This window comes from Meleagris gallopavo, chromosome 1 (assembly GCF_905368555.1).
Source record: "Meleagris gallopavo chromosome 1, MGAL_WU_HG_1.1, whole genome shotgun sequence".
Classification (NCBI taxonomy): domain Eukaryota; kingdom Metazoa; phylum Chordata; class Aves; order Galliformes; family Phasianidae; genus Meleagris; species Meleagris gallopavo.
The window spans coordinates 107509958-107621579 of NC_139404.1; the positions used below are offsets into that span (position 1 = coordinate 107509958).

Consider the following 111622-nt stretch of genomic DNA (forward strand, 5'->3'; position numbering starts at 1 on the left):
TTTTTTTTTTTTCGTTTCAGTTTATATCTTGTGGGATTCTTATTTTTTTTTTGCTGATATTTCAATTAGAATTTTATTTTTTGGCTTGTCTTTTTGTTTTGTATTCTTTTAATTTTCCTTTTCTATTGTTTTTTTTTGCTCTGGTTTTCCATCAGATCTTATATATTTCTTTCTTTTATTCCCTTTCTTATTTCTTCAAATTTTGTCTGGATGTGTCTCTTGACAGCCTGATCTATTTGTTTGTTACCCTGCACGTTTTAGGGTGTTATAAACTAGATGATCATTATGTTTTTTTTTCAACCTAGTGTAATCTATTATTTATTTATTTTTTAATTTGATTGTGAAATTATTGCTAATTTTTCCTTTTTTTTTTAATTTGAATTTTCTCATTCTGAGAAATCTGCATAAATATTTTTGTGCTTTTCTTGTTTATATTTTTTTCTTTTTTTTCTTTCTATTTTCCTATTTTTTTTAGTGTTTACCCGTTTTTACCCTCTGTAATTCATATACATTACTTTAATTTATGTTCTTTATTTTTTCATGTAAATATAAAGAATGAAATAATAGTGTTTTTTTCCTTCACAAATTTATAATCAAGAATGCTTGTGTTTTTATGATTTTCATCTTTTGAGAGAAGTAATAATCTTCCTTTTTAAAACAAAGGGTTTCATGCTACCCTTTTTTATTGTTGTATTGCTGTCATGGGATTCAATAGGAGATTGCCACATGCATGGTAAGGTAGAACTTGGAATTTCACGTTTACAAAAACATTGCAGAGATTTAATTTTTTTTTTTCCTTAGGTAATGATTTTTGCATTAGTATTTTATTCTTTTCAACACACCTATAGCAACAACATGTCTTACAGGGACTTGTTTTTCTTTTTTAGCTCCGATTACTCTCTCCATACAGCTGGAGAATGTGACCAGTAGAACAATACAGTTCAGCTGGAAACCTCAAGGTGGCAGGAGAGACAGTCCTTATCGTGTACGTCTCTGGGATGGATCTAGAGAAATGGAGAATAGAAACTTAAATGAAACTAGTACTGCATTTGAAGGTCTGGTCTCTGATCATGAATACCAAATATCTGTGGATGTTTTAACTTGCTTTAAGAATGTCAGTACGTCGATGACCGTTCGGACAGGTATTTCCTTTGAAATCTTTCCATTTTTTCATTAGCACACTAACATACACATGGCCTGACAGTGAAGGCTGTTCCATTGGGCACTATCCTTGACGTGAATAAACTGAAATGTACAGGAAAACTGAGGCCAAAACTCCAGACTAAAAGCTAACCTTTATATTTTTCATGCAACTAAGGTCCAAAGCCTCCCCTTACCATTCTGCCAAATTCAAGATTTTGCTGAACTAGAACCAATGTTCAACATGCCCATCTCTAACAGCTCCACACTCTTCTGTTCCCAAGCCTGCCCCACTCTTCACATGCAACCTGTGCTCTCTTTTGAGTTCCCAGTTACATGGCAGACAGCAGATTTAAAGCCATAATCTTCCTGTAACCACACAGGCTACGCTAAGGAAATCCTGGAGTCCTGCAGCTCCAACTTTTCCCTTTGCAAATCCCAGCTTCTTCTTCAGCAAGCAGCTGCCCTATGCTTACAAACGATGGCAGTAAAATCTACCAGTGTAGTTATCTGAACTATTGAAATACCTGGAGTCTTCCTCTGTCTTCCCATTGCATAGAATGACTTGTAATTTTTGGAGTAACTGTGTCTGGTACATGCAGCAACATATTGGAAGGAGCAGTCAATGCAGTGGAGGTAAAGGGCAGGTCTCTTCGTGGTGTTCAAGTTGCTTTGATGTGAGGCACATAGCCCAGTGATATTCTTTCTCATGTAACACCTTGTCCTCTTCTCTTAATGACACATTCAAATAAAAGGTGAGGGATACACAGGTCAGTGAGTGGCACAAAGTACTTACGCATTATGCTATGGCCATTTGGGGTGCAGGGAGTTAACCTGTCTACATTCACCTCTGGTTTACTCTTGCCCTTAGAGGATTTTAGCTGAAGAGCTATTTTTAAACAGTAACTTTGCTTTTGCTGGTTATTCTGTGTTTTACATCTCCACAGCTGCTAAAGTCTTCAATGGAATGACTAGGATTACCAGTGAAGACTTCGTACCTGAACACCTGAACAAATCAAGTACAGAATTTAAGAAATTTGAAGCTAAGTTCACTGAGGAGGTATTTTGCTTAGGAATTCTAACCCAAGATTCATTTTCTCTTGCACTCTTTTTAATGTCAATAAGCATGAGGATACAGGTATGAATAATCTTTAGTGTGGTTATGAAAAAACATATGATGGTTATAAACAAAGCAATACTTACTGAGACCTTAACTCTCATTTATGTTGTGGTCCTCTGAAGCCATCATTTAAAAGTAATTCTACCTGGCTGATACATGTACTCCCCTTCTATAATAGATGCTTCAGAATGAATTAGAGCAGCTTATTGCTATAACAATTCTTGGTGTTAAAGGAGAAAAAAGATAATAACTTAAACTTTTTACTTTGCAGATTAAAAGACATCTGCCACCAATGATCCTGAAATTAATAGAGGAAGGAAAAATGCGTATTGTAATTAATAGCCTCAGGAATGGCAGTGTGATTGTATTCTTCAACATTGTGTTGGATGAAGGAGAAAATTTAACAAAGACAGAGGTTTCAGATGCTTTTACAGAGGCCCTTAACATGAGTACAGTACTGAAAGCTGATCTTAAAAAGACTGTTATAGAAGGTATGAATTCATCAATTTATAGTGTACCTTTCACTGATGGTAGAATTCAGTGAAATGGGATTTAAGTGGCACAAAGCAATTGCAAATAGTATTCTCTTCATTTTTTTTTTCAGTGCTCATTTAAAATATTCTTCTTTTTCCATTTTGTTTAATCACACTGCAGCAAGGAATAGTTGTCAGCCAGGATTAAATGACTGCACACAAAATGCTACCTGCACTGCTGAAGGAGCAACTTATTCCTGTCAATGCAATGAAGGATTCACAGATAACAGTCCCCAAGTTCCAGGGAGAGTTTGCCAACTAAAGCAGAATCCACCTTCACGTAAATGTTTTATTTCTTTAAACTGTTTTTTGTCTGTCAGCTTTAAAAATTTGCATACAGCCTCCAAATTTCTATATTACAGAACAGATAACTACAGTCTCTCCAGAAAGTGGTATGGGTAGATCTACAGGAACCACAACTAGTTCTGTTTTTGCTACCACGTTTACATCAGGATCTTGCAGTAAGTAAACATTTAATATTGAACACTAGAATAATTTTTTTTTTCTTCTGAGATTAGTTATTAAAATCAGTTACAGTAGTTTCGTTCATCAGTCATATTGGCTATGAAGTAAAATTTCAAGACACAGCTTCTTAAAGAATAGCCTGAGAGAACCATTGGAAGCTGATATAGAAATATCAGTCAAAGAAGTTTCTACATCTTGGTAAAGCCATCCTGGACACCCGTGGTGTTCATCGTGGACAAAAATGCCTATAAACCACTATGACAGACCATTTTTGTAATGTTATTATAAATCACAATTATTAAGTGGCTGCTTACTGCTCTGAACTTTGAGTGTCCTGCCAAATTTTTAGTAACCGATCCTCCTGATGATATCATATGTCAATATCAGTCAGATAGCAACCCAACTCAGTACACTCATCAATCAGAGCAGCTGCCTTGCCTGTGACGAGAGAGACTAGAAACAAGTGAAATTACACCCATTCATGTTTTTGAGTCACCAAATAATGTACATTTCTTGTATGAGGACTGCTCCAAAAGTAACACCTCCTATTTTACTATGCTGGCCCACAACATCAGAGGTGGATGTTGGTGATATGGCAGTGGAGGTTGAACTTTCCTGACAACATTCTGTTCCACTTCCATCTCACATCTGCCATGTGACAGATGGCAACAGAGGGGCAGTCTGACAAAATGACTGTTGGTTTATTTCACGCTATTTGGTTAAATATTAAATGTTTAGAATTGCATAAATGAACAGAATTCCTCTCAACTGCATGAATCATTTTTACTTTGCAGTGCCAGTGTTCATTAAAGTTGAGAATGTGACTGGGGAGGCAATACAACTTAGCTGGACCTCAGAGCATGGTAAGAGAGACAGTCTCTACACAGTCTTCCTCATGGATGGAATCCGAGAAATAAATAAAACAACTACAAATGAGACAACAGTAATATTTAAATATCTGCTTCCTGGTCACGTATACACAATATCTGTGGAAGTATTATCTTGTGCTGAGAATAGCAGGACTTCAGTGAGTGTCCGAACAGGTATTTCCTTGATCATACTGTCATTTATTTTTAATGGATATACTTTTAGAATGTCTTTTTGAAATGTGATTTGAATTTGATTTCAAATACTACTAATATTGTAAGTTTTCTTTATTTATCTGACTCATCTCCTTAGATGGGACTGCTTGGATTAAACAGGAGTTTGCAAAAGTAATTGCTTATTCTGTAAAATTTCTGATGAACCAGATAATTCTTTTTTCCCTTGAAAGTCATGATCGCTCTTAATTGCTTCAAAATAGAAGCTTGAAAGTGGACAACTAGGATTACAGACAATAATCCAGGCAAGGTTGTACCACTGTGGTTACAATATCATTAATATTCTCATCTCTGCTGGAAATGTATTGAGCAATGCATTAGATACACACGCTTTTTTCATAGCTGCATAACAGTTTTGATCAGCTTTGATCAAAGCTTTGGCAGTGGGCCACTTTCCAGTATCTGTAACCCCAGATTAGAGAAGATTTTTCTGTTATTAATCCTCAAATGCCCAAACTTCAGTGAATATTTTCCAGCTTTCAGGAAATGCCATCCTACTGCTCTTACTTTGGTCTTAGCTTCATCCAATTCTTTTTGTACAGTACCTCAGTACTCCCATCTGCTAATGACACTTGCTAACTTTATGACATTAGAAAATTTTGTGAGAAAACTCCTATATTTTCCAGCAGGATTTATATGGAAATGCCAATCAAGTTCTCAATGGTTCTCAAGAAACACCACAAGTTATACCCCTTCAGTGCAAGGTTTCATCTTTTGAAGCTACTTGTTTCCATCTTCCCATTAGCCTATTCCTTTATACACATTTTTTTTCCCTCTAAAATATTATTTAGCACTTTATTGGAAAAGATTGGAAGAGATCTTAATAAAGTTGTCAAAGGATTAGGTTATGTTAGCACAATTTACTTTTGATAAAATTATATTACACTTTATCATGTTTTCTCAGTGCCCAAGAAAATTCTCATTATTTCTTTTAGTATCCTTTGAAATATCTAATTTTTCTTTATGCAATTCTTACTTTCTTCCATCATTTCTTGCCCGCTCTATATAACTCTCTTTGTTGCAACTGTCTTTTCCATTCTCTAGTGGATTGTATGACTACTTTCAAAACCCTTTTAGGACTATTATTCTAGTAGTTAAATGTGGAGTTCCCTTTTATGCACTTCCCCTACATACCTATCACCTGCCTCTTTTTTGATACACTGAGTTGTCATTATCCACAGTTCTACATTCTCAGCAGTAATCACCCGTGCATAAAGGCGATTCTCTAGATTTTGTTATTTATTTTGCAGATACTGTTTCCTGTTTCAACAGAACTGATTTTTGCCTATCACAGAATCATGGTTGTCCAGGCTTAAAATATATTATATGCTCAAGTAAGTTTTATATAATTTTATTCTTTATTTGTTCATGACTGTAGAGTATCATTTCACAATATAGTATCTTTCATGAGTATTTTGTCATCTGCTTTCTTATGCCAATTCACATAGCATCTGAAGTTCACATTTCTTTGGTAAGGAAGCAGACTTAATGCCAGCCTGAATCTCTTGTTTTCAGACAGGACTTTTATGTGTAAAGTGTACTTCTTTTAGCTTAGGGCTTATCCACCTACTCATGAGGATTGAAGCACACTCAGTGTTTTGCAGATACTAATATGCTGATCTTACTTCTGCTGAGATCAATGAGAAAATGACTGTTGAATGAGGGACTGGGATATGCCCTGAATAATATAGGAATGATTAACCATCACACCACCCACGGAAGCATTGTGATGGCAGGCAAATTTGAAGAGGAAGAGGAGACAACTCTGAAGGTTCAGAAGCCAGTAAACACTTGTGTGATAGACTTCTTTCTAGTTGATTAGTTCTTGTTTCTATCAATCAGTATTACATACTGATAACATGAGAAAACAAAGTCCATAAAGCAACTGTAAAGTGGTGACCCAGGATTCACCTACTGTTTTCTTTTTCTTTTTTTTTTCAGGCTACCAATCCTTTGCCTGCAAAGCTTTGTTAAAAAACCAGACATTTAACAATTCCCTTTATGACATTGATAGTGGACGCTACAAAGCAATGTCTGAAAGTATCAAAACAGAAGTAAGTTGCTGTAATCTTGTTTGTCACCACAAGTAAGCTGAGAAAAATTTTGAAATTAGCAATGCTGGTCACTTATATTCTTTGTTAAATCAAGATTTGTGATAGGAGAAAAAGATAATCCCTCCTCGATAAACTAGCATATGAATCACTTGCTCAGCAACAACTGTATTGGCCAAAGGAGACAAATCATGGCATCTGGCGAGGAGAGGTACATTGCTTACCTAGTCTTCAAATGTGCAGTATTTAGTGAAAGATGATATAAAATTCTTTTTTACAACACAAGGAACTTTCTATTTCCTTAATTTTCCTCCACTATACTAAACGTGCCTGTAGAGAAGGGGAAAAAAAAGTAGTTCAACACTAGGAAATATGGGACCTTTACCACTGGCAATGTTAGCCCAGATCACTGTGAATTTTCTTCAGAGTAGTGGCTGGTGGATTGGAGGAGGGAATGAGGAGACCGTATCAAGGAGAAACTGAAGAGAGAAAGTAAAAGTTTAGAGATGGTGATGACTCTAGTAAAGCTGACATTCAGAAGCAGCAGACTTAGTCATCTTTAAGGGAATGTTAAAAAAAAGGACTAGCCAATTTACACACCATCTGGGAATCCTGATATATGTGAATCCACTGGAAAGGTACCACAGTTCTAAGATTGGAATAGACTGCTTTTGTGTAACTAACAGAGAAAAATATTTTTAGTGTGATTTTTACTTTTTACTTAAGAATCCCTATGGATTTCATAAGCAGTAATTACTTTGGTCTCACAACACCAACTCAGAAGCGATTCTCTTATTAATTTTAGTGTCTCCAATTCATGGGTAGAGAATTGACTTCAGTCAATTTAACAGGCTTCTGCTAACCTGACCGAATGGCAGAAAAATCTCTTTGTTGCCTTTTAATAAACTTTCACTTATCCTGGCATATTGCACTTTTCTTATTATTTCTACACTTTTCTTTAAAATTTGATAAAACCAAAGAAATTGTACTATCATGACTGAACATGTTGTTAGTTTCAATATTGCCTGTTTTTTTTTAATACAATTTGAATATTGAACTATTTATTTTAAATTCCACGATGATCCCACACTGTAATTATAGTTCTGATTTTTTTTAACACTTTCATTTGCACAGTCTAGGTTTCCTTTCTAAAACTTTTCTCACAGTGGGCAAAAGAAAAACATAATCTTAATGTAGTTTGTAGTGATGTGTAGTCTGTGATGGGGATTATTCCAAGGAGAAGAATAGAGGTAGACTACTCTAGTTGGGTAGTAATTTAGAATAGGGCAAAATTTCTAGCAGCAAGTTCTGTCCTGGTACCATGTGCATGACAATCATGCTCAAAGTTGAGCTGTTTAGAAAAAAATACAACAAGGGCAACTAACAATAATTTTAGAAACCTTACGCATAGTTTTAAGTACCTTTTTTTTTTTTTTTTTTGCAGTTGGGTTTGTAGCATATGGGGAAGAACAACTAATTCCAATGAAATACTGATTAACTAAACAGATTACTGCTTTGAAAGTCAAAGTCTGATTTCATATTTTCAATGCAGACTGCATTCTGCTCCAGAATTATCCTTCCATAAGTATTTTACTGGTCTTGACAAAAAATGACTGTCATTATTCTGTTTGTTATTCCAAAGAGACAACACTGAAAGGAGGAGAAATTCGGAAAGTAAATATCCTGATGCAATAATTCCTGCTCTATCTCAGTTGACTGACACAATGAGACAAACATAAATTTCTGTTTCTACAGATTGTTTCAGAAATGCGCATCAAATTGAAAGATGATCATTTTGATATTATGGTGCTTGGATTCAGACCCGGGAGTGTGATTGTTGATTTTATTTCTGTACTGCAAAAACAAGAGCCTGTTGATGTGGATACTGTGCAGGAATACCTAAGCCAAATATTAAAGAGCGTGTTTGGTGATCAAACTGAAGTAACAGTGCAATGTAAGTGATGCTAAAAACATCTTTTCTGTAATGGTGTGGGGATCAGGGGATCAAATCTTCTTCTATGTAAAAAAGCAGATAAATTAACTTCTTTTCAAGAGATTTGCATATCTATTTAAAGAGAAAGCATATTCCAACTATCGTGTAGATTACAGATCTACTTAAAATAGCTTAGCCATTTCCATAAGAATGGATTATCTTTACACAGAAGAAGGGTTAGGTAGTGTGTAGCCATTTTTACATGCTCCACACAGATTCTGAAAGAGATGTGCCATTTGTGAAGAAGGGAATGAGAATCTGTATTTCTTCTGTAGTGGCACCTATAACACTCTTCCCTTGGTACAGATGTGCTGGAAGGCTTCTTGTCTAATGGACAACTCTCAAAAACCTTTGACACCTGCTTTCCTGGTTAGATTTAGTCTGTGGATTTAGTAACACAAAATGTTGCAGAGCTGCTGAGAGGCAGAGAGGGAAAGCAGAAATTGTGCAAAGGAATATTCATATAAAATATGGTATCTGTCGTGTTCACTCTATTGGTAAAGCACTTTTTGCATTGAGCTGCTGTGAGCTGAGGGGGTTTCATGCAATACAGATGCTCTCTCAGACTTAGTTAATGTTTTTTATAAAAGGCTGGCTAGCACTATCCTTTAGTCTGTGCCCTTTCACCAAGTGCATCTTTACTACAGAGATGAGATATGTTTACACGTTACAACCCTCTCACTGCCTTCATCTGGAGCAATCCATGGACTAGCAGTCTAGGTCTCAAATAATTCTATAAATTTGCTTGTGCAAGCATAAGGACTGAGGGTTAAATGATGTACATTTTACATTTTACACCAGTTTTTCACACCTTGGAGTAACCTTTTCTGAGGTGCAAACTGGAGTTATCGTCTCCCAGAGCTGTCCAAACATTTTCCACCAAACAAAATCTCAAATCTGTTGATGACAGGTGCCACCAAGAGATTTCAAGAACCTTCAGAAGGAGATGGGTCCATAAAATTTCCCACTTAAAAAAGCTCTACTTCAAACAAAAACATTTTTACATTATTCAGAGGTTTCAGAGCGGTCCAGAAATAAAATGCAGATGTCATTTTGGGCTCCAAGCTTTCCTACTCCTCCTTTTTTTAATAATTTTTAACTAATATCTCTAAAATGTGTTTTAAATTCCAGCTCTATCTACTGGACAACTTCTTCCATCAACTGAAAGAAGTTCTTCCTGGAAAGTGGCAGTGATTGTCCTTGGAGTTTTATTTGGAGTTGCATTAGTGCTATTTTTTCTGCTAGCATTGATTTATATTTGGAAGAAGAAAAGATCAGGTAAATACCTGGTTGAACCTACAGGACTCCTGGGAAATTTTGTCTACAAGCACTTGTAACGTAAGCCATCATTCTGACTTACATATTTTGGGTACAGGGAAAAATTAATATATTTGTTCTAAAATCCTTTTGTCTTTGTTAATCATTTATGTTAAACTATGATAACCCAACCTTCTCCTTCCCAGTGTCTTTTGCTGAGCTCATGAATTATTTTCTAATGAATTATCCTTTCAACATTACTCTTGGATGAGGAACTTTGGATTTTCCTCATAGGAACTGGGGAAGACTAAGGTACTGAGAAACTCCTGTTCATACTACTCACTATAAGCATTGTGATGACTCCTAGCCATTGGATTGACGATAAAGAGACAAAAATAGAACTGTTCGATACTCTTTTATGTTTAGATGACACAGCAAACTGACTGATCTTCGTACCTATAGCAGGACACTTGACCACAAATCTGAGCCCAGGTGATTCATCTGAAGTGAGATTTTTATCACCGTATGAAGATGCCTTTTTCTCTCCAGTGACTGTAAAATGGGCCCAGCGCAGTTCATGTTTTAACATATACAGCTTGATTTAGAGCCTGGAGGAAAGTGAGATAAATCTGGGCAGTATGGACTTGCCACAGATGTCTCTGGTGGAACAGGAAAATTATCTGAAGGCTTCTGAATTCAAGACTTGATTCCTTAACTCTTGGGCTATGAAGAAAAATATGCCTTCATGTGACAAATGGATAGCATGCTAGATAGAAATGTCATTTAATAGGAAATCAGTAATTGAATAGCTTGATTTTACTAGATGATGGGAGAAGGGATAAAAACTTCATCTGGACTGAAGTAATTTGTCATTTTAATTTATGCCTGTCAAAGAAAGCTGGGCAAGAGTGTGTCATATAATGCTGTTTTGCCTTGCTCCTGATAATCCCAAAGCAGAGTCTGCTGAAAACAGCCCAGTGGATCCCGTGGCTCTGCACAATACCCTGTGTTCCAGGGAAATGGAAAGAAACAGCCTTTATTTATTTTCACCACTCTTAGCTGCAGTCCCAATGAGGTTACTGTCTGCTTCTCCTGTGGTGTATTTTTTTCTTTGGAAAGTGCTGAACAAATAATAAAAGGCAGTATATTTCTGTACATATTTTCAGTAGGAGTTACTTATTTAATCTCAAAGCAGTTCTCCCTGTGTCTGTGTATTTTGTCTGTATGCCAATGCTCAGCACTGAAATACTGAAAGCACTGAATACCTTGTGATGTTCTGAGACCCTGGCTCCAGCCCTCTGAGCAGTTCATGTCCTTTGTCTTTGCTGATTGCGTTATGGTTAGTTAGTAAGGGTTAGAGTAGGGAAGTGTCCAGAATCGTAGCATGTTACAGGACATCAGCGCTGAAAAGAGCCTCTGTGTGCAGTCAGGTTTTATATATCCTTTCCTACAGCTCCTGGATGAATCTTGCCAAGGACCTGGGTAAGCAGAAAGGTTGAGCTGTCTAGGTGCTGGCCTCAACACGTATAGGCTGCTTTAGTTCAGATGTAATATCGTCCCAGTGGAAATCACAGCCAGCAATGGTCTCTGCCCTGGGCTTAGAGGCAGTGTTGGTGTGAGGCCAAGGGCCTGTGCTGGTTGCATGAGCACCTCGGTATGATTAATATTTATTAAAAATTATTTCTTGTATGTTTTAAATACAGCTGATTTTTGCTGTTATTTTTCCTTGAGTGGGAAAATAACATTTAACAATGCATTCTGTCAGTAAATATAAGTTCTCTGGTGAGCAGTGCTGAAAATACCAATGAGCTCTTTTGCTTATTTTAATACTTTTTCATTCTTTTTGAGAGGTCTACTTTGAACAGCAATATCTTATTGTTAATAAAGCTTTCTGATGTCCTTGCAAACAATGTTGAACTAAAGACCATGTACAGCAGGGTTGTACTATGGAATTCTGGGAATAGTCCTTGTAAAATGCCTTTGTTTCTGAAGAAATATGGTATTTTAAGTGTCTTTTTTCCCCAAAATTTTACAAATAAAATTTCTATTTTTACAGTTTTGTATTCTGAAGGCATCTGTTGTTTCTGCTGTGTAAAGTGGAGTCTCTTCAAGGTGCACAAGGGGAAGATGGCCCCCTCCATCAACAATAAGCTACCTTGGTCCAGTATATGATTTAAGAGCAGCGCAATTTGTTTGAACTAGATTAAACATGAAAAGTTAGATCTACTGCATCTAGCATTTTTTTCATATTCCAAAAATACCCTATACTACCATGCTGTGGCATCTAGACACTGAGAAATCCCTTCCTCAGGGTATTTCTTCCTCATTTTCAAGTGGCAGTCAGACTGGCTTGTGTACATTTTCTGCTCTGAAATGTGGGGCCAGAATGTGGGACAGAGATGGCTGAGGATAAGATATCCAAAGTTACCTAGATAGCTGGCTTTTGTTTATATCTCCAGGGTGAGACTCTTGTCTAACCTGATTTAAGATCTATCACACAGGAGGAGAGAAGAATGCTTTCAAACAGAGAAACTCTGCAGAAGGTTCTGGGCCATCTCATCTGTGGTACTAACAGCATTTCCAGTCAAAGGATGTTCTCTATAAAACAGTAAAAAATAGAGGTATGATATTGAAGTTCCTAAATATGGAAGGTAATAAACTAAGCAATAAATGAGACTTCTGTAGGACAGCATGACTCATGTGTTAGTCTGAAAGTAGAACACTGACCCAACACACACCAACCATATCTTAATGTTTCACACCTTTTTTGTGTCTGTGTGTGGAAATATAGGAAGTGTAGATAATGCATATTTTACTCAAGTGAACCTCTGCAAGGTATATCCTCTGAAGTTTTTAGAGCGGTATTCAAACAAGAGTATCACAGAAGGTTTACCACAAATGTTGAGATTTTACATTATTTTCCAACAATTACAAGGTCTGAACGTTTCTTTTTCTGACAGCATTTGCCTTCTGGCCTCTAAAAAGGCTCTTGACTTGATATTATTCTCATGAGTGCCAGCAGAATAAGAATCGAGAAATATTTCAGCCTGCTGTTTAAGATTTGCTATGTTGGCTTAGAAGACAAGGCCCACCTAACCCAGCATTCCAACTCCAACAGCTTGAAGATAAAAGACAAGCTACAAATTTTGTGAGCCTCATTCTATGTTGGGTGATATTAGCTTCCACTGTTCAAATTTTAGCTACCTTCTAAGTGCTAGTCACCTAATCTGCTATTTCCATTTCGTATGTTGTGATCAAAGCCAAGGCTTTAGGATTATGTCTAATCCTTATGACTGATGTTGTAATAAGAACTTGAAGAACTTGCTGACATTTCTTTTAAAATGTTAAAATGTGAAAATAATCTAGCAAAAGAAATATTCCAGTTGATAATCCAGATTCCCATTGCCTGTGTCCAGGCCTAGGACCCTCTGCAAAAGAAGGATGCGAAGCTATTGGAGTGGGTTCAGAGGAAGGCCATCAAGATGATCAGAGGGCTGGAGCACTCTTCCATGAAAATAGACTCAGGGAGTTGGGCTTGTTTAGCTTGGAGAAGAGAAGGATCCAGATACAAGCCTTCAAGATCTTGAAGGGAGCTTATAAGTAGGAGGATGTGATAGTGATATGAAAAAGGGAAATGGCTGTAAACTAAATAGGGGAGATTTAGATTAAATGTCAGGGGGAAATTCCTTCCCCAGAGGGCGTTGAGGCGCTGGCACAGCTGCCCAGAGAAGCTGTGGTGCTCCATCCCTGGAGGTGCTCAAGGCCAGGTTGGATGGGGCCCTGGGCAGCCTGAGCTGGTGGGGGACAGTCCTGCTCACAGCAGGAGTTGGGGTGGGTGGGCTGTGAGGTCCTTTCCAACCCAAACCATTCTGTGATTCTTACTCTGTAAGAATTTAGTAATCCCAGATCATCACATTCTGGAGACCCAAACTCATGATGTATCTGCTCAGCTACCACTGACTGGATCAAACTGGTGCATCTGCTTGCTGGAAAAATGATTTCTACTTCATAAACAGAGTCAAACAGTGCTGCTGCTAAACAGAGATTGTGCTTAAACATTTTTACTGTCTAAACATGTCTGTTTGTTGATTATTTCCAAGTGTTAATTGGTTCTTGAAGGACTCAGCTTTCAAATATTTAAGAAATAATAGGCTGTACTCAGTTTGTGGTTAGAAAGCTTGCAGTGAGAGGCTGGAATGTGGCCAGTTCACATCTAGTCAGCAGTCTCATGCCCCCAGCTAAAAGTTTGCCTTGAGCTGCTAAAGCTGTTGTTTGCTCTCTCCCATCTCTTTTCAGTCATTCTTGCTGTCTGTGGAGACATGAAATTATGCTAGAACATAAAGCAATAATAGATGCTTGAGCCCAGAGAAATGAAAGCTTTCACTGCTTGCTTGAAAATGTCCTTTTCTAAGCTCCTCAAAATCCTGCACTAGCATCAACATGAGTGCAGGTTAGATGGGACTCTAGAGTAGAGTCAGGATGCCTTTAGGAAGACTTGGTTCTTTCATGGGATCAGCATGTTGCCTTTGTAACCACTGAGGTCACTTAAGCAAAGTCCACTCCAGTTTTCTGTGATTCACTTATAGTTGTTCTAGTGAATGAGTGCAGGCATGTGATCCCATGGCACATGTGCACAGTCAAGCAAACAATTAAAAAAAAAAAAAAAAAAAGAATCTCTGGGGTTAATTTAAAAAAGAGAGGAAGAACCAACTTCAAAGCTACTTCAGTGGCAATTCTTCTAGCTTCATAAAGAAGGTTTTTGGTTGGTTCATTGGTTGCTTTTTGTTTGTTTGAGATTGGATGCACGTAACACTATCTCTGAGCTTCTAAATATCTTATTAATACATTGATTAGACACGAACAGAGAACTATTCATGAAAATACCAAATCAAGGTGCTGCACTGTGCAGCAGTACCCAGCAGATGGTGCTCCCTGTACCCATACCAGCTGCTCCACGAACCATTTGCACTAAAAACTTCAAAAATTCTTAAATTATTGGTTCAGTCTCAGCAGCAGGGCAGCCTGGAAGCTGACTCCCCTTTTAATGGCCTTTGTAATGCACTTTAGTCCTGTCTCAAAGCCACCCAAAGTGTTTTCTTTTCCAGCACGTGTTACTCATAGCAGGATTACAGTCACAGAAGCAAGGGATGAAAGTGTCTGTGCGAATCTCAGTGTGATCTTGCCTGTCTCCTTGAGTGCCCAAATACCAGTATAAAGCACGGCCCTGAAACCCACTAAATCGTTTAAATAAAAAGGTTTTGATTTGTTTCCTCCATTCACCCCTCTTTTCTTTTGTATGCTCTGCATTTGTTCAGAGTGGCACATTGGCAGCAGGTGAAGGAATTGCTTACAGCTTGAGTCAGGGAACTGATGCATTTGTTGGACTTAGACACTGCTGTTGCTGTGTTGTCACTGTGGTATGGTATTGACATAAGCTCCTAAACTTTAATTCGTCTCACTGCACCACCACGCATCCTGTTCTGCTGATTAAAAGGTTAATTGTACATCAAGTATGTTCAAAATGTTAATTTGTTTTCTATTTTTACATTCAGAAGCCGCATACAGTAGTATGGATTCTTAGTCTTTATTGATACTTCTTATGGAGATTTTTACTGAGTCAGCATCTAAAGTAAATCACTATAAAAAAGATATAATTTTATGAGCATGGCCAAATTATCTGAGTAAAAAATACCCTATAAATAAAAAATGTAATTAAATATTAGCTCTCAGCTAATTAAAAAGTCTGATATTCCAAGTGTCATTTTCCTTAGCTATTACTAAGGTCATTTCAGTTGTCTAATCATTTCTCTAGTCTGGGGAAATGGATGGCTGCAGAGTGTTAGCTATCAGAGGATTCACTTGGCACTGAGCATTGCATAGAAGAACCTGAATCATAGAATCACAGAATATCTCGAGTTAGAAGGGACCCATTAGGACATACAGTCCAACTGCTGGGTCCACATAGGACCATTCAAAAATCAGACGTTATGGCTGAGAGCATTAGCATTTTTCAAACACTAATTTAAGACTGACAGGCTTGGTGCTATGACTACTGCCCTGGGGAGACTGTTGCTTTGGTTTTCAAATCCTAATTAGTGTACAAGGAAAATATCCTTTTCCTTCTCTTCTGCTGCATGGTGCCTAAATCTGCGGGGTACAGCTCCTGCCACCTGGTAAGGCTGTCCCCGAGGATAGAGCTCTCCCTGTGAGACCACAGCTCTGTCTATTCCTGAAGATGCAGCTGTATTTGCTGCTCAATACTGTGACAGGTATTTGTAGTTAGGAGAGGAAAATGAGCATCCCTGAAACAGGATCCATCTGCCTTTGTTTTACATGTCTATTTTAGATGAGGTGAAGCCAACAAGAAATACTTCCATTTGTTGGGAAAAATTGTTGATCAGCCTGCAGATAGGAAGGCTCTGCAGAGGGATCTGGATAGACTGGGGCCAATTGTATGAGCTTCAGCATGTCCAAATGCCAGGTCTTGCACTTCAGTCACAACAATCCATTGCAACGCTACAGGCTTGGGGCAGAATAGCTGGAAAGCTTCACAGAGGGAAAGGACTTTGGGGTGTTGGTCAATGCTTGGCTGGACACGAGCCACCAGTGTGCACAGGTGGCCAAGAAAAGCAACAGCGTCCTGGCTTGTATCAGAAATAGCATAGCTAGCAAGAGCAATCATCCCCCTGTACTTAGATCTGGTGAGACCACACCTCGAGTGTTGTGTTCACTTTTGGGCCCCTCACTACAAGAAACACATTTAGGCCCTGGAGTATGTTTAGAGAAGGACAACAAAGCTGTTAAGGTTCTGGAGCACAAGTCTGATGGGGAGCGGCTGAGGGAACTTTGCTTGCTCAGTCTGGAGAAAAGGAAGCTCAGGGGAGACCTTATTGCTCTCTACAACCACTTGAAAGAAAATTGTGGCAAGGTGGGGGCTGGCCTCTTCTCTCCAGTAACAGCAATAGGATGAAAGGGAATGGACTCAAGTTACACCAGGGGAGATTCAAGTTCAGTATTAGGAAAAACATCTCAGAAAGAGTGGTGAGGCAGTGGCACAGACTGTCCAGGGAGGTGGTGGAGTCACCGTCCCTGGAAGTATTCAAGATCTGTGAAGATGAGGCACTGAGTGACATGGTTAGTGGACATGGTGGAGATGGGCTAATGGTAGGACTAGATGGCCTTAGTGGCCTTTTCCAACCTTAATGGTTGTATGATTACATGATTCTTAAGGGAACTTGGATCAACATGGTATCATGGATGTCTACGTTATGAGACAGCTGCAGGTCTTAGAAGAAAACCCCTCCCCAGCTTTCATGCCTTGGAAGAAGGTGCCATCCTTGTCCAACATGCCACCAGCACACTCCTATCACCTTGACCGTGAGGGGACATCCTGTCCCCAACATATCTGCATTGGAGAAGGTGCTCAGACACACCAGGGCATTACTGCACACACCCTCGTCTACATCACTGTGCGTCCCAGCCTGTGTAGCTTGCATGTAGAGCTGCAGCCAGCTCATGTGTATTATCAAAGAATGTGCAATCCAGGCCCTAAAGAAAGTATAAGCATGTGCAGATTATGCAGGAGACAGAGGACAAGAAGAAATAAAAGAATTAAAGCATGGAAAAGTTGAAAACTCTTTTACTGCTAAATTCAGGGCTTGTGAGTGAGTACTGCTAGAACTAAGGAAAACTGTTAAGGAGAACAATGACTGCTTCACTCCTTCATGAGAGATCATTGTCCATCGTTGCAAATTCATCACGCATACTGCATGGGGCTCTGAGAGCAGCGAAGAATCAGGGATGTGTTAATGCTCTGCAACTCTGATGGGACGCACCTGCTATAATTCTCACTGCCAGCAACCTGTCTGCTTCAGACAAGGAAGCGGCAGATTTCTCATCCAATAGACGATGAACCCTTCTGTCCCTTCTTTTGAATTTTTATGTGCATGGCTTGAGTTTGGCCTGATATTAATAATGAGTGGGGTCATACTGCTCTGTGAACAATTTCCTTAATTCAGCAAAAAGTGCTGAAAGTCTTATTCAGATCAGAGGAAGAATTTCCAGGCTATTTCATACTTGAATACTCCTTTCAACTTGAGTTGTTCATTCTCATGTTAATAAGTGCTACCTGTTTTGCTATAATAACTTGGCACTTGCTGTGCTGTCATTTTGCAACATGATGGTGCAAAAGTGTGTAAGTCGTATTTATATTTAACTTGCAGGAAAATAGGGACTAATCTGTCACTGCCAAAAAAAAGTCCTGCAAAGAAAGGGTAATCTGATTTTATTTCACTTGTGCTACATCAGAACTGATTGGTATCCAAAATATGAGAAAATAGGGTTTCTTTCTTCATCCTACAGCTTGTATTGCAATTGTCTCCTTCCCTTTTATTAAATGATGTTTCCATGGGTAGCTGGGAACAGTTTCCCTTTTCATTTGTACAATGCAGTATGTAATTATTTCATGATGACTTTAATTAGTCATTCTTTCACTAAGGTTACAAGCACAATATTTAGTGATTTCTTTTTTGTTTGACTCGATTTCTTGACAAGAGAGCTGGAGGAGTTGAGGGGCTTATAAGAGAATGGAATGGCTATTCAATTTTGGAACTACCTCTGACACAGACTCAACGTACAAAATTGCTTGTCATTTTTTCAGCCCAAAAGCTTTATGCTGGAAAACTGCCAGAGTCAAATGGCTCTGCAGGAACCTGCTTGTTATCCTTTCAGTCTGCTCAGCCTCTGGCCGGGGAGGCTGCTGGTGGTGGCTTTCAATCCACTGCACCAACTGGGCTGGCAGGAGCTGGGAAGCTAATACGTCCATCCAAGACCTGTTTGAGGGTTCCTCCTCCTCTTCACCTTCCTTTTACAACCAAAATCTGGTAAGTTGCTACAAACCTGTTGACATCTTCTCAATAAAATGACACTGAGACATTTCCATCTAAAGTGGGGTTACTTTGTTAAGTCCCTCCTGCATATCCTCTTCTACTCGGAAACATTATCTGAGCTAAGTTCAGTGGATTACTGGCATTAGTTTGGGATGTCCATATGAGTGATCTGTCTTCCCTCAATGATACAACCTGCTGCCACTGAGCATAGGTTAACCAGAGCAATATTCACGTGTGGTTGTGAGGAACTTCTCACCAAGAGTGCTCTGCAACTGGAAATTCCACACGTCCATGTGTGCACAGGTAACATAGAAAGTAGATCTGAATGGCTTAAAATAGAGAAGGAAAATAAAGGACTACTGGATAAAATCAGTAGTTCATGCACTATGCAGAGCAGACCTTGGTGGAAATACAAGCAGACCTTAACATGGGTGTGTCAGTAGTGAGCCACTGCCAGAGTTTTTAAAAGTAGCAGAGTGGTAACGCTTAAAAACACCGTATCTGATGCAAGGTAGCTGGTTGCTTACTATCTCTACTAGACTGGAAACCACCAGTTGCTGAGGGACCGCTGGTGCCAGTCTGTCTGTATACAAGTAAGACAACATAAGAAGAGTCTGAGACAGACTTGCTATGAACCTGAGATGCCTGATGAATGCAGAAAATAGTAATTTAATAAATATTTCTGTTTAGTGTTTAGAAGATAGCTGCATGGTGTGATTAAGCTGATGAATTCAAGGAAATACAAAGTACTAAGAAGTAAGAAGGTTCTTAAGATGGAGGTGGATGCTACATTGCACTTAATTTTATCAAACTTTTAAAACACTTGTCTGGATAGTTTCGATTCTTTTACATGACTATAAAAATATCAGAGAAACTTAATCAAGCTGAATTACACTTGGAATCCTGGGGAAATTCCATTATCCTTAATAGTGTTGCATCATAATTCAGAAAAGACTGGGCTGGATTGGGTTTGGGAGCATGAAACCAGCTTGAGATAAAGTAATAATGAACTGTGCTTTCAACGCCATCTGTCAAGAAGACTGCCCTTTTCTGAGCCTGTCCCAGCCAGATCATGTCTCCCTTCTTCATGAGCCCTGATACAGCACTGATTTATGAACATACATGCACACTCACATGTGATATAGCTACATTCTTGAGAGGTTTGAATTGGTATTCTGTGAGAACCTGTCCAATACTATACAGTAATACAAAATAAGCTAAGTAGTTTAGCAAAGTGGTAAACTAACACATCTCAAGGCAATCATCATAGGAGAAACTTCTAATGGGCATGTTTTGATTAAGATTCCACTGGTGATAGTGTTAGGCCTGAAGTGATTAAATATTTGCATCAGTGATTCAGAAGTAAATATATCTCCTCTGCTGATTAAGGTGTGTGACTTATGCAGAACGGTAAACAAAGAGACTAGAAATGTTGCATACAACAATCTTGACTTTTTGATAAGCTTGACCTATTTAAGTGAAATGTATTTAAGTAGCTAACTGCACAGACACACTTTTAGAAGCAAGGAAAGAAGGTCATGCCTACAGAATAGGATGCAGTATCCCAGCAGGAATGGACCCAGAAAAGGATTTGGCAATCAAAGGATAAGCAAGCCAGCATGAGCTCCCACAGTTATGCTGTTGTCAAAAAAGGTTAATGGTATCTTGGACTAACAGTGCATGAATGGGGCATAAGTAAGGTAATATTCTCTGGATATGGCACTGGTGGTACTGACACTGCAATACTGCATCCCATTTTGTCATCAACTGTTCCTAAAGTGAGGCTGAAAAGGCATGAAAAAATGCCACAAATGATAAAATAGCTGGTGAAATTGCCCTGTAGAAAGCCCTAAATAATTCAGTTTGTTTAGCTTATCAAATAGAAGATTGGGTACAGCTTGTTATGTTATGTCTAAGTATCTATGTTCTTGAGACCAGGGGATAGAAGAATACCAAACTGTAAAGGGCTTTTTAACCTCGTTACTTATACATATAAATAAATAGTCAGGAGCTGCGATAGACATGTAAATACTCTACAGATTGTTTTACAGCAAATGGCAAAACAGTGGTGTAAAGTGCAAAAGAGGATCTTCCCCTTCTTTGATTTCATACCTTAAAATCAAACCAGAACATTTGCTCAGAAGAGAGTTGAATATTGCTGTTTCCCATACAGGGTCACCACACATGACTGAAGGACACATGGTATATAAGGGATCAGACTAGCAGGTAGGCCACCTAGTTTGACATGTATCAATTTACCAGTTAATTGGGAAAGGCTCATCGTGAAGGCCTGTGGGCTGGCCAAGGAAGACAAGTACTACTGAACGTTGTGGCCATGAGGTTTGTGCTAGTGACAGATTATTTTTGGGTCTCCAAGTTCACTATCTGCAAGCTGCAGTTAGCTGTGTCAGGGACTCCAAGGAGCTCATTGATCCAAAGTGGCACTTTCTCATTCTGATAACCATGACAGGTAATGGCAGCTCTGCTCTCTTGGGAGGCTTCCTAGAGATCAAGCATCCCCTTCAGCGTACATCACACATATTTCTTGTTCTGAAATGTAATCTTAGACAAAAGCATTACCAAGTGCATGTAACAAGCAATACTCTTCTAATAAGCTTCCCTGCCTCTGCTATGCTCCTTTTTTCTACCATCCTGGTAGATGGATGATATAAGTTGCTGGATCTCTGTTCCCCTGTCAGACTCATGGGCTACTGGTAGTGAGTGGGATGAATTTCTCAATACATCACTGCTTTGGAGTGCTTTAGCAGCTTTTTTTTTTTAACCCCTGAGCTAAAGAAGGACATGGAACTTCTCTATGAGGCCGAGAGTCCAACAACCTGGTTTTGTTGCCTGGTAATCATACTTCAAAGATTTCAGTGCTGCAGTGCAATACTGGAGTGTTTTTCTAGCTGGCACCATAACTGTTCCATGTAAGATGGAGCAGGGAGCTTGAACCTGAGCTTCACGTCCTTCGTAGTGGAGCTGCATACTCTGGGGTAAAACTCCAGACTGCTTGAAGTTGTTTTACTTCACAGAGAAAGCAAAGGGGAGGATGGCATTCAGGTCCCTTCCCCAGTTAGTGTTCAGATACATTTTCACAGAACTGCAATGGGAAAGACACCAAATACTTTCCCTAGAGAATCCTTAAACTTTCCTTGACTTATTATAAGGACCTTGTCCCATCTCAACGGGCCTGTCCATGACTTTTCCTAAAACTGAGCAGAGGCAGAATTTGAAATTTGCTTTTCAGCAGCAGGATGAATGCTCAGTTGTTGGATAATTGGGTGTAGTGGGATTGGTGCTGTTTGTATCTTTCCATCAGCAAAAAATGAAGCAGCGTCATGGCTGAGAATTCCCTTTGGAAACAGATTTTAAAGGCTGAGTCCAAGTCCTCCAGGCACCAGTCTATCCCTGGCATTTTCTTTGGCCTAACTTTTCCTGCTGGCTTCTCTGTATTCCTTTCCCAGGTGGCTGATGCTCTCTTTAGGCATTGTATAGGGAGCTTAAGGTGGTAAAAAGAGTTTCAGAAGCCTGGTGCCACATCTAAATGTCAAGTTTCCCTGTGAATTGAGATTGAAGCCTCTTCTTCAGGCCACAGGAATATGTTCTTCTCTTGATTTGCTCACAGCAAGGTTGTTGAAGCTCCTCCCATTGGCTATCACTGTGAGCACTATCACCTGCTCCCCGGCACTCAGACCCTGAGGTTACGCTCTGTGCTGCCTGCCTGTTAGCGTGCAGTCTAGGAGATGTGATGCCCCCAAATCCAGCTGCTCTTAGCTGTGACTTCCAGTCATAGTGCCTGCATCTCTGGTTTGGTTTTGTAGTTTATGCCCACTCCCAGAGCATACTGATTGCTTGGGCAATTCCCCATCTTATTTCATTTCTCCTTTTGGGGGGCTGCCAGATGGGGCAACACTGTAGGTCTGTATGAAACAGCCTCTTTACTGGGGACCTTTTCCCTAGAGATACTCAGTCCCTATCTGCCTCCAGTGTGATGTGAAGATGACATTTTACTATTTCTCATCTCATTATAACTAATGGAAAGTAAATTTACTGTGAGTGTACTATGTTGGTATCAACTGAAAGCAGTGAGTTCATATAAATTATGCTCCATCTCAGAGAAAATAACTCTATTTGTTTGAGCAGGAAGAAGGATGATGTGCTTACTTTTTCTCTACTAACACGTCTTGGGATCAGCTGGCTATGGTAAGTGAGGGTTACTTAAATATAAAGTAATGGACAATCAACTTCTGCAGAATTGAGCTAATCCGGTGCACCTACTGCTAGTTTTTTCCACTTCACCTCTGTATGCTTGAGTTAAAAAACTCAGACAGATAATGCACTTGTATCAAAATGAGTGCTGTAAGCCCTACTATTTCCCATCAGTATAATAGACAGTAGCCATACAAATGAATTGCAACTAAAACTGGTAAGAAATAAATTGGTCCTTAGTTCTTGAATTTCTTGCCCTTGAATCTCTGGATGTTGGAGCACTCAGCTATAAAAACAGATATGATATCTCATGTAAAATAAACATGTGACACCTCTTGTGTCATTCCTGAAAATGTTAGTTGAAGACAAAAGCGGAATAAGAACACAGCTTAGATGGTATCCATCTCTGTAGCAGTGGCCATGGCTAACCCCAGCTAGGTGTCTTGAGTCCCTAGTTGATTGGGAATCCAAGATAGGTCTAGAAGCCTATCCATCCTATATCAAAGTAAATATTTAAGAAGACTGAATTTTCTTTTGTGGAGACCCATTTCTCTCCACTGGCTGAAAGGCACCGCATGACTAGGTTAGATAACAATTTTCCAGGCAGCTAAAATTAGAGATGAATCCCACCCATTAAACAGAGGGTAGCATGAAAGGAATGACTGATTATGTTCTTCAATATTAAATAGATCTCAAGGCAGATCTGTTTAAACTGACTGACTGCATTCTTCTCAAATAGCATTACGTGAATATTTCCAGTATAGAAAGGGAAGTATTAATGTCACGTACAAAAAGGTATCGGAAAAAATGAGAGGGTTTATGATGTTGTTCCACTAAAACAGGGTATGTAAACAGCAGAAAGGGAAAATAATAAAATCTGGTCTAATTCAGGGGTTTATTGTGTTTTGCTGAGATCTTTCTTCAAATTTCCAGCCCACTTCCAAAAAGTGCTGTAACTTTTTAGTTGGATACTGAGCTCAGAGCTTGTTAGAATTTCTTAGTAGCACAGGAAAACCTGAAATGTCACTGGTGTTTTATCTGACGTTATCATACAAAAGCCATGTATGTGTTGATATCTTCCAACTCCTATTACTTGGGTACTTAAATAGAAAATTATCTCTTTATTTCAAACAACTGTCTTCCAGTAAGCCTGCATCATCATCATCATCATCATCATCATCATCATTATCATCATTATTTGCTTTCCAGCTTCATGGCATCATGAAGACTCCCAGCTCTTAGCTGCCAGAAATGAAGGCTCTCAGCCTTACTTAGAATCAGATCATAAGGGCTTTTCTCAACCTCACCTTTTGGCTGTTCAAACCTACTGATGTTCTTTTCACCCTTACTGTATTAGATCTACAAGATAATTGGGGCAAAGCACAGGAAGTGAAAAAACATAATTCAGAAACCATCCAAAGCAATGGATATTTCGAAACAGCAAGGTGACAAACTGTCTGGGATGAACTGTTGTTACTGGGTTTTAATTTGGGTCAATAAATGCGTGTGAGCATTTTACATTGGGATAAGCTTCTTTCTGCTCACAGATCCTTTGGCTTTTTAGATAGATATAGGAAGAGTTCTGACAAGAAAACTCCAAATGCTTTTCTCTGGTAAATATTAAAACACTGAAAATGTTTTGAAAACTCTCTAAATCTTTTTTCCAAAATTCCTTGAACTCAGCCTAAACCACTTAAAATCAACAAGCTGCAAATAATTACAGCCAAGGTATATATATATACCTCATATATGTATAATATATATATATATATTTTTTTTTTTTTTAATGAAGACTCCATCTAGAATATTTTGTATTTTATACTTTCTTTTCCTCATCCACCTATTCCACTCTTCTGAATTAAACTTTTCCCACATTTTGTACCTTATCAACTACATCCATGCTGGCTGCTGTTTTCCCCCAGGCTGTACTGCTTCTCCATGTGAACTAGATCTTGTACAGAGACACCAGAGCTATCAATAAGACACCACAATTACTCCTGAGACCGTACTGTAAATCTGTCCCCTCCTACTGCTGACACGCTCCCACTTTGCCCTGCCCTTCCCAGCTCATTTCTTTTTGTGCTGTCCTTTTTCTTTCCCGTGGGCTGTATCAACCCACTGCCTGCAATGCTTACCCTGCTGTAAAGCCTGGAAGCTACTACTGTTTCCTCATCTATTTTAGGAGTGAGAGTTTTGTTCCTGCCTGCTTGTCCTCACCTTCATTTGTAGCTTCCTTTTTTTTTTTTTCTTTTTTTCTTTTTCTTTGTTTTTTTTTTTTTTTTTGCCCTGGATTTTTTTCAACGTGGTTTTCTCTCCTCTTATCTTTCTTCTCAGAGTTGCGTTCTTGATATTTTTGTCTGCAGGGACCAGGGGATCACCCTTAAAGCTAATGGAAGAGTTAATGAGGGAATGTAGGAATGCAGGAGACTGCTATTTTTAGCAGGCTTCTTATGTAATCTTTTTTTTTTCTCTGTGTGATATCAAAATAGATACCAAATAGAATTCAGTTTCTGTGAAACCTGTTTCTAGCTCTCAGTGTTTTACAGGAAGCTCTGGTAGGTACTGATACTGCAGCCACTGTGAAAAAATAAATCCCTGGGATGTGATCATGTACTCGTGCTCAGGCAGAATTCCCATGGACAGTAATATGAGTGATGGAGCCCTCCTTTGTCTTCATACTGTGCCCCATGTCAGGAGGGTTTGTGTCTCCGTGTCACTTTATCCCAAATAACATGACCTCCCTCTATGCTGGGCTGGTCCTGGCAGGCAGCAGCATTGGTACTCCCAAAGCAGACAAACTGTGCATACCTTTCTCTGCAGGACTGCTTTGTGAACAGCACTATTCAACCTTAGTGCCAAAAGCTGCTTACAGCCCGAGCTAAAACTTTTGTTTGTGCAGCAGATTTCGGTACTGTACATTTGTGCTGTGCTACAGTAGTTTTATCTTGCTTCTTCTCAAGAAGTTGAAAGGCAGGAGAACTAAGCATTGTGCTGTCTGTATCACATGGGCACTAAAATGAGGATATCTCATGCATTTTCTCTGTATCTCCTTTTACCCAGCAATCTGTGGGTATGTGACATCTTTAAATGCCTAACATACATAGCCGTATTTCACAGCCCTTCTCAGGTCTCGTGGGAGATATGTATAAAACATTTTTGAATCCAGTTCTCAGATCCCTGTTATGATTTATCTACCTTATGCTCTTTCTGATGGTACCTGAGGGAAGGGAGCACCAGGGCTTATGGAAAATGGGCCCAGAGGACATATAACTTCAGATGCACAAAGGAAGGCTCGTGGCTGGGCCAAGCTCTATGCCACTAGGTAGGGAGGCTAACTACTCTGACTTGAAATCTAGTCGTGGATCTGTATTCGTGTTGGAAGTGCCAGCACAACTCTAACAGCACACCATCCAGTGCATTTAATGGGCAAGGATGTGGTTTGGGCTCCTACTTAAATAGACTCATAGAATTGTTTGTGTTGGAAGGGTCCCTTAATGGCCATCTAGTTCAACTCCCCTGCAATGAATAGGAACAACTATAGCTAGATCAGACTGCACAGAGTTCTATCCAGCCTGACCTTGAGTGTCTCCAGGGATGGGGTATCCACCACCTCTTTGGGCAACCTGTGCCAGTGTCTCACCATCCTTATTGTAAAAAACTTCTTTATATCCAATCTAAATCTCCTCTTTAGTTTGAAACCATTTCTTGTACTATCACAGCAGACCCTGCTAAAGAGTCTTTCTCCTTCTTTCATACAGCCACCCTTTAGATACAAAAAGGCCACTCTCATGTCTCCCTGGAGCCTTCTCTTCTCCAGGCTGAACAGTCCCTGTCCTTGTAGGAAGGTGTTCCACCCCTTAGATCATTTTTGTGGCTTTCCTTTGGACACATTCCAATAGATCCACATCTCTCCTGTACTGAGGACTCCCCATCTGGACGCAGTACTCCAGCTGAAGTCTCGCCAGCACAGAGCAGAGGGGCAGCATCACCTGCCTCACCCTGCTGGCCACGCTTCTTTGAATGCAACCCAGAACACGGTCAGCTTTATGGGCTACAAGGGCACATTGTAGGCTCACGTCCAGCTTGCCATCCAGCAGGATCCCCACGCCCTGCCCAGAGCGGGGGCAAACCCCGTACCCCAAGGGAACTGGGTGGCTACGGACCGCACTCCTCAGCCCGCGGCGGGGCCGGGCGGGGCCAGCTGGGCGCGGCAGGAGGCCGCTCCCTCCTCCTCCTTCCCTCCCTCCGCCACCAATCCGGGCGACTCTCGAGGGCTCCGCGCGGCGCTGGCGGAGCGGTAGCTGCCGTTAGCAGGAGCAGCAGGGACAGCAGGAACAGCAGGAGCAGGCGGCCGGGCAGCGGGGCACATGGCATGCCTGATGGCGGCATTCTCCCTGGGCACCGCTCTGGTAAGGGGTGCCCTGCTTGCGTGCTTCCTCACGGGTCAGCGGGGAACGAGGGGGCGTGAGGTGCAGCGGGCGGAGGGCGGGGGGTGACCGTCGGCGCGGGGCGGCTGTGGGCTGGGGGTTGGTGGGGCAGCCCCTCGGCGGCGGCAGCAGCTGTAAGGACGGCGGAGTTTGACCGGCAGTTACCTCTGGGCTTGAGCTGCTGAAGGGGATTAGGGGCTTCTGCGGGCGTTCTCCGATGGTTCTCAAAACAGATTTGCGGGAGGACCGTAACCTCTCCGGGTCTTTGCATAATAGCATCGGCTTGGTGCGTAACGGCCTCGGTTTGATGAGAGAGGGAAGTTGTTTGCAGAGCGTTGGGGACCGTTTCGCTGCCGTGCCTGGTAAACACCAGCAAGCGGTTGAGCGCTGTACGGGAAGCTGAGGAATACAACGGCGTGAGCTCAGCTGCGATGTAAGGCTGTCTTTCAGTACAAATGCTATTTCTGTCTGTTCGAGACGGACAACGGTTTGATGTCTGCACACATCGCCGCGTCATTGGAGCAGCGAGCATCTTGTTTGTGTTTGTAGATGTACGGAAGTGTGCCTAAAGAATCACTGTGCAGGGCTGCGGCTCCATGAACTGGCAGAGCCCACCTGACGGTCAGCGGGATTCATTTGTCCCAGCCCTCTGGGGTAGTGTCCCCCAAAGAGGCTGGCATGTGTCCTAAGGGCTGGACAGGTTGTGTCATGGTCTGCTGTAAGCAGATGCTCCAATCCACCCAGAGACCAAAACGGTTTGCTCAGTATCCCAGGAATACAAGTCTCTGGCTTCCTACTCCCAGCAGGTTGAAGTTGTCTGGCAAGCATGTTTCTTTTTGGATCAAAATAAGCTGGAGGAGTCCTCACTGTCCCTTGAGTTCTCAAGGTGACCTGCTCATTGAGGGCTACTTTTTGGATATTGTCTCTGACACATGAAAGCATTCAGTAGGTTCTGTGAACCAAGCAGTCAGAGAGTTTCAAAGTTAAGCCTTGAAAACATTCAGGAAAGAATATTATTAACACACCATCTAATTATTTTTTAAAGGAAGAGGGAGGTCCCCTTGCTTTAATGACTCAAGTCTAAGATGTTTCACATTACGCTTGTTTTGTTCAAATTCTGTGCCATTACAGTCAACTCTTTAAGAAATCAGGAGTAAGTGTTACTGGATACCTAACCTCTTAGTCACTTGAGAGCATAATTAAAGTTGTTCACTTGAGAAAGTGTGGTGAGCAGATTGGATTTTTACATCTAGAACCAAGAAGAATTGGAAGACTGCGGTCTACTGGTTTTGTAGGACTGTGCTTTAGGGTTTTTCATCAGCATTCATAATAAGTGACTGATCTGGAAAGCACTGCTTTTACCATATAAATGGGGAGACCATTCTCCATAATAGAGAGGATGACAGTGGCACAGTGGAAATGTATCGACTTCTGAAGTGGCAGTGTGACTTAGTTGCTTTGGAGGGTGAATAGAAGTTGACAGTGGCATGACCTACAGCTCCTTGTTGAGAGTGTTCAAGACTGGCACCTTTGAAAGAAGCGTAGCATATCTGCTTTTTTCAGAGATATCTTTGGAATGATGTAGGCTGTTGGATAGGGGTGACAGGATGGAAAGCCTAGGCCATAAGCCAGCTATGGAATTACTTTCTGATACAGATCTGCATTAAAAACATTAGGTGTTTTAGTAGACAACTGCACAGATGTTACACGCGACATGATGTTACGTACTTATGATAAAGGACATCCTCTGAACTGTTCAAAATTCTGTTCAGCTGAAGAAGATTCCTGGTTGTTTTCCTTTAGGCTTTGGATGTACCCTGTTGATACTGATGCAAGGTGCTCATGTGGGTAAAAGGAATAGAAGAAGTTCAGATTTTGTGTGTGTAAACTAGAAAGAAGAGCAGGCTGCAGGCTGCTGGTATGCTCAGCAGAGGAGAGGAAGGAGCCTCAGTCCAAAGAATGCCAAGTGGAATTGCACTGAGTGCTACGCTGGGCAAAGAGGCAAGAGGCTGTGAGCTGAGAGCACTGACCTTGCAGTGTCAGCAGTGCTAGTACTGGAACAGGGTTTAGTATGTTTATGTAGCTGATAAGATTTCCATTAGGGATTGCTGTCAAATAAGGAAAGATTTTGGATGGAAATCTTTGTGCTTTCCTCTTGTAGTGCTGTTGCAGAGTCTCCAGAACTATTGCTGCATGAGCAGATAAGGCAGAAAACAGCACATTTCAAAATTTTCAGAAATATAACTTGTACAGTTTCACATTTACAGATGTGTGTTCTGATCTGAAGGGATAAGTCTTGGAGTTTTTGAGCGGCTATCTTTTGACATTTCTGCACAAAAAAACTTCCTTCATTCTTCAACTCTGTCCCAGTACAAACCCTGGGATTAGAGCAACTAGAACTCAATTCTTGGAAGGAATACAATGTGACTGTACTTAGAAATTGCATTCTTCTGCTGTATTATTCTGGTCCAAGATCTATTCACTTCTGAAGGTAGATACTGATGTGCTGTTTGTAGCTTTTGAGAGGAAACTAGTGCCAGAGGAACTGTCTTTTGTATGCAGGCTCTTTTATGCCTCTTCTATGAAGACACTGGTGGAACAAATAAAAGGTGGCTTTTTTGTTGTTGTTGTTGTTGTTTTGTTTTGTTTTGTTTTTCACCTTTCAGCATACTTTTCTGGATTATGTGGTTGGATTTTACTTTTAAATAATAATAATTCTTATGCAGAAGGTTTTGAAATGTGTTCCCGAACAAAAGCATGTGAACTTTGCTTTTTCTTCAACTTTCTCTCTAGAACGCCAGCAATTCTGCCTGTACTATGGTCGAGCCAAAGTCAGTGTGTGTTTCAGTGGATGAAGTGGTCTCAAATGGCACAGATAACCAAGACATTCGACTGATGAATGGACACTTGAAAAAAGTGGACAATACTCTGACAGAAGCTCACCGTTTCTCATACCTACCACGCAGACCAGCTGTAAACATTGAGTTTAAAGAACTGTCCTACTCTGTCCAAGAAGGGCCATGGTGGAGGAAGAAAGGTGAGGAAAAGTAATATTTTAGCAACTATGCAAATGTTATTGCCTATGTGGATAGTCGTTGTAGCTGAAATGAGTCTGTTGTGGGTTAGTGAAGCAAAGCAAGTAAGGGAAACATGTTTTCACACTGCTTTTTACTTGGGTTCTTAATATATCAAACTCCTAAGAGTATGGAGATAAATAGTTCCCTCTAAATAAAAAAAAAAAACAAAAACAAAAACAAAACAAAAAACACAAAAAACAAAACATAAAGAACAAAGACTAGAAAATGTATTATGGCTGAAGAGAACATAAAGAAGCTGCTGCAGGACTGATTGGAAGCCCAGGTGCAGCATTTGTCACAGCTCTGGAAGCAGACACCACTTTGTTTTGAGGAACATGGAGGCAACAGGGAACTTCTCTGTGCTTTGAGAAACAGGAAATTCTGCAGCTTATTTAACTGTTTGCTTCCCAGTTCTAAAGTATCTGAAGTATGTACTGTACTTCTATGCTGCCAGTCATCTGTTCTGTGATTTTGCCTGTTTATATGCTGTTAGAGCATGCGGTAGCTTAAAGACAGAGGTTGGGGGAGTGTTTTTTTTGTTTGTTTTTACTTCTACACTAAGGTTTTGTCAAATATTTTTAAGTACTCTTTAAGAACAGTAAGCATTTAAGAAGGCATTTGAAAGCAAGATGATTATTCTCTTAAAACATTGTGCTTGGAAATCAGTGCCATGGGCTGTAGGATTGTCAGCTCTTCCAAGACTCTGGCTTTTCTCAGGGATCTTTAAGTTTACAATTTCTTTTAACTGATGAAATTGCTGGCTGTTGCTAGGACTAACTCCTGAGCTTTAGCCAAGTACGGGGATGCTATTTTGCTAGTTGATTTGCCAGTCAATACATGGCACAGAGTTCTCAGCCTGCAACACAAGGCACATCAAAACAGTATGGACATTGGATGCATGTCAAGAAATTGAAGCATTACCACTTTCTTTTCACAATACAGTTTTCCTTATAGTTCTGAGACATTGCTTCCAGTGCTGAAATATTGATGGGAGTTGGGAGGGCATATTCAACTCTGGTCTTTATATACTTTTGGTCTCTTACAGTTTTGAAAGGTGGGTGTGAAGTATTTCTGTCCTTTTTCATCTGCTTTGCATTCATTCTTTTTATACTTTCATCTGCTTTGTTGTAGCCATGTGTTTTCAGGGCAGTTTTGTGTGTGTGTGTATAAGTGTGTGACTAGTCATCTTTCTGACAGGAAAACTAGGTCATGAAGTAAATTCCTCCAAGTGAAAAGAAGGAAGCCCAAAAGAAATTACTGAAATATTAAGGAAAGTTTTGTGTGCTAAGTGACATAATTGCTCTTCCTTAAGGAATTCTCTCTTAGTAATCTAAACTGGTACAGTTGTGTGCTTTAGTTATTTTTAAATGATAAGACCCTGCCAGTGTGGTGCTTGACTGAGCCATACTAGGTACCTGCACTTGCTTTGAATCTGCAAGTCCACTAGCTTAGAGGTTCCACTTGAAATTGTTTCACAAAGTACATTGCTGCTGACTGGAAATTTTGACATTATCACAACACCGAGGCTTTAAATGTAGAGAAATGTGTGATATGAAAAACACTGTGCTGTGGCCACGGAAGTGGTTCCATATCTGAATAGCCTAAGCATACAGTTAATCATTTGCTGAAGGAGGTGAAAACTTGTGGCTTTAATTTTTTTTTTTTTTCCAACATAAAAACTGTATGTTTGCACACATATTCTATAATTATGTAGTAAGGTTGCATGTAGTATTTGGCTTGGCAACAACTTTCATGTATTTAAAACTATTTTTCATCTTATTAGAATAAACTCAAATTTTGAAGTTCTTTTTCCCCCAAGAAATGAAACTATGCCAGATTATATTGCATAGGATTTAAAAACTTGAGGATTTTAACTGGACCTCTTTCTCTACTAGCCAAAAATGGTCAAGAAGTTCCAAACCAGAAACTGCTGTCCACGTTTGTTGACATATCTGAGGCTGACTTGGCTTGAACCAAACAGCACATCCCAATGAAATATCTTGCTGCTAAAAAGGACCAGTTGTGGCATTTGGCTGTAGGGCACGAATGACTGTTAGACAGGGATTCTCCAGCTTCTGGGTATCTATGAGCAGGAGTTCTTATTCTTTACTCCTCACTTGGCTTGCACCTTGTATGTCTTTCCTTGGATCACTAAGGTCAGCTGCTGAGTGGTTGTGAGAAATGCTGTCTGTCAGCAGGTCTTGGCACTCTTCTGCTGACCAGGGATCTAAAAGATCTGGGGGGAGTTTATTCAGCCAACCTGAATACAAGCCAAAGAGTACTTTCACTGCAAGTAAGGCAAATAACGTAATGAGCTACGTTTTGAAGGATGTGGCCAGGAGGTGGAGAGAATTTATCTTTCTCTAGTTAATATTAGTGAGAGCACAACAGGAACATTGCATCTGGTTTGCGCCCTCCAGTTCAACAGAGGTAGTGGGAGGTTGGGAAGGGTCTATCAGAGAAGTGAAAAATTGGCTGGGGACGTATGAAGAGAGACTGAGGAAGCTGCTCTTGTTTGGTTGAGTGAAGGGAAAGCTGGGGGATTATCTTGTGGTTTACAACTACTCAAAGGGCAGCTCTAAAGACACTGGAGCCAAATTCCTGTAGGTATTGCCAGCTGACATACTGCATTTTTGATAGCTTACAGTGGATGTTAGGAAATATGTTTTCTCCTGTAGAGAAATGCAGTTCTGGGACAATCCACTCAGATGGTATAGTGTCTCCATGGTGGGGGGTTTAGAAGATTGGGCTGGGCAGAGCCAAAGCTGGCATGATCTGGTGTTGGTGAGTATCATGCTTTGGGCAGAAGGCTAGGTTAGATCTCCAGAGGTCCCTTCCAAGCAACACTTCTATGATTCACTGAGTTACTAACCAGACTACGGAAACCTAGAAAGAAACTTTCTTCTTACTCCAGGAATTGACCCAGTGTATTGATTTTAGTAGAGAAGGTTTTCCAAAAGCAAAATAGAAGACTGAAAAAGGAATTGCCTAAGTATTCTTAAATGAAGTATTCTTAAATTCTCAAAATATTAGGTTCGGGAGATGGGTAATGTTTTACCCTCAGATGCTGGTGACTCTTTTAGATCTGCATTCAACTGGGATTCCCTGTGTGAAACGGATTTCTTGTTGTCAAGAAGTGAGATGTTTAAATTGACCAATACCATCTAGTCCAACTGTCCTCCTGCCGCCAATATTTCTCCACTAGGCAAAAGGTAAAAAGTCCAGTGTTGGAAATCCATCTGATTAAAAAAAACGAAGCAAACAAATCAACCAGAAAAACCAAACAACAGTAAGCTTGTATGTACAAGCTTAAAAAAAAAAAAAAAAAAGAAGAAAAAACAGAAGATGTATCTTAGTTCATACTGTTCTTTGGTGCTCTTCATAGCAGTAAGCGACAAGGGATGCCATTCTAAAAATGGCCTTTTAAACTAATGGTGTTTCTATTCTGAGATCAAGCTTGACAAAAAATCTGCTATTTCCACACTTTTTTTCCGAAACTGTGATGAATTAGTGAAAACCTTTCAGTAAGTGTTGGATCACAAAGGGAGAAGTATAGTTTGCTCTGAAAGACAATTTATGTTAATATGTTGGAGAGGAATTCAACTAAAAAGCAACAGTAAGGAAAAATGTACTCCCCTCAGCGAGAATGGTATTGTAAAGTACTGTTAAGGTTAGACTATAAATTAACAAAAGGAGGACTTGTGAATAATTCTGCCATTGTGTTCTGTACTTTGCTGTATCATTCAGAGAGTTAAACTAATGATTTGTAATATCATTTACTTTTCATTAAAAGCACAAAGAAGGTGAAGTTGCTTGTCAACAGTAAAAAAAAAAAAAAGCAACTAATTATGACATATTAGTCTTCAAATTAGAATTCTTCATTAATTTGTGTCTCGGCCTTAACATGCTCAATTTATCTACTAAATCTCATTTTCTCTTTAAAAACAAGAAAGTGCATTTTCATTCTCAGAATTATCTGATAAATGCATCTTGCTACAAAAAAAGCTTGTTCCACTTGCTTTAGTGAATTTTCATTAAACTCATAGTAAAGATTTGGTTGCCGCTAAGCCTGATTGATTCACGGTATAATTCTACTTGAAGTCAGTGGTGTTAACAGGAATGAATCTGGCAAGTGAGTGCTTGATCAAAGAAGCTGTATTTGCCCCATTCGGTTCAGTAAGACTTCTTATCAATATGGGACTTTGGAAAATGCTGCAAAGATAAAATTTTCAGAAGGTTTCACATAGCTTAGGAATTCCTCACATAGGAATTACTCAACCGGTAGGATGAATTTGTTTTGAATGAAAGAGACTGATAAATGACTTGATCCAGATCTTTTGAGGTTAAGGATCATAGCCTAACACTCTCTTCCAGAACCAGAAATGACTCACTCTTTGATTCCAGTCTTTGTTCTAGCATGTTGCTAAAGTCTCCTGCAGGTCAGCAAGATTCAAGATTTTCATAAGATACCTCCAGGACCGCTGGAGCAGATACTTTGTTTTATAAGTTTAAGATGAACTGGCAAAGCAAGAGAAAGGAAAATTCAGCACTCAAAGAAAGAATAGAACTGCTTAGTCCTAGAATGCCTTCTCTTTTAGGAAGAGGGAGCGAGCTGATTCAGAGGGGGAAAGCACTCTGAGATCACATGTGGGCTTCTTAAATGAGGAAATGCAATGTCACAGTGCTTCAGAGCAAACCATGCTCAAAATTTCACTGTCTTACCAGCTGTGACTGTGCCTCTTACCTTGGCTTCCGAACTACCTGCTTAAACTGTATTCCAGATTGAAAATGCAGCTTAGAATACAAACTACAGAAACATGTATTGAGGCGTAGGTTTTAAACGTAGGACTGCCTGAAAACTGTTTGCAAGAGGATTTTATGGAAGAGTCACTGCCTTAGCTTTCTACTGCTGTTGTTGTGAGCACCATAAAGTAATGTGAATAGGATGAGTGATTTCAGTGTAGAATTATGGATGGTCCCAAATAAATGTGGGGAAGGCACAATAAATAGCTTGCAGTCTTCTGTCTTGCTGTAATTTTTTCAGTGCTATATTGATTCTACATGCACACACAAAAAAAGACATTTATCCTTTTGTTTCTAGATGTTTTTGCCACAATGTAGGAATTTATCATTTCTACGTAATTTGAATGTGTCTGGGAAGAAAATAGTAATAAATTGGCTGTTAAAACTTCACAGGAACTTGGGAATTCATTTTTTTTTTTTTTTAGTACTTGTCAGTATTCATGGTTAATTAGGCAATGGTATAGTTGGAAATTTCTCCATTGTTATTTTGAGAAATGTAGTGACTCATTTGTACAGCCTCGGGATGGAGGTGCTGGTAGGGTTTGATCTCTAGTAACCTCTCAGGGAAGGGGTTCCAGCCAGTCAAGCTGCAATCTGGTCTACTTATGGAGTGGATTAGCAGCAACAGAAATTCATGCTCAGCAGAAAAAAACATCGTTCTGCTCTTCTGGGGTTGTTGCAATAGCTCAGAACACAGGAAAATGAGTAGCTTGAGAGGTCCTGTATTTTCTTAGAAGATTACGACTTCATAACTTTGAGATGGAGCACATGAAACATGCAGAGGAGGTTTGCCTGTGAGAGGAGGGAGGTGAAGGACGATGTTTATTCTGAATGGCTCCACAGCATCCAGTGGGGAAATATGGAATATTTGGCGGGTTGCTCGGCATTCGTGAAAGGCACTGAATGTGTCCACCATAGTCTGAGATGGTGTCATCAGAACAGCTGATACTGATATTTTAGCTGAGAGGTCTGTGCATTATGTTAATATTGATCTCTGAGTAAGATGGAAACGTGACCCACTGTCAGATCCTCAGCACAGATTGGCTTTTTCTGATTCTCTCTGGTGCTCTGCTATGAATTTGTTCTGCTACGTGTACTCTTGTGCGCTCAGGCTGACCTGTTTCTTTTTATTAAGCTAGATTTTCTTTTTTTGCTGCATCTTTGCAGCGACTTCATTTAAACGATCCCCCCTCTCGGAGATATCCAAGGACCCGAAAGATAAAGGGAAGAGGGGGGGGCGAGGGAAGGGGTGGGATTTGCCCTAAATTATTTGCTAATCCTTGCCAGAGGAGTCGGAAAAAGCCTGTCCTCATCCCCAGCAGGTGCACTGCAGTAGAGGTGCCGCATGCCCGGGCTGCCAGGCTCGCGGTTACTGGCGGTCAGTGCACGGCAGTAACCCCGGCTCTGATGCTCCAGCGCCAGGAGCGGGTCCTGGTTGGCTGTTCCATGTGCTGTTGCTAAGAGGAGAGGAAGAGATGAGCGGTAAAGAGCATACAAAAAAAAAAAAAAAAAAAAAAAAAAGAAGAAGAAAAACCAAAACCGACAAAAAAAAAAAAAAAAAACCGTTTGCAAGAGGGGGATTTTTTGTTTCTCGCCTTTCTCCAACAGATGGGTTGCATTGTTTTCTCTGGTTTTGCCTGTTTTGTCTGAGAGCGTGGTTTCATCTCAGGGAGCAGAATGTGTGCAAATTAGGATCCATATGTTAGAACAAATAAACAAGTTAAACTGGTTGAAATGAGCTATGATGCTAGTAAGAGCTCTTCAACAAAATGTTTTGTGGATTCTTTTTCAATTACTTAAAATATTAGTGAAATTAATGAAAACAAAACATGACTTCTAACAGGATTTCTAAATTCACTTTTCAGCCTCGATAAAATTGTGCAGTTTCTCTTATATCACTTAAGCTGTCTCAGCATGTTAAAAATACATTGACAAGTCATTGTTACTGGAATAATTCACTGCATTTTATTAATAGATTTATAATAATTCTTAGCAGCATCATCTTGCACGCCGTATGAAATAGGGGTTACTAGGGTCAAATCTTGGTCAGCCTATTTGTCTGATTGTTCTACTGCTTTCCAGACAAGAATGACATTCCTTCAGCAGTGGTTGCACTGAAGTATTAGGATTACTTATTTTCCTTCATACAAAGCCCATGGTTATTGCTGTAGGATTTCCTCCTATACATGTCTGAGCTTGATTCAGTGAGTCTTGATCACGGAGTTATTGTATGAGTAAAACAGTTTTTTTTTCTTTTTTTTTTTGTTCTGTTTTTCTTTTTTCATTTTTCCATGTTGTTTATTAAAACTAAACATTACTATGACCTCACTGTTTTTCACACTACCTAGTGTTTTACTGTGATACATTTTTTTAATTGCTGTTTTGAAAACCTGTGGCCAAGAAAGGAAGTTTTAGAGAGAGATTAGTTAAGACATTTCAGAGTTTATATGCAAGGAAAGTGGTGATGGCAGTGGTGATGGGCTGCTAGGAGTTTTAGCTGCAGTCTCCACTGTCTCCGTCTCACAGAGAGTGTGTGTTGGGGGCTAGCTGTAACTCACCCTGACAGTTCTCCACTGCAACCCTCTTTATATTTAGCAAGGTCTGATGAAGTGCTTTGCTGTCCCCTGCCCATATTCAGATCTCTTGCTCAAGGTATTGAGAAAGCATGCACCATCTGAAGACATGGCGTGTAGCTGCGCCGTGTTGATAATGTCATAGCAAACCATAGACTGGAATATGGATATAATTTTTTTGCACAGTGATGTTTCAAAGTAGAGTTTGGTCATAGTCTGAAGGTGTATCCAAACAAAGATTAGGTAAATACCGGTTTGCAGTTGAAGACTTTGGTCATTAGATGGTTGGTCAGGGTTCTTATGGCCTCAATAAGAGGGAAGATAAATTAAAAAAAAAAATAAAAATCACACCAACCAAGAACAGAAGCTAGTGCAAGCGTGAAAATGTTTTTGAGTCTGTTTTTACATCTGTGTTCACATGTTGTTTTGGAAAGTGCCCTTCTGTAAGCCCACAGCGTCTAAACTTACTTTCGTACTAAGACAGATCTTTTATTCTCAGAGGATTTAAGATCTCAGAGTTCAGCTCTGTATTCTCTAAGAAATTAATTCCCTCAAGCTTCCCTGTAGCATTCTTCTACATAAACTCACTGGCTTTGGGAAGATAGAGTTCAGGAAACATGATACTACTCAAAATGTGGCACTAGTCTGGATGGTCTTATGCCTCAAAACTTGTGTGGCTTTATACTCTCACTGCATGTAGGGACAGAAGTCTAACATTTTGGCAAAAAGATAGCTTGGGAATTTAAGTCAGTTTGCTGTTGCGCAAAGTCAGAGAAGGTGCAACTGATCCCATGTCCATTCTCTGACAGTAGGCAAAGGTAAGTATTTTGGGAAGAATGTGAAAATATTCCCTGGGTTCTTGCAACTGACAGCTCTTTGTGGATTTTTCTTTTATTCATGTGCACACAGAACCTAAGCAGACTTCTGTTCATGCTGTCACTGTGCTGCTTGCCTCCTTTTTAAGATCATTTAGGAGTAAGGTGAACTATCCATATCTCAGTACAGATTCCCTGAAACTCAGGGGTAGACTTTCTCCATTGATTGACTACTGACTCCTCTTGTTTCCTATTGCTTTATCTGCTTTTTCATTTATTTGAGAGCCATCCATGTACCTTTTTGTCACGTTCACTATTTAATAACTTTAATAAAAAACCTAGTTGAAACTTTCATGTGATATTTATATAGTATGACAAAATGGACTTTTTTTTTTTTTTTTTTTTTTTGAGGTATTACTTCCAAAAGACATCACATGCAGTCATGCAATTTTTGCATCAGAGACTTCTGCTTGAGTTTTGCCTTTTTATCTATCAGAAGCACTGGGACAGTAGCAAGCTGAGATGTTAGGTTCAGATTGCCTGCTTACTGTGCCAGCTAGGCTATGAACCTAGAAGCTGCCAGTTTCTGCTTAACTCCATCAGCATAGAGCACAGCAAAACTAGCAGCCCTTACTTAGATTGTACCGTGTGGAAAATTGAGTTCTCTTAGTAACATCGTCATCTTCTGGATAGCAAAGTGTGCCTTCACTAGGAAGCAGAAAGACTAGGGTTTCCAAATTCTTCCAAATGTAATTGTTTTTTTGCCAATTTTCAACGGTATGAAAAGAAGTTAAAGTTTAATAAAATATGTGTTGAAGAATTAGTGCTCCTTTTCAACCAATTCTTTAACATGTTCATCTCCAAAACAGTATTTTAATCTGATGGAAATGGATTGTGGAACTTAGATAGAAGGGCAAGAAATTTCAGTTGTTTTCAGTAACTGTTTGAATCTCAGTAGCTTCCTATAAGCAAGTGTTCATGTATATTGCATTTATTCCTCAACTTACTATTAGGAGGCCTACTGAAATATCCCACCAGTGGTAATAAAAAAATATAAGTAAATTGACAATTACTCCCTTGTGAACTGTATGCTTTGGTGCAGACATTTGAGATTATTTGACCTTTGGTTACTTCCTCTTTTTAGAAAATAATATTTTAGAATGAATATTTGATAAAGAATGTAAGAGAGAGACACTTGTGCTATGCTAGTATCTGTAGAATAAGGACAAAATAATTCCTCCTAGGAAGCGATATGGCTATAGACTTACACTGCATTGTGACTTTAGTCATGCTGTGGAAACTTTTTTAGCTGAGTTTCCTGATTGGACTTTCTTGTCACTGCTAGGCTTGTATTCTCATCTGCAGTTCGTTTAGGCTGTTGGTTTTGATGAGAGAAACAGATGCAATTTGAAGACTTAATTCTCTTTGGAAAGGATAGGGATGAAGTAGTCCAAATTGTTAACAGAAAGAAGTACGTGGAATTACGTAATAGTCAAACTGAGTTAACCACTTCTTTGCTCATCATTCCTTATGTACATGTTCCAAAGAAAAATAAAGGACAGAGACCTTGGCTTTACAAATGATTTACCATATGCCTCTCATCTAGCATCTACACCCTAAATCTTCTGTGTAAGAATCATATTTCTTCCTGCTTTGCAGGTTTAGAATAATAACAAATGCTGTTTATAGTTGCAATACATCTGCTACTGCAGCAGGGAGAAGATGGAGCATGCCGTGGTTAGGTTCTGAGGTAGATGAGAATGAGACCTTATCTCTGTCTTGCGCTGATCTTCAGAGAGTGAGTTTTCATACTGGTCAGGAAAAGAAAGGAAACAAAGAAGCTAGTTAATACCAAAAAACAAAACAAAACAAACAACAACAACAACAACAAACTTGAGGGTTTTATTACTCTCGTTAAGCAATAGAATTAAATTCTGCGCTTCTGCATCTCTTTTGTGCTTGAGGAAGTGCTCCAGTGGTTGAGGCTACACTAGCACAGGGTGGCTAGTATAATTTTTTTAATCATGATCCAGTTGTTATCTTGAGTGCTTCAGAAATTAAATGCTCAAATTGCACAGGCATAACAGGGCTAGAATTGGTAAATGAGTGCATTTAAAAGGATGGGGACTGAAGTTAAATGCTTTGTTCATAGAGTAAGAAAAGTTATTTTACCTGGATCAGAAAAACAGTAATTTCAGCCAACTTACTGAATATGACTGTCAAGGCCCAACTGCCTAAATACCATTTGAGACCCATAAAACCCTCTGTGGGTGTCCATCTGTGAGTGAGCTCTACTTCCTTTTCCATTCAGAGAGGTGAATGTTGTAGACCAGCAGGAGAGAAATCTGAGATCTTGAAAAATAAGGAAAAATGCAGAGGGATACATCTTTGCTCAGCACTCCATGATAAGTTACTCTTTGGATTTTGTTTTTGACCATGAATCTTGCAGAATTACTTGAAGGAGAATTTGCCCCAGAGGAAGAAATTAACAGTAAGTAAATGCTAAGCATACAGATGCTGGATCAGAGATTAGGAGAAGAGCTCACTGAGAGCAGCCCTGCAGAGAAGAACTTGGGAATCCTGATGGATGAAAAACTAGTCATTAGCCAGCAGTGTGCGCTTGCATCCCAGAAGGCCAACCTGGCCTGGGCTGGATCAAAAGAGGAGTGGCCAACAGGGAGAGAGAGGTGATTGTCCCCTTCTACTCTGCCCTTGTAAGGCCCCATCTGGAGTACTGTGCCCAAGCCTGGCATCCTCAGTACGAGAGGGATGCAGAACCTTTGGAACAGGCTCAGAAGCAAACCACAGATTGTCAGAGGGCTGGAGCCCCTCCCCTGTGAAGAAAACTTCAGGGAGCCAGGCTCGTTCATCTTGTAGATAGAAGGCTCCAGGGAGACCTCACAATGGCCTTCCAGTACTTGATGGAAGCTTACAAGGAGAGGGACCAACTTCTTATCTGATCTTATAGAGGCAGATGAAGGGGAAATGGCCTTCAACTAAAAGAGGATAGATTTAAGTTAGATGTTAGGAAGAAATTTTTTACTCAGAGGATGGTGAAGCACTGGAACAAATCATGTGGAGAGGTTGTGAACAATCCATTTCTGAAGGTATTCAAGGGCAGGTTGGATCGGCCCTGTACAGCCTGATAGTGATTGGCAACCCCACCCATGGCACAGGGATTGGAGCTTGATGATCTTTAAGGTACCCTCCAACCTAAGCCATTCTATAATTCTGTGATATGATTCTGTGACCTTACTGAAAACCAGGTGGGTCAGATTGATTTTTCGATCAGAAATGCAAGTTTCTTGTAAGAAATCTGCAAGAATTTTTCATTTTGATGATTGCAAAACAAGACTATTAGTCATATCCAAGTCTGGTGGAGCTTTGGAAATGAAGGGGATTTATTCTTCCTGCCCCAGTCCAATGGCTACATGGCAGCCTTGTTCCTGTATTTACAGATCCATGTAGTAAGGAGTCAGGACATGTATTCCATTGGGCACACAAACATGTCCATATATGCATTGCAAGCAGCCAGTCATATGGACCTGCACAAAGACAAAAGTGCCTCTGCTCCACCCACATACATGCAGGTGGCACATGCAAACATACCATACATAGATGGCTTGCTGCATTTCATCCGCACTAGCTGATCGGGATTGAAGTCTGCTTGTGGGTTACATACACACAGAGCAGATCTCCCGACTGGTTTTGGACACTGTTAGTGCAACAGCTGGTCCATACTCCTTTAGTTGTTACTGCCTGGACCTACAAGCCCTCAATTTTGCAACTTCTTGTTCCTATGGTTGGTAAGTAGAAGAGGTTTGTATGCCAATAAGCTCTTCTTGGTTTTTGGTAGGGTTCAGGCACACAGGCTCATAAGAGAGAGTGCATCCACACGGGGTAATTGGGAATGGGATTTAATAACGGTACAGGTTAGACTGCAGTGGTTAGGTGCAGAGCTCAATCAGACAAGCATGATGAGCAGCTGCATATTCACATGGATCTGGCCTCATAAATCCCTTTACCTACCCCATTTTTCCTGATCTTAGATCATCTCTGTGCTTGATCCCTTCCTTTCCCTGCCTTTGGTGATTGATTCCTCCCAAACATCCTGTGATAAATTTTGCTTACTCTCCTTTGTAATTCTCCCATAACCATCCCATAGATCATTTTGCACTAATCCACATTTCTCTTCCCTCTGCATGGCAGGGCAAGTCCTATTCCCCTCGAGGGAGAGTCCCCCCATTGGTGCATCATAGTAGGCCAGTGCTCCAGTCCTTTTCCTTCAAGAGTCTTAAAAGTGGTTGATACTGTTGGCTATTGGTATGGCTGCTGCACCTGTTGGTCATCCGAGTCTTGGATTTTTATGTTCAATGTGACAATTTTTAGATCTGCTTGGCTGATTTGACTTTGCTAAGTCTTTTATTGAAAAATAGATGATATTGTGTCTGGCCAGTAGCTTGTTTTAAGTCCATAGAAAATTAATTTGTGATTCAAATCATCATTGCGTTGTAACTCATGACTGCATGTTTTTACCCTCACATGTGAAAGTATCAGGAAAATTGTAACTGCAGACAGGGAATAGAGGTGCTGCCATTTTGTATTATAATACATCAGTTTCTGCTGTCTTTAAGGCTGAGTTATGGCTATGTTTGCAAGTTGCTTTACTAAAAATAGTCAGAGGACCTTGACAGATGTTCATGAATAACGCTATTTGATTTCTTGTCTGGAATTTGATAATGTAAACCTCCAGGAAAAATAGCCTGAAGTAGACACAAATCCATAGGCTCTGGGATTACTTTAAAACTGGGTGTTCATTGACAAGGATTGTGTCTTCTCTGATAATAGTAAGACACCTAGGGATACTACTACAAGATGAAACTCTGTAACGTGCATAATACCACTTATCAAGTTTACTCTTCATCATCTCAACCTCCTGAATCCTACATACTCTAAATACCCTGTATACAAAGTATAAAAACAAAGTAAGCTTCCTCCTATAAAGCATAACTGTGGTGTTTTAACACTGTTTGATTCTCATTGACAGGAGTCAAGCAGGGAAAATAAGCCTCTTCAAGCCAAGCTAGGAACAAAAAGTCACATACATCCTGCAATAAATAAACCTAACTTTGAAGCAAACCTAGGCATTGGCTTAGACACTTGTAATGTACAGCTTGAAAACTATATGGCCAAATTAATCTTGAAATCACAGCAACAGCATATTGGATAGACCTTAGAAGAATAGTTACGGATGGTGTGCCAGGAATGTTGTCTTACAGTGAAACATTTTGGACCAAATTCATCCCTGATATAAATTGACTGAAATTAATAAAGCTTGCTGAAGGAAGTGTATGACCTACTACTTAAAAGGGACTTTCACTTATTAATATGGTTCAATGCTAAAATTGCATTCTAAAAAAGGCAGAAGCTAATCCAGTTCATATTAAATGCCAGTGATGAATGTCAAGCAAGCTGGACTTTGGAGTACCAGCATAACAAAGCAAAGCCTATCTCTTTTCTGCACTCTCTGATCATCTTCCCTAGTTTTAATCTGAGAAAACTTGTCCTGACTTGTAGTCCAACTCTTGTCCAAACAACCAGCATTACAAATAAGACAGAGCAAGGCATGTTTCTATAGTAGAGGAAATGTGCCAGCAGACATCATATTGATATGTGTAAATGTGTGTATGTGTATACATACATATTGCCTCTGTTTATATATATGTGCACATAAGCCCATTCACTCAGGTATAAATATTTATGTATGAGATCTGGGTGTATGTCACTACTGCAAATATTTTGAAGGTAAAATCTTTTACTGAGGTATGTATTCCTCTTCCTTTGCAGTGACAAGGTGATGTAATTATGAAAATGCAGTAACAACCTGATTTTTTTGATGAAAAGCAAAATAATTTTAGTTGCTTAATAAAGATTCAAGTCTGGTGATGCTGGATTAACAGCATAATAAGGTAAAATAGCAGGAGAAATGACTGTAAAATGGTGAGTGAATGCCAGTAGTGTAAAGAATGGTATAAAGAAAAGACAGCGTTTTACTGATGCTTTTCAACAGGAGCTTATTGCATTACATAAGTTGAGTAATTTTCTCTTCTCAGTAATTTCTGTTGTAATCAGATTGCTTTAGCTTTATTTCTTCTTGTTTTCTTTAGAAGTTATAAGGAAGAATGGTTTGAAGCCCTCATGTATCAGTGGTGATTCAATTCATACCTGTTTAGACAACTTTTCCTGTCTTTTTACAGCGAATAATGTCATTATCTGTATTTCCCCTTTTATTAAACTGAGCATTAGTTCAACTCACTTTCCTCCTAGATGTAAGGCAGACTATGCTTATGTGTTAGATAAATGTGTACTTTTATTTGTTTGGATAGTGATTTGCTGTTGACAGAAAATGGGAAGGAGACTATGTTTTGAAGTACAGAAGGAAAGTGTAGGGTTCTATGCAAACTAATGGGAATGTGACTATTTAGTTTGCAAAAGGCACAGATAGAGTAGTGCAGAGAACAGGGACCTAGTAGGGATGTTTGAGAGGCTGATTTTCTTAGGGGCCAGAAATATCCTTTGGCTGCCCTAAGGCAAAATCCAGAGTTGATAGTGCCAGAGTGAGCAGCTGAGGTCTGTGAGAGGAGGGCGCTTTCCAGAAACAGCTCTATGCATGTGATGGGTGTCTGTGTTCCCTTGTGGCTATGTTGGCCTTCTTTGAGCACTTCTGATGTAAGGAAGGGAAGGGGCTAATGAAAATATTGTCTGGTTGTGGTCATAGTCTGTTGCTGTTCTTATCTTCTTTTCCTATCCACACTGGAACTAATATACTTATGGATTTGTGTGGAATGCTCAATTTATTTAAAGATTGGCTTTCCTTTCTCCTCTTTTCCAGGTCCCCTAATAATGCATATTTGTAGCTATTCTGTGCATGTGCTGATATTAAAACACATAAGGGGAGGTGATTCCAAATGCTTCCAGGGTGTTTACAATTGTATACAAGGAAAGAAGATTGAAGATGGAGTCAAGATTAACCTCTCCTTTTGTATTGCAGTATCATTATCTAATTAGATCAGAAGCAAAGCCCTGTGGCTTAGTCAGTATTAGAGCGTAGGCACCCATTTCAGGAGGAAGCCTTTGAGAAGAACAATCTTCAGCCGTCCACCTACACCATTTTTGCTGTGGATTTGCAAGATGGAAAAAGTGACAGATGCAAACCTCCCCAAAGGCAATTACATCTTCTCCTTATGCATTGCCTTTAAAGAGACTTCTTTCTCCCTGAATCTCTGACACTTGAACAGTCCTTGCAGGGGACCTTTCTCTTTGCTGTTCATAAGTTTTTGGTCCAGAGACAGAACAGCTCCATTAAAGTTCACTGGATCAGAGAATATAACCAGCTGGTTTTTAATAATACATGCTACTTTATGACAGGTAGAGATAGCCTTTGGCAGGAACCTGGAGTTATAATATAGGTAAGGTGTATGGAGACAGAAAGGAAGGGAGGAGAGAATTCTTGCCAGTTGCCAGAAAAGGTCCTGTGCCTGAACAAGGACTCTATCATCCAGTAGTTGTCATACCTTGCTGCAGAAAATGGCCAAGTGCCAGATAGTTCCATATAGAGAGAAACTCTAGCTGAGGATCTTGCTACGTGATTTATGGGTTGCATTCTTGGGGTTTATATGTATTGGAACTCATACCTGTGATTTTGGTTTTGGTTCACTTCTGAAATGATTCTGATTTCATGGATCAGCAAACATCCTTCTAGAAGAGCGAATCTTGTATAGTTTCCCCATGAATTCTTCAACTGTAACAGATGGTGGGATTTTTGTGGGCAATGCCAAACTGTAGGTTTGATTAAATATTTCACTTTTACCACCCTGTGGGAATTTAACCCTTTCGTGAGCTTCACTTTCTTGACCAGTAAGGGTCTTAAGGCAGTGCTTTGGATCCCTGCAGGATCCAAATGTATTCCATGCAAGATACATCCCATGTATCCTATAGATCCCATGCAGGAAAACATACTATAGCGAATCTTTTCATTGAACTGGGACAGTTTACCATGAGCAAACAAATAGAGAATGTGAAAGAGAAGAACAGAGTAAAACATACTCCATCCCTCCTGATCTTAATATTTTATGTCAGTATTTTATGTCAGTTCACTACAAACATGGAGTGTGTAGGGGCTACTGTAATAACTGCAACAGCTGTGAAAAACAGAAGAACTTGTGAAATTTTTACAAATGTATGAGTGGAAACTCATCTGTTGGGGCAAGTAGCAGAGCTTAAAAGTACATTGCTTTATTTTATTCAGGTCTTTGCTGGAAGCAGATTGGTGATTCAGTCTTAATACATACATACCAAAATTTAAGGAAGTAGTAACATTTTCAAAATGTTGTGATCTGATGGCAGAACACTATACTGCTCTTATGCCATTGCCCAGATTGTTAAAACACTTGTGAGCATCATGGAATCTCACCTGTTGTCAGAAAGACACAGAGCATTCACCACTTGCATGTAGAAATCAGAAGCATTTATCCAGCACTAAAATGAAGACCGAAAATATTACCCAGAAGAATTTGAATTTGTGTATCCCCATTTTGGCGCTGAGTGTATTACCTGTAAGAGGGAATGTCTGTAGCCAGGTAAACTGCAGCTTGTTCTATCACAATGTTTAATGAAGCGGCTCATCTCACAGTGAGATCTGGAATTATGCTCAGGTATATTGCTATTTTTAAAAACAGAAATTGCAGTTATACCTAAGAGACATTGGACCACATCTTCCCTTAGGCACATCACAGCAGCAGCAGACATACAACAGATTCATTTGAGTTAATGTAGGTTTCTACCATATATGAGTCTGTGTCCAAGTTAGATAACAGCCTTGGCTTGTTACAGACCACAGAGATGTCACTGACAATCAGTGGAGAGTAGGTTACTGTTCATTTCATCCTAAATGAACCTAAAAGCAACTCTTCCTACACACTTGCTACGAAGAACAGCTGTGATGAGTTGACCCCATTCAGCTGTTCAGCCCTTTGCAGCTCTTCTCTCATTACCCCACAGAGGCATGGGGAAGAAAACAGAAAAGGAGAAACTGAGAACTTATGGGCTAAGATAAGGACAGTTTAAAAAGCAAAGCAAAGCTGCACATGCAAGCAGAACAAAATAAGGAGTTTATTCACTGCTTCCAGTTGGCATGCAGATATGGATAGCATGGATAACTGACTGACAGAAGCATATTAAGCGTGGATAGAGAGTCATATAAAATCATACAATAAGAGAAGGAAGAAAGCTGAAGAAACAATTCGACTTTCATTTTCTGATAATGTATCTAACTGGCATTTTTCTGAAATGTTAGTCAGTTTAGTTGGTGGGCAGGAAAAATGAAAGCATGTCTTGACTTTGGAAAACAGGTATGTTTTAGAATGTGGTTTGCAGGAACATCTAATCAGACGGATGTGAGAAGACCAGCACTTTCTAACTAGTGATGCGTATAAGTCTTCAGGACATTAACATAGCTGATTTCTCTTGATGGACTTCCAATCTGTGGGTGAAACAACTGCTTTGGCTATGAAATTTTCCCTGTCTTGATAGACCAGTTGGATGATCCAACATTCAGCTTAAGTGTGTCTATAGCTTACCTCTTAACTTCTAATTAAACAAAAAAAAAAAGTTGAATAATCTCATTGTAGAGAAGGACAAAATGCATCAAAATTAGTTACAGGTGTTATGGGGAAGTACAGGTGTTATGAGCCAGTATGGAGATAAGTATAAATAAAACAACTATTAACGGAGAGGGTCTCCTGATAAGCCTATAAAGATAATCCATCAGGAATTTTTCAGTACCCTCTTTGTTTTGTAAACGGAGTAGAAATATATTGTTTATATTTGTATATGTTATATTCACTATATTTTTCTGATTTTCCGGTTAAGAGGAAGAGAGAAAATCCAATCTACCTGATGATCAGAACACTTGAAAATGGAAGAAATTCAAATTTGAGTTCCTGATCTGACTCAGGGGCTTAGACTTGATACACCTCATCTCAATGTGTCCTGCTGGCCTGTAGAATGACATGTTACTGGTTGGTTAAAAAAAAAACAACAACAAACAGCAACCAACTCAAGGCTGAGTTTTCTTTCTACCTCAGAATAAGAACAGCATGGAAATTCGAGGCAGAAATCATGCTTTTTTGAGACAAATTTTTGCTTTCTGGCTTATTTGACCAATCATTTTGTAGATAACTTAGAAAAACACAGTTTCCAAAATGCCAAATGGTTCTTGTGCCTCATTTTAGTGTGACCTGAAATTGTGAATTAATTAGCCTTTTTTTTTTTAAACTTCAAATAATTTTAGTGTGTACATTTGAATTAGGTCTTAGTAAGCAAAAGAAAAGTTAATCAATTTGATATTTACATTGCAGTCTAAGTGCATCTGTCAAGTGATTATTTCTGTTTTGTATGTTTGAAACACTAGAAGTTTTCCTCTTTGAAACTCTCATCTTTACATGGAACATAGGACTAATAAAATATTTAATTGCTAACGATATATGGTTAGCAGCAAGAGTCAGGCTTTGTCTGTGTTACTCTATTAGCTTCAGCTAATCCATAACATAAAATGTAGGTCAACTGGAGCTTTTTAAAACAGATGGAAGTTTAGGAGTTTATGGTAGCTCAATGGATGCCTGTCCCCACAAGGCTGCCAACTTCTTCAGTTCCAAATTGCAGAAAAAGCAGAAATCAGCCTCCTAAAAGCCGCTTATTCCAACTCATTTTCATTCCAGAAGCAATGATGCCATGTGCAGTTGGGTTCTCTTTGTAACACATTCAGCTCTGACATGCTATAGAAGACGATAATTAGTTCAGTGGTGTTTAGAGGATTTTATATTTAGTTTGCTGACAACGAAAAGTATTTTAATTTGGGCAACCTCATTAGGGTAAATATTCAAGAAGAGAGAGAAAAACACAATTCTTCTAAGTAAAATGCAAGAATTGGAGCTAATCCAGAGCTTATTTCTGCACGCACTTCAAGTTTCCCTTTATTTCAACATTCAGGATCATAGTTTAAATCTGTCATTAGGTTAGTGCTAGAATGAAGTAAATATATTATCCCATGTTTCTAGTTTGTGAAAATGTTGAGGAGAAATGGGCAGAATCAGCATGGCTGTTTCTAAAAAACCAGGGTCTCCCAAAATAATTGTTCCATCCTGCCATATGGCTGGCCATAAGGATATCCCACTGCCACAGCAGCTTCTTCAGCCTCAGCAGTTCTCAATGTGAAGAGAACAAGAACTCCTGTTATTGTTCACTGAGCTTCTCCAGTTTGAGGCCAACTTTGGATGTTACGATCTATGTCTCTGCTCCTGAGTGTATTACAATGAAAGTTTTAATACCCAAGTTTAAAGTTTTCTTTTAAAACACCTCTGATATTTACCCCTAAGTGTGTTCCAACGGGTACTTTTGGCTACAAGTGTTCTTAAGTCTCCATGTGGAACAGAGAATGGAAATGGTAGCAGTAGAAATGTGAAGAGATGGAATTCTTGCTATTTGCAGTACAGAACATTTTTACATGGTTGAGAGAAGGGGGAATAGTCAGAAGAATGTCAGGAGTTGTTCAGAAGTTTGGAGGGTCAAGGTGCTTGGTGGTTGGCTGTTCATTGGATAAAGTTCCTGAAATAAGCTGTCATCACTACCATACTTAGATAAGACCGCTGTGAAACACTGCTTTTTTTTCTGGAATTAAATGTAATATTTTGAATTATTGAAGCTGACTTGTGAACTACAGTTTCTTCTAAAAGGTCAAGCACCGTGACATCTTTTAAATTGCAGTAACCAGAACTGAAAATGTTTCTCAACATCCAGGAAATGTGTCTTCCAGTGGCTGTAATGGCTAAGGACAAAATGTTATCTTGTGAGCATAAGTCATCTGAGAATTCTGTTTTTAAAAACCACAGTTGCTTCTAGTAATCTAGGAAAAAGTTCTACTTTTTCCCATGTAGTTCATAGTAGTTATTTCCTCATATGCAATCTTAACCTAGAATATCTGATAAAGCTGTTTGTGATGAAGTATTACAACAAGCTTTTCCTTACACATTGAAGTTCTTCAGACTAGGTAGAAGACTTAGCCTGAAGGAAAGAGTGCTATGTAACTTCTGCTGTTTTTGTTGTAGCTGTAAAAACTCCAAGGATTTTCTCTCTAGCCCTTACGCAAAGATAGTTGGTAGGAGGGACCCAAAGTTTTTCTTTTCCTTCTTTTCCCTCTCTGCTTTCTTGCTTTGTACATGTGAGTGGGGAGAAGTTGGGAAAAAGAGAAAGAGCAGAAGCAAAGAATGTGGCTACTGTGTGAACATAAACATTAGAAATCCCAGTGTAGTCTTCTCTGAGAGAGGAAGGGTTTCTGTCTCCCCTTACAGGGTGATCCAGCAACATCTGCACTTTAAAATAAAGGCAGATGGGGCAGTTCTTAACAGCTGCTGGACTATTTTAGAATATCTCCTGCTTGAAGATTTCTTTTTAAGGGAAGGGATGTTGGAAAGAATTTTGGTTTTATCTGTTTGTAAGACTATGAATAATACTATTTGTACTTGAGGTATAAAGGTACTGCAATTATGAGGAAATTGCTTTTTGCCTGACTGGCATACATAAACAGCTTTCATCTCCAAATGTATGCATCAGGCTCGTGACTTCAGTTTGTCATTTGAGAGAATGTGTCAGCCTTTCATTTCAAATTGTGTTGGCTCTTCTTTTGTCAGGGAAGACCTTTATTGCGCATTTAAGTAACAGAAACAAAGGCAATTAATTAAAAAAAAAAGGTAGCAAAAAGCAATTATTGAACAAGGGTTGGGCTATGGATATTGCTTTGAAAATACATTTCCAGTAGTTGCAGAAGGACAAAGCTGTGCGTCATTCATACATGGTTGTTTCTTTTTTTTTTTTTTTTTTTTTGCCTCTTTCATGTTTCCTAAGGGTTGAAGATAAATTAGGGTAGCAATTTTCTGTACAGGCAAATCACAAGCTATGTCCTAGATCTCCAAATGCTTCAACATGTAAATATTGCTTCTGAAGCCATCAGGTCTCATTGCAAGTACACATTCGTTTGCGTTCGTGGTTGAAGGTTACTTTCGTTCATTGACCCATTTAATTGTCATTCCCTATCCTCAGTTGAAGTTAAATGGCTTCATGTGCACGCATATGAAAGACAAGCAGTTTTAAGTCTCTCAAGAAAAAACTTTCACCAGAGAAACAGACAAGACCCAAATCTTGCCATGGATGTATCTGAATAAAATGAATACCAGTACATCATTGAAATCATCTTCAGTTGAAAGCTGTATCTAATCTCTGTGTAGAGCAGGATAGAGGGAGCTTCTCTGAATACTCTGGGTATCTGCGGAGATTAACTGCACAGTATTCCTCCCTAAACCTCTGCTTGTTCTGGCCTCTCTTTGTCTTTGTGAGTGGACCAAAACAATGTTATCACACCCTTGGAATTACTGTGTTGGAAGAGAAATAAGGAAAGTCTTGTTTGTCTTATTCTGGTCATAGAAGTGGATGAATTGATGTTTGGTGAATACAACCAATGGCTCTCAACAACTGTTCCAGGGGGATTAATGCCACTGCATGTGAGGTATTTCTTTAACAAGTAAGATGTCAAACAGTTACAGAATTCAAAACATAGGCACCCACACAAACAGAATTTAAAAGCTGCTTTAGAAGTTTGTTGTCACACTTGTAGCTTTTGCATAAGCTCCCAAAGCTAAAATGCATTTTTTTTGCCTTCGAGATGTTCTAGTAAAGTGTGAACCAAGTGTTACCAGTACAGTGATGGGTTCTTGAGGTACTGTATCACTTGAAGCAAAAATTCATGGAGTCCAGTTACAAATGATGAAGTGAAAACACCATTCCTGTTTCATTTGTATGTCCTAAAGATGGGCAGAATGCTATCCTTGATGTATTCGAAACGCCTCTCATAAACATGGAGTGCCAGTCCAACTAAAAGTTTTTGCATATGTGATTTGTGTGCTTAATTACTTACGAGGGCAATGAGGGATCACATTCAAATTGACACTTTAGAAATATAGAAAAAATCTTGATACCTGTTTTGTTTGTGACTGATACTGAGATCAGTCATTATTGTGTTGATGAAAGATGAGATGTCACAGCATCTAGATATGAGGTGTCCAGTGTAAGAGCTCAGTGTTCTGACCTCTCACTGGAGTTCAGTGAAAGATGTTTTCTTACGATCCCTTCCCTGTACAGGAAAGCAAAACAAGTAGAATTAATTACCTACTAAGGGTGACTGCCTCTCTTCATTGGTAATGGATTCTAGACAATTAATTTAGCTTACATGTCAAATTTTTAGATATACAACATAAGGTAAAAGGAACTCTACATGTCCCTTCCAACTCTAGATATTCTATGGTTCTATGATAAGCATGGGTTAAGCTCTCTATTTGATTTGTGAGTGATCACTCATGTGATCATTAAGTGGGAAATGAGCTGTGAATCAAGAGTAATATGTTCCAGAAAGCCTGGTTGTCAGCTACATTAAGAAATGCAGTTTAGTCCACTGCAAAAAGATTTACTACACAGTGGGTTTTTTTCTTTCTTTTTTGGTAAAGTATGAAGGACGTAATATTTTTTATGTAGAATGGAACAGATTCCTCATTTTTGCATCAGAAAGGACTTTGAGACAAAAGCACTTGATCTGATTGCTTCAAGCACTCACTTAGCTTCTCTGCCCTCTCTGTCCTGACGTTTTGGTGCTTGGCATGCTGTTTTACAGATATTTACATAATGAAGGTCGTTTCTCTGAGGCGGGATATAAGGATGCATTACAATTGTAAATTCCATTAATTGTCATAAAGCAAGTCTCAAAGCTTAGACAATGGCAAATCCTATTGTTCTATGTTCCTGAGAGATGTGTGAATGAAATGTAAATATATGGATGTATAGATTCATAAGCCAAAGTACAAAAATGATTCATAAAAAGGTTTATTCACTTGTAATCCACAAATGATGCTTAAGGTCACGAACCACTGACCTGTGAATGTATAGCTAAGTTTCATTCGATAGACATATAAGATAAACATATTTATTATGTGTAGTGTGACTTTTTGCCTTAGGATTGATAGAGGTACAGTTTGGGCCAATATATATTTAGGAAAATTCAAATTAAAGCAGCTCTATATTTTTTGCTCTGTTTCTCAGCAAAGCTTTGTCTGTCCCTTGTGTTTTCTGGAAGTTAAAAGATACGTGGTTTTCTTTCCACATATTGGTGCCTGTAATTGACTGTGACTTAAACCCATTTGAGCTCAGTGGGGAGCTTGGGGAAGAAATACCTATTAAAATAATCCCCATTGAAAGGTTTTTCAAGTTCGAGCTATTAAAATAATATCAATTGACACAGATAGTAATTCTCATCTGAGAACATAAACATGAACAAACCCTTTCCTTACCACTGAGAAGAAAGCATTCTGTGTCTGTATTGTGAGCAAGGAATGTGATGCCCTGGCTGGTTAGAAATTAGAATTAGAAATATACAGAAAACATCTCTTTGAGGGTATGTCTGTTCATGAAAACACCTTGGCTTTAAACTATCTTTGATTTCTGTGAATAGCCCCATGCATCTTAATCTTATCATTGAGAAGTAATCTAATTGTCCTGTATTTCATCAAAGCAAACAAGCGGCTCAATTTGGAATGGAATTATTTGAATGGCCAAGCATGACTTGTGCATAGGGATTAGTTTCATTTGACTATAATTCAATTTTTGTTTCAAAATGAAGTCTCAAGATATGGATTGGATGGTGGCACAAACTGCCTGCAGTGTACCCAGCTGCTGCAAGGACTGTGTCACCTCCCTGCCCCATTTGCTGATGGTGCCTTCTTGTGAAGGCCTGTGCAGCTGAAAACACGCCCTCTTTGGTTTTGATTTCCAGGGTTCAGGTGACTCAGTCATTGTGTAGTCACTTGAAAGCCAGATCAGGGAAATATACCAAAGTGTCCTCTGGAAAGAGCAGAAAGACAACACCCCCCTTCTATTACAGCATCGTCTTCTGTTGCTGTATGCTACTTCTTTCAGAAGAATGCCCAATTAGCCCACAGCCAGAACCTGGGTCTGGTGTGAGAACAAGGGCTGAGGTAAAGAACGTGATTAATAGTTTGTGAAGGATTGGGCAAGAGGAGGTTTTGTTGGCATATTTACATCTAGGTGTATGGAAGAGATTTTTTTTTGCTAATGTAGAAATGATACAGCATTATGTCTTGTTGCTGATGCTGCACTGTATCTACAAATGTCTCTAATGTAAATCTGTGCTTGTCTCAACTTGCTTCATTGTAGAGTTTGTGCTAGCATTGCGAAGATGTTTGGGTTTTTTTGCTATGAATCTAAAGAGTCTGCAAATGAAATGTTTGCGAGGTATCATGAGGATGTTTTCCAGATCTTCCAGATAGACTTCTGCAAGCTTCTTCTTCCATGCATGTCACTAACTTGCCCTTTAAGATGATATGTGACCTATTTTGCCTGTTGCTTGTGTTATTCTACGGTAGATAATCCAGGGAGTGAGCTTTAGCTGTTGTTGTTTGTGTATAATAGGTCTCAGAGACAGCAGCAAAGTCATAGTTTTGCTAGGAGCATTTTTCCTAATAGCAGTATTGCCTACTGCTCTGTCAGAGGGAAAGATACGGATGTGGAGTCTGGATTTGGCTTTCTCTTATTCAATTCCTGTGTTGGAGAATCCTCTGGGCTTCAATGTAGTTTTTGTTTTTTTAATTTATGTACTATTATTTAAATTGAGGCAACAAGATGAGGATTAAACTTACGAATTTTAGAATAGGAAAGTGCAGTGGAGTTTCTCTAATCGTAGAACCATAGAATTGATTGAGTAGGAAGGGTACCTTAAAAGTCATCTAGTCCAGTTTCCCTGCAATGAACAGGTTCACCTACAGCTACATCAGGTTGCTCAGAGCCCTGTCTGGCCTGACCTTGAATGTCTCCAGGGATGGAGCATCCACTACCTTTCTGAGCAACCTGTGCCAGTGCCTCACCACCCTGATTGTAAAAAAAAGTCTTCCTTCTGTCCAATTTAAATCTCCCCTCTTAATGTGAAACCATATCTCCTTATTCTATCACAACAGGCCCTGCTAAGAAGTCTATCCCCTTCCTTCTTAGAGCTCCACTTAAGATTCTGAAAGGCCACTTTCAGGTCTTCCTGGAGCCTGTTCTTCACCAGGATGAACAGCCTTAGCTCTTTTGTCCTGTCCTTGTAGGTGAGGTATTCCATCCCTTGGTCCGTTTTTGTGGCCCTCCTCTGGACACGCTCCAACAGCTCCATGTCTCTCCTGTACTGAGGACTCCTCATCTGGACGCAGTACTCCAGCTGAGGTCTCACCAGCACAGAGCAGAGGGGCAGCATCACCTGCCTCACCCTGCTGGCCATGCTTCTTTGGATGCAGCCCAGGACATGGTTGGCCTTCTGGGCTGCAAGGGCACATTGCTGGCTCATGTTCAGCTTGCCATCCACCAGTATCTCCAAGTCCTTTTCAGCAGGGCTGTGCTCTATTATTTCATTCCCTAGCTTGTATTAATAGTAGGGGTTGCCATAACCCAGGTGCAAGACCTTGCACTTAGATTTGTTGAACCTCATGAGGTTCTCCTGGGCCTGCTGCTAGGTCTCTCTGAATGGCATCCCATCCACGTTGACTTCACCCCACAGCTTGTTGTCATCTGCAAACTTGCGGAGGTTGCACTTGATCCCACTGTTGATGTGATTGATGAAGATATTAAAGAGCAGTACTGACCCCTGGGCGACGTCACTAGATACTAATATGGTACTTGTCAGAAGTGTCTTCTGTATTTCCAGCTGGATATTTCTGAGCAGTAGAAATCACATCTCATCTGAAAAAAATTGCACAAGACATAGAAATGTAGTCTTTGTATAAATTATTCTGACAAAACAAGCTTATTTCCATCGTGTGGACTGAGCAGGCTATGGTGACTCTGGCTTTGACATTTAAGTGCCCAGTTCTTATTTTGTAGCTTTGTTTTCAGTAGTTTCTCATTTTGCAAAATTTGAGCTATTTGAATTGTAATTTTCAATGTTACTTATTTGCTGCAGTGAATTTTCTGTGAAACCTTTCAGCAATTTCAGTAGTAGTTGCTAGGGTATCAACAGCTATTTCCTACCTTCAGAAGTGCTTATGAAAGAGAACCAGTTCAGACAAATTTGGAAGGGCAAATCCAGCTCTAATTGTAGCAAGCAGGGAAAGCCTGCTGGGCCCACATGGGATCTGGGGCGAGCTCTGTATGCCTATTGATGGATACAAAATCAGGTCAAAATGCCTAGAAACTTCTAGGAGTGCGTGATATTTCTCCAAATACCAGATAACTATATTACTGGCAATGAAATGCAAATGAATGAAACTTCTGAATCAGAAACCTAGAGGCAATACTTACCTGAGGAAATTCGCTGTAAGGGTAGGAGTTCTGGTTAGAATCTTTCGGTGCTGATTCAAATACATACTTAAGCATGTGCTCCTATCCAAAATATGGGGAGGGAGTAGCTTTCCTCTTTTCGAGATGAATCATAATTTTTGGAAAATGATAAAACTAAATCTACCCAGAAACCCTTGTAGAATCTGCAAGGAAGCAGATAAAGCCATCCCCGTATGTCTCCTCAGTTGAATGAATAAGCAACATTTAGGTGAGTTAAGCAACAAGAGCTCCTCTATTATCTTAATCAAATAAAAAGGCCAGGCTGGACCAGTTAATTAAAGGAGGGGCTGCTATGGGCTTTGTGCTGCTCTTATACATACAGCAAGGGAAATCCACCTCTTGAATAAGGATCTGTTACAGCCAGTCATATGGTTCTTACTATGAGTGAGATCTAAAATCATAGAGCTTGGAGTTTGCTTTCCATGGGAAATCTTTACACAGACATAAATGAATTCCATGTTTCAGGAGATCCCAGGAATTTAATGAGGTGAAATTAAGACCAAAACATTTTGCATTACCTACATTTTCTCTTTCAGTTTTGATTTCTTGCTTTTCATGTCCTTTATTTAGAGGTTGGACTGAGAATGTTGCTAAGTGGTTGTTTTAGTTGGTGATGGTTTATTAATTTACTGTTGAGGAATTAGTATTTTAAGGAGTTCTTGAAAACTTGATATTTAGATTTTCACAGGCTTAAGACCCTAAACATATTTTGGTTTTGTCACAGTAACACTGGGAGGGGACGTTGGAAAACTGAAAAGATCCAAACAATTTTCCATTCACAATCCAAGTAATTTTAAAAGAAGTATCTGAAGGTCATAATACTTAACTCTTGATGTAAGTCCAGGCCAAGAGAAGATGGCCTCAGTGGTACTATTACGGAACGGCTGATAATGTGCATTAATTGTAGAGAGTTTTCTTTGAGATACAGCTCTCTGGTAATGAAACTCATTGTTGCACTCATCATGAGCTGGTGAGCTAAGGAAATGGAGCTGACCAAGTAAATTGAGATGAGGGTGGTCAGAAACTCCTAGTATACAACAGAGGGATATAAAGCAGTCCCTGTACTTTAAGAACACAATCTCCTCCAAATGTGTAATCTGTTTCTCGTGCAAGACATGTGGCCCAGTATAGAAGTTTTAGGTCAACTGATTCGGTTACAGATTAGCCTCAATGTTCTGAAAGAGAGGACTGTAGTTACTTATGGTCTTTAATTCCTGCTAAAGGATTATACTGGTTGATACGCTATTCCTACAATGTAAAATGTTTTTGTGGGTTTGCTAAATTAACCTTTGTCACAGAAAGGCTTCTTATGTGCTTCTAGTCAAAAGAAGTGATAGCTTTGAGTTTGTAGCAACTTAGATTGCCAGTGATTGAAATCTTCATCTAAAATTAATACAGTTTTCTTTCTCTTCCTGGATTATGTTCCCATACGGTTTTGCAGATGTGTTGTAGAGATGTGTCCCACTCTGATTTAAACACTGCATGCAAGGCACTTAACATAGAAATCTCCAATAGAGGGGCAGAAACAAGTGTTGAGAGGAGAAAAATAATGTAATTACAGGTAAACTAATTACCATTTGTGAAGTGATGTTTGGAAAAGTGACTTTAATAGATGTAATTTTAAAACTTCAAGTCATACGTTTTCAGAAAGACTTCAATTTTAGGTAATGGTGTGTATGTTGATAGATATTTTCAGATGATAAATGTGTGTTTTAGATAGTACCTCCTTTAATATTCATGACTGTACACATTCTTTCTGCTTTTCTTTATGTTTGTGAAATATTTACTGTCTTGATCTTGGCACACATGATGAGCTGACTGTTACAGACCTCTTACAAGAATGCTTTACACTGAAAATCTAGGTCAGAATAAAGCCATACAATTGAATTTTTTTGTAATAGAGTTAGCATGTGATTTTTCATTATTTTGAACTGCTTCAAAATAGTGGACAGAGTATAGAGAAAGATATAATGGGTACTTTACCCTGTGCACTAAGGATCTGTGGGATCCAGTGAAATAAATCCTATCCCAGTGAAAGTTAATAACAGACCAACTTGGCAGGCTTTTAACCAGTGTGAGAAAGAGTTTCCCAGCTGTTACAATTTGTGTTGGGTGTGTGCAGAATAAAGTCAGTGCTGTTAATGTCAAATGCTTGAATCCCTTATAAATTTAATAGGTTTGGGAGGTAAATGATTCTCATTGGACTTCAGGAATGTTATTGAAAACTTTGTATATCTAGATCCCATTTAGTACATACTGTCTTGTTTGAAAGATCTGATCTCTTCCTTGTGTTTTCCTTTCAAATTCTGATTTCCAAAAGATTGTGACATGCCTCGGTGATTCTATGATAGGCATGAGGAACAAGGTTGTTAGACCTTGTTGGGGTACTGTGGATTTCTTTCTTCTAAGCGGCTGTTCCTTTTGTTAGATTCTTTTTGTTTTTGTTATGGGACTTGCCCCCAAAAGACGCAGTGTGAATACACTGCTGTTTTCAAACCTGTGTTTTCATACCTGTTTCATACCTGTTCATACTGTTCTTTTCATACCTGTGTTATCTTGGTATCTTCCCAGGAAGTTGTTTCATTCAGGTCCAGAACAAGATTTTAGACTGAAAAATTACTGGCCTGATTGAAAAAAACAAGCAAACATTGTTTCAATACTTTTGATCAATTACATTTTCTAGAATATCTGCCATGAAAAAAGAAGGCTCAGGTATAGCTAGAGAGACTTTCTGTGGCTGCTGCTTTCCTCCTGCAGTGGGGAATTCTGAAAGTATCGGCTGTGTACTTGGGAGGTCTTCTGGCAACATAACATTCATGTTCTCTCATGGCATTCATGTTTGCTCACTGGTATTGAAAGGGTGTGAATTGAGACTAGAGAAAAGAAGAAAATTTAAAAAGAATGCTAATTGGGGACAAGAGAAAAACAAAAGTGGTGGAATTAGGAAGAAAGAGAAATCAGAAGAAGGCAATCAACCATTCATTTTTTAGAAGCTTGTGTACGAGATGATTGTTTACATCATTTCAGTGTTCCAGCTACAGCTTCGGCTAATGGTGATCACAGCACTGGGGTTGTTTACCTGTTGAATACAAATGCTGCCTGGGTATGCACTAATATGGCAAAATGGATTACAGAATCCCAATATTGTATGTAAAAAGATCTTCTGCCCTTCCATTTTTGTCTTTGTTTTATTATAAAAACATTTTCAACATAGAGTGGGATTGTTTTTTGACACCTTACTCGACATTTTTTTATTGTTAGAGTTTTAATGAAAAGCAGTGGTCATTTAAGTAAATCAAGCAAAAAAATAAAAGGGAAAATGGTTCTGAAAAGTTTAAATGCTGGTCAGGGCTCTCTCCACCCTTCTCAGCCAGTCATTATCCTATTCCTCCTCTAGAGATCACTAAAGGAAAAAGACCTCCTCTAAATCATAAGTGGAAAAGGTGAATTTGTGAGTCATTATTACAGATCATAATGAAAATCCAATTAACCAGTGATGTTTTGCAAGCAACAATCTCATTATTACTGCACAGTTTTTTAGATGTCAGCTAGCTAAATGTCATCTTCTTGTTTTGCTTGCCAGTAAATATAGTAAGCTTTATTCATACAGATTCCCTCTTTCAGTAAAATGCCTCTGCACAGCACTGAGAAATTGTGTACTAGAAATCTTGACTTCCCACACCAGAGTGCTGACATGTTAGACTGTAGTATGCCTTAAAATGTGCATCATGCAAGACAAAATGGATGTAACTAAGTCTGAATCTGGAATTCAGGGATTGTCTTTTACTGTACATCTGTTTATGCTGTGTTTCATGTCATACCTCTTTTGGTGGGGAAGGGACAAAATCATAGGGCTTTGCTTATGATGGACTGGCTGTTACCATCCAACTAGTTACTCTGATGAGAGAGCAGAATTTTGTCATTGAAGCTGTAGTGATTGGAGGACAACAATCTGCTCCAAGTCCGTGGAGTTACATTAACTGAGGAGTATTAAATCTGACAACTGAGCCATCAGAATCATAAAGTACTCTGAAAAGACACTTAGAAAATGGCAGCAAGTCTTAAAACTTTAAAAAATTCTAAATTTTTTCATGCATGAATCATACATACAGTGTGTGTGCTTATGAGTGGCTTTCCATTTGTGTAGTACAAGAGGTCTACCACTCTCAATTTGGCCTTCAGTAGTTATTGCAAAGTACTGATCTGCCTCTCAGTAAGGAACTGGTAATGTCTAATTGTCATCATTGTTTAGTGGAAATAAATTTATATTGCCCACTAGACATGATTTTGAAGGATTAAGTAAACTTTTCTTTTTTTCAGGCTATAAGACCCTTTTAAAAGGAATTTCAGGGAAGTTCAGCAGTGGAGAACTTGTTGCAATTATGGGCCCCTCAGGAGCTGGGAAGTCAACACTCATGAACATTCTGGCAGGATACAGGTCAGTAACATGAAAGCCCCAAGTAAAGTAAGGATCACCTAGCCTGATGATTCCTTGGAGTAAAAAACAGAAGAAATCTTACCCAGTGTTGATAGAAAATAAGTATTCCACATATTTTCTATTAGATTCTTACTGCTTATATTATTTTTTCTATTTATCCTGTTGTGGTCACGTTTGATTTATCTGTTAACAAGTTGGATCCAGAAATAGGAAACAATTTGAAGTCTAGAACACCAAAAAAATTCTCCCTCCAGCTTTGTAGAGAATCTGATTCAGTGTCTTATGTTTGTCATATTTTAAATTAAAATCTTACAAACGTCTGAAAAAAGAAGACTCTTTTTAATGAATACGTTCACAATGTTGATGTCTTCTAGACCAAACTGCAATGTGTGAAATGACTGTGGTTCATCATCCTGAATCTCCTATTGTACGGCTAAATACAGGTTTTCACTGTGTTGTTGTCAATAGTGCATAAGGAACAAGATAGAGAAACCTAACCAACAGCTGCATATTTTTTCAGACGTTAGTGTAAGACAGTATGCATTTCATATTGAATTAAAATCATCAGCAAAATTGCATGAAGCCTCTTATGAAAGAGAACATAGTTACAAAATAATTTCATTCCTATCTATTGTATCAGTTTTATTCCATACTGAACAATAATTACCTAGGACCGCCACGTAATGAAAACTGTGACGTAACAGGGGAAGGCAAGATTCATGCCTGGTTGTTTTGTTTATTCATTACAGAGAGACAGGAATGAAAGGAGAAATTCTCATCAACGGGCAGCCTCGTGACCTACGCTCCTTTCGCAAAGTCTCCTGCTACATCATGCAAGATGACATGCTCCTTCCTCATCTGACTGTCCAAGAAGCTATGATGGTGAACTTTGTTTTTAGCTGTAATTTATTTGAGTGGGAGAAAGTGAAAAATCTCTGTTTGTGTGTTGCAAGTATTCTTACTTCTAGCAATGCCACTTACTATTAGCTCTATTTGATCCTGCTCAATGAGAGTATATGGACTTTGATAATGACTTGAATTCTTCTTCTGCTTTATTGCTTTCATTTTGTGATAAGCATTATGATTTAGAAGAAAATCTAAGGCTGTACTAAATAGTCTTCCCAAAGAATGAAGCCTGCAATTCCATACAGAATTAGTCTTTATAGGAACCATTGTATTTCTTGGGCGCTGGGAAGCATTTGCTTTCCTTTTCTCTCCATCTTCCATGTTCTGACTGTAAAGTTTCTGTTTTGACTTTAAACATGGTCTCTCTGCCAGTTAACTCTTACTTGACTTTAATAAATGAATTGTATAAAATCTTTTTGAGTTCTTCAAAGGAAAACAGCAGAAGTGGAATAATCCTACGATTACAGGCAGCATTAATCTTCTTGCTGCTTATCATAGCATCAAGAGGTTTACTAATTGCCACATAGACTAATCGGTCTAGAAAGGCCTGTTGCTCAGCTTGAGAAACAGGGAGATTTTTCTCAGATTGTTATCAAAATAAGTCTAAGGTTGCTCATATTGTATATATCAGTATCAGTTCACAAATTTCAAGGTCAAAGAAATAATTGTAGTCTTGACTGTGCTTTATGTGGCTGATTTCCTGCAGAGACACTCCCCTGTGAGGAATTTTTCCTCTTTTGTTTGTGTGAATGCTGTAGTTAGAATCCCATAGGATCACTTTTGTAGAAATGGGCCCTGGTGATACTTTCTGTCTAAATTAATCACAGAATCAAAGAATGACAGAATTGTAGGGGTTGGAAGGGACCTCTAGAGATCATCGAGACCAACCCCCTGCCAAAGCAGGTTCCCTACACCAGGTCGCACAGGTAGGCATCCAGGCGAGACTTGAATATCTCCAGAGAAGGAGACTCCACAACCCCCCTGGGCAGCCTGTTCCAGTGCTCCGTCACCCTCACCGTGAAGAAGTTCTTACGCACATTCGTGCAAAACTTCCTATGCTGCAGCTTATGTCCGTTTCCCCTCGTCCTGTCTCCACGTACCACTGAATAATCAATCAAGGCTCTGACAAAAATAATTTCTTAACAGTTTAATTGCTTCTCATAAAGGCTAATCAGAAAGTTTTGTGCAGCTACCTCTTAGGACAGCTGTGACATCTTTCATAAGATTATTTATTTCTGTACTCCTTTGTTTACCTCCTGAAGAACAATCATTTTTTGGTTATCCTCATGATAAAGTTGAAGCACAGATAATCTGTGCTTTGAGCACTATCTGTGAAGTTAGCAGATATGCAAAAACATGATTCTTCGATATTTTTCTGATCTTCCTTTAACTTGCAAAACTGACTTTCTTTCTAATGTTATTTTTGTTAGATGCTGGAGTGTTTAAGTCAGATTACTCTCATGCACAGACATATGTGATACTTGTGATTTGAACATCATAGTTCAGCCTAAACTGAATGAAGCGGTCATTGAAATGGTACATTGGGATGTTTTGCCTGAGACATCCACTGTAATTGATGGTCAAACATCAGACCAGTTCATAACCAAATTCCTTTGTATTTTGTACCTCAGGTATCTGCTCATCTGAAACTTCAAGAAAAAGATGAAGGCAGAAAAGAAATGGTATGTGTACTCTCCATCAAACTGAGAATTTCTGGGGATGCCAAAGTTGTTTGTGAAGTGAGCACTCCTAAACTGATATTCTTAATCTAAAACTGAATTGCGTTGGACTTAAAATAATGGAATAAATCAGAACCTCAAAGTTGACAGGTATCACTATGAGTGAAGACATAGTACAGATTGCATAAAAGTTGCTTTCAGTATGCTTGATGCTGATAATGAGTAGATAATTGCAAAAACTCTATCAAAATGAATTCACAGGTTTTGTAGGATTCCTTTTGATGTTACTTAACATGTAGATTTTTTCATATGCATATCTGATGGTTCAGGCATTCTCATGACCTGGGGGTACTGGTAGATGTTTAGCTCAGCGTGAGCCAGCAGTGTGCCCAGGTGGCCAAGAAGGCCAATGGCATCCTGGCTTGTAACAGGAATGGTGCTGCCAGCAGGAGCAGGGAGGTGATCATCCTTCAGTACTCAGCCTTGGTGAGGCGGCACCTCAAGTGCTGTGTTCAGTTTTGTGAACCTCACTACAAGGAAGACATGGAGGCCCTGGAGTATGTCCAGAGAAGGGCAATGGAGCTGAGAGGTCTGGAGGAAAAGCCTTCTGGGGAGCAGCTGAGGGAACTGGGATTGTTCAGTCTGCAGAAGAGGAGGCTCAGGGAAGACTGTATTGCTCTCTACAACCACCTGAAAGGGGGCTATGGCGAGGAGAAAATCAGCCTCTTTTCCCACGTAACTAGCAATAGAACTAGAGGGAATGGCCTCAGGTTGCACCAGGGGAGATTCAGGTTGGGTGTTAGCAAATACTTCTCTGAGAGAGTGGTCAGGTGCTGGAACGGGCTGCCTGGGGAGGTGGTAGACTCACTGACCCTGGAGGTGTTCAAGAAATGTTTAGATTTTGTACTGAAGGTTATGGTTTACTGGGAAATATTGGTGGTAGGTGGATGGTTGGACTGATCAATCTTGGAGGTCTTTTTCAACATTGGTGATTCTGCGATTCTCTGCGATTCTGTGTGTGGTGACTTAAGTCAGTCATGTCTGGCTACAGTGAGCAAAAGCCTTTGTTCCCTTGAATGCTTCAAGGGAGTTGAAGTGTTCAACAAGAAAGCTGAAGCGTTCGTTTTTCCGAAGGTTAATGAAAACTTCAGGAGTTCTTGCAACTACTGCAGAAATTTCTGTACCCATGTTTGAAAGTTTTGATCATTGTAGCTGTGCTGGTGAGCAGAAAGGATGGGTTTTGAAATCATGTTGCTCCGATAGGCAAGATAGTGCAGTTGCAGTTAAGGTAGAGGCAAACGTATTTGAAGCTTTTTTAAGTGTCCAAGGTTTGGATAGGTAGGAAGCTAGGCTAAAACATGCATGTGTCTTTTTGAAAACACCAGGAATTAGTTGCACAGTTTACACTTGCACGTTTGGTGTGCTGTCTTGCTTCTGGCTGTTGCTGTCTGAGTGAGAGAAAAGCCATGGTATATTTTTGTCTGTGAAGACCTATAACCTACCTGAACCTGCACTGTGTGCTCCTCTCACTTATCTGACTATCACAGTTCCTCCTGATTATTTGGTCTTACAACAGCACTGTGTTTTTAAAGAAAATGTTTTGGAGGTGTTCGACTAGTCATAAGGGCTGCTGGCATGTTAGCTTATGAGGCAGCGTTCTCACCTGACTTTGGTTACCTCAGTTACACTTCGAAGAGCTGGAAATGTGCCCTGTCTCCCCATTTAGTCTGCACTTTAAAAATCTGAGCCTCTACATACCCAAGAATACTCAGTGCTCAGGTGTCTGTCTCTGCTTGAGTGGCATTACCAGAGCATGCTGAAGCATATGGGAGGAACACTTCTGTGCTGCACAGTGTGTTTCAAAACAGTACATACCTGGGGAAGATTACGCCTGCAGCTAAAAATAAAAGAAAAAATAATGGTGCTGTTGAAAATAGAGGTGGTTTGCATTGCTGAGAGACTCATTAAAAGTGAAACTGTAGCTCAGAGAGCATTTGGAAATGTTTTTACTGGCCCCAAGCTATGTTTCAGTCCAGTGTAAAACAACACCAAGCAAGGAGATGTTACATAATTGCTGTCTCTCATATACTGCCTTTTCAAGGTAAAAACCTCTGTTATTTGGGAGTTGGTGTGAGTGCTAATGGGGATCATGCGATAACATGGTCCCACTGCTAAAGTTAAAATCTACTTTCCAAGAAGACTGGCAGCTCCTTCTATCTGTGTATGTTACTCTGGATAAGTATTTCCTGTAAAATTCAAGTTCTAATCTTTCCATGGCTTTTCAGAGTTGGTTGGTTGGTTTATTTATTTTTTTTTTATTTTTCCCATAAATAGAAAAGGTCATGTTTTCATTCTAGTGTATTTTGTGCTCCCAAAATCGTACACTTAACAGGAGAATTTAGGAATAGTGCATGCTGCTGATAAAGCCATGTAACAGAACTCAGCTGAAACAAAAGTCTGCAGAACGAAGAAGACGATGAGCATGCACATTGGAAAGGTGTGGCCTGATGTTTCAGGAACATGAGATGCTTCCTACTCTTCCTCACATTCCAATTTGTTTTAGAGTCATAGAATGGCCTGGGTTGAAAAGGACCACAATGATCATCTAGTTTCACCCCCCCGCCATGGGCAAAGCTGCCAACCACTAGGCCAGACTGCCTAGAGCCACATCCAGCCTGGCCTTGAATGCTTTCAGGGATGGGACATCCATAACCTGCTTAGGCAACCTGTTCCAGTGTGTCACCACTCTCTGAGTGAAAAACTTCCTCCTAATATCTAACCTAAACCTCCCCTGTCTTGGTTTAAAACCATTCCCCCTTGTCCTATCAGTATCCACCCTCGTAAGCAGTCATACCCCCTCCCGTTTATACATTCCCTTCAAGTGCTAGAAGATCACAACGAGGTCTCCCCGGAGCCTTCTGTTCTCCAAGCTAAACAAGCCCAGTTCCCTCAACCTTTCTTATTCGGTTTATTCTTGCACATCGATTGAGACCTGAACTTGACTTTTTGGACTTACGTACTCCAGAGGAGTATCTTATTCTAGTAAAAGATGCCTCTGGCCTTAGCTAGCATGTGGATCCTAATATCCACCCTCAGAAGGAGAACAGGAAACTACTTCTGATCCATCTGGGGAAAAGTAAATCTTTTGCCTACAACATGAAAATGGTATCTTCAGAGATACAGAAGCAATTTCCATTGCTGCCTGCTATCCATATTTATTTCCTAATTAATTGGAACATTCTAAAGCTCTTCAATCTCAGAGAATCTGTGAAATTCAGAAAAAACTCCAGACAGGTAGGTGAATCAACATATTGGTTAGAATTGCTTTGGTTGACTCAAATATATTTTTCCTAATATGATAAATGCACGTTTTTAATTGGAAAAATGTATTTGTTCAGAAGCAACTGTTATTTCACTTGTACTTTGAAAGTCTTAATTTGTTTGCACTTTACTAAATTAGGCCAAGCAAGTTCTTCTGTAATTACGAACAGCAATTTGAGGAAAAGTCTGTGTTGTATGCATTTGCACAACTCTTGCTAAAAGGGTACTCATTTTAGTATTACTAGCCTGTGCTGGAATAAATCATTCATTTTGTAATTATAAATTGGTAAATGTTGGTCATAGTTAAATTGTATGAATTTATGCACTTGTGTTAACAAGATTACAGATGCTTGTTTAAAACAGTCAGGGACAAGTGAAAGATCTCCAGTGAAGTTTCTGATTTGTTTCTGAAGTTTCTGGTTGGTTTAGCACTTGTTGCCCATGTTCCATAGTACTTTCCCTAGAATTAAGGATAGAGGTAGTTGGGCTCTTCTCTGGTTGGTAGTTGTTTTATTGCAGTAGTATTGCTTGGGTTCAGACATTTTTATGTCTGTGTTTTTACTGATGCCAAAGCGTTGCTTCCCTTATATAGAGCTACAAGTCCAGATCTGCGATCACTGAAACAGAAAAAATCACAGCAGCTGGGATTGTTTTCCTTTGTTCTAAAGACCCTGGGACAAACTGCTCTTCCTGAGGCAGTGTCTTGAGGAACTTCCAAACATCTGAGAATACACGACAGCTCAGTTGGCTCTGAGAGAATGAAAACACTTAAAATCAGTGGCCACACTTTAAAGAGTAGACTTGAAAGAACAGATATGAGAACAGCTCAAGCCTCTTTAGAAACTAATCATTTATGTTATACAGTTCTCCATACACTTGCTAGCGTAGAAGTTCTTATAAAAGAAACTTGTTGGTTTTGCTGTGTAGTAAGTCTTCACATACTGCCAAGATCTTTTGATATATGCACCATATCCAAGGAACACTATGGAAGGTCTGGTTATCGCAAGAATGGCTTTCTACTGAGACAAATAATGCAGTACAGACAAGTAGAATTTTGGTCAAAACGCTCAGTGCTAGGTTAAGCCCCACTGAATCTGATAAATGTTTAATCTTTTCTACGTTATATGGAAATAGTCTTTGATATAGAGGTAGTAAAACAAAGTCGTATACTAGCTTATTTTCTCCATGAAAATTGGTGCTATATTAAAGAAGCTCTTCTTTTCTGCTAAGGTAGTTAAATAATTTGCATTGTTGTGTTTGCTGTAGGTAAAGGAAATATTGACAGCCCTTGGTTTGCTAACCTGTGCCAATACAAGGACTGGGAGTCTTTCTGGAGGCCAGAGAAAGCGTCTTGCCATTGCTTTGGAGCTGGTGAACAATCCTCCTGTTATGTTTTTTGATGAACCAACCAGGTACATCAAGGGCAAAAATAAAGGTTGCTCACGTGATAGCATAGTGCTGCAGAACAACTATGCACATCTAAGTTATTGGAAAAGGCTCATGTTGTATTGCATGCAAGTACTGAATAGTGTCTCAGTACTTTCATTTGAGTACTTAGTGCCTTGGCTTACTTCTGTAAACATGAGACCATGGGTCTATAGGTAATATTTAAAGAAGACATAAACTGAAATAGGAAAAGAGAGGATATTGTTTTCAGATTGTATCACCTGAGCTTTCTTCTTCAAGCAAAAATAGGTTGAATTTTGAAGATTAGCTTTTTATAACAAATGTAGCATATTTTGGATCGAATTCTGTGATCAATTTAGGAGGAAGCTGGGAGGGCCATGAATATGTATCTATTCATTAAAGTTAGGCTCATTTAAATCTGTAGTTCTGAAATGCAGAAATCCCTTAAGGCAGTTTAGAGAATACTCCTATTTTTCATTCTTGGGCATGCTTCCAACTGAATTAAAAGACTGATGGAGAAATACAAGCATAAGGTTGGCATATGATAAAATTAAACTGTTAAAGAGAAAATTTCTAGGAAGATAATAGCGAAATACCAAAGTATCAAATACATGTGCTAGTTCTGAGTGGTGCATATGGATCTATGAATAACAGACTTCTTTCCTCTCATTCAGTGGCTTGGATAGTGCATCATGTTTTCAAGTTGTCTCTCTGATGAAAGCTTTAGCCCAGGGTGGCCGGTCCATCATCTGCACAATTCATCAGCCCAGTGCTAAACTCTTTGAGTTGTTTGATCAGGTATAATTCTCACTTTTTTTACATGGTTTAGCAAGGCTATACTTTCTAAACTACATTCTCTAAGTAAAAACTCTATGGTTCCAAATCAAACACATAAATAAATTGGAGTAAAAAATACGTTTTATTATGTTTTTGGTTTTTTTCCTCTGCCTGTTTCCATTATTTAAGTGCAATATTTTTAAAGAATCTGGCTGGTATGTTTATAAAATTGTGATTATCACACTTAGGAATTGTATACCTTCACCTACTACTGTTCCTGGGCATGATGCTGTCAGTAAAGTAAATGAGAAGTAATTTTAAGCAGCTTTATTGCAGATGTCTGCGGTGTTACTATTCTTATCCTAGTTACACAGGTGTAAATTCAGAAGTATTTATTGATAATAATAATTGAAATGAAGTCAGCTGGAGATTTTTTCTCCAACCTAACAACAAGATGTGAACCATGTGCTTTTAGATTAGGTTTTAGATTTAAATTTACCTGAATCTTTTTAGGATATCTAAATTAGAGCCAAGAGAAAACTTATTACACCATAGGTGAACAAACTCTTGCAAGAAATTACCAGTCTGGCAAGGTGAAGGTTATTTAATGCCAGCAGCGCAGCAAAAAGTGAGGATAATCAAGCGTTTCCTGTTGCTGTGCTGTTCTGCTTCTTCCATTCCTACATTCACCAGCTTCGTCTCCCAACAAAAAATATCCATAATATATGGAAATTAGATGGCTTGGTTATGCAGTTTCTTATCTGATTTCAAATGTGTCTAAGGCTTGAATTAGTCTGTTTCTGAGTTAATGTGCCTTAAGTCCTGGAGGGAATGTTTGCAGAATTCACATCTCAAGCGTTTCATCTTCCATTAGTTGTTATTCCATACAAAGATAGTTCCAAATGGTGACAAATCTTCCCAAGTATTTCTCTCACTGGGCCTACAAGAGTATGTTGTGTTCATGGTTTGCTGTCATACAGTTAGGATGTTAAATATTATTATATGATTTCATGTTGTGATTCTCTTTTCTTTGCCTTGTGTTTCAGCTCTATGTTTTAAGTCAAGGTCAATGTATTTACCGGGGAAAAGTATTAAACCTTGTCCCTTACTTAAGAGATTTGGGTTTGAATTGTCCAACCTATCACAATCCTGCAGATTTTGGTAAGGAACGTTTGAATAATTTGTTTTGTATTTGGCGAGCATCTTCAGGATAAAAGGAATCATGGTGTGGTTTACACTTTTGAACGTGCATACATATGTTTCTGTGTACATATATATACCAGAATTGGAGTTAGAATCAATTGGATTATTTCTAAGCAATTTGAATGCCATCTGGTGGTCGAATTTAGTGACTGTTTCTCTCTGATAGAAGTACAGGTTAATGAAATAAAAGGTTATACATATCATTTTGTATTTCATAGTAATTTAATTTTAATGATTTTTCATTATCTGATATTCTAGTGTTTTGGATTTGCTTTTTTTTCTGTTTTGTTTGTTTATTTTTCATGAACAATACCATAGTATCGTATAGCTGATAGAATTGAGATTTTTCTTTTGTTCTTTCTTAATTCCAAAGATGAACTAAAGACCACAAAATAGACCTTTGTCACTTTTGATTACCAAGACTGTTTCATATTTACTACTTTTCATCTAAAATGGTTCATTTAACTATGAAGATCGAGTGAATTTTCTGAAGATGTATAGAAAAATACACTTAAATTCTGTATATATACACATGAATTTAGATTAGAGCCCTTTTAAAAACAAACTCCTACAACTATTAATTGCTACGGAATCAAGAGAATGTAGTAATAAGGCCTGTAACTAACCCATAGTATAAACCAGTAACTCGTCTTCTGATCTGTGTAGTTATGGAAGTAGCATCTGGTGAATATGGAGACCAGAACAGCCGACTGGTAAGGGCAGTACGGGAGAGGATATGTGACACAGACTACAAGAGAGAAGTTGGTGGTGAGAATGAATTGAATCCCTTTCTCTGGCACCGGCCCTCTGAAGAGGTATTTTATATATCACAAGTAATGGGTATGGCTTGAGGTTGGAGAGGGAGGAAGAGAATTTAAATCCTCAGTCAATTGAGGAGTTTTTGGGCACATTCAGCTGATGAGAATGGGGTTTTGTGAAAGAAAACTAAGCAAGACACTGCAAAGAAAGGAGTTTATTCTTTCATGTGTTTCCGCAGGATTCCTCCTCCACAGAAGGCTGCCACAGCTTCTCTGCCAGCTGCCTAACCCAATTTTGTATCCTCTTCAAAAGAACTTTTCTCACCATCATGAGGGATTCAGTAAGTCTGCTTTGATACTACCTTTGGAACCTAAAGGTTTATTGAGTTAATTGTAAGGCATTATAAATATGCTTTAAGGGTCTTGTCCACAGCCCATGCATGAAGATTGACAATGAACTTAAAAGTAAACACTCTTCTCTTTCAATATTACTATTAATTGTACCACCTTAATTGTGAACAGCAGTTTTCTTCAGTGGAATTCAAACACATTCGGGCTACAAACCTAAAGCTTAAATTTTCTCTGTGCTGGCAAGTTACTTATACAAATATTTATCCTATTAAAAAGTGATAATGATGGTGTATGCCACAAAATTATTGTCTCTTCAGAACATTCAAGATGGCAGAGATACAATTTCAATGTAATGTAAAATTAATGCTTATAGTCTTTCTTTTTGCTCCTGAAACATAAAATCAATAAATCAAAATTTGCTTATGTGAAAAGGAAATACTTGTTTCCATACACTTACAATGGAGTAAGTATCAAAATGAAACTCTTCATTTTTCACTTTTTTGTAAAAATCAATTCCTTCAAAGTTTCTAGGCCTGCAGTTTTCTCATAAGTTTATTAAATGTTTTGCAGAGATAGCTTGCATTAGCAAAATATAAAGGAACTTTTTTTTAAACTCAGAAAAGTCTTTCTTATCTTGAAGTAGCTGAATTGTTTGTGAATTTAAGAGATGGGAGTATTTACACTTGTGATCGATGCTCCTGCTTTGAAAGGTCCTCTAGATATGAGTGTCCCTCTACTAACAGGCTCAAGTTAAGGAGATGAGCTTCCTCATCTTTATGTAAAAACTTGTCCAAGGGACTCATCAGTGTTAAGTGTCCTTGGCCAAGTGGTTTTCTCAGTGACAAATTTGCAATCTGATAAATCTGAGGAAGATTTGTTTGCTGCTTTTTCTGTGTTTTGGAAGGTTTTCAGTGCTTCACATGAGAGAGGAGAAAAGACAGCATAGACACTAATGTACACATTAATTAGACATATCTGTCTTTAAGAAAGGGGAAAGCCATAAAATGTGTATATGAGATAGTTAGAAAACCAAAAGTGCTTGAGCCAGATGGAGCTCAGCATGAGTAAATTACTCTTGCAACAGAGTAAGCTGAGTTTCACTGAGCTCCAGATGCTGTGACTGTGCTGCTCTTGCTCCACACCTAGGGAAGTAGCTCTTTAGGACACAATAGTTTACAGTATAGACATGTACACAGAACTACAGGCTTGGAAGAAACCTACTGGGACTCTGTGAACAGGCCTCCACTGTCAGTGTTACTTCTTTTTTAGAAAAAGAAACACTATATTGACTGTTCTTTTGACTGTTTCTTTATTCATCCATGTATCTTGTAGGACTGCTGTCTTGCAGAGAAGACACAAAAGGCTTATTTATGCCTGATTAAGTTGATTTGGTCTATACAAAGCAAAAAACAACTCTTTTCTTCCTCCCTTGTCTTACCACTTTTATCTGCTCAGGGATGTCTATCTTATAGTGAGAGAGAAAGTCTCCTGATGCATGAGGGACAATTGCTCCACGACATTGTCTGACAGTAGGATTTCAGGTTGCAACATTTACAATTTCCGCTTTTGTTTATTGGAAGAGATTATCTGGACTAATAGCCCAGGGTCTGATTCACACTAGAAAGTTCACTAATGTAAGATTTCCTTAGCTTAGACCCAGTTTCCTAGTAGAAAGTGAACATTCTTTTATTTGTTCTTCTGGACATAATTATTATTTTTCTGCATGCTGTATATCTGATTTCAGTCATATTTCCATTGTTTTTGAACTCAGACTTTTTGATCAGAAATACTTCTGTTTCCTTGCTTACAGGTCCTAACACATTTGCGTATCACCTCTCACATTGGAATTGGTCTACTTATTGGCTTGCTCTACTTAGGCATTGGCAATGAAGCTAAGAAGGTTCTCAGCAATTCTGGCTTCCTCTTTTTTTCCATGTTGTTTCTTATGTTTGCTGCACTCATGCCAACTGTCCTTACATGTGAGTACCAGTCATACTCTTAAATTAAAGAAGGAGATTACAAGTTGGAAGGGCAGTGTATCTATTTCATGTACCATGACATTTGATTGTGCTTCCAATTCTAATATAGGCTTTAGGGTAAAGCTTGTTCTCACTAACTGCTGTGTAGAAGCTAACAGGGACAGACTTCTCTCCACAGTTCTGCAAGTAGTTTTCAACTTTCACAGTCTATTGTTACAATCCTGGATTGGAACTACTTCTTTTCCTAACGTGCATGTGTGTCTCTGCTTTGTTAAGATTTTTTTCTTAAATATTAGAGAAACTATGCTAATTTCTCTAGGACTACTAAGTTATGACTGCTGCATGAAATCAGTATAATCATGTGATATCTGAAACAAACTGTTCCGTACTTCTTCTGGGAGCACTGTTACTTCAGATTCACCTTTATACCAAAAGGAATAATCAGGTCCTTTAGGCTTTGAAATTCTTTTTATTTTAAAAAGCCTCTTAGAGGAGAGTTCAAGTCGTTTTGAGTAACCCAGTATGTATACTCAACTGGTAGCAATTCTCAGGGTTTACTTCTCACATTTCATTATAAATCTTGAAACTACTGCTGGTCTGTCAAAGGTGTTTGAGTTCCAGTCCCACTGTCGGACTACGGCAGTTAAGGATTATGTTGTTATTATGTTATGTTATTAGATTTGTTACTATGTGGAAGAATATTACACACTGACAACCTACCTAACTTTATTTGTATTTTCTGTAGTTCCTCTTGAGATGGGAGTGTTTCTTAGAGAGCACCTGAACTACTGGTACAGCCTGAAAGCCTACTATCTTGCCAAAACTATGGCTGATGTTCCTTTTCAGGTATATGTGCTACTCTTCAATGAAATAAGAACCATTTTAAATTCATGGCAAGTCCACTTGCTGAGAAGATCAGTAACAGTATTTTATCTGAGTGATGGAGAAACTTACCATGTGTGCCTTAGCCTCAGGTTCAGATAAAAAGCACCTTGATAATAGTGTGCCCACATCTGACCTAGTATTGTTTTAATTAAAAAATTACCATTTTTGATCTTATGTAAAGGGAAATTGAAACGGGATGTAAGTGTGCGGGATTTGTTGTGTAAAACACAAGTAGTATGATAGATATTACAGTTTGCGGCAGATTAATTCATTCTTCTCAGCTGAACACCATGCATGTCATGTAACATGCAAAGACTGAGAGCTATGGATTAACTAGGTCTCCCTGTGTTTTTATCTTATTCAGAGTAAAAGTGAACATTAGGCTTCAACAGACTAACTACAAGTATATCTCCTTGCAGATCATGTTTCCTGTAGCTTATTGCAGCATCGTGTACTGGATGACTTCACAGCCATCTGATGCACTCCGATTCGTCCTCTTTGCAGCCTTGGGAACCATGACATCCCTGGTGGCACAGTCACTGGGTCTTCTCATAGGAGCAGCCTCTACATCTCTCCAGGTACCGATGGCATTTGGTGATTTCACAAGAATCCTGATATCTCCTAGAACTGACTGCTTATTGTGAATGTTGTTGTGTCCCCAAGGCATTTGTTAAAAGAAGACAGGCAAAAAGTTCTCTTTGCCTGATATAGCTACTTGATGTTTCTTGCTACCAGATCTGAATGGGCTATGCCTGCTTGAGAAGATTGTCTTTTGGTATTTATCCCTGGCTGAGGAGGACTGATGCATATACAGAATGGAGGCTGGCCATGGAGATCAGCAGCTCAGGATGGGGTTCTTCCACACACATGCAAGAAGACTGCAGGGGGGAGGATAGAAAAAAGATTGACCAGACATTAAACTTGTGCAGAAGGAGGGCAGGAAGCAGCTGTTGGCGTGACTGCCAGGCTGGAAGCTAGCCACTTAACTCTATTTTGCTTCCTGGCAGGGAGATTGATGAAGCAATAATTCGCAACAGAAATATTCTGTGGTGCCTGTTTCAACATGTTACATTGATACTAATATGCACTGATAGTGTGAAGTTTTCTGAAGTGGAAATCTTGGTTTACTCTGTACCGTCCTGTGGAAATGAGCAAAACCCTTTTCTACCTCTGTTCTTCTGCTTTCACCAGAGATACCTGTACGACCCTTTGCCCTAGAGGAGATGTAGAGAGGAGAGGCTGGAGATGGGCCAATATCTGTCTTCCTCAACAAAGCCATTCAATTGGAGATTATTTTTACCACCTTCATCAAATTTTAGAACCAGTTGAAACTGCTCTGCGTGTGGGATTAATGAGAAGGGAGGGCTGTGTGCTTGCTGATCTGTCAAACCAGCAGTGAGGAAGAGGGGTCACTTACACTGAGTATCAAAGGAATCCTAGTGTACATCTTGCTCTGTAAATTTCGTGGTGGGTTCAAGTTCTTCAAAGGATGGATCCTGAAACAGCAATGTAGTCAAGTAGGAACAAGTTTTAGGAAGATGAGAAGACCCATTTTCCTCTACTGTTAACTTGCCTCTAAGGAACGTTGTCCAAAAAATTCAGTAATTGGCATTTGAAACTGTAACTATTTAGTGAAGTAGCATGACTTGAATGGTAGAACTCTCCACTGCCTAAGAAAGTAGAATTTCACTGTCTGTTTGGTTTGGCACGAAAGCCAGGATTTTTGTAAGAGAAGTGCTATTTAACAATCTGGTTTCCTAACTTGAAGTCTGGACATCAGATGAAAGAACAAGTTAATTTTTATTTTTTTCTTTGTCTGACAAGAATCTGCCTATTCCTTCTCTTCCCAGGTAGCCACTTTTGTGGGTCCAGTTACTGCCATTCCAGTGCTTCTGTTTTCTGGGTTTTTTGTCAGCTTTGATACCATCCCAACATACCTCCAGTGGATGTCCTACATTTCCTATGTCAGGTACTGCTAGGGAGTCCATTTATTTCCCATTTTAGAAAAGCTGCTTATTTACCTTTGCATGATCGTTTGGTTGTTTTGGACACCAAGAAGTCTATATTCAAAATACATTCTTTTTAAATATAGACATATATGTAATGTAAATGAATGCCACATTACCTCACTTCATTTTATTTTGTGTTTACTGTGAAATAAACAGGAATATTTGGTATGGATCCTTGGCCACAAGTCTGTGTAAGTACTTGTGACAGTACTCTGGATTGCACAGCAACCAAATCTCCTTGGACTTTGTGATATAAAGGCAGTATACCTAAAATTGTTGAGAAATTGTTGTCAGCTCCACATTTCAGAAGAAAATTATTCATAAATCACTGCTGTATTCTAGGGAGCCTTGTTGGACAAAGCATTGTTTTTCTTTAAATTTTGCAGTAGCAAAGAGGCATAGGATTTTTGTCATCACTAATCTGAATTCTTTGCTCAAGAGTTTATAGGCATAGGCATGTTGCATCCTATGTATGTCAGTCACACTCTGCTTGAGACAGTTATCTTACAGTCTGATTGTCATCAGGAAACCTCTGGAGTCTTGCACAGCAGACTAGTCTGGACTGGATGCCTAAATATTTATGGTTAAAATTAAATGGTGAATTCCCGTGATGATTATGAAAAGGTTTTCTTTGAAATCAGATGAAATGATTAGGAAGTAGATGTTGCAGAAGGAGCTAAAGTGCATCTTAATAAGAAGTCTTTTGACTGTCATTTTGTATATGGCTTGCGTACGTGTAGGCCCCTTTAGTAGGAGGAAATAAGTTTCTAGGTGGTACCCACTTTGCTCACTCCCTTCTCCCCACCCTGCCCATACTGCAGTATTACTAAGAAAACTCAAACTGAATATCCTTTCATTTGTCTAATGACGTCTTACACAAAGACCCATCATTGATAAAGAGACTGCACCCCCTGAATTAGTTAAACTAGAATTCAAGATGAGGCCTTAAGTCATCATCCATCCTGCATATGGTTTCCTGGAGCTGAAGGTAGCTATCATATGCATGGGAACTGTGATAACTTATCTGCTCATAGAGTAAGATCTTAAGTGAGCCTGGCTTCAGGGGAGACATGGGAACTGTGCAATATTAGTTAGCAAAACTGTGGTACGTGGAAAGAAAGAGAAGAAACGTTCTAGATTTATAATAGTTTTAATATATTTCTGACTTCAGACCATAGTTGTATCCCCACTGCTTAGTTTAAAAATGGAATTAATTATATCACTCTTAAAAGGGGAGTCTGAATATGAGCTGAACTTTACCTGCTTTGTATTTTAATATTCTTCTTTTTGAGAAGTCGCATGTAAAATACCAGTGGCATGTCATTTGCTTTACTGTAATAAGGATAGAATTTACCTCGGGACATACATCAGAACAGTAACGAACTCCTCAGTGTTTCCAGCCAAGCTCTTATAGAGAGTATATTTCAATGGGAGCACTTCTAAACAGATCATGAACATTTTATGTTATGATCCACTCTTCTTCTTTCCAGATACGGGTTTGAAGGAGTTATTCTCTCCATCTACGGACTGGATCGAGAAGATCTGCATTGTGACAAAGATGATACTTGCCATTTTCAAAAATCAGAGGCCATTCTGAGAGAACTGGATGTAGAAAATGCCAAACTTTACCTGGACTTCATTGTTCTTGGAATTTTCTTCTTCTCTCTGCGTCTAATTGCCTATTTTGTTCTCAGATACAAAATCCGAGCAGAGAGGTAGAGGAAAAACAACCAAAATAATGCAGTAGGAAGATCTTCAGACATACAGTAGAGGGCAGTTGACATTGTCTCACTGTGGCAGGCCCGTCTCCAGTGCCCAGCTAGATGCTGTTATGACCTAGCCCATAGCGAACCACACTGGGATAGAAGACATATAGTGTTACGTCAATCAGTCCAGTTGGGTTGGGTCATGTTTTCATTACACTTTCTAGCTTTAACCAGGAAGAAGAAATAGAAGGGAATTTTACAACACGGAATTTCAATACTGAGACAGTGTAACTGTAATAATAATAAAAAAAAAAAACTGGTTGCAGGAAATTTCTTTCTGAAAACCAATTATGCGATAAGGTAATTCAAGTCCTGGTAGCCAGAATAGTATAATGTCATCTGTAGGTGACAAGATAATGAAATGCAAAATGAGAAATGCAAAGAAAATAGGATTATCTCATCTTTTTAAATTCGAGAGTTTCATCTTTGTAGTTTTCTATTTATTATTTTGCAGTTATTTTCCATGGCATTACCCCTACTGGCCAAAAGTCTGTAACTGTAATAATAAGGAAAAGACATCTTTTTGATATGAGCACTTTTTAAAAACAGAAAAAGTCAAAAATGATTCAAGTCATTTATTTTTGTTTCTGTTTAAATGTAGAAACCTGGTGCTTTACTTGTCGAGCTGGTCTCATACTGAAAATTGTCATGATAGGAGGACAGAGCAGATTCTGAGTCTGCGCTAAGTCTGTGATCCATATTTGGAAGCAGCAATAGATAGCACAGACATGTTCAAGCTACTGCTGAATGATTGAAAATACATTCTTTTGCAGTGTCTTTTAAATCCTAAAGATTTGTTATCTTGAAAATACTGATACTGCTCCTTATCTGTTTGATCTACCTCCTGTGAATGAAAAGATCAAAGCGCTCCAAGGCTCATTTTTTCTTAAATTATGAAAGCAGAATCTATCCCTAATGTCTAAGAAATCGTCTGGTGGAGTCCAAGACCTATATATAGTTCAGAGCTTGGAATATTGTGTTAAACCTCTTGTGACTGCTTTGTATGTTAGTGTTTGAAATACCTGTTAAAAATGACTTGTAAGAATCTCCTCAGATTATGCAAAGGGCCTTGTAACACTGCAGGCCAAGCAGTTTTGTTTGCATCCAAAAGTCTACATAAGTGAAATGAAAATTAACAGCAAATTGATCTAAACACCAATGAAACTATTGCAAGAGGCATGCATTTGTTTATATATCTCATCTTTGTAAACTTGTTAGGGAATTCGGACTCTAATTTGTTATGAATTTTGTTACTGATTTTCATGGGTATAGATTGGCAACCCAAAATGAGTTCCATAGCATGGAACTCATGCCCATGTTGGACACCTGGTGAAATTCTTTGTGAATTCCAGTACCTTCTGCAGTTACTGTCCATTTACCTAATTGTCATAGATACCTGAGCCAGAACTACACATTCTACAAATGCATTATTCCTAGCAGAGTGCTGAAGTCTTGTAGAATGGAAGCAGCTCAGTGTCAGCAAACCACTCAGGAGCTCAGTAATTCATAATGGTAGAGTAGATGTAGACCTTGTTCATCTGCTCATTATCAATTACAGTTCACAGGCTATGTTTGAGGACTCCACAGCTACATCTTTACTAGCTAACTAAATAATGCCAGAATCTGATCTCTGGCCTTTAGGCCAGTTTGCACAATCTGCTATCTTGTTAATCCTCAAACAGCTGGGTCTGCTAGGAACAATCTCTGCCCTATGCTAACTTCAGATGCTTTCTGAAAAAGCTTGGGTTGTGCTGGGCTACAGCTCTGCCATTCATTTTTCAGTGAAGACAGTTTGTTAGTTTTCCTTACCCATGACCAGACTATCTTTAATTTACTGGTGCACACACAGACTGTGTATACTGTGTATAAAATCAGCATACTTGAGTTAAGCCAGTGTTCCAGAAGACTGAAGTTTTTTCACGCATTTTAGGAATGGTAGCTGAACATTCCCTGGAAGTAAGATTGGCCTGTGAAAGCAACATTAATCTTTGCTTTAGAAGAAAAAAAATCCTTGTACAATCTGCATGGTTTTTTTGCTGTTTTTTTTTCTTTTCTTAAAATATCCCTGTAGCTAGTAGAGCTTTTGTACAGTTCCACAGCATTTCCAGGCATGCTAACAAGAAGGTATGTGTCTACCTGGCTGTTAGCTATGAGAAATTAAGAACTTTGGCTGCACTAAATAATACTCTGGACTGTAAACAGTTATTAAACAAGTCACAAGCTGAAATTCCTTGGAACAACCTGCTTTGATTATCTTAAGACTCTAAGAATATTCGTAAGTATTTCAGGCAGTTACTGTTTGCAAACATAAAAAAACAGGGTTTGCCAGATGACTGTTTTGTTGCACACTGATGGTCTTGCTGTGGGCTAGCTGAGTATGAATGAATGACATCCACATCATTAAATCAGTTCAGGGTTTAAGTTTTGTGTTTACCAACACCATTTATCAAACAGCACACTGAAGATCACCTGCAGTTTACCAAATGAAATAACCTTGCTGATAAAACTAATATTTCTACACTTAGATGAGGGCAATGCTGTCTTCTCCTGTCTAACTTAATTTAGTAATATGGGCACCTTGGACACTGTCTTGTCTGTGTGTGCTTGTTCCTCTGTTGGTAGATTTTATTTTAGCTCTGTAGTCTGCAGTATATCCTTCTGTACTGCAATGATATATTGTATGATGGTAGCCAAAAATCTGATCCTCTGAGGGTGTTCCTAAGAAAATAGACGCTCCAGAATATTTCTGTCACTCCTTTTATTAGCTGTGCTTTTTCCCAGCCATCTGCTGGCAGAATTTAGCTGAAAGTTACTATTCTGAGGAACACTTTCAAGCTGTAGTATCCCAATAAAGAAATAAATGAATTCTCTTGAAGCCAGCTCTACCCCCAGATGAGATAATCACTCTTTCCTGCCTTGGTGCTAAAATTAACTAATGACATCCCTTGATGTTACTGTGGGACAGAAGTATTTGAAGTGCATCCCAATTGTATGTTCTTAAGCTGCAAAGTCTTTTAACACAGATTCTGCTTGGCCTTTCTATTGTTTTGCAGAAGTAAGCTCTAACAGGCTAGGATAAAATGCATTCCTGTGTTAGTGAACTGAGCAAGCACTTTGCCAACCTCTGGAGGCTTTATGCTGAAAAAAAGATGAGGCCAGCAAGAAACTAAACACTTCAAAAAGTTTATTTTTATAACTATGTACAAGTAGCCATAAACACATTGAAATCAATGCTATTATTACCATTCAAACCTGTTGCAATCCATTTAAAAATTGCACAAGGCACAAAGGTTTTTAAATAGTCTCTTGTAGACTAGACCTGATTGCTGTTGTGATTACTAGAAGTCCTTAGTGTTCTGTTGGCTTCCTTATTTCATTTTTATTTATTTATTTGTTATTTTGGTTATTATGTGCATCAGTTAAGACTTTATGCTTCAAATTTTTTTCTTTTTTCTTTTTCCTTTTTTTTTTTTCTGAAACATGCATATAGTCTGGAAGTTTTTTCTTTTATTTACAATGAAATAAATGATTTGGAAAATGGTTTCTACTCACATAAGAAATTGAGAAAATGTCATCTTTATGGGTCAAAGGGAGTAATGGAAAATATCTGGTGCTGAATTCCTGTGCGATTATTAACATTCGGAACCCCAAAAATCTCTTTTCTTATTGAAGGAGCATATAGGCACATCAAAGAGAGAGATGATTATGTAAGTGTGTAATAATGAATACTTGAGTCTGAAAACAGAATGTATCAGATGACAGCCATTTCAGTCTACTCTTTTGTGCCAGTATCTGTGTTGACAAAAAAAATTGGTTATGTTAAGCATTTATTTTTAAAACAAAGTGTGGTAGTGCACCCTGATGCACCACTGCAATGATTCTCGCAGAAGGACATCTTATCTGTGCGATGTACTCAGCCTTAGATGGATGCATTCTGTTCTAATGGGTTACTCCAAAGCTTTTTTCAAAAAAGTAATTATCTATGTTAATAACTCCTCACATCTCTATTGTTTCATGAATCAAAGGACCGACTGATGTCTCTAAAATAAAGTCCAGGCTTGAGTGCTTTGCTGGTTGAGGGCTGTATTGCATGGGAAAACTGAGATGTTGGCTGTGTGAACGCACTCAAAGACTATAGCGAAAAGTCCATTTGCTTTAGATTAGTTGCTGGGTGATTACAGTGATCTTGAATTAATCTTTTTGAACCAAAAAATATTCAGGGCAAAGGAGAGTTAAAATAGAGCATAGAGAGGAGTGTATGTTTTCCTGTAGTACTTTTATTTTGGAGTTGCATAATAGCTTTTATTATCTGCATAATTTTGATAAGGAAAAACAGTGTTTCTATTCTTTTCTTTCTGCACCAGAAATGCCAATCCAGGAGTGCTCTACATACTAAAAATGCCAGTGTTTATTTGTTCTTTCCAAACTAAGAAGGAAGGATGCTTAATTATTTTTCAGCATTGGCTTTTATTGAAATACGATTTCCTTCTTTTCTCTCCTGCCATGTGACACTTATATTCAGGACCAATACAAAAAGGGCAGAAGGAGGGACCTAAGATGGGTAGCAATGTTTCCAGAGATCCTCAAAAAATGCATGTGAGAAGAGTGAAAACGACATTAGTAATTCTTTCTGCAGCCTCTTCCCCTTCTTCCACATCACCTTTACTCACTGAGCTGTAGGTCCATCACACCTGGTGGCTTGGTGGAGAAGAGGGCTGTTTGTGTTTGCCCTGCCTAATGGCAACCCCCCTCCTCAGCACTGCAGAATGTCTCATCAGATACAGTGGATTTCACTCTGAGCTCTGTTAGAATTGTTCTTACCTTTAATATTCACGCAGGACAGCAAAATCCCTGCCAGAAGCAAGAATGTTAAAAAACTTCAGGATTAGTTTTAGCACTATCTGACTTCAGACTCCTCCACAGCAGAGTGACTTGGTGGATAATTGATCTGGATTTCTGCAGAGGGCATCTGAATGGTAGATGCAGACATACTGTCCCAAAGGTTGTTCATTTTCGTTTGAGACCAAATGATCTTATTGTATCTGTGTTCCTACCAAACACCCCAAAAGGGTGTGATTGCTCAGGAGTTACTTTCTTTTAGTTCTGTATGGAAATCCGTTAATAAGATACAACAATCACAAAGGCATTTTGAAAAACTGTTGGGAACAAGGAGTAGGCAGAAAATGACACTGTGTCTCATCCTTTGTAACAGTCTATGACAGGCTGATCGTTGATGAGCTCATGGCACAGGTCTTACTGATTGTGCCACGCAGCACTAGTGAGTGCTTAAGTGCTGGGTGTCACTGACATTAATCATGGGCTTTCCTATTGGGCAGAGGCAGTAGCATTTTCAGGGATCAGTTCCTACTGTCCTGTCCTAGAATCACAGAACGGTTTGGGTTGGAAGGGAGCTCAAAGCCTTCAACCTCTGCTATGGGGAGGGCTGCCATCCCTCCCTCCCCCCCCAACTCAGGGGCCCAGGGCCCCATCCAACCTGGCCTTGAGCACTTCCAGGGATGGGGCACCACAGCTTCTCTGGGCAGCTGTGCCAGTGCCTCACCACCCTCTGAATGAAAAATTTCCTCCTGACATCTAAATCTCCCTTCTTTTAGTTTAAAACCGTTCCCCCTTGGCCTACTACCCATGTAAGAAAAGTTCTTCTCTCCTGTTTATAAGCTTCCTTTAAGTTTTTTATTATTTTGAAATCCTACAATAAACCATAACTTTATGTATTTGTCAGTTGTAGAAGCTTCCTCACAGAGATTTAGAATTCTGTTGAGACTCATTACAAGAAATGTAAAACAAAGGATGACCAAGGAAAATATGGATCCTTTTGCAAAAAGAATTCCCATAACCCAGCCTGCCAGCGTGCATTCTGGACATTGTTTATGCCTTCAACGTTCACCAAGATTTGGTTGATCCATTTTAATTCTGGAGGCTCAGGCCACATGAACCAGTTGTGTCTGTCCTCCTTGCTGGATAATGGTTGTTGCCCACATGGGTGGTTACAGTGAGCTTCTAGAGTATAGTGCAAAGTAGTTTGAGAAGGAGCACAGTCATTTTAGATTTCTTTGGGCTACAGGATGCCAAACAGTCTTGATCTAAGGGTGGGCTTCTCTCTTTCAAGAAGAAAAGAAAAATCTAAAATGGGCCTTTTAATGCAGATTATAAGGTGACATGGGAATCTTTAACGTTGATGTTGACATCTGTGATGTCTTTTTTCGGACCCTAGATTAACCCGTTTAGTGTTATTATACAGACTCCTTTATTTCACTTTAAGAAGCAGGTTTACTGCTTCTCAAAGTTGTTGAGCAGCTCTGAAAAAGAATATGGAACAAATGCTCCTCATTTACAATAAAAGTAAATGAAATTTAAAGAAAAAGATCACATGATATATCTAACAAGAAAACAAGTCCTGCAGTGTAGTCAAACTCTTACCTGTATTGGTACAGATTTGTTAATTACTTTATCTGAATCAGTTGACCTTATTGTGAGATACTGCCCTTGAATCTGTAATTGAATTATTTAATATTTGTTCTTTTGTTTTTAAAGCAAGAGTCAATGCAAGCATTGTTTTAAATCAGCGTGCTGAAGTGTGCATATTCTGTATATCGAATCTCATTGTTGTCTCTTGTTTCTGTAATGCATTTGCATTACTATGAATCAGTTTTATTATGCTTCTCTAGAGACTACTGCTGCCTGCACGCTGTGATATATTTGCACTGTTGTAGATATATATATATACATACATGTAATTATATCAACCATGTCTTTTTCAGGTTGCTTGTTACCTTTGTAGTTTACGCTTACTGGTACGGTGAACTGAATAAAAATGTGGGATGTGGGACATTCTGATGATATATTACAACAATAGAGAGATCTTTGTATATTTCTGTATACTTAATACCCGTAAGAGATTTGTATGTGCATTATTTTCCAAACTAGGGCTTTGTTTTCTGAGAATAGAGAGCATTTATGATAATGTAACAAAAAAAATAAAAATAAAAATCAAATAAAGTGTTATTATTTTCAGACAGTTGCTTTTGTCCCTGTTCTCTCTCAAAGGGGCATATGTGGCAGCTGTGTTGGTAGAGGTACATTCTCACAGATTGCATGAGGTTCTGGCAGTCAGCAAGGACCTGGTTTGGGTGTACATTGTGGTAGCTTCACGTAACTCCCAGAGCAGTTAGGTTATGGATACAAATAGTAAAAATTCTTCAAAACAGAAACGCAGTCATCTTTGGCTCAGGGCGAAGATCTGTGCTGCCAAGGATCTGACAGTGGCAACAGCACTGCACAGGGAAGAGTGTAAGAACAGGGCAAAGCATCAAGGTGTGCTTGGCTGACAAGTCAAGGACTATCTAACTCTCTGGGAGTTTCTCTGTATTTTCTTGCCTTTGATGGATTTAACTTCCATGGACTTGTCTAATTCCTATTTGAATCACCTGTTCATATTCATCACACTACCTTTTTCAGCACCAGTTCCCCATGCTTGCATTACAGGAGGCAGTGAATGATCACGTGCAGATGTGGCACTGAGGGACATGGAGAGATGGGCTCATGGTTGGACTAGATGGTCTCAGAGGTTTTTTCCAACCTTAATGATTCTGTGACTCCCTTTCTTCTTTCTGCTCAGTACTCTGGAATGTATAGATTTCCTCCTCCCTTGTTCCGAGAGAAGGGAAAATGTGTTTTATTCTGCCAGTCACACCTATCCCCCATTTTACAAAGCACAGCTCTTCCTTGTTCTGCCTCAATACCCATGCAGTGTTCTGTGGCCTCCTGTGCATTTCTGTCAAGTTGTACATCATGAAAGGTCTCTTCTGCTCATTTAGAAAACCAGTACTTTTCTGCTCAAGTTTCTTCTGAAGATCTACCTTTTCCAAGAAATGACATGCTTTCCATCTCTACCACTCTAAACAGTGTCCCAGTGTAGAAACCATGAGGCACTGGGAGTGCTGCTTCCTGTTGTACTGAGAGAAAAACTCTTGGACAGAAAACTAGACCTGTTTCAAGCCCCAAGAACAGCAGTGTCAGAAGACAGGTTGTGGTATAGGTGTGTCTTACTTTGCCATACACTTTGTTGGCAGGGTGACTTTTCATGCTAAGTTGTCCTTGTGCCACCCATCCTGCCTGCCATAGCCTCAGAGTTAATTTATTTGTCATCACTGTTCAAGAACAGCAGCCACAGCTTTCACAAGCTGGTCAAGTGTCCAGTCCTAGACAGCGTGAGCCGTGATGCTTTAAAGGACAAATAGCCCATAGGATGCAACAGGATTGCATTTTTCATACTAAAGGCAAGACAGTTTTTTAATGATAATAGAGGTCATATTTTATGGTATGCAAGAAATGCTGGACTGAAGAATTTACAGCCCCCAAAATTAAATGCCTCCCCATGCCAAATCTCCATAGACCAGGAAAGAAGAACAGGACTCCTTTGTAGCCGGAGGGGCAACTTAAATTACTTTTAGTGTCTTAAATTATAATTAATGCTATGAAATAAGCCAACCATAATCTTCTCATTAGCAACTGTGCAAAAGTTAATGTACCTCACACACGATTACCTTCCACTCCGTGCTCCAAATGGATTCATAAAACAAAGAGCATTTGAAAACAACAGTTTATGCTGTATTTTCTTGTAGCTATCAATTTAAAATCTCCTTCATAATGCAGTTTGAGAAACATAGAAGGTAGGAAAGCTGCTACAGTTAAGGATGACCCCTTTTTCTAATGTGGAAGGATGCAAGTGCCCAGGTTGACAGTAAGCAGTTGTCACGCTGTCAGTTTTCAGCACTGAGATCTGATCTGAGGAGAATCATAATAAAGGTCTTGGTTGGGAAATGTATATTGCAAGCTCCATTTATGTCAGAAAATGCTGTCAAGGGCAGCATTAATCACATTAATACTAATTGCATCTTTCTTTTTTATTTCATAGCCTCATTTTTTCCTGCCCTCCTCTCCTTTTTTTTTTTGTTGCCTTGCAGATTTTTTCAAGAATATCTGAGAACTTTTTATGCAGTGTTGTGCAATTGCATTGCTAGCTGCTTACCATTGCAGTTTTGTGCCTGTCATTGATCTCTCCTAGAGATGGAAAATATTAAGAAAACATGAAAGTGAAAGATCAAATTGTGACCCCTGTTCCTGGGCCCTCCTCGCTCAATTCCCCATATCCTTACAGTCAGATGTTAAACATACTTTGTAGCTTCACCAGAAGTCTTACCAGTGCTTTTTTTTTGCTTTCTCCTGAGGTACAATGAGGAAGTTGCTTCAAAATCATTATAGAAGAAGCAAAAGTTAAATGAAGCTCAGGATTTTTCTGCTTCTGTTTGTTGAAAGCTGCATGCTGCCATGACAGTGTCCCCTTGGGTAAGGTCTAATGCCAAGCCTGAGAAAGGGCAGGAAGTGGGGAAATCCCATTTTGTAGCAAGAAGGAGTACATGGATCAGGTTTTACTTCCCAGATTCAGCTTTTCAAAATGTGATAGACTCAAATCACTAGACTGATGATAGCTGCTTCAAACCACACCAGTCCACTCCCATGTATGTGAGTGCTAATGTAAGTGGACCAAACATCGTGCACTGCAACAGAAGTATTGTAAAGCGAAGTCTATCTGTTTTCCAATTCGTCTTCTACCACTGAGCACATGTTGTCAGTCTCCTCCTGCCATGGTGTACCTGTGGTAAATTGGGTCAGGGACCACACATGCTGTATCAGGGAATCAGAAGTAGCTCTTATGTTTTAGCTTCTGCTGTTTGAGAGCATCATTTCGAGCTTTCAGGTTCTTCTTTGTGACCAAGAGTCTCGAAATACTTGAACATATGGGACAAGTGTCTCATATTACTAAACTCCAGAGCTGAAACTTTAGGCCATTAGCTCATGGATATTTGTGATACAACTCTGTGGTTTAGCTGTTTTCTACAGGAACATTTCAGCTTCTGTGCTCTTTTTCAGTTTGGTTCAGCATCTTGCCTGAAATCTTCCCTCTGAATGGGAGCTTTGCCAGAGCTTGAACAGGAAGCATGGCCTTTCTAGTGATATTGGGGATGGGAGACAGTAAGCAGACGTTAAAAAGTGTATCTGTTTTCAGTCACGTCTTTTTGCCAGATTGCTCCTCACTGAAGAGCCACACATGGAATTGATCTACAGTGCCAAACATTTTCTTCTCAGTCTTTGAGAAGCCAAAGCATTGGTTGCAATCTGCTGTCCTGATAACAGCCTACTGAGGACCACCAGGCACTGGTGATTTTCAACATCATTCACTGTTTGCACAACAGCCTCATCAGCACAAAGGCTTTGTGTCACAGAATTGATTCCTATTATGGTAGCACCTCTGCTGATGACCGTTGTGTAGCTGACCTACTTTTGTTTACCCAGAAAAATATTCAGAACTTAGTTTCCCTGTTCAGCTGGTTCTCTTACCAGCTTAGACATTCTTCACACTTTTTCTCCAAATATATTTGGACGATGTTGAAAACCATCTACAAATCTCAGCCACTCACATATTGTAAACTCCCCACATAGTAAGTCCCTTAGGGCTTACTGATCACATCCCATCCCTACCTCATATCTCTACCAAACTCACCTCCTGGAAGTTGTAATGGGGGAGGCCAGCAGGACCTGTATTGTAGCAGTATATAAAATCCTCTACTTAGGCCTCCCAAATTCCTATGGGTTACAACATGGGTACCAAATCTTCCTTAGCAAAGAACTTCAAAGGTCTTCAGAAGACTTCTCAATTTATTTGCTCATATTGCAACCATGTTCAAATCCCATTATTATTAAGCCCACTTTAAGTGTAAGATAATGGAATTTTAGAAATAATTCATTTTTACACACTTGGGTGACAGTCATCGTAGTGAAATCTCCAAGGAGGTTTTCTCTTCTTGCAGCACAAAGGAACATTGTCAGTGGGCATGGTGGGGATGGGTTGGTGTTGGACTAAGTCAACTTAGTAGTCTTTTCCAAGCTTAATGATACTATGATTCTTTTCTGTGGAGCACCCAAGTAAATGGAACTTCACTTATGTCCTGAGGGGAAAAAGCAAACCAGCCCTAGTGTTGTAGCGGTGTGAAGGGAAGCGCTGAGTATTTTCAGTGCTGAAAAGAGAGGGATCCATTTGCAGCCACCAATCAGGTAGCACATACACACAGCTGCTCACAAACGTGAAATGTAAGCAGCAGACATCACTGAGATGTCTGACTTCATGAGAAGCAGAAATATGCAGCTTTGAAATAAAGATAGCAGAGGACTCATGGACTGTGTTTTGGTTCTTTTATTATGTTGAAAAATTGTTCGTACTACCCTACTGAGAAAATAAAAGTTGTGGTTATATTTTCTTCAGAATGAAGAAAAAATCACCTAGAAATCATTGTTGTTACAAACAGAAAGTTGGAGCTGGGACATCTGGCTGTTATTTCCCAGTTGAGCAGGTTCTTCAGGAAGTTTCTACTTTAACAACCTGGAGAGGAAAAGAGAAGCAGCAGGTTACGGGATATGTTTTTTCCCCAAATTTGACACAATGCAAGGAAGTATTTGCCTAGATGCAGTACATTAAAAAGAGTGTGTACATCCTACAAGCAGACTTTAGCAACTAGTGTCCCACCTGTCTTTTCTTGTGTTTCCTAGCTATGATTCAGATCATTAAATCAAATGAGAGTCCCAGGGGCAGAATCGACTATGGGGTGGCTTGGAAACAGTCAGGGCTGCACCAATTGTGCTGTAACACAGGAGGAGGGGATCAGAAATTTCTGTCAGGTTCATTCCATGTCTCAAAAAAGAAGCCTTTGCCTCTTGTGATAAAGCAGATGTGGACTTGATAGCCACACCTCTATCATCATGCTAGCCAAGGGCTTGCACTCACACTTGAGCCCCAATTGCCCTCAGGTCCCTGGCCCTGGGACACACCAGCACCACACCTCCGTGCAAGAAGCTGGTCTTTTAGGGTTTATTACCCACTCATGCCTTCGGGTGAGGAGGCTCTGAACCCACACTGAGAATCGGAGAAGATCCTGTTCTATTCTGGAACAGTGGGGTGGCCATGGGGACACAAGGGAGATATCTCATTTGGATTTTACCTTCTTCGACTGTGCGATGGTAGAAGCACCAGGGGACACCAGCAGGATGTGCCCGGAAGCAGCATCTCCTGCTTAAGCACTCCTTTGCTGTGATGCCAGGGTAGCCACAGTTCACTCGGATACGAGGATCAGCAGGGCACACTTTCTTAACTGTGTAAAGCAAAAAGGAAGGAAGGATAGAGGCTGTGTTACATTATGCCCAACGTACCTGGTAGAAAAATTCACAAATAAAAGGTAGATGGGGTGCATGAGCAAGCACAACAGCTGTGGTGACCTTTTCCACACTGATTTCAGGCAGAAAGATCACTTACTATGCTTAGTATGCAAAGCTACATACCAAAAGATGAGAAACTTCTGCTGCACCCTAGGGGCTAGATGGGCCAAAGTTCATCCCTAGAAGTGCCTGGCAGGCAGCAAGCAACCCAGTTTTGCCTTTTGCAGATCCAGCAGTGGAGCAGAGAACCAACTGCAGAATGGTCACAGCCCCAAACTGCCAGAGTTCAAGGAGTGTTTGGATGACACTCTTAGACATAGGATTTGAATTTGAGTGGTCTTGTGTGGAGCCAGAAGTTGGACTCAGTGATCTTCGTGGTTTCCCTTCAACTTCATATTCAATGATTCTTTATCTTCCCTGATGATACCACGTGCAGCAGCCTTGTGTCTGGCTCAATGCAAAAGGCCAACACTTCAGCAGCCCTGCTGAAGTGGGGAGAGGAAGATCCACTCACCTCCATGCCAACTTCAGTTGTGGAGGAAAGCTAAGTCACTTATGAGGAATCACAGCTCATCCAACAAATTAAAATTATATGCAAGGAAGGAACTTTTGTGGGAATGCAACCAACAGATAGGAAGTGTAGTTGTGGGGAATCCACATTAAGTCCCCTTCCACAACATTAAAACCTTCTTAAAATACTTTCACCACCCAGACTGAATAATTTGGTATTCCTATCTTAGAAGATTACTGCTCAGAAAAGCAACTCCATGAAAATGACACTGTGAGATACAGCCATTTCTTTTTCAAGATTTACAAGAAAAGCAAGCAGCGTTCAAAGTCAAAATTAAATTTCAGCAGTTCTACGACCTGTTGAACAATCTTGATTCACACCAAGTTAATTATTTGTTAACACTGCCTTTGTACCCTCACTTCCTCTTATTTCATGTGTCCAGGGCTGGTGGTACAATGGCCAAAATTGCACTGAAGTTCTCCTAAGAAAGAGTCATCTAGTTGGCAGTGCACATTCAACAGTTACATGAAATGCACTCAGCTATTGAAGGATTTGGGTGAGTGTCTCTGACCCTCTATGGGAACATAAGATGGAAGGAGTTCAGATTTTCCAATGGGTCTTCAGAAGGAAAAATCTAATGGAGAAAATTATCTGCCCTGACATAATTTGGAGATTTCATTAAATGAACACTGGAAGAAAAACCAGGAAAGAAAAAAAGAACTACCCATTGGAATTATACTGGGAACCATGCAGAAAATGAAGGAAGTGGTAAGCATGAAAATAATCTTAAAAAAAGAAAAGAAGAAAAACGTGTAAGTTAGAGGATGTCCATGTTTTTAAATGATGGATTCATGTGCTGAGGACTTTCTGATCTCTTTAACACGTTGCTAAAGTGGCGTTAATGTCCTTGTCAGCCACATAGAAGCCCATTTTAGGTAAGTGCCAAGCATCATAGGCTCCACTGACAGAGAAGACCACAACTGGCAGTAAAATGTTTTTAAACAGCCAGCTTGGGCTATCTGATAACTAGGAGCCTGAAGGAAAAAGAAATATCTTGTGCAGAGGATGCGTTCCAAGCCTGACAAGGCAATCAATATTTGACTTTGCATTTTTCTACCGAAGGTCTTCTGAGAATGGTTTGCACCCACTACTTTGGCTCAAGAGTAAGAACAGAGCTGCTCCCTGATTGTACGTGTTTCTGTGTAAGCAAACACTAGGTAAGTTAGTATTTCTGGTGGAGGTGTTACCTTTCTTTGGTTTAGCAGTGAAGCACCAGGGGACGCCAGGCACTGACGCACTGAAGCAGCACCCAGCTTTCCTGCAGTCTGCTGCTGAGATTCCTGGGGGGCCGCAGTTCCTCCGCTCCCTGGCTGCTATTTTGCACTGGCATTTTGCTGTTGAGCACAAAAATCCAAAATTACTGGGTGTTAGTTTGATTTTTAGCAGAGGTGCATTTATCAAGTGTTCTCTTGAAACCATAAGCTTTCCCTGGACTCTGTCTATCTTGTAAGTGTATGTTTTCTTTTGTTTGTTAAGATCAGAACTTAAAATATTTGTTTTAAGATCTGTTCATGGCAAATAGATGGCAAGTGAAATGCTGGGCCCCTCCCTAATGGCTCCCCTATCAACTTCAGTAAGATCTGTACTTCACCCAGTATGACATGGTCCCACATGCATCCAGCCCAGCCCAGCACAGTGGGACAGTGAAATTTAAACAGATCACATCAAATGCCAAAAAATCATAACTTCAGGTATTGAGCTGGTAAATATTTATTGATTTGCTCATCTCATTTGAGGAAAGAATCAGTTAAGGGTCCTGTGGGTCTTTACTAAGCATAAAGATTTAAAAAAACCTTAGTGTTATCTTTTAGGTCACTGTAAGAACAGAGTTGCATACAAATAATTATAGCTGCACTTTTCATAGAATCACAGAATGGCCTGGGTTGAAAAGGACCACAATGATCATCTAGTTTCAACCCCCCTGCCATCTCCAACCACCAGACCAGGCTGCCCAGAGCCACATCCAGCCTGGCCTTGAATGCATCAAGACATGGGGCATTCACAATCTCCTTGAGCAACTGTTCCAGTGTGTCACCGCCCTCTGAGTGGTGTCTTTTAATATTTTGCTACTAATATCTACTACATAGTCAACTACAACCAAGAAATTCTGGAGATGTCCCTTTGCACGTGCCATTGAGCTACTTGCTTTCCATTTCCCGAGTTACTTGAATGACTTGTCTTCTACTGATGAGACAGATAGACTTATCTGAAAACACATTCCTGCAGAAAAGTAATATGAAATGGATGTCAGGAGACTCTTCAGACAAACCTAACTACTACTCCAGTCTCAGTCCTGTTCTAGTGAACTCCTAGGCATTTTGTTCTTTCATCTTTGGGGCAGGTTTCTGGTTATTTCACCAGTAGTTCACCTGCAGTTTTTGTTGTTGTTTTACTATAGCTTTCTCTGAAAACAAAATTAAAAATTAAACTCCAGATTTGGGAATAGTGCCAGAGCAATACAGTCGCCATATGGTATGTGATCTGGAGGTATGCTCTTGCTGTTATTATAATCAGTATGATCAGGCTGACGTACATACCTGCAAAAGCAAGGAAGTAAATCTACTTACATGGTGGTTTTCCTTCTGTTGAGCTGATGAGGGCTACAGCGAGGATGACAAAGAGCAAGCAGATCCCCTTTACATCCATTGCTTTGGGAGCCCTCAGGCCAATGGCTGGGAAGGGAGGTGGAGGAGAGGTGCTGCTTTGCCTCAAGCAGCCTGTTTTATACGGTCCTCATGTTTACCTGGAGAGATCTGATAACATTGTTCCCTGCAAAGCTTCACCCAGAGGCTGCTCTTTTTGTTGTTGTTTAATTAGGAAATGTTACCGTGTATAGTTTGATATCCCTGAGATAAATTTCTAGGTTTGTGTGAACTTTTCATTGCATATTTATTATATACCCCTAGATCACATATCTATTACGTGATCCCCTAATCTATTAATTGGACATTACTGCATGCCTCTGGCATTCCTAGCTGACATCATAGCCATGTGAGTGTTTCAGAACACTAAGCAGCTTCAAATGGTTACTTCTACTGGAAAACATATACATATATTTCCTTTCCAAGAACATTCTTTCTACCACAAATATTCCTTGTCCTTAAGTTCAGTCTGAGTTACATTTACTCTTCAGCTTATGTGGCAGGGCAGTCGGAGCTGGAAAACCTTCAAGCTACAGAGACACTTCAAGGGACACTTGGGTAAGAAAAGGAGAGCTTTTGTGTGATCTCAGTCTGACCCATTGGGGATGTTACTTCTCCAGGGGGTGGTCCCCTACCTGCCAGCTGATACTGCAGAGTAGTCATCCTATGCAAGGGTGTCTGCCCCATGGAAATATGGCTTCTTTAAATAATTGAATTTACTGTATGAATATTTTAATTGTATTTTTCTTTACTAGTCCTAGCTAAGTGAACCTAGATAGAATATACGCACACTATCAATTTCAAGGGCTTATGACTTCCCAGCCACCAGGGAACTCCTCTTGTTCATAGTCAGAAGTGAAATTCAAAGTTGGTTTTTTTTTCCTTGACAAAATTATGTCTTTATGTCTTTAATTATTATAGATGAGTTTATTTTCTTCCTCTTTCCTTGATAAACTTTGAACTTCTAAGACAGTTTTGAAAGTAATTTATTTGTTTAGATGTATTTTGAACCCTATAGGAAAGATCTTGGTCTACAAAGAAGAAAAAGAAACCACAAGAATTAATTTCCGTAGAATCATAGAATCATTAACGTTGGAAAGACCACCATGATTATACAGTCCAATCATCAACCCATGTTTGTGACCACTCCAAACCATGTCCCTCAGTGCCACATCCAAACAGTTCTTGAACTGTGACTCCATCACCTCCCAGGCAGCCTGTGCCACTGCTTCACCACCCCTTCTAAGAAATATTCCCTAATATCCAACCTGAACATCCTCTGGTGCAACTTGAGGCCATTCCCTCTCATCCTATTGCTGTTGCCTGGGAGAAGAGGTCAATCCCACCTCATCACAACCTCCTTTCAGGTGGTTGCAGAGAGTGATAAGGTCACCCTTGAGCCTCCTCTTCTCCAGACTGAACAACCCCAGTTCCCTCAGCTGCTCCTCATAAGACTTGTGCTCCAGATCCCTCACAACTTCTTTGCCCTTCTCTGGATATTCTCCAGGGGCTCATTTTCTTTCTTATAGTGAGGGTCTCAAATCCTGCTGTAGAACTTCTTAAAGACTTCATTTATGTTCTCTCATTGAAAGCCATGATTCAGATATCAGACACTGTGTGCATCCTTCACTGCACAAGATACCAAGCTGGAGGTGGAGGAGGATTGCATGCCAGCCCTCACCTTTTACTTTCATCAGTGAGGGAAAACCTGATCTAAAATTCAAAAAGCCATTTTTCTCCTTACATGGAATGCTGACAGCACTCCCAAAGGCCAGAGGTGATGCTTGTACTGGGGAAGCCCAGATCAGTTTTCCACCAGCTTCCTTCAGAAGGCATTGAGCCTGGCTGAAATGTTGTGCCTCACATGGGAGCTGTGCAGCCTTCATGCTACAGCAGCAGCTTGCAGCTGATTATCGGCTCTGGGCATGAATCAGGCCATCATGATAACATCTGTCCCTCCTGCCTCTTACAGAACATTAGTTAAGCCCTTATCTGCCAGCTGTCAGCTCCTAGGCCCAATCCTACCACACGCACAATGGCAAATATACCACTGAGTTCTTGCTACGGAAAGAGCACATGATTGGCATCTTAAAGCAAACACTTTGAAAGAAATGAGCCCCTCGCTTTCTGCCAGCGGATCACTTTAAGATCTTTGATATGTTTATATAGCAAAGCCTTGACACTATCAGGGGTTTCTCCACAAATGTGTTTCCTTCCCTGAGGCCAGTATCCACCCAGACCTTTGGATCACTCTGCATTGAGCACCAATGGGACTGGAAGGGCTCTTTGCCTCCTTCCAGCCTCCCGGCCTCTCTCACCACCACTCTCTGGTATCCTGGGGGTTACAATGGAGATAGGAGCTCAGGCACAGAGAAACAATGAACGTCTCCAGTTTGAATTTCTGGATTTTGTGGGAGTCTTCACCAATTCTGGTCCTTCAAGCTCTGCAAGGAATGCCCAGGAAGGAGGAGGACCTGTGAGAGGAAATCGTATATCTATACCCATCTAGACAAAGCTCATCTCATGCCATTCACTGCAATGCTGAGTTTTAAGGGAATGTTTATGAGAACTGCAGGAATGAGCAATACTCTCCTCCTTTATTGTCAGACTGTTTTCCTTATTCTACAAGGGTGCAGCAGATCAGAGATTCCTGTGCCTGGGTCAACCTTGCTGGGCATGAGCTGGAGCTGGGTTTTCCCTTTCCCTGGGAAAGGGGCCTGCTTTTGGAACAAAACAGGAAAACTAGGCCTCACAGACAAACTAAGAAATAATTCTGGAAAAAAAAGCTAAAGCAAACTGTGGACTATGACAGCACATGAGACCACAACACTTGTAAGTGTGCATGCCATTAAATACAGACTGAAAAATAGAACAGGTGAGACTTAGGAAAAATTTAAACACATGTTTATAAATGTAAACTCCTTAAGTACATCTACAGGCTTTGCAGCTCTCCATTTGAACAGCTTACTTTGCAATACACACCACAGAGAAATCTGCCTCTGTTACAGAGGTAGATACTTGTCACTAAGAAAAGCATGGCCAGACACTGAGTCAGGAGCAATTGGAAACAGAGGAACTCTGTGACCCTTGTGTTCACCTCAGTCTGGATGAATGTTCCTTCTGAAGGCTGAGTCCCAGCACACCTCACATTTCCCCACATTGCCAAGGCATCATCCTCATGGGACTAGAGCCAGAGCTGCATAGGTATGGGGGAAGAACTACAGAAAGAGGTAGAAGCCTTCCCCTGTAGAAGAGGAAACACAAAAAAGCATGCAGTAAAGATAAGAGATACAACAGGGTCTCTGACAGTTCTCTAAGTTGTTCTGAGGCATACACTGTAAGAAAACTTGCATTTTCTGGTGCCAATGGGACCATCAGCCTCCCAAGTATTTTAACAAGCTGAATGAGCATACAAAAGCAGTTCAGGTTGTTATTTGCCTGTCTACTGAATAACACTGTGGGTTCAAAAAATAAACAGAGGAAACCTTACATCTTAATTCTGGGAACGAATGGTTTAAAGTAAGCATTGAGAGCCATTCAGCCCTATCTCTTAGATAAATATACCTATACCAGATATATTAGCGTGGGTGTCCAAACCACCTTTAACTTGGTTTGCACAAACTCTTTCAGAAGACTTTTTAAAAAGAATATGAACTTTCTACACATTTTTGTCGTCAGCATCCATGCCTAAATGGTAAAATGAGAAAAGTAATTACATGAATTTAATCAGATATATAACTCAGAGCTCAGTCAGGTCTCAAAGCCTGAACTTCAACATCCAAAGCTCTCAGACTAGGGTTTGAATTTTGGGTGGTCCTGTGTGGATCCCAAAGTTCGACTCAATGTGGACTCGATGATCCTTGTGGATCCTTTACAACTCAGGATATTTTATGATTCTATAACTAAATGGAACTTAAAGGGTGAGTAAAATGGGTGAAATGCTTGCAAACAGCACTATGGTATTTACAGGTACAATATGAGGGACTGAGAATAAATTTTACCAAAAAAAAAAAAAAAAAAAGAGAGATGTCCTCATGCATGCACATAGATCCAAAAGAGTTAAACAAAAAGTAAAGGGAGCTACTATAAGAAAAAAGGCCATTTTTTTTCAAAGCCAAATAAAGAAAACAGAAAAAAAGTGAGTGCATGGAAGTAAAATCAGAAAGAGATAAACAAATAACTTGTTCTGAGATAGGAATGAAAGTACAAAGGTTAGTTATCACAAAGAGGAGAAGAGGATTTCTGTTGTTCAACAAACTCAGAAATGATAAGAAAATGTTGGTGAATGATGAAGTGATGAATATGCAGATGATTCAGAATTATTTGTCATATTTTTCCAAAAGTGCAGGTAACTGAGGAGTTGTAGAAATATCTTACAAGAGTGATAAATGTCAAGTGAAAGGCAGAGTAAGTAATTGCAAAGCAAAGTGCGTGGAGGAAAAATAACTTAATTATATGTAAACACAAAGATGGGTTGTAAATTAGCTCTTGTCACTCAGACAGAGCTCTGCATTGCTTTGGTTATACCAATTGAATATTCAAAGTGTCAAGAAGGCAAATTGAGTTTTAGTTGTTAATAGAAAAGGGACTGAGTGCAAAGTGGCAAAAGTAATTCTGACACCACTGCAGTTCCCACTGAGCCTATGCCTGGATCCCTTTGTGAGGCTGTGGATGCCCCACATTGAAAGAAGAGAACGCAATTTGAAGAGATGCTGAGAGAAGTCCCAGGCTTGGAAGCAATCACATATGGACCCAGATTTAGGAGAGTGTAGAAACTTAGAAACTAAGTTGTCACAGGCCAGAAGGAGAAGTGTTTGCCTAGGTAAGAAAGAAGGTAACAATGTGAGAGTAAGTGAATGATTTTCATTGAAGGGAAAGGCCAGAAGGAGCCATGCTGGGATCTTTGCAACATAACAAACTTGTAAACTGACTTGAAACGGTGGGAGAGGGTAAAATTTGTTGGCAACATCATGGTGGTGAAGATATGAGGCAGATGCAGAACTGATGATATGAGGATTTTGCAGAACTAAATGACTGCAGGGTAAGATTGCAGTTGATTCTGCCCATAAACATGAAGCACTGCTCATTTGGGAAAGGAGCAACCCGAACTCTTCAGACAAAATGATGACCCTGAGCTGGTTCTTATCACCTGGTTGTGAGTGAGTGCAGTGTGTGATGCTGGCATATGGAGTAGGAGAGAGAGCTTTGTGAAAACAGAGCTCAGTGCTTAGCAACTGAGGAAATCAAATGGCAGCAGTTGTTCAGAAAGAGACAGCACATGGAATGGAAAACACTGTTGTGCCATCTTATAAACTCGTGGTACATCTGCTTTTCTCATGCCCTTTTCTCAGTCTCCAACTTGTAACAAGTCCAGTCATGAGGATGAAGGAAAGCTGGTAGGGTAGGACAGCATCCACACCAGAAACAGCCATGTAGGTTGGGTCTATCCAGGCTGCAAGGTCAACAAAGTTACAAAAGCCTGAGGAATATACCACTAGCAGCTCATTGTCTCACCTAATATAAAAGTCTGACCATCTGAGAAGCACATTCCAAGTGGGGGAAGGAAGATGGGCACATGGGCAGGATGTAGGTAAGCTGTGGAATTCCCTCCTGCAGGATCCTGCATTTGCTAAAGCTTCACACTGATCTGGGGAGTGATCAAAATCTGTAGAAGAAAATTTGCTCTGGGCTGTAAGTCTATCTCAAGAAAAGCCTAAGCTGAAAATCATTGGATGTTGGAAGAATCCGGGGAAGTGTCAGTGCCCATCTGACTTGCTCTTTAACTCTTTCCTTGGCATCAACTCTTGCTGCTATTTAAGACAGGATGCTGGCTGGCCTTCAGCTCGTGTTGCACACTGCTCCTCAGAATACAAAAATGAGAAAGTCAGTCACTGAAACAGTGAGGCTGCAGCTGCACGTGAAAAGAATATAATGTATGACTGGTCTGGAATTTATTCCTCCAGAAGCAGAAGGCCAGGGATGTGCAAGGACTGTAAGACAGATGGTACTACCCAGCACCGAGGGCCACTGGTAGTGCTATTTATGATGTTCAAGGTATAAATTCTGTCTTCAGAAGGCTCTAAACTTCTTGTTTTTCTGGGATGACCTACTGGAAGGATTAGTCTGTACTCCTTCTTAAAGCTTTCCTGTAAGCACCTGTAACTGGCCATGCCTGGCATCGGGTCAGGAATAAAGATGGATCTAGCCTGGCTTAGTCTGACCAATCCTATGATTTTATGATTACTTCTTTTGCTTTTTGTTATATTTTTAGGAAAATCTATTCAAACTCTCCTAAATTTTGGCGTTTAATCACATGCTGAAAGCGCAAAGCTCAGAATCAAGATAATACAGCTTGTTTAAATTCTAAATCTGTTAAAAATGTTCCACTTTGCAGAATGGAAAATGCCATGATAAATGAAGATGCTTCTGAGACTCATCTGATCTCAAAGCAAACCCAGTCCTGCATATCAGTTGTGATCACCCGAAGAAAGATGCCACTGATGAAGGAGGTGATGGTTCTCCTGTGATGGTTTCCTCCCTCAGTGAGGAAGGAAGGAGGGAAGCTAGCTGGTGCAGTCACAAGGGGCAGGATCCATTCAGCACATCTCACCAGGGACAGGGAGATACCAAGGCTGATCACCAGCTCCATATGTTGATGTTCTGAGGTCAACTGTTTGGAGCAGCAGGAAATGACGTGGGCCGGCTGCGAGCAAAAATGCCTACTGTGGTGTGATGGCACAGTGGAGCCAAAACTGTTGCTGCTTTTAGCAATTTTAAATTATTGCTCTTTTTATATTTGTGAAAATATTGATGTTATGAATATGACAGTAGTGAATGGAGAAGGTGTTTGTTCTGTATCAATTAAACATAGACAAAAAATAGGAGAAATATTAAACTCTAGTGCTAGATAGAGAATACAAAAAATAGATGGGAGAACTTTCAGGGAAAAACCATGCGGTAAAATTCTTCAAAGGTATTAGCAAAATAATGATGGAAATAAGTAGATTTTTTTTGTTTTAATTTTAAAAGAAAGAAGAAGGTTAGCTATAAAATTCCTTTGAAATTTTCCTTGTAAGGATTTTAAAGAGAAGTGAATGAGAGAGAATGTGAAGTGAACTGTAAAGATTTTGAAAGAGACAGAAAGGGAAAGAATATTTTCCTCCCTTCAAAGTCAAAATCTCCTAACATTTTAGCAGGGGAAGTAAAGCATTTCCCTTTCAATTCCTGTCCCCTCTCCAAGATGTTTTTGTTCTTCCCACACAGGCAAAATCAGAAGCATATTATAATGTAATTTACCCATTTCAGGACATATTTATAACATAAACTAGCTCAGGAATGGGTAACTTTCTATTCAGTGGGGCAATCAAAAGGCACCATGGCAAAAAATTAAAGTTTGGGAGATATTTAGGTTCCAGGCTCTGTTTACAAATGTGATCAGTATTAATCAGTATTAATTAATTAATTAAGTGGCAAAAAAATTATATGAACTGATCCAGAGAGCACTGTTAATCAGTGTCTTGGTATTGGTGGGATCCAAGGAAAATTCTTTGTAGGGAGAGACCAGCCTGTGGCTCTCCATCATCTCATACAAAGTTCTCTTTGGGGACCAAGCCAAAGTTCGGTCCAAAGCTGAGCAGGGAAATCAGAAAACCTGTCTGGTGTTGGGCCAGTACAGTCAGCATGTGGGGCTGCTGAGGGTGATGCCTTGGAGGTGCCCTGGGAGCCCTGCAAATGAGGCTCTAACATAAGCGTTATGCTGCAAACAGCTTTTCACTATGTGTAAGGCTGAAGATGACAGAAGCTGATGGAGAGGAAGGGTCTTTTGTTACTGGTAATTTCCCTAGAACTGGGCTTCAGCATCCTACTAGAATGCAGTGAATTCCTGAGAGTATACTTCATATGCTCTCATTTGTAGCACAACTGACATCCACTAGCAAAACATCTCTTAGTTCATGCCCATAAATAGAGGGATGAAAATATTAATATTTCTATAAATCAAGCCACTGCCATCTCTAACATACTTTGCTTTTTAGAAGTAAGACCTGAATTCTCAGTGTCTTTCTGCTAATGGAAAATTTCTGAAACCTAATTAAAAAGTCTCTATTCAATGGGCTGTGGAGAATTTATAGCAGTGAAGCTGCCTGTGTCAGACAAATATGCTATTGATGGTCCTGTGGGAACTAATGATGAAGGGGCTACAATTAAGAATAGATATAAAAAGGAAACACGCAATTTGCTGGGCTCGGTTTCAGCCAGCTGGGTGCTGGTGTGTGGGAAGGGCAGGGAACGGAAAGGGCTGGTGTCAGTGCAAATGAATGCTGCTCTGGGATAGCTTCAATGAGAGAATCAAAGATGTCCTGAGGGCTTTTACCCCTTCTCAAGGAAGGGGATGCATCTGTGCTAGTGAAATGGACTCTTACATGCAGTTTTACATGGATTCTGGCTGCAAAACAGTCAAAAATAGCAACAAACACGTGCTCTGGGATTGTCAGCCAGTACTGAGAGGTCAGAGAGGTTTTTCACCCAGGCAAGAAAAGACTTGTGCATGTACATCTGGTGGTAGAAAGGGGCTGTCTACCCTCTACAAACCTCCAAAACCCACACCCAAAGCAAACCACCACACCAGGCAGCAATTCCCCTATGGATCCTTCCAGAAGGGTGAAGGGAAATAGCACCAGACCATCCTGGACACTCTGCTGCCTCTGGTGACATTTGTCCACTCCAGCAGTAACCCAACAGGCAGCCATTTCCACACAGCACACACAGCAAGCCAGCTCTGCTACAGAACTATAGGAGGCTTCTGGGGAGATCAGGGTCTATTGCTTTCCTGGAGCTTTGCTATGTGATATCTTGCACGTCCCTAGAGCCCTGCTGTGTTGTACCCTTGCTTGGCTGTGCTCCCAGCCCCATAGCCCCAGCACTTTGCAGCCAAGGGCATTGTGATGGCAGCATCCACTGCTGATGGGAGGGATAGCAAGATTTAATTATGTATAAATGACAAGTTTAGTTTTGCTGGAACCCATCGTTGCCTCATTCCACAAATGCTGTTTCTAGATCATAGTCTTGGGCTGGCTGGATTTTGTTTGGAGAGGCTTTTAACTGCTTTATTAATCTCCTTAATAACAAAAGAGAACTTTAGAAATGTGGGAAACCTGAGGGCTTTGTATGAAAGGGCCTGGTTTCTGAACAACAAACTGGCTGCCCTTACTTTTCTGCCAAAGGTACTCATTAAGCAGCAAAACTGGCCACATTCACGTAACAGATTTGTTTGCACTAAGGAGGCCACCTGCAAAAGGGAAAACAGAAAGGAACTACGTGAGTCAGAGGGAGGCCTCAGAAACTGGGAGTACTGGCCAGGTGCCCTAACATGAGCATTTCTGCCTTGGGGTTTCCCCTTGTTCTCTGCAAAGTCCAGCCTTGACTGTGCTCTAATTCCTGGCTCAGCCCCTTTACCCTTCTGAAACACTTATCTTTAGTGAAATTACATTAGTATTCAGAAAAAGTTCTGCCAGTAGTTTAACTCAAATTATTTCTTGTCTCTATAATCTTTGATGATTGCGTTGAGATCTTTTCTGAATAACTGTTATTTAGTAAATGCTTTGTTTGCCATTCCTAAGTGTTCCTTTATACAATTGTAGATTAGATAGTTCCCTGCCCATGTTAGAGGTGCCAACATGCTGGTCAGAAATTTTCAGATGTATTCTTTTGTTCTGCAACTATAGGTGGCCATTTTAACTGTAACAAACTGATTGCTACCTTTAAAGACAAAATTGGTAAATTCTCAAGTATACATTAGTATCAGAGATCTTCCACTGTTGGCTCTTGGGAAAAACAGGCCTGGAAATGGTGCAAAGAAATGATTTTCTCAACAAAAATTCTCCCTAAAAGACAACCTCCGATGAGAACTTGAATGGGAAGTGCCATCAGGAGATATAAGGGGTGATTTAGGTGGGCTGCTAAGTGGAAATTCTTTCCCCAGAGCGCGGTGAGGCGCTGGCACAGCTTCCCAGAGAAGCTGTGGTGCCCCATCCCTGGAAGCACTCAAGGCCAGGCTGGATGGAGCCCTGGGCAGCCTGAGCTGGTGAGGGGCAGCCCTGCCCACTGCATGGGTTGGGGTGGGTGGGCTTTGAGCTCCCTTCCAATCCAAACTATTCTGTGATTCTGTGATTCTGTGATCCTGTGATTCTGTGATTCTGTGATTCTGTGAAGGTGAGCCTCTCCAGCTTTAAATGAGCTTTGTGGCCAGCCTCCAAGAGGTAGAACTTCACCTTCTCATGGCTACTGTCAGGCGGTGTCCCAGCACCACCAAATGGGCGTTTCTGTTCTCAGTGCCCAGGGTGCCACAGTGCTCTCCTCCTCTGATAGAAGCAAGTAAGGCAGCTGCCTGAATAACATTGGCTAAAGAAGGTACTTGGCCACATTACAATCCTTCTGATGTGTTATACCTTTTTGGCTGCATTTTATGGGTTTTCCTTTCAGCTGTTTAGTTTGCTTTTGCATATTCTACTGACCACACAGATATATGTCACCCATAATCTTTCCCTGTAAAGATGGATGTTTACCTGCCTGTCTGAAAGCATCCTGTGCTGTCTGGTGCAGTGATGAGCCACCTCTATCAAATGATTAACAATAACAAGTATTTCAGTTAATCTGTGTAGTTAGCTTTTACCTTTATTTGTTAGTATGTGTGCATTTTGTTATGTGTAATAAAGTTCTTTCTTCATTTTCATCATGAAGAGTGTCACTGGGGAAAAAAAATTTCATCAGTTGAAATAGTGGCTGGAAACTTGAGAAGGAAACAGTAAAATTAACAGGTTGAAAAATGTTTAATAGTTTATCCTTGGAAAGTCATTTTAGCCAGTTTAAGTGAAATTTCTGCCTTCATCAGTCAGAAGAATGAAATATTTTCTTCTACGGACATGGCAGCTATGGTTGATAGGGTCACAGCACACCCACGTCCCGTATGTGCTGCTGTGCTACCGCTAATCCTTTTATGACAGTGAGCACTGCAGTGCCCCAGTGGCCAGGGCTTCAGCTCTGCATGAACATTTGGTTCTCATTTGCGTTAAATGCGTCACATTACCCCGACAGGACTTCGTGCTGTTGGTTTGATCTCAATCACTTCATTTTTTAACAGAAAAAAATAAAACAGGTTTACACATGTTCTTGAAGGGACAAACTCCTCTGCTCTGGTCAGAGCAAAATGGGTGGAAGAGGACAAAAAGATTCATATGCTCCATCCATCATCTGTTATGTTTCTCTGTAGTATAGAAATGTGAACCATTTATCTGTAGGCCTGACGAGAAGAAAATAAACCTTTAAATACTGTATATTTCTTTATCTTCCCTTTGTTTTCTTTCCTTCTTTTCTTAGCTAGTTAAGTCTAGGAGGTTCATGAACTTCCATGAACATACATGGACTTCCATGAAGCAGAAGCACCTTAGATCCCACGCTTTGCTCAACAACACTGTTTTGAACTCTTTATATTATCCCTTGACAAAGCTGGTAACTGGAAGAAGGGGAAGGTTTTTAGAGATAGTTTTCTCTTATTATCATTTTTCTTTTTTAGATTATTTAAAATGTAAAGTCTACATGCCATGGTGGTACTTGTTTTCAAGTTTCCAGCTGCACTGCAAGCTACCCCTCTGATGGTGTGTCACCCAAGCTCCTTGTGGGACAGGCATATCGAGCTTCAGAGGGCTTAATGTGCCAACACCTTTCCACTGGGAAAAAACAGCCCAACAGAAGCCTTATGCCAACACTGTATGTTAATTACTCCTTGGCTTTTAATCTGGTGCACAATGAATGAGCATCCTGTTGGCCCAGAGCCACCCTTACCCACTAGTCCTCACACTACATGAGCAGGGCTGGTAAATGCAAACTAGGTGTTTGGCTTCTTCTTTTTCTTCTTCACTAGTGTTGGGACAAGAAATACGAAGGGAATAACTACTGGAAGTCTTCTTTTTTTTTCTCTGTAAATTAAACACATTGGAACCTAGGGAGCACCGAGATCTTCCAGGGATTTGTGCTCAGCTTTGTAGTAGACTTTGCACTCCCTCTTCTGGCATGTGGACTGGGTGCTGTGGAGGGTGAAGGAGAACAGTGGTGATGGTCCCCTGCCCAAAGGTGATGGCAGCTGGGCCCTACCTACCCTCAGCCCTTCTATGATCTGCTGCCTCCAGCCCAGCTGTCTCCCGTTATCTCTGCCCACCCAAAAGGACTCTGGTTCCTTTTTGGAAGAGAAACCGCTTGATCCGTCTATGCCAGGAGCCTCCTGTTTGATCTTTGGGAGGTGCAGGCCCCAATGGGAGGGCCTACTAAAGCAAAAATCTTGTGTTGGGGAAATGACCTTGATGGTGTTTGCTTTTGCATTTGGGCCCTTCAGCTCCCCAGCTCTCTCATGAGAGCATGGAGAAGTTCTCCACTGTTGGCACATGGGACCATATTTTTCTACTTGCCAAGTGGTGCTGGTGCTGCCCACGCTCACCTGGAAGACCCCAAATACCTACACGGAGCTGGTAGGACCTACAGAAGACCACTGTCCTGCTGGAAAGGCAGTTCTAGACACTGTTCTCAGATGTATGTGGCAGCTCTGGTAAGATTCAGCCCAAAACAATTGTACTGTGACTTTCATCCAGAAGTATGTGGTACGAGTATGTATGTAGTATGTATGTTAGGCAGCTATCCATATTTATAGCTAATAAGGCCCTTACTTACAGATGTCCACATGTGCTGTGGGTCCAAATATTTATAATGTACAGTGAGGTTTGAGATATGATGCAGTTGCCTATGTCTGCCTCTGCAGTGCCATTGTGCATGATTGAGGCCACTTTCAGCTGCTGCTCCAGGGCACGTGTTCCCTGCAAGCCCTTCAGGTCTTACACCGACTGAAAAATGCAAAAGTAGTTTTTGAACCAGAAGGTGTATACCAAACAGAAGCTTGACATTCAGAAATACAAACAAACAAACAAACAAACAAAACCACACCAAACTATTTCAAGGATCATTTTGACATAAAATTTATTCTGTTTGAAGCAGAAAAGCAGGACTGGTTGAATAAATACTTATAACAGAGCCCTTCCCCTTGCAGGTCATCTCTATATTGCTTTCTTTACTCTGATAATGATTTACTCTGGGAATTCAAGAGTCTTGCTGATCATTTCTGCTTGTTCAGTCATTAAAAGAAGGTGAGCTCTTAAACACTCTACTCATTGTTTATTATATTTTTTCCTGTCTGAGAGAACATTTTAAAAATTGAACAATCCTGTTGCTACCAAAATTGCTCAAGTTGACCAAAGATCTTGGAGTACACTTTGTTGCCTGCACAGAGCCAAGCCAGTGAGGGGCAGGTGCTGGTGTGCTCTCTCTGATAACCAATGATAGAACCTGAGGGAACGGCATGGACTGTGTTAGGGGAGGGGCAGCTGGGGGTTAGGGACAGGGTCTGCACCAGAGGATGGTGGGCATGGAATGGGCTGCCCAGGGCTGTGGGCACGGCCCTGAGTGCTGGAGTTCAAGGAGTGTCTGGACAGTGCTCTCAGACACATGGTCTGATTTTTGGGTGGTCCCGTGTGCAGCCCAGAGCTGGACTTGACAATCCTTGAAAGTCCCTTCCAACTTGGCATATTTTATTGTTCAGTGATCCACCCAGTTATGGACAGGAGACGCAGCAGCTCAATCCAGCCCACCAGGCAGGTCATGGCTTGGAGGGAAAACTGCATTGCTGTGTAGCACCAGGCAGCAAAACCTGCTCTTACAAGATGGCTGGTGGCACTTGTAACCTCACAGCCCGTCCTTCACACAGTTCTGCTGCTGTTGTGTGATCTGACATTTCAGCTTCGTTTTTCTCATGGTGCTGCATCATATAGTGAAGTCGTGACTAGTTATACATTGTTGAGAAATGTTCATAATGTTGCTATGTATTTAATGCTGCACAGTGGCTACATAGGTTTCTCCACAGCCCCCTTGTGCTTCAGCTGCCTCCCAGAAGCAGAGCAAAGCAAACCCAAAAATAAGGTAAACAATATATATTTATTATGTCACAGATATACGCATACATATATGTGTATATAATTATATATATATTATATAAATATTTATTTATTTATGAAGTATATTATATATATATATAAATATATATATATAAATATAAATATATAAAAGTATACTTTTTTTTTAACTAATCAGTGCAGGTGCTCCAGGGTCACAAACCCGCTGGTCACATATCAGACACAGCCATGAACTCAGACTTACATTCACTTCACACTATAAATAGGCACAGCGCAGGTCAATCCCTTAAGCAAAGAGCTACTTAGGGAAGAACGCTGTGGTCTTGGCGGACCTTCAGAAATGCAATATGCTAATCCTTACAGTTTAAACTGACTCTCTGTGCATTATCCCTAGTGCCTATCCGTACTTACAGCCATACCATTGCCTTGCTGTGTCACCCCGATGAACCTGTGAGGGGCTATTTCTGCACTGCCATGCAAACACACTGCTGAGAGTTGCGGCAAGCTGAGAGCAACACTGAAAGTTGCCTAGGTGTAAGCATGAAGCAGGGCATGAATGTTAACTAAAACATGAGACAGGGCCACTGAAACTGAGAAGAACGTGACAGAGTAGCTCTGTGTGAAAGGGAAATGGGGATCATGCCAAAAATCCCAGCTCCTCTATGAAGGTGGGCTTGTTGGGTGGGGAATCTTCCTTCAGTCTCCCCAGGCAAAAATCTCCACTTTCCTGTGCAGAATCCATTGCTGCACCCTGCCTGGTTGTCAAAACACAGCAGAAATCCTTTCTTTCTTGTTTTGCATCACACTGCCTGTGCACATCATACTGCCCATGCACATCGCACTGTGATATCTGAAAGACTCTCTGAGTGACCCCTTTCCTTTCCCGGATGAGCTGCAAGCACTTGCATTAAGAACATTTCTCAACAGCGTATAACAAAGATAATATAGGATGATACCATAGAAACTTATTTAAATAAATCAAACTTATATTACTAGCAGTAGATTAATGACACTCTTAGAAAATCTCCTTTCCTTCTGAATATTGGCTTATTTTTTGAGTTCATTTAACGTGGAGAATGAAAATTTGTTAGGTCTTTTGTAATGCAGTCCCCTAGAGATGTTCCCAACACTACTTTTCCTAAAGCCATGTACCTGGCAGAGAAGAACCCATACACAATTCAAAGCAGCTAAATAGCTTCATTGTTTCACACTCTGCCTGCAGAGTGATGCCGCACCTTTTGAGCTGCTGAGTAGTTAAATTAAATCTGCTTGCTACCAACCCGAGAAAGACAAAAATCTGCAGTAATTCCCAGTCAGATTCAGAAAAAAATAAGTTTTTGGTTACTCATTTCTGTAATCAATTCACTCACTGGGAAGTGTGCAGGTTTACCTTATCAAAACACACTTGTTCACTGCCATTCACTGCTATGTAAGAAGCTGTCTCTGTACTGCGTCCACCAGCCTCAGAGAAATGTCATCAATAACCTTCTGTCCAGCTTTGTCCCAGCACCATACCACGTGCAGTGCCATCCCGCACATCCACCAGAGACCACCCAGACTTTAGATGAATCTGATCACAGCCTGCATTGCTCTTCTCCATCTTTAGCCTTTGGGCAGAGTGTGTTTCTATATGCTCATTTTTAGAAAAGGGAGAAAGGAAGACTCAGGGAACTGCAGGCCGGTGAGCTTCACCTCTGTGCCTGGGAAGATCATGGAACAGATCCTTCTGGAAGCTATTTTAAGGCATATGTGAGATGAGGAGGCAATCTGAGATCATCAGTGCAGCTTCACCAAGGGCAGATCATGCCTCACCAATCTGTTGACATTCTGTGATGAAGTGACAGCGTAGGTGAACAAAGGAAGGGCAACTGATGTCATCTACCTGGACTTGTAAAAGGCCTTTGATGTGGTCCTATACCATCCTTATTGTAGAGATATGGTTTTGAAGACTGGACTTTCAGGTGGATAAAGAATTGGTTGGATGGTAGTACCCAGAGGGCTGTGGTCAACAGATCTATGTCCAGGTGGAGGTCAGTCATGAGTGGTGTCTCTGAGGGGTCAGCTGTAGGACTGGTGCTCTTCAACATCTTTATCAACAATACAGACAGTTGGAGACTGGTGGTGAAACGGGGGAAAGCAGCAGTGTCCTGAAGGGAGGTTGGAAATGAAAAACAATGTAAAGCTCTTCAACCTGTTGGTCCAACTCTTTTTCTCTGTTTGGCCGGAGTGGTTGTGGGGGCTGTAAGAAAGACAGGTGCTTGGTTTCTGGATGTCATGGTCTCTGCAGGTTCTGCGCATGGCCCCATGCCCTGGAGGGAACTGGGATCTGCCATGCATTAAGAAAGGAGCAGGGAAATCATGACGTTGCCGTAGAAAGAGGACATGAAGGGCAACCAGAGGCATTTAGAGGAGGGAAGGTATTTTATGCAGGGATGCCGCGGATGGGTGGAGAATGCAGAGGGCTTGTGAGATGAGAAGGAAGTCTTGAGAGGTAGAGAGGATCCAGGGGCACAGGAGGGACTATAGAAAGCTGAGATCATGGAGGTGTGGGTGGACATGGGGACACAGCGCTACAAAAGAGCAGGGATGGAGATCCTGTCTCCAGCCTCCCACTGGGAGAACAAGGAGGCTGAGATAAAGGAAAAAAATTGTAAACAGACCACCTGCTTTCCCTGCACCCAGCCTACATTTCCATTTTCCCACCAACTTTAAGGGTTTATTAAAATTAACTTATCTGATGGATGTCTATACACAACTGTAAGTGCTTAGCACTGGGCCTCCATACCAAAATATATTTTGTAGCAGATATTTTTCACCTGAGGCCTGCAGGTTGTGATACTGTCCTAGTCTGATGTCAGTAAAAGGGAAGGTCGCTGAAAGTTTAAATAAACGTTTATTAGATTATTTATTCTGCTGAGAGGAGAATGTAGGCGAAATTGTGATGTATGCTGCCATCTGCTGTGGGATGAATATTATCCAGAGCCTTTCACATTCGATGCTGATGGAGGCAATGCTACAGAGGGTAGGGGTGCTCAAACAAATGAGAGATCTGCAGGAGAAACCCCTAGGAAGGAATTACAGTTTACTGTAATTTTAAGTGCAAATGATTTCCCTTCCCAAGTGATTTATGCTGCTGAGCTTCAAGACAGCCTTAAGTTACACCTCCCTCATTTTTCACTCTCTGACTACTTTTCCTTTCTCACTCAAAAGCTTTGGGGTGACTGCATCTATTTTAAAACTGTATCTCAGAAAAGAAGGCCTTGTCCCCATTATTGCCTTCTGCAGCCACTTGTGTTTAATCAAGCAAAACCCATGCAAGGACATCCTTTCTCAGGTGAGCCTCAGCATGCCCCAAACTCCCATTAGTCCCACCAGCTAGCCCTGCACCAGGCTTGGCAAGAGACCTTAAAAGATGGATGCAGAGTCTAGGATTCTACTTGCTGCAGCTAATTTACATTTATTTAGGTCTCTGCTAATAGATTAATTTTTATTTATTTTTTTTTTTTTTTCTTTTCTTCATTCTGTGAAGCTTGTTTTCAGCTGTAGAGCTGTGTCCAGCCCTGGCAATATGGACACAGCATAGGTGGCCATAGTGATTCCAGGCTCACAGCTCGCTTCAGGTCCTAAACCTGCAGTATCCTTGTGTAAATACACTTCAGCAGTAATAGTTGGGGGATCATTAATTTTTTTCCT

The 111622-nt window shown here is 39.9% G+C and overlaps 2 protein-coding genes across 2 annotated transcripts; one reads left to right on the forward strand and one right to left on the reverse strand.

Annotated features, from left to right (window-relative positions):
• The first annotated feature begins 26844 nt into the window (after positions 1–26844).
• Positions 26845–85436, forward strand: ABCG1 (ATP binding cassette subfamily G member 1). The gene is made up of 15 exons (XM_010724548.4): positions 26845–27168; positions 29980–30223; positions 61261–61378; positions 62128–62260; positions 63916–63966; positions 68551–68696; positions 69366–69489; positions 70515–70629; positions 71338–71486; positions 71669–71770; positions 73591–73759; positions 74505–74605; positions 75064–75222; positions 76495–76613; positions 78144–85436. Exons 1-15 carry the CDS (start codon positions 27127–27129, stop codon positions 78370–78372), a joined length of 2001 nt encoding a protein of 666 aa, XP_010722850.2. The 5' UTR covers positions 26845–27126; the 3' UTR covers positions 78373–85436.
• Positions 85437–89676: 4240 nt separating this feature from the next.
• LOC104914540 (trefoil factor 1-like) lies at positions 89677–94141 on the reverse strand. Its single transcript, XM_010724393.3, has 4 exons — positions 93846–94141; positions 92466–92612; positions 90494–90643; positions 89677–89877 (listed from the first exon to the last, which is right to left on the reverse strand). Exons 1-4 carry the CDS (start codon positions 93922–93924, stop codon positions 89870–89872), a joined length of 384 nt encoding a protein of 127 aa, XP_010722695.2. The 5' UTR covers positions 93925–94141; the 3' UTR covers positions 89677–89869.
• Positions 94142–111622: the final 17481 nt, after the last annotated feature.

What these genes read in the sequence shown, in the direction of transcription:
- ABCG1 (XM_010724548.4), top strand. Translation starts at nt 27,127, where the DNA reads ATGGCATGCCTGATGGCGGCATTCTCCCTGGGCACCGCTCTG. An exon ending in CATGCCAACTGTCCTTACAT is followed by an intron (nt 73,760 to 74,504) that starts GTGAGTACCAGT and finishes TATTTTCTGTAG; the next exon opens with TTCCTCTTGAGATGGGAGTG. An exon ending in TGGCTGATGTTCCTTTTCAG is followed by an intron (nt 74,606 to 75,063) that starts GTATATGTGCTA and finishes ATCTCCTTGCAG; the next exon opens with ATCATGTTTCCTGTAGCTTA.
- LOC104914540 (XM_010724393.3), bottom strand. Translation starts at nt 93,924, where the DNA reads ATGGATGTAAAGGGGATCTGCTTGCTCTTTGTCATCCTCGCTGTAGCC. An exon ending in AACAGAAGGAAAACCACCAT is followed by an intron (nt 92,613 to 93,845) that starts GTAAGTAGATTT and finishes TGTGCTCAACAG; the next exon opens with CAAAATGCCAGTGCAAAATA. An exon ending in CACTGCTAAACCAAAGAAAG is followed by an intron (nt 90,644 to 92,465) that starts GTAACACCTCCA and finishes TGCTTTACACAG; the next exon opens with TTAAGAAAGTGTGCCCTGCT.